Here is a 144,179-nt window from a genome sequence, read left to right as displayed (position 1 = left end):
GATCCTCAGGGTTTGTCTTGAGACTGTCCTTCAGGATGAACTAAATGTAATGGCACAGGATTAAGAGACTTTGGTAGGGTGGAGGAGCAGATAATTACTGGAAGAACTGGATGGTCTCAACAGCCTGGAATGTAAAGCAGGGCACAGTTCAGTAACATGGAGTGAAGTTCATGTGCCAGTGAGAATTGTTGTGAAGAAGAAGATTTTAAAACAAAAAAACCCCACCCACCCAACAAGCAGCTGTGAAAGTACTGGGTCACAACAGGCTGGCCATAAGCAGGGAATGTGTTGACGCTGTGGAAAAGGTTTGGTTTCAGTGGAAAGGAAAACCAAGCTGTTTTAAGATGGAGAGCTGACAACACTGTCAGGCCACAAGTCACATGTGGGATTGGCAGGGAAAAGCCAGGTTTGACTTATTGCTGTTGATTTTCTCACTAACCAAAACTATATTATTTACCTCAATTTTATAGCTTCTAGAAGGTTCTGGAAAAGATGTCCAATACTACTGTGTTTAAAGACTTGTTAGTTTCTGTTCAAGAAAATAATATTTGTAGTAGTTCTGAAAAGAAATAGCTTTCTTTTATTCTGGATCATAAATTTTAGTGTCACAAACATGGCATGTACAAGAAAATGGATCGAAGCTGAGAAACAGCGTAGAATTATTCTGAGAAACACTTGAAAAAACAGCACAGAATTATTCTTATTCTGAAGCAGAGATGTCATGATGAAGTGAGATCATCTGCAAGGTGTTACTTAGAACATCATGGAGGCATAAATCCACTTAGTGGAGGCATTTACCATGAATCATTTCACTTGTAGATATTTCCATTTAAATATGGTGTGTGGAAGACTTTCTGAAATGAGTCTTTTCTCGTAGTTGTGGAATCCAGTGTAGGAGTCTGTCCAAGAAAAGTGGATTATTAATGTAGTTAAGGACTCTCTGGCAGCCATTTAACAAAGGTGTATTGAAGGCTTCTCTGAAGTGTGTTAGAAGTTAGGCTGCCTACCTGCTTTTCCTGGTTTGCCTTTGTCTGGAGCTTCCATTTGGGGTGGGGAAAACATTGGTCTGACACCAGGATCATCTGTTTTCACAACTGTTATAGAAGAGACAAGAACTTTTAATTTTTCTCTGGTCCTGGTATGTATAAAATGGGCTAGGAGGCTGTACTTGTCTTATATAGCTGCATTCCTTTTCCTCTACACCTTTCATTTTGAAGTTTGGATGGCTCAAACTCATTTTCTCCTCTTTCATTGTATTTGCTTCATTGGCATATATTAGGGAAAGTATTAACACATGTGATTTTTATCGAAAAGAATAAAAAGAGAAAAAAGTATTGTAAAATCAAGATGATGTATAAAGAAAAGTTGTTCTCTTCCTCTGAGTGTATTTGTCATTGCTTTAGATAGAAGACTGAAAGTACGAGAAAGGGACATCGATTTTAACTCTGAGCTATGTTGTGTTTATCTCCATAACCGGCAGGTTTTCTAGTGAATCCCAGTTAATCTAATATTGGATCCTTGGTGAAAATCTCCAAACCAAATAATAAAATAGGTAAAAGCTTTAAAATCCTTATCATAGTATATGTACACAGTGGAGGATTGGTGTCTTTCTTATAGACAGAGCTTAAGAATCAGAAGAGCATGCTGGACTCAACAATGTTTCAAGTAGATGTAATCATAGGATGGTTTGAAGAGTGGGGATACTTTAAAGGAATCTCTTCATCTTCCATGTGAAATATAATCCTGAAGGAATTTATTTCCTTTTATGCTTTGATGTAAATTTGACTTATCTGTTTCTCTCAGATAAACATGGGCTATCTGAGGCTATTGGATATCAGCTCTTGGATTCTGCAGGCAGTGTCATTTTCATTCCTTGAGGGAGAGAAGGGAAAGGGATGAGGCATTAGATTATAAAGTAGTGTAAGCTCATCCTTACATAGACCTTCTTACAATACTAAATACATCAAAACCAAATCTTCTGCATTTCCAGTTGTATTTTTCTCTGATTTCTATTGCTTTGTGTCATTCAGTGCTATCTGATCCCGTTAGCCCAAATCCCTCTGCATGAAGTATGTAATGCTGCTCTAATAACAAAAAATGCCCAGTGGGGTTGCACCCTGGAGGACCTTGTACTGGAGGCGAGCTCCCATCACCTGACAGGGATCTGATGATCGCAGTGCTGTCTCTGGGATCAGAGGTGCTGGGCTGGCTCAGGTTCTCCTCCCAAACTCCATGGTGATGGCTCTGTTTGCATTCCGTGCCTTTTCGTATGTCCTCCCTGTGACACAGGCATCAGGGGAATCACAAAGGCAGCAGATGGTCTGTGCACAGCTCCCTCAAGCGTAAAACAACATTTCTATGCTTGTTGTCAGGACCTTAAATTGCACACTGTTCTGTTTGATTATTTTCAAACCCTGTGTTGGCCATAGGGGCTTGGATGAGAAATATTTGCATATCACAAAGTGGGAGCAAGGGCTGAATTAAAGTGGCAAGCAACTGGATTGAAACTAAATTTTAAGTGGAAGTTGTATGTGCTCATTTTTAACAAGTGTTTATTTTGTTATTTTTAATGAAAGCAATGACTTCCACTAGAATTGAGCAAGACACAGGTTGTGTACAGTGTGTTTATGGGATTTTTTTGCTGCTTCCCCTCACCAAATATACTGGAGTTGTTAATTTTTGCACAAAGCCTAGACTCAACGCCCCCCCCCTCCCCCGTAATACTGTAACATCTACACCTGAAATGTATATTCAAATGTAGGCTAAAGAACGTAAGTTCCAAATGGGCTTATTATCCTTAATGTTATTCTGCTGCAGTTCAAGGAAATGTAATGTATTAGTTGCTCATTGAATGCAGTACCACTTTTAAATATTCAATTTGCTGTGCAGGATTTTTCCCAAGATACATTAGATAATGTCAAGTTTAAATCTGTACGTGAGTCTACAGAGATCACCATGCAGATGGAGCTGTGGAAAGCTAAATGAAAGATTTTCATATAAGCACACTGGGCTTACACAAATCTGTTTGTTTTCCTCCCAGTCCCTGTTTTCAACAACTTGAATTCCTCAGATATTCAAAGTTATTTTGGAAGTGTTTAACACAGAAAGTGAAAATGCAGCTTGAACAAAAGGATTGTTATTTTAAGAGAGGAATATTTTGGAAGTGGTGGGAACAAACAAAGGTACAAGTTCATTATGATATGAATTTAGTCTCAGACTAAATGGTTTTCTTCTGTGTCCATGCTAGGACAAAGAGATTGCTTCCCCCAGTTTATCCTTCCCTTGCTGCATGAGGAAATTTCAGTTACGAAATACAGGATCTTCATGCGTCTTAGTACATAATGGCAGTTTAAACACTTTGCTTTGTATAATTTTGTCAGCGGATGGGATAGGGAGAAAAATCTGATTCAGATGATTCCTGGATATTTTTATCAGGTCAGGGCTGTAATATTGGCCCCTGGTGAGTGGCAATTTGTGTTAGGGGAGATTTCTTGTGTTTCATAGCTCCCCTAGATTAGTGTACAGAGGATATTGAGAAAATGCTTGGGCTGAGGTTGGCCAGAGTCTCATGGTCAGTCACTAGGTATTTCTAAGGGCTTTCTGAGCTTCTGTGTCTATCTGTGCATCATCCTGTTGCCCCAATGCAAGGAATTAATTGATCCAGACAGGAAAATGAACTGCCAAGAACAGCAAACCTTTGGTAGATATACAAAATTCATTTTATCTGTCCAAGCACTGATGAAAAGCAGGACCTGAGCTGATGCTTTGCTAGTGTAAACCAATTCTTGTGTTCAGTAAAGATACTTTCTTAAGGCATTAAAGAAATAGCTCAAATTTTTCTCTTCAATGGGCTTTAGTACAATTACATGGTATTAAATGCATCGACAAATATTGGCTTTAGTTATTTTTTTAAATAGCTCTTAAAAAACAACCCAAATCTTGATAATTCATTGGAGCCTTCCTTAATTGTTTGGCATTTCAGTGTGTGTAGGCAGTAAAGCATGTGAGCAGCTGTGACTACGTTCATGCAGTCAGTTTTGCAAATACATGAAAAGACTTGCTTATGGGAGAGTCACAGCCCACTTGTGTTTACAACCTGAGACTGGTACAGTGAGTAAAAACAAGCTGGCATACTTGTGTGAACAAAAAAACCCCAGGAAACCTTGAGAAATATTTCGAATCAAAATTATTGTGTGTTTATGGCCAATGCAGTGCTAGTCCTGCAGGGAGGGCAGGAGTAAGATTCCTGGTATTTTCTGATCTTTTGCCTCGTAGCTGGGCATGGTGAGTTTTCCGGCCTCTCCTGCTTGAAATACAAGCTTGGGGTATAAAATATTGTAAAGTAGGGCCCTCCACAAGCCACCATGCTTGTCTGCTTCTCTGCTTTACTGCAGTGAGCAAATACAGCTGTTATTTACAGATGACTTTGCTACTACCCTTCATATTGGGCCATGATCTGTTCATTCATTGACATTGGTAGAGGTTTGGTTGTGGGTGAGTTCTTTGGAGAACAATTACTATCCTCAATTACAGACAAAAACAAAATAATTAATTCTCCCACAAAATTGTGCCTCTGCTAACATAACTATAAAATGCAGTGATTACTGCTGCTGCTGCTCACTCAGTGACTTGTGTGAAAGCTGGATGTTGGCTCATGGGGCACAGTTTTATTAAAAGTGTATTGGGAGTTGTGGGAAAGTTCTAGGGGGTTAAATGTGGATTTTATTTTGTTTGTCTGTTCGTTTTTCAGTAATGGTGATTTTAGTCTTTGTAGTATCTGGGAAGCATTAAGTTGTCAGGTGCCTTGAACTGTGTTAATCCTCTCTGGCTGGAACAATTAGACACTGAGAATCCCAAATGGCGAATGGTTTTGGTTACTGTGCTTCTCAAGTACTCATAACAGAGCTTCAGGTCCACAGTCAGGAAAAACAGGAATTGCAAAGTTTAAAGTTTTCATTCTTCTCTCTCCATTGCTGATGTTTTTGCAGATTTGACAGTGTTTTGAAGAGGCCAGAAAGGTGAACATGCACACCCTCCTCACTGTGTTTGGTTGTGTCTTGTTATCCAATTAGATATTGAAGTCAGTATTTGGATTAATAATTGTTTAGCCAGGAGCAGAACCCTTAAATATATGAATTCCCTTCTTTGTATAAATGTTTTTCTAAAGATGTTTGCTGGATAAATATTGTGTTTTATTTTAACTAAGATGAAATTATGGAATCAAATTTAGAAGGAGGAAGATAATTTGCTCAGGGTAGCCCCATTTTCTTCTTAAAATGGTACTTGGGCATAATTTGTAATGGTATTTTTCAAGTACTTTCTGGATAAAATGTACTAAGGAAACAGCATGGTGCTGTCTGTAGCAGTGCCTCAAACTCATTAAAAATCTACACTCAAGGGAAAGAAATAGGAAACAATAGACAGGCTGAGATCAAAAGTTATTGATCCCTTTGATCTCACCAAAAATCAGTGGGGGTTTTGACTTGTATGTTATTAGTAGCAGGAACTGACTTTAGCTAAATAAAATTAGCTGGTTTTGGGGAAAAAACCCAAAACCAGGTGGTGGTGAAAAGTGGCCAAGTGAAGAAAAAAGTGTAAGTTATTCTGGCTTAAAAAAAGAGGATTTGTGGTCAGTGGGAACAACGAAATAACCTTCACTTTTTCCTTTTGAAAAGTGCCTTTTTCATTACTAGTGCAAATGCTTTACCTTGAGATGTGACCTTTGCAGTGAGCAGTTTTCTGAAACATCTTCCATGTGATGTGACCAGTGGCACTGGCAATGAAAATGCAGTGTGTTTTTAAATACGCTTAAAATAGGGATTGCTAAACTACTTCTCTGAAAGCATCTTCCCTTCAGTTCACCAGAAATTACCAATCTGAGCAGTCAGGTGTACTGTATTGCTGTTTCTGCTTAGTGTTGTAGTTCTCAAAACTGAAATGCCATTTGAAGGGATTGTGTGTTGCTCAGTAATGTTAGTGTTGTTCTAATGTCATAATCTCTGTGTGGAAAGCAAGAAATGTCTGAACTGTAGATAAGTGGTCTAATAGACAGCAGAAGATCAACCTCTCAACTCAGTATGTGCCTTTCACATATTTGGCTTAGTTTTGTTCCTATTGTGCAGCCACTGCTTAAAGTTGTGTCAGGCTGCTGTGGTCAAGCTCCTTTCTTGTTTAAGGTTCACCTGGTTACCTGACATCAAAGCAACTTCATTCTAGGATGTTGGATGTTGGTTTTTTAGTATGTGGAATACCAAGCTCTGCATGAGCTGCAGAAGTGAGCTGCCTTGGAGCAGAGCATTGAGTCTTAATCTTGCAGATGTGCAAGTTGCACTCACAATTTCAGCTCCATAGGTTCAGAAAAGATTCTGTGGAAAGTTCTGCCCAGTGTTCTTCTATTTAGAGTATCTGTGTGGAGAACTCTAAGGAGCCCTGGTCTTGGAATGGGTTATTCAGTTATCCTTTAAGTATTGCTGGAGTGCTGCTTGAAGAGCTGGCTGTGCTAGAAATGGCACTCTGCAACAGCACAAAAGTGATCCATAACACAAGTAACCCTTTGAGACAATGTGATAAAGGAAAATACTGAATCTGTGTGTTCAAGATCATTCAATTGTAGAGTTTAGTGGAGTTCTCACATCTGCAGTGCTGATTTATAGGCATCGTCTGTGGCAAAAGGCAAAGTCATCACAGACGTTAAGTGCAGCATATGGTTCTGTACAATAAAATTCAACTCGTGCTCCCTGCTTTAGCCTCTACCATATGGTTTTGATTTAATTTGTAGCCATTTGTTATGCCAGATAAGTTTAAGAAAAAGTTACACAGTGATTTATTATTCGAAGAAAACCTCCATGTTTCCTATCCTGTCATTAATGAACCTCAATCAATTATTTGATCAGTCTACCAAAGTCGTTTGGGTTTACCTATTAAACAGTTAAACAGCTATTAAATAGCTATTAAACAGTTCTGTTAAAGGTGTTAATAGCGCAAATAAGCATAGAGTTTAACTAGTCAGAGACAATCTGATCTAGAAAACTTTGTATGTGATTCTCGTGACAGGATGAAAGAGTAACTTGGAGTTTGTTTGGTAGTAAAAGTACTTAATATTTTTTAGAATAACTGTGTGGGGGTTGAGTGTGTGTGTTTAAATACTTATGCATGTCTACTCTGAGAAATGAGGAGTCAGACCAGTCTCTCCAGGGCTTTGAACATAATTCAGGTAATAGTTCCATGTTTTACCCCATCTTAATTTGAATGCATAGGTCAAAGTGAATCTTTCAGTTCTGTAATGTAAATGGTGACATTTGAGTGTTTTTCTTAACTATCGTACATGAAAATATAATACTGAAGAAGTAAGAGTTGCCTCATTACACAGGCTGAAATATGAGTGTCCACTGACCTAGCAAAGTTTCTCAGCTTATGAAATGCAGGAAATGTATTTTTATTTTTCTCCTGTTAGCAAGAGATTCTGTTAGTGATTCCTTCATGGATCTTTAGGGGGGTGCACATAGTCCTGACTGCTCTGCTTTCTGACAAATTTATTTGGTGTGCTTTACCTTTGGTGGAAGATTAAAGTGGAAAATACTCTGATATATCAGATTTTCCTTGGAGACAACTTGTGACTTAGTAGTTTGGAACAAATGCTTTCCATGTGGAATAGGCAGTAAAGGGCTCCTTCTGTAACTGTGAGTGATAGTGAAAGAGTGCTTGTCACCTGATGCTTTGTTCCTTTAAGTATTGTGCGTTTAGGGTATTTTAAACACTTACACTTATGTGTAAGTGTTTACAGAAATGCTTTTAGACCAACAAGTTTGTGTTAATATGAGCCTAAAAGAAAAGTCCTTATCTGGTGTAAATTTGATGTTTGTTGGTGGCTGTAAGGTAAGACAGCTAGATGTGGCGCAATGCATGACAAACACGCTTTCACAGGTGCTGGTTAGATTCTCCTTTATTTCATTTAGAATCTTCCTGACTGACAAGACAGGATTTATTCACCGTGGCTTTTTATTTAGCATTTGTTACATATTGACTGGCACTTTTCACTTAAAACAGCAGTGTTAGTTGGCCTCTTGTAACTGTATGAACATCTCAAATGTGAAGAGTTGAATCCAGTGCTTTGAACAAAGAGCCAGAGCACTGAGTGCCAGAGGTGGTGCTAATGTGGGCAATGGCTTCCTGTGTGCCTGAAGTCAGATTATATCTTTATACTTTTGTCATAGGTTTTATAAAGAGCATATTATTCTACTCCATCTGGGTGGAGCAGAATTGCTTATCTTTGCCCAAATGGGTCAGTGTCTCTTATCAGATGGTGGAGTGCTACTTATCTCTCTTCATTGTTTCGCTACTTCCATGGGAATGTCTTCTGCTAATGAACCCTTAAGAGCTCATCAATGACATGACATATTACACTGAACCACTGTAAGATGCTCCATACAGGGAGGAGGAGCCAAACCATCTTAACCTAGATAAAAAAGGAGCCACAGTCCCACTAGGTATCCAGTTTTTCTACTGGATCCCTGGAGGAAGACCGGACCCATCTCACCATTACTAGACCCTTTTTCTTCAACGGGACCATCTCTGCTCCAACAGAACCACATCTGCCACTCCAGGAGGGCTTACTGTGGACTACTTCCAACACCCTAACCAATAGGGTGTCACGCTGTATTTCTGCCTCTGTCAGGGTTTTCTAGGATTTCTTGTTTGTTTATTTGTTTGCTTATTCTTCTGCATTTTTATATCCCTAGTAAAGAACTGCTATACCTATTCCCAAAATCTTTGCCTGACAGCCTTTTAATTGCAAATTTATGATAATTTAAAAAATGAGGGGAGAGGCTTACATTTCAAGGGAGACTCCAACCCTCCCTGGCAGATACCTGTCTATCTAAATCAAGACAACTTTGCATTGGGATTTATAAAATGTGATTGAGCAGTGTTTTTCTGGATTTGATGCATTTGGAAGACAATTTTTCTTCTGAGCATGTCCACGTGGGTTGTTTTTGGAATTTTAAGATGCCTGTCCTGGTGGGAAGTCAGTAATAAGCATAATAAAAAAAAAAAAAAACCCAACCCTGTTCTTCAAATTAATTCACAAGCCCACTGGAATTCCTTGAGTTTGATGGAAAAGTGACATTAGTCAACAAAAATTACATTCTAGTCTCACAGCTCATGTATTTTTTGGCACACTGCCATGTGCATCCTGCCTGCTGCACAGCAATATTGGGAACATCTGGAAATAAATTCGTGGGTAAAAGTGAAAATTAATTACGCGCCTAACTCATCTCCACATGCAGTAAAGGATGATATGGAAGTATTCTCTCTGTTAAATGCTAGGCAGGCATTGGATTAGGTGAAGACAAAATTTAAGGAAATTGAATGTTTTGGTACTACCAAGGAGCTCGAGCTCAAAGACTTGCCAGTCCTGGGAAAGAATAACCATCAGCAGTGGGGCTGCTCCACTGCATAAGTGCTTCCCAGGAGTAGAAATACTGAAAACTGTACTTGGAACCTTGAAAGGGAATAATATCACCCTGATGCAAGTTCTGTTTTTTGTTTGTAGATGAATATGCCCGAGTAGTTCAAGGGGTAATTAAAATTGGATGATTGAAGGATGGGGTTGCATGGAGGAGCTCTTGGGGTAACATTCGAATGCTGTGGTTAGCTCTGTCTCGTGTTTATCTATATTTTCTTCCTTTGCTACCTTGAAATACCAAATATTCCCTGTGGTCTATTGAGATGCTGCTGTCCTAACTTCCCTATGTTTGCTGTTGAGCAATATTTTCATTCTCATCATTTTAACAAAGAAAGATGTAGAGGCAAAGAAAGGCCATCAAAATGAATAATGAGCTTTCTATTAAGTTTGTGTTGAACACTTAATATTATTCATTCTCTATGCTCCAACTGTGCTTGTAATGTTGTCTGATAGTGAAGTATGAGCTTTATACATAGGAACATGAGACTCTTGCAGTGTGAGAGCGCAAGTTCTCCTGGGACCAGATCAGAGTGTGGAGGTTCTGGTGGCTTTTTGTTTAGAGCTTTTTTTGATATGTGGAGTTTCAGAGAAGTTTTCGGTGACTTTTTTTGAGCTCTGACAGAAGAGGGAGTATCTGGCTTTACTTTTCAAGACAAAGCAATAAGCTCAAAATGTGTATGTGTACTTTGTTAACAATACCTACTGAAATTTCCCCAAGTGCTTTGATTGAACATCACGTGTAGCAAACCACAGAAACAGAATGATTCATTCCTTTTATTGCTTTTGAATAAAAAGGGGAGATAGAAAAGGGTGTGTTTTATTCATTGATCCTTGAGAATTGTATTGGTATGGGTAGAACCATTTTTAATCTTTTGTCTCTGTTCCTTTATTTGGCAACAGCTGCAGTCATTTGAAGTAAATTGTCCATTAAAGCACTCTTTTGGCTTTTGACAAATTGCATCAAACTGCCTCCTTCGGGAAGACACAGCCCTGAGTAGTTGTGCAAGTTTATTCTTGTTGTCAGAGGCATAAATTGCCTGAATTTCAGAAATTGCATGCACAGAGGGCAGCATAAATATGCAAAGGGAAGCTTTATTTCTGGTCAAGTTCAAGTAGAGACATAAGAAGCCTGTCCTTGGTTGGTTTGATGGCACAAAATAGCATTTTCACTCATATTTGTTTCAAACACTTGTCAATCTGTAATAATTTGAATAACTGTTAGAACCATGGAAACATTCTTGGATGAGTATCAGTCCTGTGCTTGTGTGTCTCTCCCCTGGGATAGTCCCCCTTACCTGGAAAATGAGGAACTCAAAAAGGGGCAGCACTGGGAGGAAAGTTGAGATGAGAAATTTAGAGATAGAACAGAGGCAGTCAGTTCTTTAAGCTTACAGTTATCAAAAGTCACTGCTGGCTTTAAAGTGTGGATCTTGGACACCTACTGTAGAGTACATGTAAAATATTCACATTGCTCAAGCAATTAATTTACTATAAAATGGATATGTCTTATAAGCTCAGAATGTAACCTTAATTAGCACAGGAAATTTAGTCATAATGTTCTATTCTTATGAAAATTTTATTGCCTGATCTCATTAGTCTGTTTTGTCTCATTTATATGTTCATTTAACGGATTGGAAGCCTGTGTTTTCACTAAATATGCTTTTAAGAGAAGCAATATCAGTCCAACTCTTGCTCTTCCTACAGTTTGTGCATGGGCAGGGACACTGACCAGGGCATCTCAGCTTTGCAGAATGACTGAGTAGGAATTTCGTGAGTGTTGATAAGTAGTCAATCTACAAGAGGTCAGCTGTGATTAGGGCTGTGTGTGAGAAAAAACTGCAGAGGGGAGGAAAGACAACTTGAGCATGTGGCACAGGTAGAGTTTGAGCTAAGAACAAACTGCCAAATGAACAAGCCAGAACGAGTAAAATTGTAGGTTTTGGAGGAGAGCAGAGTCATGTCTGTGCCTTGTGCATTTGCCAGTCATTGCTGGTTGTAGGATCTTGGCTGCCATAAAACAATGGGTATATTCTTTCAAGAAAAGTGTCTTTCTTTGATATTTAAAATTTTTTGGTGCTTGGGGAAGAAGGTTGCTCCACCTTTTTGGAGGTAGTATCTTGTGTGCAGGTGTGTGTCCAAAGCAATAAAAACAACCTGAGTAACCCTTTTAGGAGGCAGAGATGCAAACAGAGCTTGACAGAGTTATGTGCCTCAGGCTTTCTTAGCAAAGAAAATCTCCCTCAGGGGACTCTAGGGGCAATTAAACGGAAAAAAAAACCAAACCCAAACCAAACAAATTTTTTTTAAAAAAGACCCAGATGTAATTCATTCTCGCAACAAATATTTACAAAATACTCAGCCTCAAAAAGGTGTTTAGACAGTGGAATGTTTTCTTATTTACATTCAAAAAACTGCATGCAGAAGAGAAAAAGCCTTACTGGTCCTTAATAGACTTCCTTAAGAAATATTTGATCATGTGAGACAAGATGCGACAGTCTTTGTTGCTTTTTGTTGGACTTCTGTGAAAAACAGAAAAACTCATGGGGTTTTTTTAAATGGACTGTAATGAAAAAGTGTGCTATTGTCCAGAGAGTCTGTCCAAAAGCTGAAGACAGCTGCATCATGGGGATGGTTGCGGTTGGAAGGCACTTCTGGAGGTGGCTGAGTCCAACTGCTCGGCTTGGAGCAAGTTAACTGGGGCAGGTTGCTCAATGCTGTGTCCAGCTGGGTTTTGAATATATATATATTTTGAATATAGCAGCAAGCTTGGGACTTGACAATCATTCTGATGCTTAAGGAAGTTCTGTCTCTGATACAGTCTGTCTGACCACTTCTCCCGCCTGGAAAGGTGTCTTTGAAAGTCAGCACCACCAGCTTTTCTATCAGCCAATCTTCCTAGTTTGGTATTTCCAGAGTGGTGAAGGCCTATGCGATCCCATCATCAAGGTGGTTAGTGAAGGACAGCAATATTTGCCCCAGTATTTGCACCTTGACTCTACCACTGCTGGCCTTTGTGCTCCTGACAGCAACATTTTGAACCCAGCCGAAGTTGCAGGGGAAACCCCGAAATAATAAAAGGAGTCGGCAGAGCAAACGCAGGTCCAATCAATACGATTACTACTACGTTTCTCCTTTATTCTATGTAAGATGGCAGGTTTTATACACTCTACATAGTTTACATTTTTAGATACATTCTCATTGGAACATGGCACAGGAAAGAATGCAAACACCTATTGTTTTATAAACTGTTTAAGGTAGTGTTATAAGTTTTGTAAAGAGCATATTATTCTATTCCATCTGGGTGGAGCAGAATTGCTTATCTTTGCCCAAATAAGTCAGTGTCACTTATCAGATAGTGGGGTGCTACGTATCTCTCTTCATTGTTTCAGTACTTCCATGGGAATGTCTTCTGCTAATGAACCCTTAAGAGCTCATCAGTGACATGACACATTACACTGCACTATTGTAAGATGCTCCACACAGGGAGGAGGAGCCAAACCATCTTCACCTAGATAAAAAGGAGCCACAGTCCCACTAGGTATCCAGTTTTTCTACCGGATCCCTGGAGGAAGACCGGACCCATCTCACCATTACTAGACCCTTTTTCTTCAACGGGACCATCTCTACTCCAACAGAACCACATCTGCCACTCCAGGAGGGCTTACTTTGGACTGCTTCCAACACCCTGACCAACAGTGTCAGGCTGTATTTCTGCCTCTGTCAGGGTTTTCTAGGATTTCTTGTTTGTTTGTTTGCTTATTCTTCTGTACTACAACATCTGTATTTTTATATCCCAAGTAAAGAACTGCTATACCTATTCCCAAAATCTTTGCCTGACAGCCCTTTAATTGCAAATTTATGATAATTTGGAAAAGGGGGGGAGGGGCTTACATTTTAAGGGAGACTCCAACCCTCCCTGGCAGATACCTTTCTATCTAAACCAAGGCAGATTTTGGTGCCCAACGTGCGGCTAGAGGGCATTGAGAGGAATAAGGAGTAGCAGTTCTTTGGTGACCTAAGTTCTTGTGAATAGGAGCATTGTTGGACAGCATCATGTGGTCCAGTTTTCCCTGGTTTGGGTGGCACATGGTTGGGGCTGTATTTCTGCCATTTGCAAGCCCTTATCTAAATATGGGCCCCATAACTAAAGCTGCTGTAACTGTCATCCAGTTTATTTTATAGCTTAATAAGGTGAAGAACTCATGGATTTTTAATTTCCTCTGGAAGGCAGGCACATGGATTCAGGGCTATCGTACACTAACTGTGTGTTTTTGGAGTTACTTTAACAATGGTACCTACTGTGAGAAAACGACACCGGGGGAGTTTTTTTCCCAACCCTTTACCCACCTCTTTGGGTCTGCCCCACCAGTTTTTGAAGGGTTTAAATCCTCTCTGAATGCTAATGATATCATACAATGGCTAGTGCTGATAATAGGCGTATCCTATTTAGCATTCAGAGATAAAGGAAGATAGACCTGAATAACCACCCTGATACCTACCCCACGAAATAGGGATGATACCCCAGAGCCTGACTCTGCCCCACAGCCTGCCTCAGAAAGGACCCACACGGATTGGGTTGAAGTTCTGGTAAAAAAGATGCATGAGATGGGCCAGATGCTGAGGGAGTACATTTCCCCAGCTCATAAAAAACCCTCCCCCTGCCCCAAGAAGGCAGAGACTGATAATGCAGCAGTGGAACCCACAGATGTTACAACTGTCCAGGTTCCAGCTGAACCACAAAGGCAGCCACAACCAGCAGCAGTTGCCCCTGTGGAAACAAGGAAGTGTAAAGTGAAATCGTCAGATCCTGGTATTAAGGATGAGAAAGGAGGGCCCTCACAATCCACAGAAGAGCCACAGGTTGAGATCATCACTGAGTCCCTGTCATATGAAAGTCTATGTAATCTGCAAAAAGATATTGCACGACGAGGACGTGAGGCTTATACAGCCTGGCTACTTCGAGTCTGGGACCTTATGGGTACAGGTGTGCAACTGGATAGTGCTGAAGCAAGGAATTTGAGACCCTTGACCCAGGACTCAAGTATAAATCAGGTATTTGTAAGAGAGCAAAGGCCCCTTTCCCTTTGGGAACGACTTCTAATGAGTGTGAGAGAGAGATTTGACCACAAAGACAGAATGCAAGAGCACAACAATAGAACGCGCTAAAAGACCCTTGAGGAAGGAATCCAACAGTTGAGAGAAGTGGCAGTATTAGAAGTACTTTTTGGGAGGACCGAACAGCATGATAATAACCCCAACAAAGTTAGATGCACAGGGCACATGTTGTGGAATCTGGCAACTCATGGACCATCTCAATATGCCACATTCATGGCAACAATTAATGCTGAAGATAACCGAGAGACAGTGGGTTCTGTTGCCAACAAGTTCAGAAATTATAAAAGTATAATCAGTCGCCCAATGCAGGCTCATGTCTCTGCAGTGGTGAAGGAACTCAAAGAAGAGATAACGGAAATGAGAGAAGAGATGAAAAGCAACAGTTCCCATGTAGCACCAGTGCGAGTCACAGGCCCCAGAATCAGAGCCCAACATCCCCCAGTGAGAGAGAGAGGGTACACCCCTCGAGCTGACCTGTGGTTTTATCTGCGGGACCATGGGGAGGACATGAGAGCGTGGCATGGGAAACCTACTTCTGTCCTGGCAGCACGAATACGTGAGCTCAAAGAGAGAAACACTAACAGAGAGAGTTCCACTAGAATGAAAGTAGCCTCAGCCTCCCATGAGCAATCTGCCAGGTATTACGGAGGTGGGAATGCTCTGTCAGATTCCCTCGAAGGAACCTCTACCATGTATGTCCAAGAAGGGAATAATAACCAGTGCTAGAGGGGCCCTGCCTCTAGCCAAGAAGAAGCACGGGAAAATCGGGTTTTTTGAACTGTGTGGATTCGATGGCCTAGCACATCAGAACCACAAAAATATGAAACTTTGGTAGATACTGTGTCGCAGTGTACTCTAATGCCATCGAGACATGTGGGGGCAGAACCAATTTCCATTGCCGGGGTGACAGAGGGATCACAAGAATTGACTCTGGTTAAAGCTGAGATGAGCCTGACCAAGAAAGAGTGGCAGAAACTTCCGATTGTGACCAGCCCAGAGGCTCCGTGTATTCTAGGCATAAACTTCCTCAGAAATGGCTATTATATAGACCCTAAAGGACTCAGATGGGCTTTTGGAATAGCTGCCATGGAAACAGAGAACATTAAGCAGTTAAACACCTTGCCAGGACTATCAGAGAACCCATCTGCAGTAAGACTCCTGAAGGTAGAAGAACAACAAGTACCTGTTGCCACCTTGACGGTGCACCGTCGGCAGTATCGGACAAATCAAGATGCCATGATCCCCATCCACAAGATGATCTGTGAGCTGGAGAGCCAAAAGGTGGTCAGCAAAACCCACTCACCCTTCAACAGCCCCATCTGGCCTGTGCGCAAGTCTGATAGAGAATACAGACTGACTGTGGACTATCGTGCATTGAATGAAGTGACTCCACCGCTGAGCGCTGCTGTGCCGGACATGCTGGAACTTCAGTACGAGCTGGAGTCCAAGGCATCGAGGTGGTATGCCACTATTGACATTGCCAATGCATTTTTCTCCATTCCTCCGGCTGCAGAATGCAGGCCTCAGTTTGCTTTCACCTGGAGGGGCGTGCAGTACACTTGGAACCGGCTGCCCCAGAGGTGGAAACACAGCCCCACCATCTGCCATGGGCTGATCCAGGCTGCACTGGAGAAGGGTGAGGCTCCAGAACATCTACAGTACATCGATGACATCATTGTGTAAGAAAAAACTGCAGCTGAAGTGTTTGAGAAAAAAAAAAAAGATCATCCAAATTCTCCTGGAAGCCGGTTGTGCCATCAAGAAAAGCAAAGTCAAGGAACCTGCTCGTGAGATCCAGTTCCTGGGAGTAAAGCAGGATGGATGGCAGCAGATTTCCACTGAGGTCATCAACAAGATCACAGCAATGTCTCCACCGACCAACCAGAAGAAAACACAAGCTTTCCTGGGTGCCATAGGCTTTTGGAGAATGCACATTCCAGAGTACAGCCATATTGGGAGCCCTCTGTACCTGGTTACCTGCAAGAATGATTTCCACTGAGGCCCTGAACAACAACAAGCCTTTGTTCAGGTCAAGCAAGAGATTGCTCATGCAGTAACCCTTAGCCCAGTCAGGACAGGACCAAATGTAAAGAATGTGCTTTACTCCACAGCTGGGAACAACGGTTTGTCCTAGAGCCTTTGGCAGAAGGTGCCTGGAGAAACCCAAGGCCGACCACTGGATTCTAGAGCAGAAGTTACAAGGAGTCTGAAGCCAACTACACTCCCACAAAGAAGAAAATCTTGGCTGCCTATGAAAGAGTTCAAGCTGCCTCAGAGGTAATTGGCACGGAAGCACAACTCCTCCTGGCACCCCGACTACCAGTGTCGGGGTGGATGTTTTAAAGAAAGGTTCCCTCTACCCACCATGCCACTGACGCCACATGGAGCAAATAGATTGCCCTTATGACACGGCGCACCTGCATTGGAAACCCAAATCGCCCTGGGATTTTGGAAGTAATTACCAACTGGCCAGAAGGTGAAAGCTTTGGTCCCACAGTAGAGGAGCAAGAACAAGTGACAAGAGCTGAAGAAGCTCCTCCATACAACCAACTGCCAGCAGAAAAAACACGCTACGCTCTTTTCACTGACGGTTCCTGTCGCATCATGGGAATGAACCGCAAGTGAAAAGCAGCCGTATAGAGCCCCACACGACAGGTCGCACAAGCCACTGAAGGAAAAGGAAAATCAATTTGCTGAAACTCAAACTTGCTGAACTCAAAGCTGTTCAATTAGCCTTGAACGTTGCTGAAAGAGAAAAGTGGCCAAAGCTCTACATCTGCACTGATTCGTGGATGGCAGTCAATGCTCTGTGGGGCTGGCTGGAAAAGTGGAAAAAGGCCAACTGGCAGCATAGGAGAAAACCAATCTAGGCTGCTGATAAATAGAAAGACATTGCCACTCGAGTAAAGAAGCTGCCTGTAAAAGTCCGCCATGTAGATGCCCATGTCCCCAAAAGTCAGGTTAATGAAGAGCACCGAAACAATGAGCAGGTAGATCAGGCTGCAAAGATAGAAGTGTCAAAGATAGATTTAGATTGGCAACACAAGGGAAAGTTGTTCCTAGCCCGACGGGCCCATGATGCCTCAGGTCATCAGGGCAGAAATGCCACCTATAAGTGAGCACAAGACCGAGAAGTAAATTTAACCATGAATAGTGTTTTTCAAGTCATTCATGACTGTGAGACGTGTGCTGCAATCAAGCAGGCCAAGCAAATTAAGCCCTTATGGTATAGTGGGCGATGGTTCAAATACAAGTATGAGGAAGCCTGGCAGATTGACTATATCACCCTTCCCCAAATCCGCCAGGGCAAGCGCTATGTGCTAACCATAGTAGAAGCCACCACTGGATGGTTAGAAACCTACCCTGTGCCTCATGCTACTGCCCAGAACACCATCCTGGGCCTAGAAAAACAAGTCCTGTAGAGACATGGCACCCCTGAAAGAATCGAGTCAGACAATAAGACCCATTTCAAGAACAGCCTTATCAACACCTAGGCTAAAAAACATGGCATTGAATGGATATATCACATTCCTTATCATGCACCAGTTGCCGGAAAAGTTGAACAGTGCAATGGATTACTAAAGACTGCCCTAAAAGCACTTAGTGGGAGAACCTTCAAAAATTAAAAAATGAATTTAGCATAAGCCCCATGAAAAGTCAACACTCGAGAATCTGTCAATCGAGCTGGTCCTGCCCAGTCTGAACCCTTGCACACAGTGGATGGAGATAAAGTCCCTGTGGTACACATTAAAAGTATTTTAAGAAAGACTGTTTGGATTAACCCTACCTCAGGCAAAAGTGAACCCATTCGTGAGATTGTTTTTGCTCAAAGACCTAGTTAAACTTGGTGAGTAATGCAAAAAAATGGGAAAACCAGTTGTGTACCACAAAGAAACCTAATCCTAAGTGAGAATTCAGTGTAAAGGTTCATTGTGTTAAGTATGATGCAAATAGTGTAAAATAAGAGGTGAATAATGTCATAAGTTTTCTAAAGAGCATATTATTCTATTCCATCTGGGTAGAGCAGAATTGCTTATCTTTGCCCAAATAAGTCAGTGCCACTTATCAGATAGTGGAGTGCTACTTATCTCTCTTCATTGCTTCACTCCTTCCATGGGAATGTCTTCTGCTAATGGACCATTAAGAGCTCATCAATGACATGACACATTACACTGCACTATTGTAAGATGCTCCACACAGGGAGGAGAAGCCAAACCATCTTAACCTAAGTAAAAAGGAGCCACAGTCCCACTAGGTATCCAGTTTTTTCCACTGGATCCCTGGAGGAAGACCGGACCCATCTCACCATTACTAGACCCTTTTTCTTCAACGGGACCATCTCTACTCCAACAGAACCACATCTGCCACTCCAGGAGGGCTTACTTTGGACTGCTTCCAACACCCTGACCAATAGGGTGTCAGGTTGTATTTCTGACTCTGTCAGGGTTTTCTAGGATTTCTTGTTTGTTTATTTGTTTGCTTATTCTTCTGTACTACAACATCTCTTTTTTTATATCCCTAATAAAGAACTACTATACCTATTCCCAAAATCTTTGCCTGACAGCCTTTTAATTGCAAATTTATGATAATTTGGAAAAAAAGAGAAGAGGCTTACATTTTAAAAGAAACTCCAACCCTCCCTAGCAGATACCTTTCTATCTAAACCGAGACAAAGAGTGAGCAAGAAATTCAAAATATAAAGTAGTGTGGTTTGTTTTTTAATTTCTTGTCCTGTTCTACTTGTTCATGTATTTCACAGCACGGAGAGGAATAGAGCAGAGTAAGAACTTTGCCAAAAAGTCTGTTTTTTCCAGGGAGATTTGAATGGTTCATCTTCTATTTAGGGACAGATAAAAAATTACTTTAGCTGCATTGCAGATTGTTCTTCTTCTCAAAATAAGTGCTATAACATTTCAGAATAGAATTAAAAACTACGTAAAATAATTTCATAAAAGCCCATTTTTAATTGTAAAACTTTATAAATTTTGGCAGTCTGGAAGTATTTTTTTAGAACATGCAACAATTTTAGTCTTATTTTAAAGAGATATGTAAGACACCTTGTATTTATATACTGATATACATATTAGAATGCTACGTAGTAGAAGTCTAGATCTTTTTACTCATGATAATTGCATATGCTACTCCAGCTGGAAACATGCAGTAGGTACTGTATCATTGGGTTTTATTGGTCCAACTGTATTTTAGAGCTTTTTCACTTCAGAGTAGGAAACAGGACTAGAAAACGATTACTTGTCATTGAAAGAGAGCATCATCTATTCTAAATCCTGAATGTACAGAAGCTGCAATTCTAAATGGCACATGTTTTTAGTCCAACAATAAAACAAAGAATTGTATGTGAAGCATGAGTCTGATGTTCTTGGAGCAGCAGCCCGCTACAGTTTCTAGGCTCTCCACAAGCAGAGAAGCTCCTGCAGCACAGAGCGTGAGTCTCCTAGCCCGGGAAGCGAGAAAGCGCCTGTTGGCCGCACCAAGTGCTCTCGGCGGCTGTACGCCATAGGCTCGCTGGGAACAGTGGCTAGGCACGGTTTCCGAGCTCTCCACAAGCAGAGAAGCTCCTGCAGCACGGCAAGTGCACCTCCTAGCCTGGGAAGCGAGAAATCATTTGTTCGGCATGCCTAGTGCTCTCGGCGGCTGTACGCTGTAGGCTCGCTGGGAACAGTGGCTAGGCGCGCTTTCTGAGCTCTCCACAAGAAGAGAAGCTCATGAAGCACGGCAAGTGCATGTCCCAGCCCGGAAAGTGAGGAACCGTTTGTTCAGCAGACCTTGTTCTCTTGGCGGCTGTTTCTTGTAAATTTTCTTGGAGCAGCAGACCTGCATGGTTTCTCGGCTCTCCACAAGCAAAGAAGCTACAGCAGAAGCACAAGTGCATGTACTTGCCCGTGAAGGAGAAATCGCTTGTTCAGCAGATCTATTGCTTTCAGGGGCTTTTTCTTTTAGCTGCGGCCCGGCATTTTTTCTGTGATCACCACAAGCAGAGAAGCTCCTGCAGCATTGCAAGTGTGTCGCCTAGCCGGGGAAGCGAGAAATCGTTTTAGGTGAATCTAGTGTTTTCAGCGGCTCTTTCTGTAGCTTTGCTTGGAGCAGCAGCCCTGCACGGTTTCTGGGCTCTCCACAGGCAAAGAACCTCTTGCAGCATCGCAAGTGGGTCTTCTAGCCCAGGAAGCGCGAAATCGCTTTAGGCACATCTAGTGCTCTCAGCAACTCTTTCTGTACCTTTGCTTGGAGCAGAAGCCCTGCACGGTTTCTCTGTTCTCCACAAGCAGAGAAGCTACCGCAGCGTCGCAAGTGCGTCTCCTAGCCCAGGAAGCGTGAAATCACTTTAGGCGCATCTAGTGCATTCCGCTGCTGTATTCTGTAGCTTTGCTTTGAACAGCTGCTACGCGCAGTTTCTGGGCTCTCCAAAAGCAGAGAAGCTCCTGCAGCATCACAAGTACGTCTCCTAGCCCGGGAAGCTAGAAATCGCTTTAGGCGCATCTAGTGCTCTCAGTGGCTGTATTCCGTAACTTTACTTGGAATAGCTGCGACGCGCGGTTTCTGAGCTCTCCACAGGCAGTGAAGCTCCTGCCAGATCACAAGTACATCTTGTATCCTGGGAAAAGAGAAATCGTTTTCTCAGCTGATATAGTTCTTTCGGAGGCTGTTTCTTTTAGCTTTTCTTGGAGCAGCAGCCCGGCATGTTGTCCGTGCTTGCCGCAAGCAGAGAAGGTACCACAGCATCGCCAGTGTGTCTCCTATCCCAGGAAGCGAGAAATTGCTTTCGGCGCATGTAGTGGTCTCGGCGGCTCTTTCTGTAGCTTTTCTTGGAGCTGCAGTCTTGCAGCGTTTCTTGGCTCTCCACAAGCAGAGAAGCTCCTGTAGCATTGCAAGTGCATCTCCTAGCCTGGGAAGAGAGAAATCACTTTAGGCGCATCTAGTGCTCTAGGCAGCTGTATTCCATAGCTTTCCTTGAAACAGCAGGTACACGTGGTTTCTGGGCTCTCCAGCAGTAGGCGATGTTTAGAAAGTTATGTGGCCCACAGGGGGCGCTGTAGTGCAGCCTTTTTGGTGAGCATGGTGCACTGTGGTGAAAGCATTGTGGCCAGCAGGCAGCATTGTGGTGCATGCTCACAGCAGTAAGGAGCGCTGTTGTGATCGACTCACAGACTGCATTGGGTGCTGTGTTGCACACTCCCAGCCAGCAGGGGGTGCTCTAGTGCATGCATGGGGGCCAGTAGGGGGCACTGTGTTGCAAGCTTTAAACCAGCAGAGGGCACTGTGGTCAAAGCATTCTGGCAAGCAGGGGGCACTGTGGAACATGCACTTAGCCAGCAGGGGGCAACTCACTGCCAGTAGGGTGCACTGTGGTGCACACTCCCAGCTAGCAGGGAGCGCAGTGCTAAAAGCATTGTGGCATAAAGGGGGCACAATGGTGCACACTCCCGGTCACTAGGGGGCGCTGTGTTGAAGGCAGTGTGGCCAGCAGGGGGCATTGTGGTGCATGCTCTTAGCCAGCAGGGGGCGCTGTTTTGATGAACGCACGGCTGGCAATATGCACTGTGGTGTACACTCCTAGGCCAGCAGAGGGTGCTGTGATGAAGGCAGTGTGGCCAGCAGGGGCGCTGTGGTGCATGCTCACAGCTGGGAGTGGGCACTGTGGTGTAGGCATTTTGGTCAGCAGTGGGTGCTGTGGTGCACACTCCGGGCCAGCCGGGCAGGCTTTTCTGAAGGCCTTGTGACAAGCAGGGGCCACTCTGTTGCATTCTCATTGCCAGCAGGGGGCGCTGCGTTGAATACATTGTGGTCAGCAGGGGGCGATGTGATGCACGCACCCAACCAGCAGGGGGCACTGTGGTGCGGGCATTCTGGCCAGCAGGGGGAGCTGTGGTGCACACTCACAGCCAACAGGAGGTGCTTTGCTGAAGGCATTTTGGCCAGCAGCAGGTGCTGTGGTGCATGCTGATGGGCAACAGGAGGCTTTGTGATGAAGATAATTTGGCCAGCAGCAGATGCTGTTGTGCATGCTCACAGCCAGCAGGGGGCGCTGTAATGCATGCTCACGGCCTGCAGGGGGTGCTGTGGTGTAGGCATTGTGGCCAGCAGGGGGCGCTGTCCTGCATGCTCTCAGTCAGCAGGAGGTGCTGTTTTGGTGAACTCACAGCCAGCAGTGTGCACCGTGGTGCACCCTCCCGAGCAAACAGGGAGGGTGCACCTCACCTCCTTCACCCTCTGTGGTGAAGGAATTATGGCCAGCAGGGGGCGCTGTGGTGTATGCTCATAGGCAACAGGGGGCGCTGTGGCGAAGGCGTTGTCATCAGCAGGGGGTGCTGTGGTGCAACCTCCTGGCCACCAGGGGGCGCTGTGCTGAAAAGGCATTGTGGTCAGCAAGTGGCGCTGTGTTTTTCACGCTTTCAACCCGCAGGGGGCGCTGTTGTGAAGGGATTGTGGCCAGAAGGGGGCATTGTTGTTGATGCTCATGGCCTGCAGGGGGCGCTGCTCTGAAAGCATTGTAACCAGCAGGGGGCGCTGTGGTGCATGTTATCAGCCAGCAGGGAGAGCTGTTTTGATGCACTCACAGCCAGCAGTGTCCGTTGTGGTGCACCGTCCCGTCCAGCAGAACATTCTGTAGTGAAGGCATTGGGGTCAGCTGGGGGCGCTGCGGCGCATGCACATAGCCAGCAGGAGGTGCTGTGGTGCATGCTCCCAGGCAACATGAGGCACTGTGGCAAAGATAATTTGGCCAGTAGGGGGCACTGTGGTGCATGCTTACCGCCAGGAGGGGGCACTGTGGTGTAGGCATTGTGGTCAGCAGTGGGTGCTGTGGTGCACACTCCCGGACAGCAGGGCGCGCTTGGACAGCGTGAAGGCGTTTTGACAAGCAGGGGGCGCTCTTCTGCATTCTCACAGCCAGCAGGGACGCTGTGTTGAAGGCATTGTGGTAGGCAAGGGACGATGTGGTGCATGCTCTGGGTTTGCAGGGGCTGCTGCGCTAAAGGCATTGTCGCAAGTTTGGAGTGCTGTGGTGCATGCTCACAGCCAGCAGGGAGCGCTGTTGTGATGGACTCACAGCCAGCAGGAGGCACTGTGGTGCAACTTCCCATCGAGCAGTTGGGGCTGTGGTGAAAGCACTGCGGCCTGCAGGGGACGCTGTGGTGCACCCTCCCGGCCAACACTGGACGCTGTGGTGCACCCTCCCGGCCAGCAATGGGTGCTTTGGTGAAGGCATTGTGGCCAGGAGGGGGCACTGTGGTGAAGTCATTAGGACAAGCAGGGGGCATTGTGCTGCATGACCACGACCATGCTCACTGTGGTGCACCCTCACGGCAACCCAGGGGCGCTGTGGTGAAGGCATTGTGGCTAGCAGGGTGTGCTGTGTTGCATGCTCATGGGCAACATATTGCGCTGTGGTGAAGGAATTGTGGCCAGTGCGGGGCGCTGTAGTGAATACTCACAACCAGCAGGGGCTGCTGTGGTGAAGGCATTCTGGCCAGCAGGGGGCACTGTTGTGCATGCTCACGGTCAGCAGGGGGCACTGTTGTGATGGATTCACTGGCAGCAGGGGTCACTGTGGTGCACCCTCCCGTCGAGCTGGGAGCGCTTTGGTGAAAACATTGCATCCTGCAGTGGTTGTTGTGATGCACCCTCCTGCCCAGCAATGGGCGCTGTGTTGGCTGCCTTGTGGTGAGCAGGGGGTACTGTGCTGAAGGCATTGTGGCCAAAATGGGGAGCTGTGGCAAAGACATTACAGCTCTCCAGGAGCGTTGTTGTGCTCATTCCTTGCCAGCAGGCTGCATTCTGGTGTTGGCCTTGTGACCAAAAAAGGGCACTGATGTTCACACTCCTGCTCAGCAGGAGGCGCTGTGGCCAAGGCATTGTGGCCAACAGGGGGCACTTTTGTGCACACTTCCTGCTAGCAGGCAGCGCTCTGGTGTAGGCATTGTGGCAAACAGGGGGCGCTGTGTTGCACACTCCTTGCCACCAGGGAGCACTGTGGTGCACACTCCCGGCCAGCAGGAAGCGCTGTGGTAAAGGCATTGTTGTCAGCAGGGGGTGCTGTAGTGCATGCTCACAGCCAGCAGGGGGCGCTTTGGTGATGAACTCACAGCCAGCAGAGGACGCTATGATGCACAATCACGGCAAGCAAGGAGTGCTGCAGTGCACCCTTCTGGCCAGCACGGGCTGCTGTGGTGAAGGATTTGAGGCCAGCAGGGGGAGTTGTGGTACACCATCCAGGCTAGCAGGGGGTGCTGTGGAGAAAGCATTGTAGCCAGCAGGGGGCGTTTTGGTGCCTGCTCACTGCCTGAAGGCTGTTGTGATGGACTCACAGCCAGCAGGGGGCACTGTGGTGAACACTCCTGGCCAGCAGTGGGTGCGTGGTTACAGAATTGTGGCCCACAGGGGGTCCTGTGGTGCATACTCACGGCCCCGAGGGGACGCTGTTGTGAAGGCATTGTGGCCAGCAGGGGGCGATGTGTTGCACATGACCGGCCAGCAGGACTGGCTGTAGTAAAAGCATTGTGGCCAGCAGGGGACGCTATTGTGCAAATGTCTCGCCAGCTAACCTAACCCATATGCTACCTAAAGGGCTTCTACTATTCTAAACCATAGTGCATTTTGCCAATGAATTTGTAGATGTTTACGTTTTGGTTGTTAAGTCTGTAGGTGAACAAATCCCACCACTAGGTTAATATGAAAAAGGAATACTTAGAAACTGAGAAGTTTGAGACTGAAGGAACAGAGTATAAATGCTCTGTTTACATAAAGCTGAAAGAGCTCAGTGCTGCAGCATTTAACATTGATCAAAGGCTCCTTCCCGGGGCTGGATCTTGCCAGAGCTATGTTACTCTGTACCTTAAAACTGAGTCCTGGAGTGAATATTCTGGGGTGAATAGTTCCCAGAGGACAGCTGGATGCTGTAGTCACAAAGCTGTTACTGATAACCTGCTGGAAGTCAAAGTTGTCATGCACAAACTGGCCAGTGCTAGAGACTGCTGTGACTTCGAATCCCAGAGCAAGGTGACTGACTATACCATTCTCCTAGTGAAACCAGGACACTCCTTCCCTCAGGGCAGGGCGACCCCAACTCCTCAATAAATGCAGCAAACAGAGACTTAAAGACAGCAGGGTTCTTCAAAGGCTAGCCAGTGCAGTTGCACAATTAAGGGAGATTATATGTATCAATAACCATTGAAGTATGGTGATATTAACAGCTGCACATTCCTTCTGGTTCTCTTTCCTCTAGTGCAGAGCCAAGAATGGTTATTAGGTGTCCGATTTGCCTGGATTTTTACTCAGAGGTAAGGATCCACCTGTTGTCATCCTTTCTGCCTTGTGGGAGGAGGAGGAAGCCAGAAGGGGAGCAGTACTAGTCAGTTGGCTGACGTGGGATGCTGTGGGCAGCTGGCTGGAAGCACAGCCCTTGCTGTGAAGCTCCACAGGTCACTTCTTGGTGGTGAATGTAGAGGGAGAAGCCCTTGCCAAGATGGCACTGGCAGACCTGTGGGTCCCCCAGTATTCTGACTCCAGACGCTCCAAAGTCTCATTTGCCTGGTGCCAATGGAGCAGCAAACACAAATTCTTTCCTCCCAATACATGCTGTGGTTTTCTTTCTTCCAGATTATGCAACATGGATGACAGCTAGTGGCACCCCTGTGTGGCCATGTCTTCTGCAGCAAGTACCTCCCTATTGCCCTGGAGACTGTTCCCATATGCCCAACCTGTAGGGTGGAACTCGATCCAGATCTACATTTTCACATTTATTTATGAGTGCTTCTACTTCTCAGGACAGACTCAGATGGTTCCTGAACAACAGGCAACGTAGAGACTTGTTTCTTTATGTATATAGTTCTTCCTGTATATAGTTTCATTTTTGCTGAATTCAATTATAAATAAAGTTTTGATTGCTTTAAATATAATCTGTGATAAATATTGTAAGACTAATTTGTGTTTTTCTTTTTATATTACTTTATAAGCCTATGTAATAGTAGTTTGACAGTTAGTTCATGTTTTACTGTATAACATTCTTAAGCCTAAGGAATGCAGGGTTCCAGGAAGACATTCTTCTGCCAGTAGCAGGAAATCACCCATCTTCGAAAGAAAAGGAGAGTACCACTCATGGGTGATGAAGCTGAGCACCGCCATCAGCGATCGTTGGCCAAGCGCTCAGCATCCCATATCCATCATCCCAATCTCCACAAGGATATACATCTCAATACCTGGTTCCAGTAAACCCAGACATAAGCTTATGTCTCCCCCAAAAGACTATTCACCGAACTTGAAACCAGAAAAGAAACCAGACGAATATGAATCAAGGACCATATACACAAAGAATCGATGAAGTAACCAGTTGCACAAGCCCAAAAACTGTATAAAAACAGGCCCTGCACACTCCAAATTTGTGAACCAGAGGGGGGATTCTGTGCCATAGGGGCAGGATCTGCAGTTCACCCAGTGCCAATTCCCGGGATCGGAACTGTACTTTGATTGTGGCTTTATCAGAGTTTTTCTATTTGTAAACTATTTATAAATTTTTAATAATATTTTATTTTACAGATTTGGCTAATCATTTATAACATAATCTGTCTGCTGTTCTGTGCTGGACTCTGCTGATAGCCAGAGATGTTGTTTCACAGGTGGAAATAAGGCCCTTGGTTTGAGCAGTCAGAAGCTCGTTCTTTTCATCACACTGTAGTCATTGATTTGGGGGAAATGTGCTAAAGCCATAAGCTTTGTAGTTCCTGTGGCCAGCGTGTGCTGTACAGGGAAAAACAAACAGGCCCTGCTTGGGGTGTGAGGAATTTGATTTCTCAGCCAGACCTCTGGTGGACACTTTGGCGAAAATGTCCTGATTCCATTGCTCAGAAGATGGAAAGAGTATCTGGTTGTGCACACATTCAAAGAAAGCGTATGTGTGAGGTTCATAATTCCTAAGGAAATTCCCCAGCAGTTGCAACCCTTTATTTACATTTTTTCCTTTGAATCATTGCTACCTTGTCTTTCTGTGGAAGTGTTTCAAACATTCATTGAGAGTTCAGGAGCTGGCTTGTTCATGACTGAGCTGACAAGCCCAGGCTAAATCCAAACACCCAGAATTACAGGGAAATATAGAGACAGTTAACAAATACTGCCCTCCCATGCAACGTAGTTCTTCCTTGCACATCCCCGGAGAAGATTTACTCCATCCTTTCTTCCCAACAGCACCTCTCCAGCACAAATCCCACTTCTCAGACACAAATGAAACAGAAATAAATTACAGCCCGGGCCTGGGGGGGCGGGGGGCCCTGAGCGCGGGCCAGGAGGGCCGGGGCCGGGGCGGTTCCCGGGGCCCGCTGTCCAATCAGCCCTGCCAACGCCTCAGCAAGCCCGCTAATCGTGAGCCGGGCAGGGATTCCAAAGGGTGCCGGAAAAAGCGGCTGCTCTGTGGGCTCGGTGAGGAATACGGTGGGGGCCTGGGGCCCGCCCCGCGGCCCTGAAGCCGCGCCCCGGTACTGCCCGGCCCCGGTCGCCTCCGGGCCCCGCCTCACAGAACCCCGGCTCCGCCCTGAGCCCGCCCCGGCGCCCTGCGCGGCCCTTCTCCCCTGGGCCGGCCCCGCCCCTCACAGCGGAGCCGAGCCGAGGTCGTTCCCGGCCCTGCGCGGAGCCCGAGCGCTGAGGCGGGGCCGGGAACTGTGCGTTCCGCTTCGGGTTCTGTCAGTGTCGGCTGGGGCTCCCGAGTGGTGCCGCCTCTCCCGCGGCGGGCGGGCTGTGGATCTCGGAGCCAGGGCGGCGTTGGAGCCGGGATCGGGATCGCTGCGGACGGCAGGAGCCGCTCCTGCTCCGCCTGCAGCCGGTGCTGCGCTGGGCTCCTGGTGGGGCTCAGGGCACGGGAGGACGGCGGCGGCGATTTCCTCGTGCTGACTGGGACCGGCCGGGGCGCGGAGACCCCCCCGTGCCGGCTCCAGGACCCCCCAAACCCACCGCTCCCCGTGGTGCCGGGGAAATCTTTTCCAGCGTAGTAAGAAAACTCTTTATGAAAAAACTCAAAACTCAAGGATACAGGGTCAGAGGAAAGAGGGGATATTCTGGTATAAATTCGAAACGCATTGGGAAAAGTAAATCTTATGCAACAGCTCATTTCCTCTCTTAGATTGGCTTCTGTGTGGTCGTCTGTGATTCCAACTGCTACGATGGGCTTTTCAACCTGTGCGGCTACAATGACCTGCCAGGTTCTAAGTACAACAGAAAATAACGGGAGAACTCTCTGGATCAGGCATTGGAGCCTCTCAGTAGTGTCCAAAAGGTTCAGCAGTGCCCAGCATCTCTGACTGCAATTTGAGGGGTCCCAGCACAGCCCCTCTGTAGTGTTCCTCTGGAGCCAACACTTCCCAGCATCGCTGACCAGGGTTTGGGGGTCCCAGCACAGGCCCCCTGGCACATCCCCCTGCTTCTTCAAGTCCCATTTAACCAGGATGATTTTTCTGGGAGTAAAAGCACCCAAATCCAGAAGAATTGGCCTTAATCTCTTTTTAGGGGATCTCTTTTCTTCCTCACTAAATTCCCACTGCCAAAACCCAGCCTGAGGCTCAGCTCCCCATCCCCTCAATCTCTCCCAGGAACTGGGCTTGGATTTCCCAATCCAGCAGGGCAGAAATGCTGTTGCCCTTATTGTATATCCTAATTGCAGTAATTGCTTAAGAAATAATTGAAAGCCAGTAAAGAAATGAAGAGAAATTAAATAAGAGCTGCCAGGTCCAAGGGTCATCCAAGGGTTGCTCAAACCCCTTATCAGTGATTTGCTTTAATTAGCCAACTCAGAGTAATTAACACCACATTGATACAGTATGATTCTTTTTAAACTGAGTTATAGATAAATATTGCAGAATGGAAAAATCTTTCTAAGCCCAGAAACTCTTTTAAGAGACAGACAGGGCACAGCTGCAGACAGTGTCTTGGGAGTCAGGGAAAAAACTCCAAAGTTTTGAGTCTTTAGCATCTTCCACTCTGTCATCATTGACACCAAACACAGCTTCAGTCTCAGGAAGACATGGAGAGTCAGAGATTTTGCAGATCTGGGTCTCACCTCAGCCTTTCAGCAGGTACAGTCTGCAAGGAGAGAGAAGAAGATGGGTCAAAATGGACAGCCTACTTCCAGAAAATCATCATTACTCATAAAGCATTAAGTAGAGCTGGAAGAACTGCCCCAAAGGCCCGTTTCCCTGCTAACTGAGGGCTCCAAGGTGAAGCACAGACTGGACCTGCCATGGGCAGACTATGGAAACCCCAGAAATAAAAGCTACTTGGTCAATTCCATAAAGCATTCCAAAATCAGGCTCCTGGGATGTGGCCATCTCTTCTCTCACCTTCAAACATCCAGAATGAGGTCTATTGCTGTTGAGCAGCATTCAAAAACTTGTTAGAGCAGAAACTGCCTCACAAATTACACTCAAGTAATGTAAGCTCCTCTGGCTTGCAGATATGTCAATAACAAAATGTTTTAGTTACCTGACCAAAAAAGGATCTGAGACCATCACTACAGGCTAAAGTGGAGCACTACTTCAAAACAGGGCAGTGAAGATGGAGGGGAGCAGCTTTTCTAAGAGATACAGTGCCTACCAGTGAGGCAGAATGGGCAAATTCTCTCCGAGTTTTCTGAGAAAACTTTAAAACTCACAGTAGTAAAGCTAAGTAGTCTAGGGTTACCAAAAAAAACCCAAAAAAAAACCCCAAAAAAACATAAAAACACCAACCCAAAACACTTTTTGAGATTATTCTTGCTTTATACCACAACTGCTTGCTTTTATTGAAAAGCACTAGGTGGAACACTCATTCGGTAGGAGAAACACTGACAATTAGTTGAACGCAGAGAAAAGCAAACTCACCCAAAATAGCAGCATTAACATCAAAAACCTGCTGAAATAATTGCTCAACTACATACCAAGCCTTGCTTAAAGGAGTGTGGCCATCAGCCTGGTTTGCTTTGCCCCCCTTTGAAGTTATAAAACAAATGATCTTCAACACCTCATGCAAAAGCATTTATCTAATGCTGCAAAAAAAGCCTTTTCTTAGATCATCTTTTAGCCCTGAACTTGCAAAAAAATCCCCACCAAACTAACAAGTCACCACACACAGTTCTTGAGTCATTCCTGTCTTGGAGCACGAGTCAAGCTAAAGCTGTGGAGACAAGAAAAAGAAAAGTGATTTAATGCTGCTCCTTTGCAAATTACAGAATCACAGGGAGGTTTCTCATTAGCTTAGGAAAAGGTACACCCAGTTCAAGAGATACTGAATAGCAGGGAAGTCAGGAGATCAATGCTTTGGTTTCAGAGACAAAAATTTAAATAAATACTTACATTAAACCAGAAGTCTACAGATCGACTGCTCTTTTATTAAGAACAAAACCCCTGGGGTACCCTCTTAAGGGACACAAGAGGAGCTCCTTGGCTGGGACACAGCCTTGGTCAGCGCTGCTCCCCTGCAGCACAGACCACCCATGGCTTTCAGCTCTTTCATGCCCCTTGCAGGGTTCCTATGGATCCCAGAGGATTACAGGGCCAAGTTTCACATTTGCAGTTCTCCTGCCGTTCAACAGGTGTTTCCTCTCAGAGCTGCCCATGCAGAGCAGCCACAAATGACTCAATAGTCGTCAGTCTTGTCTACAGAGCTTGGAGTATCCTATCTACCTGCAAAACAACCAAGGGAACTACTGTACTTGGTTACCAACAGAATTTGACAGCACAAAGAGCATGTGTGGATGTCAGAAAGGGCTCAAATCTCATCTTACATCACCAATTCTTTTTAATTGATCCTTGCCTTGCTACTTTCATACTTTGAAAGCTCAGCTGACTCTAGCATCCACTGTCCACACAGGAACTCTTTCCAGCCTTGCTAAGTGTCACAGCCACACACTCAGCTTTTGCTGGACAACCTACAGCTTCCACAGTCAACTTCCTTACACTGTTTGCTCCCAACTCTTCCTACCTGCCAAGGTAGTCACAAGATTTTAGTAGAGCAAAACATCAGCTTGATTTATCAGGATTAGTTTATGATTGACATTTCAATACAAAGTTACAGCAAAAGCATTAAGTCCATTTGCTCAAAAGGCAGAAGAAACGTGACTCAAAGTTAAGTCAAGATCTGGTGAAGTGAATCGGAACTAACTAGGAATAACATATCAAATTACTGGGACATAAATAGGAACCTAATGTTGTGCTTGATAAACACAAAATGCTAATTACCATGCAAATTGAAGGAAAAGTTGCTGAAGATCTTGCGTAACACAAGAGACCGATTACATGAAGTGGACCAGTGCATGTTACAATGCACTGAATTGCTCTAGGTGAAATCAGCTGTTCTGCAGAAACTGTTGAAGCCTATTAAGGTTTCACAGAGGTGATTTCAACAAAGAATGATATAAGGTTAAATCTCACCCTTTGCAGCGCCTCTTGCAAGACGGCTCGACTTTCAAGAGTTAGCGGTTCCTCATGAATAAGAGCCTGCTTTTCCAAGGTTCCTAGCTGAGATGCCACAGTTCAGATCCTGCACTTCCCACTCTGAAGCCAAAAATCCAAATACAGCACTCCTTCAGAACCCTGAGGGACAGCCATGGATTCTGGGGCTAAGGGATACACTGAAAAATTGCACCAAGACACCAAGAACAGTGCAGCACTGGCTGGGAGAAGCAGCATTACTCTCTCTGAGAAAATGCCATTCTGCAGCCAACTTAGTGCTTTAGAGAGTTTTACTGCCATATGGGAAAAAAAAAAGAAAGAAAAAAAAAAAAAAGAAAGAAAAAAGATATTATAGCTGTGGAATGAAGAAAAAAATCCCCAAACCTCTGTCCAGAGTACGAGGGTGAACATCCACAGCAATATAGCAAAATAAATGGGAACTTCAGAAAAAAACCGAGATAATAAAACCAGTCCAGATGAACAACCACCGTCTATTAGAACAATGCTTGCACAAAACAACTCTGGCGTGGAGCCCTTCTTCAGGATACAGTTATTGAAGAATATTTTGGACCACTTTTAAGTGCTGTACACCAAACTAAACCTAAGCTTGCTTCCATTTTTTAGACAGATTCTCAGACAGCTGAGTGAGAGTCTCAAGCACACACTCAGTTGTCAGATTTGCCTTTGCCCACCTTAGCAAGGAAAAAGCACATGTGGCCACTACAGGTCAGACCCAGCCCAAGCCCTGCCTGAGCCCCTCTGGCCACCCTTCCCGCTGCTAATGCTGACCCCTAACAGGCTCCAGCCAGGCCCGTTTGGTGCTTGGTTTGTGCACTCTTCCCATCAAATGGGAAGGAACCCTCCTGTGCCGTGGGCCCCGTGTTATTTTCTTGGCTGGAATGCAATTTCTCACACAAAAGGCAGACTCGGTTGTTTTGTTTGGGTTTTTCTCCTAGGATTTGGCTTACACAGGTGATGTTCCTCACAATTGAGCACTACAATGCCAACAGCAGCAATACAGAAAACCCCTCTGGGACGGAGCAGCAGAAAAAGACACCTCCAGCCTTGCCAGAGGTATCACTGTTCTTTGTCTTTCAGAAAACAAAACAGGATATCAGCAGACAATGTGAAGTGGGCAAAAGGAGCAGTAATTGGTGCACAAGCAGTTGCGATTGCTGAAGCCTCGTTTGCTGGTGCAACACCAAGCGTCGCTTATGGTGTGTTTTATGTGGTCAACTGTAGTCACGACAAGCACAGACTAAAAAACTCCACCATACTACAAGCTACCAGCAAACAAGCCACACTAACTCTTTTCACTAATAGTTCTTATCACATCATGAAAATGGATCAAAAATAAAAAACAACTATATAAAATCCCACTCAACAAATCACAAAAACTAGTAAAGATAAATCAAACCAACTTACTAAACTCAAAATTGTGTAACTCCCTAAACCTGACTAAAAGGAATAACCTACACTATCTCATAAATAATAGCCAAAACTCTATAAATTTAACTAAAAAACCAAACTAATTAATATGAAAAAATCTTAACTACTAAAAAATAAACGAATATCACTACCCCAAATAACTACCTAAAAAATGCACTGTATCAATACCCACGTTCCCAAAAATGCAACTTTTATATAAAACACTAGAACAACAAACAAACTGCAAAAATAATAATATCACAAATAAACTTAAATTAACAACACCAGAAAATTATTCCTAAATCGATAAACCCATAATCACTCAAACCATCAAAACAAAAATACCACCTATAAATACTCAAAAAACCAAAAGATCAGTTTAACCATAAACAATGGCTCCCAAATTGTCCAGAACTATAAAACATACACTGAAATCAAACAAGGCAAATAAATAAACCCCTATACTACAATAAAAAATAATCCAATTTTAAATATTAAAATATCCTAACTGATTAATTACATCACACTACCTCAAACCCACCAAAACAAACATTACAGAGCATAATAAAAACCACCACTAAATAATTAAAAGCCTACCCTATACCTCGCATTACGGCCCATTACACTATTGTAAACTTTAGAAAACATAGGCTTTAAAAATATAATAGCCCACCAAAACAAAAATTCAACTAAACTCAGTACAAGTGTTGATCAGGTTGGTTCTGAACTAAGAAAAATAACATTAAATAAATAGACCATATCCCTTATCATACACCATCTACAAACAAAAAAACCCCACACTCCTACACAGTAAGTTATTAAGAACCACTTTAAAACCACTTAACAGAAAAAAAATTTCAAAAATTAAAAAACTGCATCTAACAAAACACCCAAACCTCCACCAGCCAAGCTAGCCCTACCCAATCTCAATCCCTACATACAATATACAAAACCCCAATAACACATATGTCTTGGTTTAGGAAGACAGGTATCTGCTAGGTAAAATTACAATCAGAGGCTCTTTGGCAAAGATTTGGGAAATAGGAATAGCAGTTCTTTACTAGTATGTAATACAAAGCAAACAAACACAAAAAAACTCCCCCCCCCCACCAAACAACTACAGCATTAATGACAAACGACAACAGTACCAAGAACCTTGAGGGCTTTGTTTCACAAAACCCAGGGCAGTTTGGTTTCGGTGTCCCTGCAGGATCCTCAGAGCACCAAGCTGGAACAGTGGAAAAGTCCCGGGCTGGTAGCTGGGATGGCAGGGTGTCCCGGCAGGCAGGGGCAGGATGTCCCAGCAGCGCAGGGGGTGCAGGGTCACGCCGCAGCAAGAGGAGCAGCGCCGAAGGAGCCGAAGGCGAGGCAGAAAAGCGGCCCAGCTTCTGCGAGTGGCAGAGAAAAACTCAGGATTCAGGTCGAACCGGTGATAGCAGATTTCCCAGGACTGGATCCCTTTGGCCACAGTGAAACTCCTCCAGCCAGCAACAGCCGTTCTCCGCTCGGCGTGCTTTGCGGCGGCTGAGCTCCTCGAGGAGCGGCAGACACGCGTCTCCCCGAACGCCGGAAGCAGAAAAGCACGCAGCTGCCTCAAGCTTTGTCTTTTACCTGCGTTATCTCCCCCTTCCACCTTTTGTCCACCTCTTTGTTTCAGTTAAGTACTCTCAAGTATCCAACACTTGGTCTCCTTGGTAACTTGTAGGGAAAAAATTCTTTAGAGAAAGAAGGAACAAACCTAACCCCCAACAACATATCAGAAGTCTGTTAAAAAGCTACTTAAATTAATTCTACCTCAAATAAAAACAGACCCATCTACAAAGTTATCTTCACTCAAAAACCAAATTACACATAAAAATTAATACCAAAAAAGCTCCCAACAAAACACTATATATCACCAAAAAATGCAATACTGAATAAAAACCACATATAAATACCACTATTTAATAAAATCCCAAGTGGAGGGGGATTCATCCCAATTTAAACCTCTTTTTTCCTCACAACCCCCATGTTTTTTTCTAGGGGCACCAGGGAGGGGGCTGGCAAGATAAAATTGAAAAGGGAAAGGAGACCCCCCCCCCCCCCCCACAAACCTACACTGGCTCACCTACTGCTGTTGCCTGGCACAAATATTTGTCCCTTGCACCTCCTTTAAGCAATGCCCCACATCCAAGTGCATCCAGAGCCAATAATCCCACCATCATTCCATGAGACACCCCCAGTAGCCAACCCTAAGCCCCTCTCCTCCAGCAGCTCCATGCCAAAGTAAACTGAGGGAGACCCCCTCGCAAGAAGCCCTCGGCAGGAGCTGCCCCCTCATCACCCTCACAGCTCGCACCTGGGGTTTCTGCCACTCAGAGTGTGAGGGCAGGGGCAGAAGCGGTTTGCCAGTCATTCCCTGGACACTTCAATGTCTGCACCTCACACACTGGGGCACTGGGCTTTCCTTGCTATAGATAAGGACCCCTCTTTTCCTGCAGGTGCCCAAGGCTGAGATTGGGATTCCAGTTCCAAAATTCCATATGTGTGAGGTTCATAATTCCTAAGGAAATTCCCCAGCAATCATTACCCTTTATTTACAATTTTTGGAGGGGTGGTAGGTGGGACAGGATGGGAGGGTTCAGTTGTTTGGCTGACACTTTGTCTGTTCACACTGCAGAAGTGACATGATCCCTTCTGCTTTCCCCTGCTCCCACCCCCGGACCGGATAAGGGGGTCCTGAGGAGGAGGCCGGGGCGAACCCCGATAGGAGGAGAGGGCCCAGGGGAAGGGGCTGGGACTGAAGGGGATAAAAAGTCCTCCCTCTGTCCCACCCCCCTCCCCCCAAGGGGGCTCACCCAGGGACCCCCTCCTCCGGAGGGAGCCCTTCCTAACCCCCTAGCCCAGGACCCCCTCCTAAGGAGGGCGCCCTCCCTAACACTCAGCCCCGCCACCGTGGGACCCCCCTTCTCTAAGGAAGGGGCCCCCCTAACCCCAGCCCCAACTCCCCCAGGGGCACCCCAGTGTGATGTGGGGAAAGTCAGATCCCCGGGTGTGTCAGGCCGTGTTTTTAACTGCATGGGGGGACAGCCGCAGAGCAGGCCGGCCCCGTGTGGGGGCTCCAGCGAGGGCGGGGGGTGCCAGGCTCCAGCCCTCTGGGCTTTAGTCTCCCGTGCCTCGAGACCCACGGATGCGGGAGGAAGCGAGAAAGGGGATGACGGGAAGAGAGGAGGGCTAGCAGGGATGAGAAGGGTTGGGCGGGGGTGTTGTCAGGGTGTGTTGGGAAGCAGGAGGGGAAGGGAAAAGAAGGGTGGGGGGGAAGAAGGCGGGTGGATGGGGGAGAGGGGGAATAGAAGTGGGTAGCGGGGTAGGGACAGGAGAGGAAGAAGTGGGGGGTCAGGTTTGGGGGGGAGAGGAGGGGAGTGCTTTGGGGACAAAGAACAGGAATACAGGGAGAAGAAAGGAAGGTTAGAAGGGGGGACAGGAGGGCAGGCCAGAATGGGAGGGAAAGGCTTTGGGGAGGAGAGGGAAAGGGGGGAAAGGGAGAGAAAGGAGGGGAATACGGGGAAGAGGAATGAGGGGTAGAGGGGGGGACAGGAGGGGAAGCCGAATCCCGTCCTGTCCCAGGCTATGAGCCCGGACAGTGGGCTCCTGTCTCCAACGTGCTCAGAGTGAGCAAAGGGCTGGCAAAGTGATTTCCATAGATTAAATCACTTCGTCCCGGCCCCGCGCACCTGATCTGAGCCCGGGACCCGCCCCTGAAGCGGCGTCCCTGGTACCGCCCGGCCCCGCCCCCGGCCGCCTCCAGGGTGTGCCTCACAGAGCCCCGGCCCTGTCCCAAGCCCAGCCCGGCCCGGCCCCCCGCCCTGTCCGGGATGCTGCATTCTGCGGAGCTTGGCTCGGTTCGGCTGCACTCGGTGCCGCTCTATGTGTTCGACGTGGCTCGGCTCGGTTGGCTGAACTCGGTGCCGCTTGCTGCATTCGGCCAATCTCGGCTCGGCTGCCTGGGGGTGGCGTGGGCCGGCCCGAGGCACCGCACGGGGAAGCGGAGCTGCCTCACGTTAAACACGCAGAGCTCGGTGTTTTCCGGCTGCCGAGTCCTGCAAGCCAGCGCACGGACACGAACAGGGGCACAGGGTCCAGCAGCACCTCACCAGGCAGTGACTGCACTCGCGCTAATTAATGGGCATGAGAGCAGGCAGCTGGGCTCGGCTGAGCTCGGTGCCGCTCAGCTCAGTTCGGCTGCACGCTGCCCAGTTCACTTAAACTTGGCTCGGTTCGGCTGAACTTGGCTAGATTTGGTTAAACTTAGCTAAGCTCAGCTAGGTTCGGCTCACAGATTTCCTCATGTCAGCTGCTAGTAATTCTACGTGACACAAACTGTAGCTTTTAAAGGGCTTGGGGGTTTTTAAAGAAATGAAAATTTAAACTCAAGTCTTGGTACAGAGCCAATGGCTCCTTTAGGACAAGAATATTTAAATGTAGAAGCAATTCCCTTATTTGCATCTCATTTTTATTTACCCCTTCCCTGGAAATTCAATGCATATCACAAGGAATGTGCAGTTCTGGTTTTCCCCTGTACAGTATTTGTACAAAGGACCCGGGACAGGACGCAGTCATGAGTCAATTGAATAGATCCTGGTTCACCTTTCACAGGTGCTTGTTCTGGCACTGCATATTTGCAGATGTGGGGTGGCATGTTCAACTACCCTCATGGCCACATTCGAGAACAGCTTATCAGATTTTGCACATAGACTCAATAAGCAGAAAATCCTTTGGGATTTAGTTCCATCTCTCACCTGTTCCAAGTGGATGGAAGATGGGCTTTTGTTGCACATCACAGCAGCAGTGATGGATGAGGGCTTTTTTTAATTAAAAAAAAAGGGTAATAAAAAAACCCAGGTCAGATATCAATGTCTTTCCAAGCCAATAAAGTTTTTTTAAACCCAAGAAGACCATCATGATTCCCGAGTTCAGTCTTTTATTCATACTGGTTTTGGTATCATGAAATCAGCCAGATTTTTCAAGAAATAGTAAATTGTCATGACTAAACCTCTGGCTCCTTGTCATTTGCACTTACAGCCCATTGTGGGAAGCTCTGCAGCCTTTTTTCCCCCATCTTATATTGGAGAGAAGATGGATATTAATAACACACACGTCCACAAACAGTCTCTCTGGTTCTACAAAAAGTTAAAAATGTCAGTAATAAAAATGATATAAGTAATATTCTGTCTCAGACTGTTCAAGAAAAGAGAAACTGAAGCTTTAATGTTCCACTGAGAGATACTGAATAAAATCTTTCCCTTAAGTTTGCACACAGTAATAAAATACTGAGGTTTTTTTACCAAACAAGTCAGGTCTGTATGAGAGCAGCTCAGGAGGCTTCCATGGCACACAGTGATGATGGCAGAGCAGAGAACGTTAAAGATGAAGTGTTAGTTCCCTGAATTAATGCCCTGATGTAGCCAAATTTTTTTTGCAGAGAGACATAATAGCTTCTTTTCCTTGTTTCTGAGTTTCCGAGTCATCCTGTAATTCATAACCTGCACGAGTGCAGACCCATCTGACATGAGTAAGTAACATATCCGGCTCCTGGGCTCCAAGCCACGTGTCTCCGTTGTAAACGGAAGTCAGGAATACAAAAACAGCTGTGGAAGAAAGATGAGAGAAAAATGAGAACAGATATTCTTCTCTTTCCACACAGTAATAAAAAACGGCCAAGCTGTTTACCTCCAGGACTACATTTTAAAATAGTTCCCTAACTAGTTTTCCTAGATGGAAAATCTGGAGTGGCTTTGCCCATGCCAAGCCAATGATCATGCTCACAAGTGGGAACAAACCAGTTTCCTGTTAAATAAAATAGTTTGAAATCTGACCCGTCAGCTGCTATCATTGACCAGCAACAGGAATCAGCATCCATGCCCACACGGACCTGTTTTTTGTAGACTGTTTTCCCTCTTGGAATTACATTTCTTTTATACCTTTTGTTCCAGTTTAGTCCTTGAAAGGGAAGTTTCTTAGAGGGTGTGTGAGTGTTGTAGTGTCAGAAAACCTCACAGAGTAACCATGCTCCGTCCTACCCACCCCTGCCCCCATCCCAAGAAAGACACTGCTTCTGCTGTGGGAAGCCATGAGCCTGGGTGGATATGGGTAAACTAGTTTAAAACTGGATTTAAAAAGCCATGGAATTTCCTAGTTCCTCCCACCACTGCCTCGTAACGAGTGATAAGAACAAGACAAGGCACCTGTCTGGTCCGCATCCTCTTCCGTCGCTGGTGACAGGCACAGGGATTTCACAGGCTTGTGGAAGGTGCTGGACAGGGCCTGCTCCTCCAGTAGCTGCAACATGATGGAACTGAGCACTCCGAGCTCCCTGGAGAGCCCAGCTGAGGCGCTGCTGGCCTGGCTGAGCCGGGTGTAAAGCCTGAAGAGGTCGTTCCTCAGTGTCTCATCCCTGAGCATCACGTGCGCAGCCGGCAGGCATGGTGGGACGTGGTTCCGCAGCCACCTCAGGGCTGGGGACACGTCCTGCTCCCTGAGGAGGCTCTGCCTGGCCAGGGACCTCAGCAGCCCCTCGGTGACCACGTGAGTGGACGCACAGGTGACGGCCACTGCCTCGCCCCCAGGTTCACCAGCTCTGAGGGTCTCCCCTCCCTGTGTGGAGGGTGGTGCTGGGAAAACAGGGTCCCAATGGGCTGCATTTCTTCAGCTCAGACACTTCCACGTCTGCAGCAGTGTCACCTTCTTCCTCGTTTTTTTTTCTGAGAGTGATGATTTTTCTGATGAGATGAGGCTTGAGATTTGTTCTTGTCTTTAGTATTTTCTGTAAGAAGAAAACCCCACCAAAACAAACATCAGATACTCCAAAGGATTTTCCTGATACAAACTTGTGCAAGTAAGGTGCTCTCCTGTGTTGATTCAGTTTTTACCATGGTAGGCACCAGCCTCGTTAAGCAGCCAGATGGAGTCTGCGCTGTTCCAATGGGCTCCGGGAGCTCCCAGGGACTCCAGGCTGGAACTCTATTCCAAACTGGATCCCCCGGCCTGGAGGTGAGAGAAGCTCCTGAAGCCTTACTTTATTCCCCATGGATTCAAATAGCTAAATCCTCCTGTCAAAGAAATAACACCCAAATTCACTACTCAAGACACAAATTGAGGGTGAAAAAAGCCATTCATCTACCAGAGATAAAGAAATCCTCCTGGCCTTAATAGAGTTCAAACAAAACAGAGGATGAAATGCAAACCGACTAAAACAAAGTACTTATCAAATACGTTTGATTAATGTGGCCAAAACATACAGAAATTCATTTACAAGCTGAATAGGAAGAAATTTCCTCTTCACCTGGGATTGATTCTTGTTTTCTCTCATCTAAATTTGTTAGCCACAGAGTATGGAGTAAGGAAATCATTTTATTTATCACTTTGTTTTCCAGAAACCTGAAAAAAAACCCAAAACTAACCAAACAACAACAAAACAAAAGAGAAAACCACGTTTGGAAGGCAGATCCTCACCAGCAGCTGGTCCATCACCTACAGGCGACCATATCCTAGTGCACTTGCCTGAAACTGTCAGGGCGCTCTGTGCAGAAGAGATTTTTGGTGGATGTAAATGTATGTGAGGGAGAGGCAAGGGGAGGAGGAATGTTCTAGACAGCTCAAAGCCATTACTGTGCCACTTCCTGTGCAGCAGGTCCTGTGACAGGATGTGAATTGAGGGTGTTCGTATTGGTGTCTTTACCTTTTAAATTCCAAAGTGCCATTTTGCTTTCTCAGTTTTTCAAGGAAGTGGTTTTCAATTCATGAAGCCCCTCCACCATCATCCCTCCTACCACAACCTGAAAGCATCTTGATTCTGTTTTCAAAACCACAAGGGACACTTCAGAGTTCAGCAAGTTGTGCCAGTCCAGCCCTTGGTGCGTCTGGCTCCCTGCCTGTCACTTTTCATACTCAGTCATGCAATTACTCTACCGTGGACAGCAAAATTGTTCCCACTTCTCCTGTACTTCTCTGCTTACCTTTTCTCTAAGCTGTGCAGGACCCATGTGAGGTGGCCGTGATCCTGGATCAGCTCATAGGCAGCTCTGCTGGCATGGGCAGCACTTTGGAATATCTCCAGCATACAACACTGAAACAGAAAATATAACTTGTTCTTTTACCGTCAAGATCTAATTATCTAACTTGGAATTAGCAATTGGATCAACTTCAAGGTGAAATGAACACCACCTGCTCTCAGCAACTCCAGGGAAGGAAAGACATTCTCTGTTCAAAGCTACTCTTACAAGAAGTCTCCAGGTAGCGAGAGGATTTTGTCCTTTTGTCCAAGATTTTGATACCTGAAATACTCAGGGTGGATGCTCCCAAACCTGAGAGCTACTGGCACATGAGTTTCCCTCCCGCTGAAGCGCAGTTCAGGTAACAAATGTGCTGCCTGGGGAATGGAGAGCCCCAAAAAAGAAAAGGCCCTGACTGTAGGCACAAAGGCACGGTGCCCATGTGAGGCTCTGTGATGGCAGCAACCTGTTCCAGTTGATAAGGGTTTTACTGGTTTAGACATAAGCAATATGTCTTAGATATATTGCATAGTTTAGACATAAGCAGTTTTTTTTCCCCCTCCACACATCCAGAAAATCAACAAGGAACAGGTTTTCAAGAAGACAGAGGCAGAGTCAGCTGCTCCTTTTTGCTTTGTGCTTGAGATCTCAAAGCCATGCAAACTTCTATGCTTTGGGGTGTTTCGGTGCTTTCCTTTTAAATTCTTACCTGGGAGCCCTCATCACACAAAGGACTGTTGAAAAAGCAGAGAATGACCTGGAAAATCCTCTGGCAGTCATGAAGCTCACCGCAATGTTTGTCACGCAGCCCTTCCCCAAGACATCCAAGGATCGGCTCACGCTGTGCTTTGTACTGGAAGCCGCAAAGAAAAATACCACCATCAGACATTTAGACATTTCCAAAAAATAACTGTCCCTAAGAGCATAAAACCCGGTTCCCTGCCAGTGCCAGCTCAGGGCTTACCACAGCTTGTTCTGAACTTCTACAATTCCATTTCCACTGCATGTTTGGGCTGCAGACTGATTGTTCCTGATGGATGTTAGGGATTAAATTTGGAAGGAGTGGAAATTGAGAAGTTGCTATTCCTAAAACACTTCAGTGGAACTCAACATTACTAATCTAAACTCAGAGATGAATGGAAGCTAGCTGGGGCAGAATATGCTGTTTATTGCGCTCACAGAGCATACACAGCACAACTCACTGTGTGTTAGTATGAAGAAAACAACAAAGCCACCACAGGAATAGCAGTTTAAATTCCAATACGAAACAAAAGAAAGATGCTTCTAAATAACCACCGAGGGGAGAATGAGATTTCAATGTATTTTTATGGCCTTTTTCCATAAATTTCTGAAGAATTACTGGATACCTAAAAAGGTACACTTACCTCAGAATCAAAACTGTAGAAAAGCTGGAAAAAACTGGTACTTTCCTCAGGTCTGAGTACTGATGTGACAGAAGAAATCTGTTTACCTTTGTGTACATGTGCTCCTCTGTGAAGAGAAAAAGGTGGCATCATTTCTGCCACTCCAACAAACGGACTTGACTCACTGCCTCAGCTCAATGATAAGCTATTCAAACATTGTTTCAAGAATCCCAGGCTTGGAATTCTCAGCAACTGCTCAGCCTGGCTACTTCAAGGTATTTCCCACCCAGGGAACCCAGCGCACCCAGCCTGAAACACCACATTTGCTACAAAGCCGATCAAAAACTTGCACACACAGAGGACACGAGGCTCTAGCGAGCCCTCTTCGGGCAGCGGCAGCTCCCGGGGGGATGTGAACAGCAGACCCCGCTCCCAGCTGGCTCAGCCCGGACCCCGTGCAGCCCTCAGCCAGAGCTGCGGGAAGCTGAAACTGTCCCCGGGAAGCCCTGCCCGGACAACCGGAGCGTCCCCCCACAACCCCTCCGCTTACTACGGCCTCGCTCAGCTTTGCGGCAGAGAGCAGCTGCCTCCTGCTGCTGGCTACAGGACGGGGACGGCTCGGGGCAGCTCCGCCGACGGTTCTGCCAGAATGATTTTGTGTTTTCCTCCATTTCTCCGGGGCCGGAGGGCTGCAGGAAGGGGCGTGTGGGGACGGCGGGGAGTGGCGGGAACGTGGGGAACGGGACGGGCGCCCGGCACAAGGGCCACGCCCAGGCCACAGGCAGTGGCAGGACCTCGGCAGAGAGAGGCGTCCCCGCCGCTGCCTGTCAGCGCCGGCCCGGCTCCCGCCCGGCTCCCGCCCACCCGTGGCGCCGGTGAGCCCACAGCCCGTGGCCGCGCACCTGGAAATGCCGCCGAAAATCGCGACCGGGCGGCGCCGTGGTCGGGGCAGGGCACAAGCAAGTCAGGTAGACGCCCCCGGGGTCCTTGCCTTTTTCCCGCCGTCTTTGGAAGGTCAAGCGCGTCGTGCCGAGCCGCCATCTTGGAAGTGACATCACATGATCTCTGCCCTTCTTTGCTGCCGTCTTGGTTGTGGGTGAAGCCATTTACGGTCGTCCCACCATCTTTTTTATGGCATACCTAAGGCCCCCCCGGCGCCTTAAAGAGGCACCTGACTAATTCGACTGCCTGAACAAAGCCACAGCACTGCCGAGCCCACATCCTGCGTCCGCACACCTGGAAATGCTGTGTAAAGTTGTGCCCAGGCGGCGCCGTGGTCGGGGTCGCGCACAGGCAGTTGCCTGCCATGCACCCGGGGTTTCTGCATTTTTCCCGCCTATTTTCCCGCAAGCTTTGGACGGTCGGGCGGCAGCACTGTCCCCAAGCTCACAGCCCGGGGCTGCCACGGACCTCGGGGACGGGCGACAGCTGCAGTGCCGCTCCCTATCCACAGGACGGCAGCACTGCCGCACAGCTCGGCCCGGGGATGCCGGGGGGGGTCGCTGCAGTACCACTCTCTGTCCACACGGTGACAGCCCTGCCGCACAGTTCGGCCGGGGACACGCATAGGGGACGGGCAGAGAACAGAGGCAAAAAAGCACGTGGCCAAAAATCCTCTCAAATAAATGCCCCAAAAGACCCTCAACCACGACTTCAAACATCCTGCCTCTAACAAAATTCAACCCAAAAAAGCCTTTAGTTTAAGCTTTGTTCCACAAAAAATAAAATTTTTGTATTTATTATTTTTATATTTTATCATTACCATTTAACTTTTATATTCATATCTACACCTACTATATATAATACATTATAATATATCTCACATGCAATATTGTAATTAGTTATATAATGGATATTTTTTGTATTTTCTATTTCTATTTTTGTTCCTTATATTTTTTCTATTTTTGTATTTATTTTTTAAATTTGTGTTTATTTGTTTATATTTTAAATGATATGAATTCATTTACCTAACACATCAGAACCACCATTATTTATAATAAATGAGCCTGGTTTTCTAAAGGGGTAAAGATTTAATTTTTTATTTAAATAATATTGGCATACTTTCTCTTTCTGTGCTCTTTCTTGGGGGGGGTGTGTGTAGGGGCTTTTGTTTCAGAGTTTTTTTTCTGTTTGTTTTGTTCTGGATTTCTTTATTAGTAAACAAGGAGGTGCAGAGAGTTACAAAAGATAATGTCAACTTTGTTTTATTGCTACCTCTGAAATACACCTTGACACCAAGTTACGGCTCGTAATACTGTGCATGGGTAGAATTAGCCGTGTTAGGGGGTTGAAAGGAAAAAAATGGCACCATGGTGGTGAATAGTGTGAAATAGCTTCTGATTTACCAACATGCATCTGGTAGATTTCCTTGGAAATGTGCTCTAAGACGTACAAAAATTCCAATCAGGAGGGAAATTTGGAAAAAATAAATATTCCCTTACTAGAAGCAGAGCCAAAAAACATCAAATAAAAGGAAGGAATAATCTCTAAATCCCAGCTTGCCTGGAAAACAAGCTCAGAAATTTCTAACACTGAAAACTTTTGGAACAGTCATCAAGTTGGTGGAAGTTCATGGAACAATGGTTTAAAATCTGCTTCCTCTGCTCTGAGTTTAAAGGGAAGTGGGAATTGAACAGGTCTAGTTACTCCTATCCAAAAATTATCTGTGTTTTGTGGGAGTAACAACCCAAAGAAACTCCAGTCTTACTTGTATTTGATATCTGAAACGCTCAGCAGAGTTGGGAAGTTTCAGTGGAACAAAAGAGCCACAATTCCTGCAATAACAAAATTTGACTCAACAAAAGCCAGACATTTTATTTACAAATCCATGGAAGAGGAGGAGGATGACACCATGAACACACTCCAGCTGAAAGCAAGGATTTATTGGAAAAGGCAGGAAATCAAACTGACAGTGTCTGGTTATGGTCAGGCAATTATCCAGGAGTCAGAGAGAACAGTGGGAACCTTGGACTGGGATAAGGCCTTCCAATGGCTTCACTTCCTACTGGCTCTCTCCTTCTTGCCAACAACCTGGAGGAGGAAAAACAGCAGGAATAAAGTTACAAACATAGGCAGGCCATCCTTGGTTCAGGCAAACTGAAGTGCAGCTCCCAGGGAGCAAGTCCATGCTGTGCCTCGGGGAGCTCCGGGAATCTGGGATTGCCTGTGGGATTAAGGGGCTGGAAAAGCACACCCACCTGCCAGGTTTAGTGCTGAGACAGAGCAAGGCCTGGGCTCAGGGGCAGTAGTTAGAGCTGGGACTGCAGGAGAACACCCCAAACCCAGGTTAAACATCTGGCATGACACACAGCATGCTCCAGGAGAAACTGAGGTGGGAGAAGCCCCTGGATCATCCATGTTCTTTGCCCGTGGCAGCTTTGCCAGGGCCTCCCTCAGAATTCTGACCTCACCGTGCAGCTCCTACAAAATAGGAGAACTTACGGAAATCATCCAGCAATCCATGGTCTTACACTTATTAAGAACCAAAGCTGCAGCAAAATGTGCTCAAACTCTACTGCAAACCAGCAGGTCTGAAGAGACGCAGAAATTTCTTCCAGAGGGGGCATGTTGGTGTTACTGCTTTAATCTCCTGACACTAGAGCATATTTGTACAAAAAATTCATTGAAGCAGCTAAATTTAAATGAGATTTTTTTACAGTAAAGCTGGCCAAAAAGGAGTCTCAAAATTAAGATATAAGCCACAGAGTTATTTTTTAAAAAAAGGGTGTCTTTGGTGTGTATAACTTTCCAGCGCCTCATGTGTTCAGTCCTTGCCATTTATGTTTACAAAGTTGATGCTTAAGACCTTATAGAAAGCTCAAAAAAATATCCAGGACAATCCAGGTGTTTTCACAAGTACCCTCACTATGGAGCAGTGTCAGCCCCAAGTGTTTGCTCCCTCAGCCCAGCCCGGAGCAGGGTCGAGCTGCTGCCCAGGACGGTTGCCATGGGACCCACTTGTTTGAAGCTGTAAATGCAAGGGGCCTGCACTGGAGTGCCAATAAATGTGACATATGCGACTCTCATCTTTAATGATGACTGATATTCTCAGGGAATCCACGTCACCTTAGATGGGGCATTCCACCACGGATTTCATCCCTCTGCATCTGAAACAAAGCTAGGACAAAAGTCAAAGGGCTGCAGGATAACTGGACAGCTCCAGACATCTGGTGGCAATCTAGGAATACCCTCTACAGCCCTACTACACCCTACATCACAAATTTCAAGTCCCCAGGACTTGTACTATTACCCCTACACCCAGACTGAGCAGCAAGGCAGAGCAGCTCCGGGCCAAACACACACCAACACCCGTGAGACAGGACAGGACAAACAAGGGGACACAACAGGGACACAAATCCTCTGGCAAGAAGAATGACCCTGAAGGAGCAAAGAACTCAGAATGAGATGACCGAGGTAAGACTGAAGGCGAGCTGACCAGGCTCAGAGAACCCTGCAGAAAGAAGATGCCAACGGGATGACTTATCCCAAGAGACGCAGAGACAGATGCCCAAGAATCCTACGGTCAGAATCCTCTACCTATCTTGGCATTCTTACAAGACCTAATCCACCGGAATGGATTAGGGCGGTGCACAGCTGGTGATACAGCTCAGAACAAGACCTGAAGAGGCATCAGCCTGGATGCTTGCGAAGAGAGATGGATTCTAGTATGTGTTGAAGCATAAGGTTTAATGACATCAGCACCTGGCCAAGGAATAGGATCTGTTAAGAACAATGCCTAGCATTTCCAACAGGCCGTTCAAAGGGCTAAGTCAAAAGACACACCATATGAGACACCCAAAAGACACAGAGTGCACAACAGACAAGTGACACAATACACACCAGGACTGCTCTGCCCTGCACACCTCAGCACTTTGATCCAAAATGAGACTTTCTCTTCACGTAGCCTAAGGGGTCACATCTGGGACATCCCTGTCTCTAAACCTGACTCAAAACTCCTCCCGGTGACTCCTGTCCTAGCACCCCGCTTTCATTCCCTCTGTGTCTCTGAGCCCTCCAATTATCTCTGGGATGTTCAGAGATGAGAATCCACATCGTGTGCTAAAGAAGGCTGCTTCTGCCTCTGGGAATTCTTTGCTGTCTCCCGGCTGCTGTCTATCTAGTCAGGTACCATACAGAAAACCAAACATCAATGCCTGATCTCAGCAGATCTGTGTGCCGGTCAGTGGGAGGGTCTCAGTATACTACCTGTGGACCACCTAAAACACACAAACAGTAATGGATGCTTAGATTTACACCAGAAACACCACTACCCTGACCACACAAATACAGGAGTTTTAGAAAAGAAAACAGAAACAAAAATCCACTAAACAAAAGCCAACTATCATTTCTCTTAATCCAGCTACCAAATACAATAAAAATAACTCCTATGTCCAGTCTCCTGAATAAACCTCCAAAGTAAATACCCAGGACCCCCCCACCCTAAAACTAAAAGATCCATTCAACTATAAACAGTATCTCCCAAATTATCCATAACTATAGAACACATACTATAGCCAAACAAGCTAAATACACAAATCCCTATAACACAAAAAACAATAATCTGATTTTAAATATTATTATACCCCAAAAAATGAACTACTGCCCCTTACCTTAAACCCACCAAAAAAACACTACACACCATGATAAAAGTCCCCCCTAAATAAATAAAACCTCCCCTATAGCTCACACTACAACCAATTACACCACGGTAAACCTCAGGAAACAAACCCTTGGAAAACATAATACCCCACCAAAATAAAGACCTCCAACAACAAAACTCAGTTCAAAAACAACCTAACCCACATGTAAACTAAGAAGCCTAATGTAAAGTAAATAGATCGCATTCCTCATCATACACTATTGCCAAGCAAAATAAAGCTACACAATAAGTTATTAAAAGCCGCTTTAAAACCATTAAACAGAAAAAAATTTGGGAAAAAAAAAAAGCTGCCTCTAACAATACACCTAAACTTCAACCAGCCAGGGTGGCCCTACCCAATCTGAATCCCTGCACACAATGAACAAAACCCCAATAGCACATATCAGAAGCTTATCAAAAAAGCTACTTAATTGTATGTCAAATACAAACCCACCCATAAAGTTATCTTCACTCAAAAACCAAATTACATGAAATAAATAATGCCAAAAAAATCAAACAAAAGACTATATATCATCAAAGAAAGTAACAGTGAGTAAAAACCACATATAAGTACCCCTATTTATAAAATCCCAGGTGGAGAGAAATCCCTCCTACTTTTAACACAAACAAAAACAGAAGAGGAGTTTCATTATTCATTTTGAACTCTTTTTGCCTTCATAAGCCCTTTTTCTTCTGGGAGCACTTAAAAGAGATTAGCAAAACAAAGCTGAAAAAGAGAAAAATCCCCCCTACAACTCCACGCTGGCTTACCTGCTGCTGCTGTCTGCCACAAAGAAACACTCCACATCCATATACTCCTGCAGGCACTGTAAGAGGCTTTCCCACCACTACAGCAGCCCCACGTAGAAACTCAACAGGAGTTCTTCACTCTCTACAGCTCGATGGAAAAGTGAGCCGAGGCTCCTCTGTTAAACCGCCCCTGGCAGGAACCACCCCATCATCATTGTAACATCTCACACCTGCAGCTGGTCTGCTCCCTCATTATCCTGACAGGTCACACCTGTGGCTGCTCTGTTCTCCCCTCACCAGCTCATACCTGGGGCTAGTCTGTCCCCTCAATCATTCTGTGACAGCTCTCACCTTGCAGCTGCTGCCACTCCGAGTGTGAGGGCAGGGGCAGAGCGGACTTGCTGCTTATTCCCCAGAGAGTTCAATGTCTGCACCTGACACGCTGGGGCAGCGGGCTTTCCTTGCTATGGGTAAGGGTCCCTTTTCTGCAGGTGCCCAAGGCTGAAACTGGGATTCCACCTCCAAAAGTCCATATGCCTGAGATCCACAATTCCTTAGGAAATCCCCCAGAAGTCGTTACCCTCCATTTAGAATTTTGCCTTTGGAATCATTGCTAACTTGTCTTTCTGTGGAAGTGTTTCAAACATTCATTGAGAGTTCAGAAGCCTGGTTGGCTTTTTTATGACTTAGCTGACAATCCCAGGCTAAATCCAAACACCCAGAATTACAAGGAACTACGGAGACCATTTATAAATACTCCCCTTCCTTGCAACTTTGTCCCTTATCGCAGATCCCTGGGGCAGATTTACTTTCTTCCCAACAGCACCATTCTGGCAGAGATCCTACTTCTCAGACACAAACCGAACGCAAACCTGCCACGGGGGGGATGGGGCGGGCCGGGGCTGGGCCGGTGTCAGAGCCGGGGCGGAGCCTGGGCTTGCAGCGGGGGAGCGGGGCTGGGGCCGGGGGTGAACGGGGCCGGGGGGGACCGGGGCCGGGGGATCTGGCAGAACCCCGGGCCCTCAGAGCAGGGCCGGGGCCGGGGTGGGGGGGGGGGCAGGGAGGATCGAGGGAGAGGGCGGAGCCACGGGCCCTCAGAGCGGGGCCAGGGCAGAGTCTGGGGCAGAGCACAGGGCGGGGCCAAGGCGGGGCCGGGGCAGGGACGAGGGAGTAGGACCGGGGGCGATTGAGGCCGGGGCCGGTACAGGGGTAGAGCCCAGGCCGGTGCCAAGGGTTATCGGGGGATCGGGGCCGGGGGGCTGGTGCCGGTTCTGAGGGCGGGGCGGTGCCCCCGGGCCCTCAGCGCAGGCTGGGCAGGGCCGGGGCCGGGTGGGTTCCCGGGGCCCGCTGTCCAATCAGCGCTTCCGATGCCTCAGCGAACCCGCCAATCGCGAGCCGGGTGCGGGTTCAAAAGGGCCCCGGAAGGGGCTGTGGCAATCTGTGGTTCAATGTGGAATGCTGCGGTCTGTCTGTGTGGGTATGGAGTTTCTCCAGGCTGTTTTAGTGCGGTGAGAATTTGTTCATTTGTTTCTGTATAAGCTGTGCTGTGTGGGATTGTGTTTATTATGTAGAGGGTGATGGTAGGTAGGGCTGAGGGGCTGTTGTTCTGTGTGTTTGTCAGAGTTTCTCTCTGAATTCCAAGATATTCTGTTATGTGTGGTTAGGAGGCAGATGTTGTTTTAATTTAGCTTGTTTTTGGCCTTTTTTTGGTGCTGAATTAGGGGTTTTTTTGTGCTTTCTCTGTCAGTGTTTTCTCTTGCTTGAGGTTTCCTATGGTTGAGGTAGAGGGAATGTGGGGAGTTTTGTGCTGTCCTAGAGAATTTTCTTGGTAAGTTCTTCTATAAATCAAAGCTATGCTAAGCCTTGATGTGTTTGCAGGTATGTGGGGGGGGACGGGACACACGTACTCTTGGGGTGTGTTGTTTAGGGAAGGTACCAAAGTTTTCCTTTCTTTTTTTTTCCCCCCTTTAATCTCCCGTGATGTGTGGGCCTGGCTGGTGTCTTGTAGTGAAGGTTTTAATTAGCCTTTCACTTGGAAGAACATGGTAGGAAGAAACAACCTTGTGAGGTTTGCTTTCTTGGCTGGTTTATGGAGTGACTTCAATTATAGAATTTCTGTGGAAGGTGCTATCATGTTTTTAAGGGCTACTTATTGGAAGCAGAGACAGCTTTTGAGTAGTGTGAGTTATTTCTGCTAGTTTAAGTTTTTTGTTCCATAATATTTAGGTTGCCTCAGCCCTGGGCGGGGCAGTGGTGCCTGAGGGGCAGGGAAGCAGGGGCAGAAGAGTTGGAAAAGGTGTGTGAGACCTCCCTTAGGTGTCCCCAGTCTGGGAAGGGGCTGAATGATAAATGGCACTCAGGGCAGCTGGGGTTTGTTTGGGTTGCTTTGTTTGCTTTTGGTTTGGGGGTATGTTTTGGGGACTTTTATCATGGGGGTAGAGTGTGTTTAACTTGTTTTGTCTGGAGGGGCTTTTTTCCTTGGCTTAGCTTTGTCATGAAGCATGAAGGTTTTGCACCGGAAACTTTGTGTACTAGGTCCAGTGTTTGGGGCTTTTGTCTGGCTTGGGAATATTTCCTGTTGTAAGTGGCTATTTGAGTTCTCAGGAGATATGCTTAAAGGCATGCAAGAGTTTCCTTGTCTATGGAATTTTCTTATGGTTATTCTTTCTGTTTGGTTTTATTTACAGAGCAAGATTCATTTTTGTGTTTATGCTCTGTAGCTCAGCGTGTACAGAAGGTGTATTGACCCTTCAAACCAAGTATTGCAAGTGCACGGTGGTTAATTGGATTAATTGTTGTCTGAGGAATGATGGATGAAGTCTATTCCAGTTTCTTTTGCCACCCTGTGGGAATGTGGTGTTCCTGTGTGCATGGGGTTTTAGGCGCGCTTGGGGAGAGGTAGAATCAGCACTTGGGTTACTCCGGTTACTTGATGGGAAATGTGTGTTTGGAGCAGCCCCGTGGATATACTGGTCTGGATACGTGATGGGAAATGTTTTGTCCTTCAGTATACCCAGGAGCTCAGTGGATCCTCCCACACCGAGCAGTGCCAGTGCCCGGCAGTGAACTGGAGCAGTTGTTGCCTGAATGGGTTGAACCTGTTGGTGCTCTTGGTACACCGTGAGGATTTGATGTTCCTGTGCACCTGGGGGGGGCCTTGGCCGTGCTTGGGGAGATGTAAAATAAGCGCTGGGGCTGCTCTGGACCCGTGATGGGAAATGTGTGTTTGGGGCAGCCCCCCGTGGATAAAGTGCTGTTGTGTTGCAGATCTGCAGCAGTGCTGGGTTTGGCAGCGGGGCTGAAGGGTTTGTGAGAGCAGAGTGGGGCATGGACCCATCAGCTCCAGCAGGGGGAGGAGTGTCTGCTTCTGCTTTTAACTTGTGGAAAGTTGAAAGCCTGTGGCTGTAAAATTAGCAGCAATACTGGTGCCTTCTTTTATCGCTCAAGGTCACTGGCCAGCATGGAACAAGAAGCAACCCAGGACTTGTTGGTGCCCTGGCAGAGAGAGAAGCAGCAAATGGTGCTGAGAGAATTTCTGGGAGTGCATGTGGGATCCTGGTTTTCTTGATAGCTTGAGAAATGATCTGAACGGAAAAATATCTATCTTCTTACGGGAGAATCTGACGTGGAACATGGGACCAGGATGACTTGCTGTGACTTCTTGAAAGCTGGAAAGAAGGCGATGTTAATCTTTTTGGCTAGAGGCAAAGTGTCTGCAAAGCCTTGGAAGAAGCCTATGCCAGGTAAGTGAGGACACGAACAGGAAAACACCTGGAGGCTGTGATGTGATTTCACGGAGGGTTATGGATTCCTGTCTCAAATGTCCATGTGTCAGTAGGGCTGGATCCGAGTGCCCCGGTGGAGAGGCAGGGTTGTCCTGCGTTCCAGCTTTTTAGTGGCTGGAGTTTTGCCCAAGGAAGAGCAGCATCCTGATTTTGCTGCCATGTTCAGCCAGCACGGAGCTGTTGGGTGCCTCCGTCCAGGAGCAGCAGGAGCCTGGATTTCTGTCCCTGAGATTGTCTTGCTGTCCAAGACAAGGGCTGAAGGCGAGTGGCAAGGCAGGCCTGGGAGCTCTGGGAGTCAGGAGTGCCAGGCCTCTCATCTCCTGGTGCTGCTCAGGTAGTTGCTCAGGTGTTCACCAGAGGGTTTTTTGACGGCCTTTGGCTTTCTGGATGGAAGCAAAAGGGTCCTTTCCCCTCCCTGCCTTCTGTCATTCCCAGGTCAGCCCCTGCTCTTTGCTGGCAGGCTAAATAGCCTCAGGAGTGGGCAGAGGAAGTGCTGCCTGATCTGTGAGGTTCCACAGGAGATGGGAGCAGGCTTTGCGCAGAGGTTCAAGCAGCTTGGGACTTCCTGAAGGCCTGAGGCCTGAAGCAGAGTCTTGAGGCAAAGCTGACCTCTGGGTGAGCCTTCAACCCAGATGTTGTGTTTGTATCCTGTCGGTAGTGCGGTAGCCAGGATCATTAGTGTTCTGGGCTAGGTCCGTGCTCATTAGTGAAACATGGCTTGACCTTTCTGTGTTCAGAGGCTGGACAGGGCCGTGAGATGAGTCCTGTGGCCTTGTTGGGAGGAGCGGGGCCAAAGGCAGCTCCTGCATTGCTCCTGAAGCCCTGGCCCGGCTTTGGTGCGACGCCGGAGGAGGCTGAGTCCAGCTGTTCCTGCCGTGGGAGTTGTGTGCGCCTGTTTATTGCAGCAGTTGCCCGACCTGGGCCCTGTCCCGGCACAGCCGGAGCCTCTTGGCCTGCGGGCGGACGCACCCGTGGGAATTGCCAGTTCTGGGGGGGCTCTCCAGGGCTGGGTTGTGACAGGGGATTCCCAGCTGCTGGGGGTAAGGCTCAGGGTCCCTGGTGCTGGATCTCAGTCCCTGTAGGCCACCTTGGGTAGCAGTGCTGGGGAGCATTGCTGAGCTTCTCCTTGGGAGGTTCTTGGCTGCTCTGAGCTGTCGCCAAAGACCCTGAGCTCCTGAGGTTGGTGTCTGTGTCTTTGGTGCTGACCCTGCCCCCTGGCCAAGCTACTTTGGAGGGTTTGAAGGGTCTAGGGCTGAGTGCCCTTTGGGCAGTTTGCTGCCAGCCTGGTGTGCTCCTGGAAGTGCCGCTGACCTGCCAGGACTGAGGAGCTGCTGGCTGGGTGCTGGTTCTGTTCTGCAGTGGGAGCAGGTAGCCCCTGGGAGGGCTTATAGAGAAACCTGGAGATGGGCTGGGGGAGCCTGAACTGGGATCTTCTCCCTTGCTGACCCTTGATAATAGGGCATTAGGGAGTTGCACGATTCTATCTAACTCATGCTTGCTTGGGCAAATGAACAGAGCTCTGGAAGGTCCTTGAATGTGTGGGGTTTTTGTTGTAGTCCTGGTTTAGAAGCACCTTCTGTCGTAAAGGAAACAAATGGTGCTTGCTGCCACTGGGAGACCTTAGTTCCTTTCCTTCAAAATGTTTGTAGTGCTCTGTAGCTGATGTGCTGCTATAAATGTGTGTAAGGTTCTTGTCTTTGCAATGTATTTCATCATATTCCACGTTGGATTGAATGTCCACATTCTAAGAGAGACTCCAATCTTCCCTGGCAAATACCTGTCTATCAAAACCAAGACAGTCTCCTAGCCCGGAAGCAGGAAACTGCTTTAGGTGGATCTAAGTGCTCTCGGTGGTTCTTTCTGTAGCTTTGCTTGGACCAGGAGCCCCGCGCGGTTTTTGGGCTCTCCACAAGCAGAGAAGCTACCACAGCATGGCAACTGCATCTCCTCGTCCAGGAAGCGAGAAATCGCTTTTTCGGCAGATCTTGTGCTCTCTGAGGCTGTTTCTTGTAGCTTTGCTTGGAGCTGCAGCCTCGTGTGCTTTCTGGGCTCTGCGCAACCAGAGAAGCTACTGCAGCATTGCAAGAGGGTCTCCTAGCCTGGGAAGCGAGAAATTGCTTTAAGGGAAAAAAATCGAGTATCTCAAGTAGTATTGGTTAATCAGTGTTTATTATCTTGGTGCCAAAAAATTCATAATCAATAGAGCAATTCTTATTTTATGAGCAATATGTTTCTAATAGTAATGAGACTTGGCACATTAGATTTTTTTTTGAAAGATATAAAGATATTTTATATTGAAAAATTGCAGACTGTTTATAGGCCTGTTATTTAGCTCCTCAAACTCATGCTAGTGTATAGGGGTTTTTTAAGAACTATTAATCTCTCCCAAACTATTTCAGAATTTATTTCAGGAAAGTAGTTGATGATTTTTTTTTTTTTTTTTTTGCTTCACCTTTGTTACAAGTATTTTGAGTTTAGATTTTTGATAAAATCACGGTATGGATTATACAGATACAAGAGTGAGCAAGAAATTCAAAATACAAAGTAGTGTGGTTTGTTTTTTAATTTCTTGTCCTGTTCTACTTCCTCCTGTATTTCACAGCACAAAGAGGAATAGAGCAGAGTGAGAACTTTGCCAAAAGGTATGCTTTTTTTCCAGGGAGATTGGAATGGTTCATCTTCTATTTAGTGACAGATAAAAAATTACTTTAGCTATATTGCAGATTGTTCTTCTTCTCAAAGTAAGAGCTATACCATTTCAGACTATGAACAAAAAGGATGTAAAATAATTTCGTAAAACCCCATTTTTAATTGTAAAACATTTTAAATTTTGGCAGTCTGGAAGTATGTTTTTAGAACATGCAACAATTTTAGTCTTATTTTAAAGAGATATGTAAGACACCTTGTATTTATATACTGATATACATATAAGAATATTACATAGTTGAATTCTAGATATTTTTACTCCTGATAATTGCATGTGCTACTCCAGCTGGAAACATGCAGTAGGTATTGTATCATTGGGTTTTATTGGTCCAACTGTATTTTAGAGCTTTTTCACTTCAGAGTAGGAAACAGGACTAGAAAATATTACTTGTCATTGAAGGAGAACATCATCTATTCTAAATCCTGAATGTACAGAAGCTGCAACTCTAAATGGCACGTGTTTTTAGTGCAACAATAAAACAAAGATTTGTATGTGAAGCATGAGTCTGATTTTCTTGTGAATCCCTTGAGATGAGAATACCTATGCACAGACAGATAAATTTAGATGGAATACACACCAAATTCCATGAATTCTGTTAATTGTGATAGAATTTATTCTATTTGAAACCACTTACTGGAATCAAACTGCAAATCTGATTTATTACACTAAGATTTGAGCCATGAGAATTCCTTGCATAATTGAGTGAAAAATGTGACGGGTGGGGTGGAAAACTAAATCCAGCTCTCGCAACTTCTGTTGGACTAAATCTGCAGAGGAATAGTCGTAAACTTCCATTCATTATTCCTTTCTTGCTTGTCCACTTCATTGCAGAAACTCTCAGCTTGTAACAAAGGATTTATGTAACCATTGAAGCTGAAACGTGCTGATATTTGTTTGGTTCCAATTAGATTAATGATGTCCTTGAAATTAAGTGCCTGGGTAAGGTGTGACTGTTGAAGTTGTATCACTGTGCAAAGAGCTAAATAACCGTGCTTCTCCATGAGGGAAAATGGTAAAGCAGCATACTTTCTACCCTCTGTACAGAAAATAAAGAACGAAAATCTATCTGGTTGTTCTTTGGCTTGAGATCTCAAATTTGGCTTGGTGTTCTTCCAAGCTGTGCTGGGTCAAAGCTCACATTCAGGTCTGAAGTGCTGAGTAATAGATCTGCCCATGTGAAAAACTTTGGTATGTGTCCCATCTATCCTAACTTGGTTTTTATCTAAGCTATTAATTTTACCTTAATAGGATTTTTTCCCCTAGAGTTTCTTCTTTTCAGTAGAAAACATTGACTAGTGTGTGCAAATACAGGTCAAATCTGTAGAGGTGTATCTAATTCTTCTTTTTTGTAATCAATACAATGGCCGACTTAGCATGTTAACAGTGTGTCATCTGGCCTGAAGATGGTTATTGAGCAAAAGATAAACATTTAAAGTTGTTTGTGCTAAATTTTACTTGCTGTATTCCTAGCAGACAACTGAACCCTGATATAGGAGAGTAAGTTCCATCCTAATAACTTTGAGGAAATTTGTGATGATTAATTGATGCATTTCTTTGTCAGTGTTTTCCAGTCCCAAGTGAGGATATGCTTGAAGTAGTGTTAAATTGTATTGCTATAGCGGCTGAGGAAAGCAATTTGCAAAGAACAATAAATGCCAGAGATGGAAAAGAAGTGCTCTGGCTATCAACAAAACAAACCAATAACCTAACAAAGTGTTCATTTAACACCCTTCCAGATGGCAAGAATTTTCCACAAAAGCACATTGTTTGCCATCACTATCGCAAACATAGGCATTTTCTCCTCTAGTGAAGGCAGGCATCAAATTATTCCTATACCGATATGAAGATCTAAACCTTGTTCCTACATACTCCTAGCAAGAATATTTCTCCGTGCATGTAGGTAGATTGAAATCAAAACGTGATAGAGAAGGAATTGTATATCATGATTTGTCACCAAATTGAAAATGAATTGTTGAAAGGAACTTGATCCTCTAGTGCATTGTGGAATCACTCTGCAAAGTAGTTGATTTAATATGCTAATTTTCTACTTTTCCATCTTCGTTTTGGATCCTCTGCATGAAAGTGAACCCCAAATTTTTTGTACAACAGGGATTCTGTTTCAATGCTTCTAAAATGAAATAAAAAAGTTATTGAAGCGACTGCAACATTTGATGAAGCATGATGTAACTCAATTATAGTAGCAAGTGAATTTGAATAACTTTTTATGTGGAAAGGCACAGGTATATCTAAATATTTAGGTACTGGATTTCAGCGGTATTTGAGGAGGTTTTAAATTTTATTTCAATCTGTTTCTTAAAAAAGATAAAAATCTAAAAGCTAGAAGAAAACACCCAAGGAAAGTCATTATTCAGTGACAACTCTATAATTTTGTCTTTGTAGCTACTGAATTCTTTCCTTTTTAATGTGTCTTTTAAAGAACAAAATATTCCTTGAAGTTTGAAATTCAGTACAAACTGTACTGAATTTTTCAGTCAAGTCTTTGCTTTGACAGTTGTCCCACACAAGTTGTGATCATCATTCCATGATGTGATGCTGTGTTGTGCATTTGATGTTGTCTGTTGGGTAATAATTGACTTTTTTTTTTCCCCCCATCATAGTAGTAACCTTTTTTGGTATTCAATGGCAAAAATGGCCCCTGGAAGCTTTCTGGTGCACATGCAAGAGCAAAGTCTCAGGGAAAGCATTGCTCAGAGCATTGCATTCTGTGATTTGCAGTCTCAGAACGTGCACTGACTTGAACATACCTGTGCATCACATGGGGAAGTGCCATAACTCTGGAGGGAAGAAATGGAAGCTTAATGTCAAATGAAAAAAGTGTGTTAAAGCTTTTAAGAGCAAAGTTAAAGACAAAGATGAAGGAAGGAATGTGTTCAGAATAAATGAATTCATTTTTAATTATAGCACTTTGCTTTATATCTGCTGGGATTATAAGGTGAAGTAATGATAGAAAGAAAGAGTGCCTTCATACCCTTCAATGGATGCCTGTAATGCAAAGAATTCTGCTCTTACATCCATTCCACTTTTAGACATTTTGCCCCTTATGCTGATTTCTTTCATTCTGATCAGCCAAATACAGATATCTGTGCCTCAGTACCTCTAGCCAGGGAGCTGATCTTAACTGCACTCTCTGTTTCCATTGAGTTCAGCATGTTCTGATTTTTCTCCCGTTTTCCTGCTATCATTCTCCGTCTTTCTGTTTTGATAATAAAGCCAGTTTAAGGCATCCTCTGTCAGCGGTATCCAATTGTGATACCCAGGAAAATTCAGTTCTTTTCTAGTCTAGGCAGTGAAAATGCAGTTCTGCTCTCTGCATCCTTGTTAAATTAACCTTTGCTGTGAGGATTCCGACTAATCAATAACAGTGACGTTACGGGCAGTGCACAAGAATCAGAAAACTGTTTTCTGAATTTTGGTAGGAGAGAAATTTCCACCCCCCCTTGGAATCTAACCATTCAAAACATCCCCCAGATTTTAGGACAGAAGGAATTTTCTTCTAACGAGGGGAAAATATTGAAGATTTGGGGAGGAAAAGCCATGAATATAATGAGAAGGAAAAAAAAAGTGGAGAGATTTTAGGTCCCCACAAACCATGAACATGTTGCAGTCACTGTGGCAGTGCAGGAGTTCTGCTTATTTCTAATAGTGAAGAAGTTAGCCAACAGAGATTGCATCTCGTTAGAGATTTCAAGAGTAAACAAGTGCCAGGTGTCATTGGCCCTTACTGTCAAATCCATTTTAGCCTTCAAACTCAAGAGCTTAGTCATGGTGTGTGTTTTCTTTGATCCAGATACTGTCAAAAAATGAGAAAATACAATTTTGTTGCTAGTGTTTAGTGTTTTTCAGCAAATGTTTTCTATGTAAATGTGCACGTTTATTACCTGAATGTATTTTAATTTGATTCATTATTTATAAATTAGCTCACGTATCATTGGCCTGCAGAAATTGTCGTAGATCTGTATCAAGACATTAGTAGAGGTGAGCTAGTGGCAAAGTGTTCTGGGTGACACATCCATACCTTTGAATGGAGGAAAAACCAAAGGAGGCATTTTATTCTCCCATCCAGTATTTTGTGCTTTCAGTTGTAACTTGTGCAAGACAAGGCTCTGCAGTCCAGCAGCTGCACTAATCAGATTCAGCTGAAAATTAATTAGTGTCCTAGGCATACTAGTCTATTTTATTCTAGAAATTGGAAAAGAGAGTGAAGTTCTTGAGAGAAGGTGTTTCTGGAAATGACAGTGGAAGTCTGTATAAATACATCTAATATTCTAGGTTTTGTACTTGCACCTCTTTCTATATGTTTCTAACAGTTAATCAGGACAGACATAATCTGGAAGATAAATAGGAAAGTGAATTCCTGTCTTTTTGCACTTATCCTGGTGTAAGACAGTTGTGTGACAATGGGGTTATTTCTTACAGGAGGCCTAGGCCTACAGCCTACCTATTGTGTCTAGCAATGTTAGCAATGCTCTGTTATGTTTACATTATGTCTTAGAATTAGTTAACTTTCTAAAAGGCAATGCTACTGAACTTTGAACTGGACTTGAGGGCTTTTCTGTCAACCAATAGAGTCTCTTCTTTGCTTAAGGCACTTAAAGCATATTTTGACTTTGTCTACAGCTAAAGCCAATCAAGAGCCTGAGTTTAAGAGCAGGGAAGGGCTGTGCACTTTCCTTAGGATTTAGCTGCTTTCTCTTGTCTCTTTCTCAATTTGTCCTAAGCTGGGGCAGCCAAAACTTTTGGCAAGGGGAAGATGCAGTAAAAGACTTTAGGCTGTGCCTTTATGTTGTATCTGTGTACAGGAAGATGGAAAAGGTAATGGTTAGAGTGCATTAGCTGCTGTTTTGAGCTACTGTAGCTGGGCTTTCAGAAGCCCGCTTCTGGTTAAATGTTTGCAAGGCTAGTCCTGGAGATTCTTTCTGGATGAAAGCTGCTGTGGACTCTTCATTTGGGAGTAAGTCAAATCTTTGAAACCAAAACTAAAAACTCCTATAAAACAGGTATCTCTATTGACAGGCAAGTTTTTAATCCTTGTGTCTTTTTGTTGTTATTGCTGTTTGGTTTTCTTTAGTCAGTTCTTCAAATCTTGGAATTCTCAGGTGCATAAGCTCAGGATTACTGTTTTCAGATATGTCCCCATTTAGAAGCAGTGCATTTTTTAGGCGTGGTCAACTTGTGCATCTTGCTTGGTCTAGTTTCCAACGGGTAATAATTTACTCTTTCTCCATTTTTCCTTCCTACTTACCCAGGCACTGCATGATACTTCAAATGAGTTTGGTATTTCTACTGGTGGCTCCTTTAGAATTGACTGTGAGTTTTTTGTCTGAGGTTTTTAGAATGACCCTAGGAGCTCTAACAGCAGCTTCCTTCCTTGCAAAGAAGACTCATTTCACAGCAGTAATCTATGAATATCTTGTTGGGGAGACCTTACTTTCCTTGGTACTAGGTAAGGGGTAGGAAAAACTCTTCTCCTCTGCAGCAATCCACAGTTTTTGATGACTTCCAACTGACTCGATTAGCTCAGAACCGGAGTTTCTTCCAAAAGTGAATTGAACAATAGGGCTGTTAATTTATGGTACTGCCGCTCTGCCTAATAGTGACTTGCCTAAAAAAGTCTCCCATAGTAGTTTAATCCTGTTTAGTGAAAAACAGTTTTTTGCCGTGTTCTTATTACCTTCTTTGGGTGGTTTGGAGTCTTAGAAGCTTATCGAGCATCTCCCTTAAATTTTCCCTCTTAAATCTAATTAAAAAACCCAAAACCCAAACAATTGCTCTCCAGCTGCTGACTTGACACTGCAGGAATGTTTTGGGATTGGATCACAGTGGAGACTTCAGGACATACATTATGAAATCAAACACTGCATTTTTCTGTGTAGGTTCTTTTCTCCTTTATATCGCAACCAGAGAAGCTCCTGCAGCAGCGCAAGTGCATCTCCTAGCCCGGGAAGCGACAAATCTCTTTTTCGACAGATCTAGTGCTCTTGCCAGCTCTTTCTTGTGGCTTGGCGCGGCAGCCGCGTGTGCTGTCTGTGCTCTGCAGAAGCAGAGAAGCTACCACAGCAGCACAAGTGTGTCTCCTAGCCCGGGAAATGAGAAATCACTTTGAAAGAAAGCAATCCTCTGCTTCCGTGTTTCTGGGTGCTGACTGGTGGGGCGAGCCGTGTGATGTCGCATGAGGGCGTGCGGTGTTCGCTGGCGGGAAGGGCGTCATGGAGAGGGGCGCTCCTCTGCTCCTCTAGTGCGGTGCTTCCCTCATGAAGGAGAAAGGGCCGTGGGTGTCCTCACAGGTGACTCGAACTGAACGTGCCCGTCAGGTTCTGGGCGTGCAGGTTGCGTTTGTTGCAGAACCCCCCCCAGTCTGAGCTTTTGAACTCTAGGAAAAATGGGCGGGTTTAATAGGCTTATGAGTATTAACTTCTTTGTCCAGGGGGCACCTAAAGCTGGTTCCTGTGCTGGTGAAGTCTCAGTTAAATGGTCAAATCACTGTGCAAAGATTTTGAAAACAGTATGAAGAGTATCAAGAAGAGTGAGGAAATGGTCCAAAAATGGAGAAAATATGTCTGAGAGCATATCTGTGACAGTGACCAGGTTGAAGTCTGAGTTTGTTCTTATTTTTAGTTTTGGCTTAAAAAATTAAGGGGAACTGAATGCATTGTGTACTTGCTTTTACTATGTATTGATAGAAGATGGAAATACAGGTTAAAAATGGAACTGTACTTTAGGAAGGCTGGAAACTTTGAGCTAAATTGGACTCTAAATTTGAGATAAATTTGTAATGAAGTTGAATAACGTAATATTTATAGTAGAGATGCAGTAAATGGTTTCCGGGTAAATGTGGATATTATTTAGGGAAATGGTAAAATATTTATATGCAAGTCGTTTGGATTGAAATTGGAAATAAATGGTTTATGAAGTAGATCAGATCTTTGGAGGAAATGTAGATGATTCTCTTAGCTAAATCAGGGAGGGTTGGCAGCAGAATGAAATGGATGGGATTTGGGTTGAATTTTTATCACTGGTAGCAATGGCAGCCTGTGTCTGTGGTACTGCTAATAGGGGTAATCATATTCCTGGGTTCTGCATCTGTTTCCCAGGAGACAGCGGTGGTGGGAGTGTTTGGGTGCCAGGCTGTTGCTGTGCTCATAATGGATTGCCGTCCATGGAGTGTTGGGGGTGCCAGGCGGTTGCTGTGGCCCCAGTGGGCTCCTGGAGTGTTTGGGGTCAGTGTGCAGTGCTGGGCACGGCCCTGGGCAGAGCATCCTCGTGCCTGAGGGCAGGGGGAGGCCTCAGGAGGCTCTGGAGGCCCCAGATGGGCTTGGCAGGATCAGCTGTGCTAGGGAAGCCCTTCTGCCACCAGGAAAGCCCTTCTGCCACCAGGCCTGTGATGGTGGGTGAGTTACTCGTACCCTGTGACCCAACCAGAATGCAAAGCTTTTAACTTGCAGTCAGGCCTTAAAACAAGATTTTGTTTCTTTCTAGATGTTGCTGAAACATTGTACAAATGCAGTAAGCCATGTCTGGGTTAGAATATCCTCCTTTCCTCATTGTTTGACCCACGTTATTTTTAGTGCAATAGCATTGTATCTGTCAAAAAGAGTGTTCTAGAAATAAGTTGCTGTCATGGTGCAATTCAGTTTCTAAATGACATAGCAGGTATTTGAGACACGTTCTGGTACTAATGACAGCTCTTTTCCTGAAAGGATTTCTTTAGGGTTCTTGTAGGTGGAAATGAGTGTTCTTTCAGCTTTAATGAAATGTTCTTGAAAGATGGTGTTGGGCCTAGACAGGCTTGACTTGTGTCATGAGGTCATTCAGGGCTCGGATGCACTGCAAGTGATTGCATTTGTCATTTTCCTCTTAATTTCTGAGCCACAGAACAGACTCATTTAACAGACAATTGTTTAAGAGACTTACAGATTTATTTTGCATTATGGCTGTGTTTGTGTGCAATGCTCAGGTTCTGTTCCTTAACCCCCAGGGGAAATGCGAATCATTCTGGGCTGAATCCATAATTTGTAATTAACTTTCAGTTGTGAGAAAGATAACATTTATGCTAGAGATGCAGTAAATGGTTTTCCAGGTAGTTGTGGACCTTACAATGAAAGTGGAAGTTACTTATCTGCAAGATATTTGGATTCCAGATAGGAGCAAGTCTTAATAACGTGCAGTAGAAAGGTCATGGTAATGGATATTTATTTTCTAGCCCAAAGCTCGCATCATCTCTTGTGAGCCTGGAAGCCAGACTGTGTTGTGTGGGTTATCAGGCTTCTGAAGTGATATCCCATTTGATAACTGCAGGCAGGAACTCTGATCCATTATCAGTGTAGTTTCTCAGTGTCTTCATTACAAGAATCTGTGTCTCTGGTTCTGTTTTTGCAGTCGTTCTGATCACAGCAAGAAACTAGTCAAAAGTTGTGCCTCCTTTAGCTCTGAGCTGTCACAAATCTTAATTCTAGCCATGTGGAATTGTTGTGGCAATTGTCTCTAGTTACTATTGTTCAGCTAAAGTCACTGGCTTTGGCTTTTTTGCTGCCTTAACCTGCTTTTCTTCTAGCAATGCTTTGCAATTAAATAATGATCCTTTTCTCCCCTTCCCTGTACACTCTGCCCTCTGCATAAATACTGAGTTGGAAAAAATGTGTCATATTTTACTGTGACTTTGCATGGTATAGGTGACTCTCTTAAAAGACTTGCTTCTCTGTAGTGCAGCAGGTAATGTTTTGTACTGCATATGTAAGGTGAAAGTGTTCAAAATTTTCTTTTGGCCAACTTTGTGGATGGATGATTGCCAGTAAATCGTGCGGAGAAGGATTTTGTTGTGTATGCGAGTTCCAAGCTTTATTGTCCTGAAAAAAATGGTGGTTCTATCTGTATTAGAGTTCAGGCTGGCTTAGTTCATGATTTCTTAAAATATTCACATCAGTCCTGTATTTTTACTGTATTAGAAATGAGTGTCTGTGTAGTGGGCTGAAAACATTTGTTTAACTTTACTTTAGAATCCCTCAGATCTTTGATGTGGTTCCTTGAAGTTTGATCATGTTTTTTGTAACAGCATTTTTGTAACCTGGTGTAATTACCGACAGAAAAGCTGGCAGAGTTAAGCTTGGTTTTAGTCTACTTGTTGGTAGAGGGCACTTGATTTCCTCCATCTTCCAGTATGCTTTGTACCTACCATAAAAAACAGGGTGCTGTAGGTCAGGGTGAGCAGGACTCCTGAAATAGCAGCAAACAAACACCTTTTCTGTAGGTGGGAGGGAAGCTGCATGCTAGTGCAAGATGACTCTGCAGTTACTGGGTACTTTGTGCTGTCAATAAACGAATTCCAGTGTCAGGAGAATGTGTAAATCCAGTTTTCATAGACGACATATGGCTGCGCTTGAAGTATCTCTTGAAGTACTGTGTGGAGTCTTCATGTAGGGAAATTTCCTTTCTCCTAATGTATTTTTTATTTCTTTTAACACTAAAAGAAGGTTTTCACATGTGTTTTAAAGCATTTGTCAGAATGGATTTTTTTGAGAGTGTAAATTAGAGAAGCCAGTTCCCCAGTAACCTCCTTCATAAGGAAGCTGCAATCTGTCTCTCTATTCACTTAGAGAGAATTCATAAGAAATTCATTTTCCAGCAATAAGCTTTTTAACTGACTTTTCTTTCTTCTCGGTATTATATTAGAACAATAAAACAAGATCACTTAACATTCGGTCCTATTCAGATAGTAGTAAAATGCAATGGGCATATCAGTGGTGGCATCAAATTTATTCCAAAGGAGGGGCTGTTTTAGATAGTTTTATGTAATATGAGATTGAGGAAATAATAAAACACGGGTAGTTCTATTAAAATTTTCTCTGAAGATGCTCCAAAAGTATGAAGAGTCATCCCTCTGTCCTTTAACATAGGAAAAGAAAGGAAAGTTGGTAGAGGAGCTTCCAGAGAGTAATGGAGAGATTGAGAGCAAGTTGGCAGCAGAGTGAAATGGGTAGGTTTTGGCTGACTCTTCACTTTTGCTGCCAGCGATTTTCTTTAATTTCAGGATGAACCGTGGACAATTCACACTGACAGCTCAAAAGACTGTTGCTGCAGGAGAATGACTGAGCATTCTTGGAAAAATTCTGATCTTAAAAACCAGAATTTGCAATAATATCTAAACTTAAAACATTTTATCTTCCCTTTTGATTCAGTTTATATTAATTGTTGTCATAAATCCTAGTGTACTCACCAGAGACTACTTGAATGTGTTATCTGGAAAATCCCTCATACCTTCCTGAAGAGGCCAACTGTAGAGCCAGTGTCTCCTGCTTTTGGTGGCATTTAGGGAATATAAAAGAAGTTCTGACCAAGGCCAGGGGGAAATGGTGATTTCTAGAAAATATAAACCAAAGGGTTTTTTTTGTGCCAAGCCTTGTATGCTTCTCTTGGAGCAGAATATGACAGTCAGCCTCCTCCTTTAAACCAACAGAAAGCAATATTCATGTTAAGCAGTGTATTTTTATTTTTCATGAGTTGCAGTTAATGACAGGAATGTGTTATTATCAGAGTGATAATAATACAAATTACCTTTAAAAGAAATCTTGTCATTAGTGTTACGCTGCAGAGTTGAGCAGGTTATGCTAAATATTTGTTTGCTTAGATGCAGGATAGAGTGATGCTGGACTCTTATAAAAATACTTGTAAATATATATAACAAACACTTTCAGTTGCTCAGTTCCATCAAATGTCTAATTTTCTACTGTAGCTGGAAATTTCTTCTGTAATTCCAGCATGTTCAGTGCAGCTATTCACATGAAATTTCATGTATGGAGTACTGTTGTGAGGAGCATATCATTAAAAAAGCTGTGGTCTGATATCTCTTGATGAAAGCAGTGCAGAGCTGGTGGGGGGCTTCTCTGTGGGGTTGTTTGGGAATTTTCTTTGGTTCCTGGCTGTCTTTCTGCTGCATGATTGTAGAGTCAGGAATTCTGTTCAGAATGACAGAGAAACACAGAGGTGTGTGTTGTTCATCACTCAGTAGCATCATCATCTCCTGTGGACTCTTGGCCAACATCAAACATTGTCATCTTCTCTCTGCTACCACTGTGATCATCGTGAGCTGTAGAATTCAACTTCATGAACCTTAGGAATCTGAAATTGGGCATCCTCCTTTGTTTACTTAGATTTCATTCTGGTCATGGAATATCCTGCAAAGCCAATATAGATTAGGGAGAGTTGTTTCAAAAGATATTTTTTTTCTTCTCCCTGTCATGTATTTTATCTAAGGAAAGAATGCCTCTCTCAGCTGGGTCATTTAGAAGTCACATTAAATATTCTTATGTAAGAGGGAGAAATTAAGTATTTTCAGTCAGTTCTGTCAGCATGTTATTCCATTCCATTACTGAAAGGAAAATGCTTCATAGTTCACTAACCTGTGTGGATGCCGCTGTGGGAAATTAACCTTGTAAATCAGCCAGCATTCTCTGGAGTCACCTGATTCCTGGATTCCCTCAGTTTCTTGTTACAAATTGCATGGCATGAGATCACCTGTAGGAAAAATTGTATAGGGAAGGTGGTCCTGCAACAGCAGCAGTGTTTGTTTGCTGTGCACCTTGGGCAGGAGCTGTGTGTGCGCCCAGCTCTGCCCTCCGTGCCATGCCCGAGCGGGTCACACACCCACTGTGTGAATCCAACAAATAAATGCCACTGTATCTTCCTCATATAGGACAGTGAAGCCTGTGGAGATCATGCTGGTTTCTTAGAGGGGTTATAATCAGCTTTTGATGAAAAGAGAAAAAATAGTGCCTATTTTGAACCATTGCTTTTAGTTTTGTTTGTGTTGTCTTGCTTACTAGGAATTAAACTGTCTGCTTCAGAGAGGAGTTTTTTCATTTGTTGTTGCTATGCTTGTTCTGCTTATGTGAATTCTTGATGGATGTTATTTAAATTCGGGTTTGAAAAATGAAAAATACTGAGGAATCTTTTGAAAGATTTCTGTTAACTTACAGCGATGTGCAAGTGAAAGATTGCATTTCTCAGCAGAAATACTTTGTGCTTAGGCATGAACGTTTGCATGTCTGCTTTGCAAGGTTTGGCATGCATGAAATAATTTGAAATGGATGAAGTTATTTTATTCCCATATAGCTCTTAGGAAAAATTTTTACTCTCTTTTCTGTTATCCATTTGCAATATAAAGCTTGCTTTCTTAGGTTTTCTTAGTAAGGATAAATGAAGAATTAACAAGGGCTCATTATCTTAGGAAATATGTGATTGTTCTTGCTGTGTTTGAGTCTTGCTAATAAACATGAGATGGAGGTACTCGTAAGCCACAGAGTGAAAATTCCAGAATAATTGTGGACTTGCAGGTTCCCCTTGCTCAGTCAGTGAGGTGAGGTGTGTATGCTCCTGGCTGTAAGCATAGTACTGTTGCTTAAATTAGTAAACTCATTCAAATGTTAAATGCCTTGATCAGTTTGAACTGAAGCATTTGTTAGGAGGAACATCAGCTCAGAGGAAAAACTCCCATAATTTTTCCTGTTTGGGGGGTCGGAATTTGCTTAATCCATTTCATAATACAGTGTGCACTGCAAAATAAGGCAACAGCTGTACTGTGCTTACCTCTGCATAATCTAAAATTTATAAGGAAATAGTTTTATTTCTATATTAACTTGCAGGCATACTGAGTAACGTAACAAAATCTGTTTCATTTATCAGTCTAACCAGAAAGTATTAAGACTGTCATACTGATGTATAGTGCCTAATCAAAGGAAGACCACCCAGTTTCAGATTAAGATCATTAACACTTCGATGTTTTGTGCGACAATAAATCTTCAATGCTTCCAAAGTTCTTTGATATTCCAGTGCAACAATAATCCCCTAGTGGTTTTACTAGGATAATTTTATTATTCCTTTCTTCTCAAAGATGATTTGAAAAGCAAATTGTAATTATTATATATTTTGGCATTACAATTAAAACAAAACTTCTGAAATATAACAACGTTTTGATGTTGTAAAAGGTTTCACATTAAGATCAAAATAAGAAGAAAGTCAAAACAGTATCTAAGGGCTTGGGCCTTCTTATTTTAATGAATAATTTCCAAGCCCTAGGTTGCAGATACACTTCATATTTTTTCATATAAACATGCATGAACTTTTCTGTTATTAGATCTTTGTACTCAAAACCTTTAATTTGGCACAAAGTGTACTAGCTTTTGATGTTTCTCTTTAAGGACACACTGCATCCTTGATGTTTAGGATTTGCAGTTCTAATTTCAACTCTAACATCAGAAATTCTGTGCAATGTAGGATAACTTGGACCCAGCAAAAATAGGACTATTGTGCAAAGATGTAAAAATGCCACTCTGCTCCTCCTTTAAAAACAAACATTATCAAGAGGTTTCTCTGCTTGGCCATATTCCTTACCATATTCTGACTGAGTCAGAAATCCTGTGAGGACTATTCAGGGAAGTCACTGAGATGAGATGCTCCTGATAGCTTAGGGTTTGCTGGATTGCAAAACACATCCCGAGGTGAAATATTCACTTACAGCAACCATCTCTCATTACTTGCATTGGTGAAACGCTCAGTTCAAGTTGGCAGAGAAACTGTTTTCCTAGTTAAAATTATTTTGCTGTGAGTCAAGACCAAAAAATTACTATAGTTCCTGATTTAGGGCAACTTAAGATATTCTTACATAGTTCTTCAAGTTCTTTCTCCTTTTATTTCCCAAGGAAGTTTGATTTCTGAGAGAAGAATGTCATACGGTTTCCCTACAAAGCAAATTTCTAAGCCATGAATTTGAATTTAGAAAAAATCTGAAGCTATGAATTTTGTACTAGAAACAATGTTTTATACATATCCTGTACACAGCTATAATCTTTGCACCATTTTCATAAGAATATATATAGCTTATTCAAGTAAAATACTGAGGAGTGAAAGAAAAATGCTTAGAGAGTTGGTGTATTTTGAGCTGAGTGGATGTGCAGTAGCATCTTTACAGAGGAAAGATCTTCCCAAGTTGCCTTGCCTTCAAACTATCCTTGTTTCTTTGCAAGTTTTGTTTTAGGTCAGACAGATGTTTTATGAAATTACTGTTTGGCTGGTGAGGTCATCACGACTCTGAAGCAGCTGAGGGGGGAAGTGCTAATTTTGGCTTCTTGTGCGGAGCTGAAGGTTGTGCAGGGGGTGTTCTCAACGTGGTGCTGTTGTAGTCAGCTTCTGTGGATCTACAAGTCCCTTGGCACCACACATTCGAGTGTTTTTACTCATATATCAATGTACAGATGGTCAAGTCATGGGGAGGTGTTACAGAGGAAATTAAAAGAAGGCTTTTTATTAGCCCACATGTAATTTCTTTTTTCTTCACATTAAAGCTATTAATGTGCTGTATCATGATACCAGTGAAACCTTTATAGACTGTTTGGTACTTGCTCTTTTCTTCCCTGAAATCTCTTCAAGAATTTTTACTATAAAAGAATCAAAATTAGCAGTAAGTGTGTCCTTTGCTATGTCTCAGGCTACTCCAAGGTGCACAGATGTTGATGAAGCAGCTGGTAAAACAGGATGCAATCTTCAGAGGTCACATTCACTTTTGGAAGTTTTGGGTTGATCTTTCTTGTCTTGTGACTCTGTTTTTCTTGCCAAAATCAGACTGAAGATGCAGTGCAGATTTAAAAGGAAAGAGAACGTGCCTTTAAAATGAGTTAATGGTAAAAGCTGATATTTAATGTCGCAACCGCCACGTTAATGACACTTTCTAGTAAAGGCTAGAAAGCCTTGATGATGGACTGCTTAAACAGCAATGCGCAGAGCAAAATATTGTGTGCTGTGCACTTAAGGAGAGATCAAAAACCTGCATTGTTTAATGCAGTTCAGGTTGCCATTTTGCCCCTGAGAGAATGGACCCGTTCTCCTGAAGGATTAGCCCAGGTTTAAGGCTTTGAGCTCTGTGTTTCTGTGCTCAGGTAGCCATTCTCCCAGCACTGTGGTTCTCATTTCAGAGTTGATCTAGATGACATCAGGTTTTGATTTTTGGTGGGGGAAGCAATAGCAAGGGAAGAACAAAAGGAACAACTTGATTTTGATGCTAAGACCAGAGATACTGTAAAGATGGGAGTGAGGAAAGCAAACATGCTTTTCTTTCTTTGCTGTTGGTTACAGAAAAAAGCTGTCTTGATTTTGGGGGCTTTTTGTTTGTTTGGTTGGTTTTTTTGGTTTTTATTTGTTTTTGTGGTTTTTGGGTTTGGGTCTTTGTTTGTTTGGTTTTGTTTTTTTTTCTCCTGGCTTTCAGTAAATGACTGAGGTAAACCTCAGTCTCGATGTTGTGCCTAGCTAAAATACTTGGAATAACTCTGGGATAACCAGATCTAAAACATGTCTTAAGAGAGCAATGGAAGACATTAGGAGATAAATAAGCTAGAAGTGGGAATGAAAAATGTTAATTCTGAGATCTTGGAGTAATGACAGCGGGCAAGTTATAAAATTAACTGAAAAAGCTTTTGTATTTTAGACTTGTTTCATTGAGTACTTGGAATTTGATCACTGGCTGAAGAATGCACTGCTTTCTCTTTTGGGTAGATGATTTGCAGTATAAGACCATGTGTGATGAATGATGGTCAGAGGTGGAGGGAGGACTAGGTAAAAGGATAATCAATGACAGGAATGAAGAAAAGGACAAAACCAACAAGCATAACTATTGAAAGGGTATGATGCTATAAGCTTGGATCTAAGGCGTTACTTTGCTAAGTTCTATTAATATTTATTTTGTTAAGCACAAAGTAAACACCATTTGTAGGAACCATTCTTATTCTGTTAAGGTATCTATTTTTCATTCCTGAATAAGATAAGTTCTGTTTACTCTCCTTTTCTCTCTTGCTGTGCTTTGATTCTGGCTTTTTTGCACTTGAAACGATTTCAGTTAAAGGGCAACAAAGGATTTTTTTAACCTTTTTAAAGATCATGACAGTGTCCAACAATTAATTTTAGTAACTAATAATAATATTTCATGTATCCAGTGGGAATGAAAAGGTTGCATTGTCATTTTTGTGTGGCATGAGGTGATGTTGAAAACAGCAGTTGGAATGCAGTTTGCAAAGGCAAAACTGTGATCTTAGAACTGTCAAACAATATAGAATTCCTTAAATATCTTTATCTTGTATAAAGTTAAGGTGTGGTATTCAGTGAAGTTAGTGGAAATTGGAGGGATTTACTACTGTACAATCTCGTGCCTATTGCAATTAGAAGAATAATGAGATTTTAGTAAATCAAAACGTAGTTTTCATTCAGTTTGGACTTGGATACGTAAATTACTCATGTTGGAAAAAAATGGAGTAGAGATTGTAAATGTTTGGAAGCTGAAGCGTATTCCCTGCTTTGGCTATAAGTAAGGAATATCACACACAAAATCAATTATTCTGAACCCCCATCCGAGGCCTTTAGAGTAAACCTTACAGATCTCATGGTATCAAAACTGGGAGGAACTATCCTGTATCTTTTCTCTTAACTGTTGTTCTTTAGAACTTTAATTATTATGAATTACTCAAATAATCCACAGGAATAATAGAATAGGCATGACGATAGGATGATATGGCAGTATATCTCTTTTTGATAATTATTTAATTATGCTCCATGACTTGAGAAAGGAAAATATTTAAATTATCAATCATATTCTTGAGCTAAATCTTGATATCAATGCAGAAGGTTGCACATGATTTCAAATGTTTAACTTTTGACTGTGTGTTTAAAATGCGTTAATTATAAGTACATAAAAATATTCCAATGACAATAACCATGGTAATTGTAGTTTATGAATTCAGTCTTTTGGAGTGGATAAATTAAGCAAGCAGAGAAAGGCTAATGAGGAAGCATTCACAGAATGCAGAAATTGTGCCTAATGTGAAGTAAACAATGATAGGCCCTATCCTTTATCTACTTTATAATGTTAAATAAGGCAAAAAGTTAAACCCAAGTGTGTTAATATAGCACAAAATTGATCTAATTAAATATTCTGAAGATAAATTAGAAGGTGGGTTCAGTGGCATTCAAACTGGCACCAAGCAAACTAATAACAAGGCCAAAACCTCTGGGGAGAGTAGTGAAAGGCCCCAAGGTTTTTTGTGGAGAGTTGCAATGAAAAGTGTGTTTACAAACTTCAGTCTCATGTTGGCAGCTGCTCTAATTCTCTAGACTCCATCCATTTCCCCAGTGCAGTGTTTTGGTGGACGCATGGTTATCATCTAAATTATCTTGGACTTCCTCCTAATTGTTCTGACTTTTTTTTCTGTGTGAGAGAGACAAATCTGGGCCAGGCATTGTTTGCGTTGCTCTGGTTTTCATGGCTCGTCCCTAGTACCTTTAGGTGGTGTCCACTATACCCAGAAGATCAGGCAAATGTCTTTTTTTTGGCAGTATTTCCTGAAGTCATTCATATGACCAAGCATATATTGGTCAGGCAGACCTGGAATTTTTAAGACGGGATAACCCACTTGGTTTGCCTAGTAGCTTGGAAGATAATGAAGGTGATGAACAAATCTCCAGTAACTCTAAATGGAGTTACCTGGATATACTAACTCTAAGCTGAGTTACCTGGATATACTGAGACGAGAACAAGTCAGAGGGGTTCAAGAAGAGACTGTGAGAAAAGCTCTTGAATGTTGACCTCTTAGATGTTGATGTGAAATGAGGAGACAGGGGAAGGAGGCAACTCTTAGGAACAGAATTATTCCTTTTATCCTCTATATGCCTGTTTAAGTACTGCCTTCCCTTAGGGGGATAACTCAAGCAAACACCTGTTGGATGCCATTGTGTTTTCATGGATGATTTAGGGATCGTTGCCCATTTCTAGTGATCCTGTTCAGAAGTGTTTTAAGATGTGCAGTAGTGTAGACAGAAAGTCGAGCTAGAGCTGCTGTGACAGTGCTTCCATCATCTGTCAGCATCCTGAGTGTTGTGAGCTAAACCTGAAATTTGATTTGAACTGCCTGATATCTGCGAAGGGGCAGGATATCATTGCTAGAGAGAAATCCTCTCATCTTCCGTGACTACATCCCCAGTCAGATGTAAGAACAGTTTGGTATCCAGAGGTGAATGGCACTGGACCTTTACAAGGCACAGAAATCATCCATATCCCCATGCTTTTAAGGAAAAGGATTCTGAGCAGAGGGCCCTTTGACTCTGCAGCAGAAACTGTTTGGAAAAACTTGCTTTAATAATAAGATTCTGACTGAAGACTTTTGCAGAGGATGGTTTGTTTATGGGAACGGTCAAGTGGTTGTTCTGGTATTTGGACACCAGGTTACAAAAAGAGGAAAACTACTGTATCGGTATACATGAAGTGAATGAAAAAGTAGATTAAAGGAAAAGTTCAGAAGCCAAAGTTGGAGAGAGGTTCAGAGTAACCCAAAATTGCCATCCAAGATCTTGGGGAGGAGGGTTGTAACCTTTCTGAGGTATTACTGTGCATGTACTCCCTAACTAATACATTGGGTGTGTTAGACCAAACCAGACAATTAATTTTTAACACAGAAGGACTTTGAGGACAACTCTGACACCCAGAGGAAAGAAAAGGTTTTATGGAAAGTTTCCATCTTAGAATCACTGCTAAAGTAGAAGTGCTGTTTTGTTAGTGGAAAATGTCAGTGAAATTTAAAATAATTGTGTATTCCTGAGAGGTGTCAGTACGTAAATCCCCTTTGTGGAATAGTTAAGTCACAATTGAAATTTGGTGCTGTGCAGTAGTCCATTGTTCTGGTACTTAAACTCTTTAGGGAACAGTCCCCATAAAGGGTAATGATTTGCTGGTGGCCAAGAAGTGTATTTTCTGTATGATCCAGGTGGAGAAGTAAAGGAAGAAATGCTGTGAAATAGACACATTTTTTGTACACCTGAAAAGAGACTTGGATGTGATATGCAGGCAGATATCAGCTTTAAATTATATTTAGTCAATGTTAATGGTATTAACATACAGATTTTTATCAGCAGAGGCGTATTCAGGCTTCTTCTATTTTCCTGTCCATTTGCTTCAGTGTAGCAGTGTGAGATCAAAGCCCAAGGCTTTGCAGACTGGCTCCTCATTTGTGCCCCGGGTGTGTGATCATTGTTTGAGACAGGCAACAGGTAGACCTGAGAAACAGTGAGAATGCCAGCACAGGGGCTCTTGCTGCATGTGCTGATACATCCCTTGTATGGGATGGAGACTGCCCACTTGGTTTGAGGATTTGCTTCCAGGCACCTAATTTCTCTGAGCTGGTGTTATTTTCTCTGTATATGTGCCTCTATGGCTATAGCTGCAAGCAATTTAGTCTGAACAGTATTCATTGGTTTGATTGTTTCCTGCTCCCTCTGACTTTGTGGTGCACAAGTCGACCTAAATGTCTCAATAATGAATTATTGCTGGGTAATTAATCAGCTTCCCCTGCTTTAGACAGTTGCCTCCTAGAACTTACCATAATTCACCTCCATCAGCCAACACATACAGACATTAATTGCCTCCTAATATTGTCAGGAAGATGTCAGGTAGTGCTGACAGGGTGTGAGTGCATCTCATTGATCTAAGCAAAATTTGTTAGTGTTTTGCCCCTAATCTCATTCTACACATTTATCTTGCCAGTGCCATGAGCTGGACTGAGGACACATCATCAGGGTGCAGTCAGGAGCAATCTGTCCAAATGAACAGTGATTTCAGATTTGCAATGGGAAGTAATTCCCCAGCAGGTAAGTCACAAAACCAGTTACTGACAGCTGGGGCAGTGGAAATTCTCCTTGCAGTGGCCTTGTTTTAAACACCAAGATGAAAATATAATGCATGCTTAGAAGGTGCAAACAATGTCTACTCTCATTTCACTCAGTGAAATTTGCTCAGCTTCATCTTGGAGCACTGGAGATATTTTAGTATTTCAAAGTGTATCAAACTATTTGCCCAGTATTTGGAAAAGCTACTCAGATTTAGTGGAAATGTTTCTATTTCAGACCCAAACCACTTTGATATTTGTTTATTTAATTAGTGAATTGAAGTTCATTGACACTGGGAAAAGTGATCCTGTTTCTTCAATTGATAATACCATAGGAATTGCCTTTTTATTAATCTTTATTTGGATGCCTCCCTGTCCCTATGGAACAATGGGTTTGAAGATGCAGTGAGGTAGAACACTGGAAGGAAAAGGCCAGGCTAAATATTCCTTGAAATAAATAGGCCTCTTTCCCTTGACTTCAAAGGAAAAAAAAAAGCCTAATTAAATACAATTGAGGGAAAGAGGAAAAAAATGAGAACCTTTGATTTGAACACACTTTGGAGCAGAGCATGGAGAGATAGGAGAATGATCTCTGTGAGATGAATAAGTTGCCTCTCCTGCTGCATTTGTTTTGGGGTGGGTGACTCATTTCTTGAGGATTCTGTTTTTAAAAGTTGGATTTGACTTGGTTGATATTCCTTTCAGCATCTAGATTTTCTATTTTGGCTTGTAGTTTTCATACAAGAACCATGTTGTTAGAGCAGATAGCTGGTCCTGCAGTACAGGCAGATCTCATAAGGGTAGGAGGATAAGGAAATACACCGGAAAGGACAATATTGAAGATTTTATCAAGTTTGACCTCCTGGCAGTTGAAGCAAGTTGTCCCTCAAGGTCTTGTGGGAGCTGTTTCAAGTGAAGAGAGCACGAGTCACAAACACAGTGAAGTTCTCTGACTAATTCTAAATAGGGTAAAGAATTAGCCCCTTCACCATCATGCCTGGACTTTTACCTGGGGAGAATCTCTATGGAAAAAGATTGTGGCTGTTCTGAAGGAATAATGTCCAAGGCAGCCGAAAATCTGCATTGGCTGATGTGTTGTGTGTCCTCCCTCCTCCCAGTGTTTTCAGTCAGTGTGTCAGAGCCTTTCCTGGCATGTGAGACATTCCTTGAAGTGTTGAAATGGTTCCTTGGGACTCCCTCACTCTTGGCAAAAAAAGTAGGAGGAGGAAGGACAAATCTCACTCCCTCCACTTCCAAGGAGTGTATATTGTGTGTTGTATACTCCCTTGGGGTGTTTGCCATGTTTCCTGCGGGTGAACTTGTAGGATTTGTTGCAAACTTATTCACAAGAAATGTTGTGTGTACCTATTAGAGTTTTACAGTGAGTTAGGGATTTGGCAGAGCTGAATTGTTTAAGTTGAAAATAATTTTTGGGTGTAACGGATCAACCTCTGCATACTACAGATAAAAATACTTGCAAGAACCTTTCCCTTTTTCATTTATCATTATGCACTGCTTCTGTTTACCATGGAATAGGCCTCACAGGGTGCGTTTGGAGAGGATCGTGCTTTTCCATAAAATAACAAGAAATATTTTACTTTTGAAAGAGAGAGACAAAAATATGCCATTTTTTTTTAATGGCATGTTCTTAGTTATCAGATTAACAACATTTTTGGAGGGGTATTCAAGCAAGTATTGAGTGTAAAACATACAAATAAATGTACTCTTACTTTCAGCAATCCTTTAAGAACTAGAGACTTATCTTAAAGTAGGATCGCTTTCCTTCTGGGTGGATCACCTTTAGGTATTCCTCCAAGCAAGCTGCAGCTGTCCCCTATTGCACTGGCAGGGGCAGCTCTGGGCCATGGTGCTTCCCCAGGAGTTTTTGGCGGCTGACTCTTGCTTAGGTAATTTAGTAATTGTGCTGCCACCTTCGGGATCCCCAAAATGTCTGTCTCCCACATACCTGCATGTTGCAAGACTGTATTTCATTCCCATATGTTCCTCTTTTCTGTGCATGATTGGTCTTTGTACAGATAAAGGAGGGGTTTTAGCACCTGTTCATGAATTAATTAAATGGTGGATGTACTGATGTAATCTATACAAAATGTTTCTGTTAGATACTTTGGAGACTTCTGTTTTGCTTGTGTGATCTTTACTATTTGAGGGAAACTTTCAAACTCCTGATGGGCCTTGAGTTATTTTTATTTCTTGGACAGACTGTGCTTCTCTTGTCTTTCTACTTGTTGTCCCCTTAATTTTAGCCCCTAGAGGGCTAAACTTTACAGTTTCATGATATAAATTATAAATATTTCAGTTTATAATAATAGAGATATTTACTGTATGTTTTTATATAATTTAACTTTGTCCCCTACAGGGCTAAAATTTGGAGGGTGAGTGCTACTCTTCAGGAAAACCTGGTGATGGAACAAACATCAGGAACAAACTTCAGGAAAACCTGGTGATGAGGTGCAGCTGGCATCAGTCAAGTTTTCAGTTAGACAGAGTGGAAACTCTGCAGTTGGACCAAGTGCCTTCATCAGAGCAGCAAGTTCCAGAGCTCCTTCACTGTGGCACCTTCAGGCTTGGTGGTAGGAGAACCTGACACAGTGAGTGTAAAGCAAGGACACCTGAGCTTGCAGAGTCTGTGGCTGAGTAAAATCTGGTCTAAGTTCTGTTGTTTTACAGAAGAAAAATGTTGGAGCTGATCTGTCAAACACAGTAGACTCAAAGTGAGGGCCTGGAAGTGACTCTGTAAGAAGAAATGGTTTATAAAAGAGGGTAAAAAAGTGTGAGCTGGCTGCTGAAGATTGATAGCAGAGATTTTTTTTTGTCTTGGTTGTCGCACTAGTGATTCCACGTGGTATATTTGGGTGCTTTTCAGTTTAGATTGCTATACAAGTATGAAGTTTGTCTTGCCCTCTCTTTGTTGGGCAGCTGTATGGCCATGATACTCAGTAAATGATGAGCTTTCGTTATGTTGATTTATACTGTTGGCTGGGGATTATTTGTGGTTTTTTTTTCTGCTTGAGGTCTCAACCATTAACAAACAAACATGTGCTGGACTTCTGCTTTGTGCATAAACCTCCAAAGTGGAAAAAGGCCTTTGATATTTCTTGTATTTCTGTTATAAAGTAGCTATAAGTGGTACAGTTTTGGGGGTGGGTGACTCACTTCTTGAGGATTTTATTTTTAGAGGTTGAATTTGACTTGGTTGATATTCCTTTCAGCATCTAGATTTTCTATTTGGGCATGTATTTTCCATGTTGACTTTAATGATCATAGTGTCAAAAAGTCAATATGCTGTTGTAGAAGTAAGAAGTTTGGCTGAGTACTTGATTCCAGGGAGGAGAAATAGAAGAAAATAAGTAAATACTGTTGCAGTTTGTCTATTTAAAAGCTCTATTTAATATATTTTTTACTGTGTTGATTGCTGAGTTTAATCAGAGTCCGAATAGATTTCAAACCTTCTCTCCAGTTTTAGGAAGCTTGGAGATGGCAATTTCATGATTACCTCATCTTGTTGGCGTGGTTTCTTTCTAGGAAGGCTAAATGGTACATCAGAATCTACTTTGTTTTTCCAGAAGCATCAGTACTTCATGGTATTGTGGAAAACTTCAAGTCATTACCGTGCCAACCGGTCACAGTTAATTTTTTGGCAAAATGAATCCATAACAACAAATGGTTTTGATGGATTTCTTATGCAGATTCTGCAGTAGATGTGCAGATCTGTTGATTAGCTCAGCCTGTTGGAAGAGTGGGGTCTGCCCCATTTGTTGTCCTTGGGGACAGTCATGGCTGGGTTATTTCTGTGGGCCTGTCAGCTCACAAGGAAATACCCTTCAGCTCTTACCCTGACTTAGACCAGCATGAGAAACATCATGACATAATAGTTATTTTTTTAAAATGTTTTTAATGTATTTTCAACTTGTACTGGTGCTGCATAAATTCATTAGGAGTCTTTATGGAATGCTGAGCACGGTTGTGGAAAATGAGTTTTGCAGGTGTGGATTGGTGGAATTGCAGTTTGCTGTGCAGTGTGTTTTAGTCTCCTTTGTGAGTGTTTCCCCACCCCTCACCTGGCTGTAAGATGTATAAGTGCCTAAGTGAGCAGTTATTTACCTGTGGCAAGTCTGTTGTACCTAAACTCAGGAAATTGTACACCTCCTGGCTCTATTTACCTTGATCTTATTCCATAAAATCTTCATGCTGATAATCTGTGCAGCTCAGAGGCACTGAAAGATGATCTGCAAAAAGAGGGAATACTTGCTCTGAACTCTATGGAGGCCCTCAGGAGACATTCTGATTGATGTCTAGGGATTTCACAAGGATTTGACATGCTTGATCTTTAGCTTGTAATTAATTGTCAGAGCTGCTATCAGCTTTAGAAATGGGTTTCTACTAACTGGCCAAAAATAGCAATGTTGGGCTTTGAAACTGTTGCCGTTTATGTGTGAAATCAGTTGCACCAAGAGCATGTTGTTTTCATGAGTAACAAAAAGGATCCTGTTCTGTAATGTCATCGCATTTGTTAGAAAATGTTAGCACCTCTCATTTCACAAGGCTTTTTTTTTTTTGTACACGGCAAGGATGCATTAAATTTAGTCACGTGCAGAAAGAAATCTGCAACTGGATACTCCTTGTAAAGGCACTAGATATGTGTGATTTCTCTGTATTTTAACACTTATTTGAATACAATAGATGAAGCTGGTCAGATGATGAAAGGGCTCTTTGGCTGTTGAAAGTCCTCTTGCCACCTCATCTCTCCTACTGTCAGTGTATGCCTGACAGTTAATAATAGCTTGACACTGGTATAGTTTCAAGCTATTTTTTCCCCATTTCCCTCTTGGTTGCAATCAAAAGAACTGATTCTATTAGGGGAGCCTTTCTTCCTGCAAGTAAATCGATGTTTAGTGAAGAGAAAATGCATGGCAGTGGTGGAAACTTAGCAGGGCTTCCTGCTCCTGCTGCACTGCTCATCATCCCATTTATCCATGGGGAAGTAGGGCAGTGTCTCTCTTTAGGATATCATGCCCTGACTCGGGGAGATTTACCTGGTGGTCCCACCCCAGAATGGTCCATAGGAAGCCTGGCAGGGTGCCAATTTCTTGCTTAGACCGAGGAATCTAAGGGACTAAAACCAGGAGAATATGTTCTGCCTGTGTTACATGATAGACATGAGCAATGTCTTATCACAAAGATGTGACATAGACCTCGTTAGGCCCAGAAAATGTTTTAGTCCTGGCTCTCATACTCTGGATGTGAGAGCTGGGAACATGCTGGTAGTGTAGTGCACATCCTCAGAGGACGGAAGGTAATTTGACAGCTCACTTCAACCCTCTTCAATAATGTTGACTCTTCTGGCATCGATTTGTTGAGAATGTGGCTTCTCATTTGGAAAACTGAGACTTTTTGTAGTAAAAATAAGGATTTCTTTTCCTGATTTGGTTTTCTTTTTTTTCTGGCTTAGGTTAGAAGAGAGAAATATTTGAATGTAGCATTGACGTGTTTAATTTCTAAGCTTTATTTGGAGACTTTGAAAAGGTGAAAATATGTAAGCATTATTGAGGGAAGAAAGTGTTATTGTTTGATGCATTAAACTGTTTTCTTTCTGAGAATCTGCGTTTTTAGAGATACCAGGCAGTACTTTTTCCTTTAGCAGTACCAGAGTCCTGCTGTCTGTCTCAAGAGAAGCCAAAAAAGGTCAGATAAGAACTGTTTAGATAGGATAGGTGGCATTTCTGTCAGTTCTCAATAGCCGGTGAACCAGATGAGGAGCTGCACAAAACTGAAAACAAACAAGTAATGTTGCTCTGTCCCTGTCCCCCAAGTCCAAAAAATCCTCTCAATGCCCTTAAGCTGCCGTCTTTGTGAAGGGAATCTTTTCTCTTGAGTGGAAGTTTAGAAAGTGTTTTGTTGTACTGGTTATGTTAATTAAAGCGATCTTTGTTTCACAAGACAGGAATTCAGAGGGCTGTCCTGCTCTGCATAATTACCTGTCACAGCAAAGAGAATATATTAAGATGGGAAACTGAGATTGGTGTAAAATTCTGTCTTATCTGCAAGGTATATCAGCAGTGTATTTCATAGAGCTTGATTGTATCCAAGATTCCAGGGGGCTTCTGGTGTCAGGTGAGAATCCTTCTTTATGGAAAGCACTTGATCTTTTCCTGTTGATATTGGTGAGCCAAAGAAACTATTTTTTTGCTGCTTCTTGTAGCAAACCAAGTGTGAAATGTGAGATGTAACAGCGCTGCCTAAGCCTCTCTGGCAGCCTCATGCAGTAGCCTGCTTTTAATATTGGTTGGTAAGATGACAGCACTTTGCTGCCAGTCTGTGAGGTATCCATGTAACGTGGGTTATCTTTGCTCAGGTGCCTGGAGACTTGTTCTTACAAGAGATACAAACAATGCATTTGAGAATTGGGCACATCTGGGACATTTTATCTTGCTCTTGGAGAAAAAGGTCAAATGCTCCACAGCCTGTTTCTCTTAAATAGCAGAAAATCCCAGCCTGGATTGAAGATTTGACCCTCATTAAAATACATCAGATCTAACATAGCTGTGTGGTTTTAGCTGTGTACATAAATACATAACTGCAGATGAATATTTAAGTACTCCTAGTGTAAATAGAAATACGCAGATGCACATGCTAGGCATACTCATGCATGCCTACAGCTGCAGAGAAAATGTACAGCAGGCAAAGGACTTTTGGATACAATGAAATGAATGTCTTTATTAAGATCTTAGTTCCTCATTAAAAATGCTGAGAAGTAGAACTTGTATGAAAGATTAAAGCTGGGATTTCAGATTAATGTGTGTGGATAGTCAAGATGAACTCAATTCTGAAACGTAAGAGTGTCTATGGAGATCTGTTGAACTGTGTTCATATATATCACTGTTTCTTCTTGTGCCAAGGTTTTTGTTTTTTTTTTTAATTTGGGTTTGCCATTGTGCAGTTTTAGGAAGGTTAATATTTAGTGCAATTTAGAAGTCCTAAAGAAAGCAAGTGTTTTAATACAAGACATTTCTCCCATTGTTTTAAGAGGAAAAAATGATCTTGTGTCAATGGTATGGACTCTTATCCTCCTGCTTCAGTATTCAATTCTTTTGATTCTTCTAAATTTTCAGCATCATGTGCACATGAAATTGGTCTCTTAAGTAACAGATATTTTTTGAAGGTTTGCTCAATTGTGCTTTCAGATTTTTCATTCACCTTCTGGTGGCTTGGCTGGGTCTGCATACACAAGTGCATGAACTGAACTATCATTAGCAAGTGGTGGTTCAGTTTTTCCTCTTCTACTCTTTGTGGCCTCTAAGTTTTTCTTGTCTTCTGTCTTTGCAAACCAGTTTTTCTGCAGGGTCACTTTAAATCACCCAGTGTAACAAACCTGAGTATGACAAATGTATGCATTAGGGAATGTGTCTTGCTGGTTGTGGCCATCAAAATAGGTTTCACATGGTAGAAATTTGATAGTATATCTACAGTTCTCAAATCTTGCTTTTGCCAGTGTCCTTGAGTTCAGTTTTTTAACAGTCACAATGAGTTACTGACTAGCTGGCATTGAAAAAATTTGACTTTATCCTCAGGGGCCACTGTAGGCTTTGTTCTGATAAATACTTGTCCAAACATCCCCATTATTATTTCTTCAAGACATAAAATGTGACACAGGGTCTTGTGCCTATTATCTCCCACCTAGACTTGTTTGGTTGTGGGTTTTTTGGGGTTTTTTGTTCGTGTTGTTTTGTTTGGTTTTTTGGGGTTTTTTTGTTTTTTTTTCCTTTGAGAGAAACTTCAACCTTTTTATTCATTGACCTGGTAAATACTTTATCAATGTATTAAGGTCCTTTTATTAGTGTGGATTTTTTTTTGAAGTTTAAAATAAAAGTCAGTGAAATATTCTAATTGTATGATTTATATGGTTGGTTCTATGCTAGAAGAAAGCTTAATTGTTGAAATATTTCTGAGTTCCTGTGTTCTGATTTTTTGAGTAGTCTGTGCTAAGTCTTGAGCAGAAACTTGCAGAAGAGCTGCAGGATTGAAGGAGAGCAGAAGTGACACAAAGTAAAGCTCTCTTGGGAAATCTTATGGAGGTTAAGCAAGTGCAGCAGGATTTGAGCAATGCTGCGTAGTCCACTTGTTCATGTGTGGATGCCAGGGTGGGGGAGACTGGAATTGGGAGCCAAGTTTGCTTAGAGGTGTGTCTGTGAGAGAAGCCAACTGCAATCTGCTGGTTTCTGGTGACTTTAGAGGTACCTGTCCAGTGTTAGTCCTGTCTCGTACTGGAGCAAACTATTGATCACCTGGCCAAAAATGTTGCTGCTTTAAAGAACTTCCCCAAACTTTAGGGAATAGTGGGACTGTCATTAAGAAAGAGATATAATTCCAAGCACTTTCTCTTGGTTTTAAATGCTGACTTCATGGGGTTTTCCCCTAAGAGTAGGAGAGCTTCATGTAAGTCTTGAAACTGCTGGTGGTTGATAGGCTTTTATTTATTTAATCAGGGCAGTGCATGTTACAGAACTGACAGCAAAGGGATCAGGGCTGGAAATATTTTTTACTAGACATCAAAATGCTGCTGTGCTGTTGGGAGAAAGTGGAGATTGCTTTGCCAGCACCATCTGGGAGCCTCTGCTTGGCTGTATGGTAGGCAGACCTTTTGTGAATCAGAGGAGAATGGCCTTTGGAATAAAGCCTCTTGGTGGCAGGTTTTTTTAATCTGCTGCACTGACAGAATTGCTCCATCTTGTCCTCTTACTGCAAGCGTGTATGCCATATCTGCCTGAAGGGCTCTGTATCCAGGAGAGAAGGAAATGGTGGTGCCTCTGAAAGGTTCTTGCTTTCTTTTGTGAGACAAAATAAACTTTTGGTGGCTTTGTGGGGCTGCAGCCGGCACTCTTGAGTTATATATTCTTCTTATATAAATGTAGTACACAGTTTAAATTTATTGTTAGAGGAAAGAATAGAAATGTTGGCTCTAACTTGCAGAGGCAAACAGCATATGCTGTGTGTACAGTTGTCATTCTGCCCAAAAGATGTGTTGAAAATGTGCACTTTTTTTGTGTGGCGGGCAAAAAAAACCCCAACCAAACATTCGTTAATCTTTGTGCTTTATGGGAACAGGTTACTCAGTTGTCCTTAATAGTTGTGATGGAATGACCAAGCAGACTGTGGGTAAAGATACTTTTGGGTTGAGGTGGTTACACAATTAAATGAATAAAAGGTGATATTTCTGCATTTCCAGTATGTCCAAAGCTTTTTTAGTAGAATTTTAATTAAATCCATAAGACAGTCTCGGCTGAATTAACAAAGCCAAAATTATGCATCACCACTACTTCTGTCCATTTAAGTATTATAATAAATGTAAAAAGAAAGTAATCACTATCATTCAGGATGCTTTGAATAGAAATTGGACAATAACCTGGCTGGCGTAAGCATTTATAGTTCTAAAAGAGTGGAAATAAATTTAAATCCTATTACAGGTTTATTTACCAGGCAAATATAGGGTAAAGTAAAACTTTGAAAGTTGTTTTAAGTTGAGTTTTGTTGCGTCTTTTTAGTTCTTGAATATCTTTCAAAGAAAGTCAAATCTCAGAGCTCTGAGACCACCTGTAGCTACAAAGCCTTGAATCCTGTTTGCTGACTCCCAAGTTCAAATCTCAAACTTGTGTGGACTGCCTGAAGCCATGAATGACACAGTGAGAGCATTCAGGCTCAAATACTGTCTGCTTTTCTCTAGCTCTAGGGGCAGATTAGGCAGCACTTCAAGTCATGTTTCTGGTTTCAGTCCTTCCACTCTTCTAAAATTCACTCTCCATGCAAGTTGGCCACTTTGTTAATGACTGTATTGGAGTTAAGGTTGTCTTGTGGCAGTAATGGATGGTAGTATCTTCAGAGCATGAGCAATAAGTTTTTTTCCTAATCTTTTAAGTGTTTCAGAAAACATGTTGATTGGAATAAGCTCGTTGCCATCAGTGAGACAAGAGAGATAACGGTATGCTTGCAAAAGAAAACAGTGCTCAAATTTTGTACTGTTCAGTAGGTGTTTTCTGCAATTCCCTTCGTCCAAGTGGCCAAGGATCAGAAGAGAGCTCCTGACCTTGTGCAGTTTTGCAATTCATAGATGTCCAGCATGATTTAGGATTTTGGAATTAAATGGCTTGAGTTTGCTAAGTTGTAATTGAGCTGTTGGATTTCATTCACTAAACATAGTCTGGTCAAACAACTGACCCGTATTTTGGTTGGTTATTTGATGTTCTGAAAAATAACCTGCCTTGTGAAATGGAAAATTGAGGTCAAGCTTTTTATCTGCCTCATTCAAAGGAGCTTTTCGCTCAAAATCACTTGAATTGAGCCATGTCTTGGTACTGTGCGGAGTTTGTCTAGAGCTAAGGATTATGGTTTATTGTCTTTGAAATCTACTTTTCTGTTAAATTCTCAATGAATACTCTCATCTGAAAGTATATGTAGTGGTGGTATTTACTGTAAATTTCTACTTCTTGCTCAAAAGGTCTGTCTGAACTTCTCTATCTGGTATTGACAAAGTTTGCCTTTTTGTCTGAAAAGATCCTTCATAGCATTTGGTTGGGTATTGTCCCTGCCCCACCCCAATATAAGCTTGCAAAAGAAGGAGGTCAGAGAGAGCTCTTAGGGATGTGTTTCTCCTCCCTTGCAGTACTACCGTGAGAACAGTTTTTCATGTTTTGCTTCATTGCAGGGAGGTACTCTTCTGGGTAGGTTGTACAATGTGTAAAACCTTTCACTTCCAGGTATAATAACTATGGTAAGGAAAGAACAGTGAAAGGCAGCCCTGTTCAGTTCATGTCCCGGTCAGCACTGACAGTTGTGCTTCATGCAGATTCTCACTGGGCTGATGGGCTTTGGTACCAAAGCACTGGGTCTCTCATCCTTAAACTATTGATGGTGTGACTGAACTGCTCCCTGCTCTGGCTGTGCAGTTTGCTTTCTTGACAAATATCCCCTGCTCAGGAAAATGGGTACTTCTGAGGGAGCTGCTGCTGACAAAATAACTTCAGTTGCTTATCCTTTTGAAGTAAGGTTTCTTGAGAACCTCAAGAAAACAGTCTGTTTAACTTTTATCTCTTTGTAGACAGTAATGTTTAGTGGAGAGAGGTATTTCAGCCAGATGCCCAAGTGGTAGTAGTAGTTTAGGCTGTAAATTCATAAAAGTCACACCAAGCTATGTGCTCTGTGTTGGTAACATCAATACCATTGCTGGTTTCTAGAAAGTATTTGTATTTCTGCATAAAAAAAATAGCTTCTATGAAAGTTGGCTCAGCTGCTTTAGAAATCTTGTTTTGCTTCCTTTGGATTCACTGTGTGTTTTAGAAGCTCTTAGGAAGGGACATGGTACAATCTGGTCACACTCGTAAATAATTTGTAAATATACTTCAGGTATAGAAGCTGGAGAATCATTTCCCTCTTTGGAGAGTGCATCTGATTTTGTATCAGGAGGTGAAAATGATCTGATGAGTGTCTTACTTATATTAAAAGGAAGTGTGCTGCCCTGTAATGGAAAGATTGCTGTTCAAACATCTGAAGACCAGCCTTTCAAATTTTTGGAAAGTAAGATAAAGCAATTTTACAGTGATTTATGCACCTTGAGAAAAAGTAGATGTTGAAAAAGTACCATTAATATTATATTGCCTAGTAATCAGCAGTAATGAGGCAGAAAACCAATTTGTGATGCATTTTGTGGTCACAATTTTTGCAAATGAGCCTTCAGTAGCAGAGCTAGATGTGAACCATTTCTGTCAGTGTCTTGGAATTGAGATTTATGAAGTTTTATCTGTGGTGGGGTTTGTTACTGTTTTCTTACTTCCTCTGGCAACTTCTGTAATTTTGTGATACTCTACAAGAAAGCACAGTTATCCCTATGTTTTCAAATGGACCAAGAGGCTTTTCGTTCATCTTTGAAAGGGTTACAGTAAAATGAATATAATCGAATATTTCAGGGGTTTTTTTTGTATGCACAATTCAGCAAAAAAAAGTCTTGGTAATTAATTGCTATTTATGATCCAGAGGCTGTTTTTCTCCAGTCAGACAGTGATTCAATACCTGCTTTAGATGTTTACAGATCAGTATATTAATGACACTCAACTGTGCATTTATTCTCACTGGAGCAGTGCCCATTCCTACAGAAATGCCCAGGAGAAACACCCAGCTTAGAGCAAGCAAGACCAAAGGTCACTGGTCAGAAAGGGGGGGAACACTTGAGAAACTGCTTAAAGCTCTCCTGTCCCTTAAAGTGTGGGAGTGCCTTCCTGTCCTTTCCCAAATTCCTTGGTGTTTCAGGCATTATTGAAATCACTGATTTGGGTTTCGTGGTGAGTGATGGATTTAAACCTCCTGCAAACTAAACCTAAATGTCAGTCTTGGATAGTGCAGAGAACAAAGCAAGTGAATTGTGGGGACAGCCTCAAATTGCTGATGTCCACCAACAGAATTAGTCAGAGGGAAAATGTTAATTACTTACAAAATTTAGTAATTCTGAAAGCATAAAGGAGAAGCTGTTTTCAGAAAGGATTAAGCCGGTCTTTGAGATAGGAAAATTACTAGGATGCTCAACAAAACCAGCATTTGAAATAATTGTCTCATGTAGCAATTGCACTTAGGGTAGAATGCAGTTTTCTCTCATTCTGACAGTATACTGGATGTAGGAAGAACAGTGAAATTAAATATGGAAAAATTTAAGTTAGTCACCTTAACAAAGACAGTTTTCTGCACCCAAACAGAGGAATTTGCAATTCTGCATGGAATCCATGAGGGACTTTGTTCTCAGTACTTCCCCTTCTTAAAATGGGTGCAGATATCAGGTAATACGGGCGTTTTAAACACTGGCTGGGTAAATCATCACACTCTACACAGAGCAGCTCCTGTGCATCAGCTGCCTCATGGGAAGGGTCCCTGAGAAGCCACTGCCCTTTGTTCCTCACAGTTTGTGCTGTGGAGCTGCTGATGTGCATATACACTTGTCTGGTTTTCTGTGAAATTCTTACAAACGTGGATCCCAGTGAGTTTGGATTACAAAAATAACTTGTTCCTTAAGCCATGTTGCAACTGATTTTAAACCTAACTGCTACCCTATATTAACATGTTTGTAAGGAAGCTGTATAGAGTACACTGAACAAGCAGAAAGGACATCCAACTACAGAATTGCCATTGTTATGCCCAGTGTCATCCATGTTCACGTGCATAAACATAGTGTACAGCAGGTAATTTTCCATCTTGCTTTCCTATGGTCTGTAAAAATATTACAGTTTCCGGTTGGGACTGAGACATTTGAAAGCATCCACGTGGTTAGTGGAAAAGAATGGCAGCTTTAATGATTAAGCTACTCGGATACTTGCTGGCTGGCACACTTACTAACATTTTATAACCAGTTTTAGTCCACTCCTCTTCTTGGGAGTTAGGAGGGAGAGTAAAATTCAGGTGTGTATTTTTTAAGGACAAATAACAGATTAATAGGGAAGTTCAGTCAGAACTTGAGAGAATTGCTCACCTACAATTAAATTAGTTCAATGTGATGCGTAAAGCTTCATATGCAGTGAACGTCTTCTACCAACACCAAACCAGGAGTGTTTCAGCTGGAGTATGAAACAGCTCAGTTACAATTATGTGCTGGTAAATTAGTGTCTCATCTTCAAAAAAAGAGCTTTTGTTATTTATTTATTGGTAATACTTGGATGCTGTGTCATCCTGAAGTTGTGACACAGTTTGGAAATCAATCCTTAGTGGACCTAGAGGTAGAACAGACTGCATGAGTTGTAGGACATGGCTGTGATTGAACTGAAGGGGGAGCAGTTTTTAGTGTAGCTTAATGACACCTGCAGTTCTTGGGTTTGGTGAAAATACACAGGTATAAACAAGCCCTTTTCTTAAGTAACTGCAAATTGCATAAATCTGTATCTCCGAGTCTGCTGTATTATCCTACCACTTGTAATTTTAGGCTTGAAATAACAAGTATTTGTGAAATGGATTTAGAAAAGTTGCCTTATCACCGAATTTATATTTTTTTCTTAAAGCCTTTGACCTTTGGCATTGATATTTTATCACAGGGGAAGGTGTTTCCAGTAGGCAGTGCTGGTGTGGCTGTGCATGCGGGTGTGTGCACACAGCCTGGTGTGGACCCTTGTTTGTTTTGCAGGTGTCCTGTTAGCTTGACTGTTTCCTTCTCCTTCAGCTGTAGGACAGAAGTTTCTCATTGGCTTGTTCCCTCCTTAAACTGTCTTTCTCCCTCCTCTGAGGTGTTGCTGTGCTGCGGTCTCCTTGTTACATTTCACAGTCTGTAATTAGCCCAGACACAGAAGTCAGGGTTGTCTGGGGCAGCATGATTCCAGTGATGAAAAGGCCTAATAATAATTCCCCCTCAGTTCACTTGCACTTGGTGCTGTTTGATCCTGCGACTCAATCAGGAGTGGACAACATAGCTGTATTTTCCTGCTCACTTTGCCTGATTAGTGACTGATCTGATTTCCCCCACGTTTGTAATTAATTTTCCCACAGAAGTATGCTTAGGTTTATGGCTTAAATAATAAGTGATGGTGACTTGTGCTACTGTCTACATGTTTTAATCCTTTTCCATGTCTAGATGGACTAAACAAATGCATGGTTGTTGCATCTGTCCTGCTGTAATGATTACTGTGGTGAAGACATTTTTTATTTTAATTTTTATAAGCTGCTGTTTTATTTTGCAAGAAGTTATTGAATTACTCTTCCAGAAGGCTACTAAAGTAAGAGGTTTATGGCTTTTGTTGTCCTTCTGTTATGTGAACAGTTAATGGACAAGTAGGTAGAAAGTACTGAAAATTTGGGTTCTACTGTAAAAATGGCATCAAACCCAGTCTTTCCTGGATACAATTATTGAGGTGTATAGTCCTATGTAAAAAAATCCCAAGCATTAAAACTTGAAGCAAAATCCCCCAAGTCACGAGTAGATATCGAAGATAGAAGTGAAGGCAATTAATATTTGGGAGAGCCAGTGAATGCAGCATGATGAGCGTGACAAAATGTCCTGGGAGTTGGGTGTGTGTAAGAGCCAAATCTGTGCCATTGTTTTATACTCTGAGTTTTCTGGATGAACTTGGAAGGAAGGCAGTATTGTTGTTGGGAAATGTAAATTATTGTATTTCATTTCTCTCCAAGGGAAAACTTGTCTCTTCAGGAATTTCCCGTCCAGTATTTACAGCTGATTCTATCACTTCTGAATAAAGTTACTTTTCCAATTGTCTTCTTAGTCAATCTTTTTTAAAAAGTTGACTTTTTGCTATAGTAGTTCAAAATGTAATGCTGTTTTGTGTGGTCAAAGATAGTTATGCTTGTTCTAGAAATTGTTTCATTTCCAAGGAAAACTTGCTCTAGGAGAATTTGTGAGTGAAATGATTATTTCAAGCTACTTGTGACAAGAGGAACTAGCTAGAGATTAACCTGTTGGAGCAGGACTCTTTTTTCTCTCAACTTCCATTTAGACTTCAATTTTATTATCCATTTTTTTGGCATGAGTTCATTTCCTTGTGTGCTTGCAGATAATAGTGACATCTGACTTCTCTCAAGATGCTTAACCTGCTGTGTTAGAAGGAAAGAGAAATCTCTCCTGTTTCCATCAATATTGTATGGCTGATGAAGAAAAAGCAGTGGATATGCTATATTAGGGGGATGTATTTCTGTTATGCTATTTCATTTTTGGACTCATGTCTGTGTTGCAGTGTAGTTGTGAAAGAAATATATATTTATCCTTAAAATAAGTAACTTTTAATATGCTGAAGGAAAAGTGAATTCTCATGCTAGGTCGTATCTATTTATCGGGGATAATTTGGTTGGTAGAAATCCTGAACACTGATTATGTGGCTCCTCTGACTGTCAGTGGGTTTCTGTACCTTGTCCTATAAACAAGGTAAAGCTGAGGATGCCCTGGTATATCTGAAATGCTACTGAAACTTAACAGGCTTCAGTCACAGCATTTAGGAGTTGAAGGGAGTTACTTCTTTCCTAAAATGCCCTGTTCCGTTTTACAAGTGGCATAAAGCATGAATGAGGCCAGGTCTGATAAAAAACCACAGTACTTAAAACTCTAGCAAAACCAAGTTCCTTTGCAAGTGAAGTTCTTGTATGTGGTACCAAGACCTGCATTTACATGCTTAGAAAAAATCCTTCTTTTAAATTTATTTTTCTGCGTTTAGAAACTACCCTTGCTTTGCCACCCTAGTCAACATAGAACGGTGTTTTGTGGGCTAGGTGATTTTGCTATTAAAATCTCATGTTATTGTTTTAAATGTGTTGTGTTGAACAAAATAAAGCACCTGGCTTTCAGCAGTACTTTAAATAACAAATAGTATATATAAAGAACATTTCTTAAAATGCCTCCCTGAAAGTAGATGTTACTAAATATTCAGGGAGACCTTACATCCTTTGTGATTAAGTAGTGCTGAAATTATTTCAAAAACTAAATTTTTGAAATGCTGCTGTAATTAATGATTAATAGGGAGCTTAAATCCAGCTAAGTACCTGCCTGAGAAGTACCAGTGCTGCTTGGTTTTCTGTGTTTGCCTCTCCTAGCAATGCTTTTTGTGTTCATGTCAAAACTGGAGGTAAACAGTTTACAGATAAAATGGAGCGTCCTCCATAAAACTGCAGCACTGGGGAGATGTCAGGATACATCCAGTTTGGAAACAACCCCTTGACTGTTAACAAGAACAAACAAAGCGTGTGACCCATGCCGTGCAGCTGGCGAGGGGGCTCAGAGACTGTGCAGTGATTCTCCCAGCCTGATAGCTCTGGCAGCTGGGCTGCAACACATTGTTGGTGTGGATTTCCTGCAGGGCCATGTTTATGTTGGAAGCGGTGCACAAGCTGCTGTGTGGACATCAAATTATTCTACTGGTTTGAGGATCAATGAGGTTAAATTAGCTCAGTCATTGACTGCAGGTTTTGTTGAGGTTCAAGCTGTTCAGGCTGTTGCAGTTAATAGGAGCAGCCCAGAATGCTGCCAGTTAAATGTGAGTTACTCACCAGGGATCCAGAGTTCATTATTGGAAGGAATAGGACAACTTTACTCCTGAAAAAGTTCAACTTGTTGGGAATACTCTTCCCTGTGTTGTTTGCGAGGCAGAACTGGAGAGAGTATCATTGATCAGCAGGACAGCAGGATACCTTGATGATAGGTTTAGGGTGGATGTACTGCTCTCTTAATACCTGTTGTACAGATAGAAGTATTGGTGATAAAATAAACTCCTTTGGGCCTTTGATTTACATAAAAAATAATGTCCCGTTCACTAATGAAAAAATTATTTGGAGCTAGAGGGAAGTGAAGAGCTTGGAATGAGTATCTCTGCTTAAAAACCAAACCAAGGTAAAGGCAGCCAACTGAAGTGTCTGTCAGAAGAGTTGGGCCCTGTTTGGGAACACCTGGAAGAGATGTTCTTTTTGTCTTAATCTTCTTCCCTTTCTTTTCAGAAATACTACTTTTAGAGCTATCCTGATAATACTTTCTAAGCCAAAGTGCATTATATAACACGTGGCATAAGTGATGAGAACATAGGCCATGGATCTGGCTAAATATTAAGGAGAGATTCTTGAATATACCACATTGGGAATTCTTTCCATTTCTGGATCCTTGGCTTCTGTTAAATGGCAGTGCTACAATTGAGTGCAATTATGTGGGATATGTCAAATAGAAACTTTGACTCTGTATCACTAAATTAGGAAGCCAGAATAATACTGTGTCTTAGACTCTGTAAGCTTTCCTAAGCATTAATTTGGTTGGCACTGGGTGCTTGCTATGGTTTTTTAACAACAATTTGCCTTCTTTTTTTTGAAGTTCAAAGACTCTCCATGGTTTGTTTGTGGTTTGTTTGTTTGTTTTAAATTTTTTATTGTAGCTTATTTGCTTTCCCATTTATGTGCCTATTAAAAAATACTGAGAAGCTGCTGGAGAGCTTAGTGATCCATCAGGACAGTTGGTGTGGTCAGTGACAACAAAGCCATCCCCTTTGCAGGTCAGACAGTTTGGAGAAGTGAGTTCAGGAAGCAACCTTGAACACAAATTGTCCTCCTTATGAAAATGATGTTAGTGAGGCTGATGGAGCTGACAGGCAAAGTCTGCTGAAGGCTTTTTTTACAGGTGTTGTCCCTTTGTCACTTCTTAATTGATGCTCATGTGGGAGATGCTGTTAGTTATGTCTAACTCTTCAAATGGGTTGGGAAGGTCTTCCTTTACTAAGTCTTTGTGATCTCTTCTCTTACCTGTTTTACCTCATCAGTCCAGAGTGCTTCTGGACCAGAAAGCAGATATCCCATAGAATAGATGTACAAAAGGAGCTGACCAGAGGTTTTCTGGTGAAACAGGATTTATCTGGAGTGGGGAAATGTGATTTCATAAAAATGGGAGCTTGTTTTGTATACTTCATTTCAGTGAAACTTTAAAGAGGGCAGCCCTGCCACTCTCCCAGTTCCAGACTGTCAAATGTGGGAGGAGGGAAAGGGGAAGAGATCAAATCTTACATGTCATGCTTCTAGTTAATGCTCTGGCTTATTAAACCAGACTCTTGCATATTTCCTAGGGGCACATGAGAAGCAGCCTAAAAACTCTGCACTCCTTTGGGAATAGTGGCCTTTCTGTGACTCGTGTAACAACTTCTGATCCTCCTGAATTTCATTCCATGTGAATGAGGGCAAGATAAAATCTCAGGCAAAGACTTATGGAATGTTGGAACAGCTCTGTTAAAATCTCAGTAATAAAAAGTAATAAAACCTTGGGAGCTTTAGTTACAGGTTTTCAAAAGTTGCTTAACACTGTTATATTTTATTTTATATTGACTTGGAAGGAAATGTTTTCTGAATAAAATTTAGCATATTCTTAATATTTGCAAAAGTCTGTTGGCCTTCGTAGCCACGAGGGCACAATGCTGGATGATGTTCAGCTGCTGTTACAAGTACCCCCAGGTCCCTTTCCGACTGGGCACTGTCCAGCAATTCTGCCCTCTTCCTGTAGCACTCCAGGAGGTTGTTGGGAAAAAAAAGAAAGAAAAAAAAAAGAAAAAAAAAAAGAAAAAAAAAAAGAAAAAAAAAGAGGAGGGGAAAAAAAAGAAAAACAAACAAACAAAAAAACATTGCCCCATGCAGTAACTCACTTGGATGTGTCTGCAGTCCTGGAAGCTTGAGTACCCTTTTTTCTCCTATGAATACACCTTGAGCTTGTTTGGGGGTGGTCTCGCTTCCACGTGTCTGCAGTCCTGAAGGTTTGACTACCCTTTTATCTCCTACAAATGGACCTTGAGCTTCTTTTTGGCAGTCTAACTTCCATTTGTCTGCAGTCCTGGAAGCTTGACCACCCTTTTTTCTTTAAAAATTGCACTTGCAGCTTCTTAGAGGGGTGGCACTTTCATGTGTCTGCTGTCAACAAGCTTATGGTCAATTTACAAATGGAAAAATGGTAGTCAAGCTTCCAGGACTGCAGACACATGGAGGTGAGACCACCCCAAACAAGCTCAAGGTCCAATTTTTGGAGAAAAAAAAGGATACTCAAACCTCCTGAACTGCAGACGCATCAAAGTGAGAACACCCTGGAAGTTTTGCTCCCCGTTTTTCTCCTACAAATGGACCTTGAGCTTCTTTTTGGGGATCTCACTTCAGTGTGTCTGCAGTCCTGGAAGCTTGACTACCCATTGTTCTCCTACAAATGGATTTTCAGCCTGTTTGGGGGTGGTCTCACCTCCATGTGTCTGCAGTCCTGGAAGGTTGACTACCCTTTTTTATCCTACAAAAGGACTTTGTGTTTGGTTTTGGGGGTCTCACTTCCATGTGTCTACAGTCCTGGAAGCTTGACTACCCTTTTTTTTATTATAAATGGACCTTGAGCTTGTTAGGTTTTTATGGGGACTAAAATCTCGAAACAGAAGATTCTTATAAAGTGTCTACTTAAGTAATCACTGTGTTCCGTGTTGTAAATGTTTGTATCAATTGTTAATGCCACGTCACACCTGTACCCTTTTTAATGCTCATAGTTGCTCATGCTCCATTCCGTAGGGGCGTAAGTTACTGTTCCGCGTCTACTAGGTTAAAGACTTATTTAAAGACTTATTCATTTGTATCCGTTATTGTTCCCAGTTTGCATGTGAATAAGTTCATTTGTATACCTTTACCCCTATCCCTCACCCCCCATTTCGTGCTGGCGTCCATTTTGAAACTGTTTCCTTCCCGTGGGGGCGTGCTTCCGCTGCTTCCCTCACACCCCTCATGGCAACATGCTAACCAGAGAATTCCCTGGGACTGCAGTGCCCACAGGAAGTGGAGTGGACACCTAAAAACCCCTAGGGCCGGTGAGCCATTAGCCAGACAGGACTCCAAACTACCCCAGTGAGCAGGGAAAACATGGGGCTGCTTGCTGGGGCTCCGTGTCTTGTCGCCATAAGTCAAACAGTGCCCTCTCTGCGTGACTGCCCTCGGCTTGTCAACGAGCCTGTGCTTTCCTGCGGCTCTCGTGGGGACGGAAGCCCCGGCTTTGTCAGGAACCTGGCAAAGCTGTTTCACCTCCTCGTCCTCATCGCTCCAGGGAGCAGTGGCGGTGTGTGTGACCCCTTGGGTTCCCCGCCCAAAGCTGTCCTAATACAGGCATTTAAAGGGAGATTTGTCTCCTGGCCCACTCATAACAGGTGTGGTCTCACTTGGATGTGCCTGCAGTCCTGGAAGCTTGACTAATCTTTTTTCTGCCTCATTTGGACCTTGAGGTTGTTTCGTGGTGGTCTCACTTTCATGTGTCTGCAGTTCTAGAATGTTGGCTACCCTTTTTTCTCCTAGAATTAAACTTTGAGCTTGTTGGGAGGTGGTCCCACTTTGATCTATTTGCTGTCTAGGTAGCTTGACTACCCTTTTTTCTCCTACATTTGGACCCTGAACTTGTTTGTTGGCATCTCACTTTCATGTGTCTCTGTTCCTGGAAGCTTGACCACCTGATATTCTTCTGCAGATAAAACTTGAATTGGTTTGGGGTGGTCTCACTAATGTATGTCTGTAGTCATGGTGGTTTGAGTACCCTTTTTTCTCCAAAAACTGGATCTTGAGCTTGTTTGGGGCTCTCCCTTTCATGTGTCTGCAATCCTGGAAGATAGACTACCCGTTTTTCTCTTAGAAATTGATTTTGAGCTTGTTTGGGGGTGGTCTCACTTCCATGTGTCCTGCAGTCCTGGAAGCTGGACTACTCATGTTCTCTTCCAAATCCACCTGGCCCTTGTTGGCTGCTGTATTTGGGGAGTGCAGGTACCATGTACTGTTGACACATGAATGGTTTTGTCTGCTCAGGGGGGTTGTTCTCTGTGAGCAAACAGCTTTAGGATGGATGCCCTCAGACTTGGTGTTGTATGGGGCACTCATCTAGCCTTCCAAATCAGTTAAATCAACCGTGGAGGTCAGTGAGGTGATGGATTTTTCAGCCAGACCACCCTCACGTTCCACTTGGATTAGCGACCCTTGTTTCTGTAATACAGAAAAGCAAGGTTATGTCGTTTGAGGCTGTCATTGTTTTAGCATGTAAATATCATTACATTTGAGGCTTGTATTGCACAAAGTTTTACTCTTCACTCCTGGCAAAGGCCTTCTACGTTTTATTTACAAAGTTCTTGCCATGTTTACATTTCATGCCCTGTGTATAGTGTCACTCGTATGTTGGGATGCAGAATAAGGTTTGAAATTGCCTACAATTCTGATGTTGTACATGCACAGTGTGTTTCTGCTGATTGTCAGTGATGTGCTGTGGAAAATTTTGCCCTCTTGACTGTGCTTGTAGTCAAGAACTTGACTCTCTACTAAACAAAGAAGGTTAAGGCCTTCATGTTTTAGACTGTAAGGAGAGGAATGAGTTGGAAAAAACCATCAAAACTATCACAAGTATATTTAGAAATAATGAACTCTGATTTCATTTTGCTCTTGGAATAAGTCTGCTACACCTAATGACAAGTGAGTTTTCTGGAGGTTCTGAAATGTGGTGACAGGAAGCTTCTCTGAGTTATATCTTGGGCATAAAGGGTCCTCATGCATGCTGGACTGGGGAGAGAGAAAGCAGGAAGAGCCTGACAGTGTGGTAGGAAAAAGGAGTTGGCAGAACTGACACAAACCAAATAGGAGTTTAGAAGGGTAGTGCCACTACATCGGAACAGGGAGTGAAAGATTGACAGTAATTGGGAAACCAAAAAAGTGATGGTTTCCTCCAGTGAGCTGCCAGGTACTTGTGGCAGTAGAGGATGGAGCTGCATAGGAATTGTGGGGAAGTTGTAGGTGTGGGACTTATGATGCAGGATTTGTTGAATTTGTAGATGTAGAATGGTGTTTGCTTTCAAAGGAAAAGGCTGAATAAATTTAGGAAAAGGAGGGCAGACAAGCCCTACTTGTACTTTAAACTCATCCAATATTTCTCTGATGTCAAACATACGTCAAGATAAAAAAAATAATTTTAGCTAGAAATGGAAATTAAAAGTTTTCAGACTGCAGTACAGTGGAAGATCTACAAATAGTCCCTCTGTGTAACAGGGCCGGAATATTGTGTTTTGGTAAAAGTTCCTTTTTTGACTATAAGATCACTAATGTGACTGACTTGTCAAGTAGATCTTGCTCTAGTTACAGCAAACCGTTTTTTGCCCTTTGCGTTTTAACTTTGCATTGGGCAAAAAGTGATTTGTGGCAAAGTCACTCTAGTAAAAATTAGCCTATTCTCATTTTTTGTGTACCAGAGAACACTTTTTTTTTTTTTAACACTGTTGTGCTATTTTCATACCTTGATACACTACACAAGAACAGACAGCTTTTAGTGCACGTAGTATTCTTTGTATTAGAGCTTAATTTGAAATGTTTGCCACTTTGAAAAGGAGAGAGTGAAGGAACCTGGCTGCAGATTTCAGGGTGACTCATGAGCTTTATCTTTATATTAAAAATAGAGAATTGCACAAAATCTAGTAAATCAGCAGAAAAAAACTGGCATTTTGTAACATTGAACAAAATCCTGTATCTTATGCAGCTGCCAGTTCTTAGCTGTGTTGGCTTAAATACAGCTTTCTTTAATGTGCTTTGAGTTTTGTTAGTTGACTTTTGACTTCCCTGTGTCTGCTTTTCCTTTTCCATTCCGTGCTGAGCTGGGTTGACAAAGTTCTGTTTACCTGCAGCTGTTTGTGTGTGTAATATTTAGACACTCATCTGAAAAAAAAAAACCCTCAGGTAGTGGTGGATGGTTGTGAAGGGGTTCTCCTCCATGTGACAAACTTGTGTCTTAACATGGAAATGACAAATTGAAGTAAAATAGTTTCCACATAAAGTAGAAGCTTGAAGCTTCCTAGAGAGAGTTTAATTTGCTGCTTCTTTCTCTACCTTTGCATTGACATCATCTGAAACTCCGGTGTGATCCTTCAGATAAGCAGTAACAGGATCCTTTAATGCCCTCTGGATTAGACACTTGTGATGTGATATTGATCACTGCAGCTTTGAATCATCATTACAGACGTGAGCTAATACCTTAGGCTGAGTTTGATGCTGGATGATAACTCCTGTTTTCAGGCTAGAGCAATCTCTTTTGCTTACACCAGGAAATTAGAAAAGGCAGAGTGGCAATGAACAATGTGACTTTGTCCTGCTTAGTTGGGAAAATATTGCTGTGTTCTGCTGTGTTTTAAAACAAACAAACAAAAAAAACCAAAACAAAACCCAATGCTTGTTTTATTTTTCTGAAGTTGTTGTTATGCTTTGGGGAACTCGGGGATGAAGCAAGATATTATCATAGAAGTGACAAACTGTTCATACTAGAAGTAGTATTAGAACCAAAACAATTTGTAGGGGAATTCCTCTTACTTTACAGTCCTTGCAGTGTTCTCTTAATCTTGTTTTCTTTCCCTGTTAATGTGCAGAGGTTTGTACGTAGAGAGTTTTCCAGAATGTAGGTTCTCTATAACACTGCTTTTGGGGAATGAGAGAGGAGGAACTTTGTCTTGAAAAGTATTTCAAATCTTCCAGCTGATGGCTCTGTCTGCAAAAACACAGTTTTTCCCACCACTGCTAAGCTGCAGCTAAAAACGGTTGAAAGCCTGTTTTTTTGAGAGCAGAGGACACTGCAGCAACACTGCAGAACAGCTGAGAAAACTTGTGGAAATGTTTAAGTTTTGCAAATTTGCCTTGTGACAACTTGCAGTTTGTTGGGGGTTAGGTTTGTTCCTTCTTTCTCTAAAGAATTTTTTCCCCAGAAGTTGCCAAGGAGACCAAGTGTTGGATACATGAGAGTACTTAACCGAAACAAAGAGGTGGACAAAGGCGGAAGGGGGAGATAACGCAGGTAAAAAACAAAGCTTGAGGCAGCTGCAGGCTTTTCTTTTTTTCTTTTTTCCGGCGTTCAAGGAGAGAGAGAACGGCTGTTGCTGGCTGGAAGAGTTTCACTGTGTGGCCAAAGGGATCCAGTCCTAAGAAATCTACTATCACCGGTTCGGCCTGAATCCTGAGTTTTCCCTGCCACCCGCGGGAGCTGGTCCAGGCACTGCCTCACCTTCGGCTTCTTCGGCGCTGCTCCTCTTGCTACAGCGTGACCCTGCACCCCCTGCGCTGCCGGGACATCCTGCCCCTGCCTGCCGAGACATCCTGCCATCCCAGCTACCAGCCCGGGACTTTTCCACTGTTTCAGCTTGGAGCTCTGAAGATCCTGCAGGGACACCGAAACCAAACTGCCCTGGGTTTTGTGAAACAAAGCCCTCAAGGTTCTTGGTACTGTTGTTGTTTGTCATTAATGCTGTAGTTGTTTGGTGTGGGGGGGGAGGGGTTTGTGTTTGTTTGCTTTGTATTACATACTAGTAAAGAACTGCTATTCCTATTTCCCAAATCTTTGCCAAAGAGCCTCTGATTGTAATTTTACCTGGCAAATACCTGTCTTCCCAAACCAAGACAGATTTTGGCGCCCAAGTGTGGGGCTTGAGGGCACTGAGAAAAGAAAAGGGAAGAGAAATAGCAGTTCTTAACTAACCTAGTACTTTCTTTTGTGTGCGTTGGATATAAAAACCTCATTAGGCTGCATCATGAGGTCTAACTTAGCCTGGTTTGGGTGGCATGTGGTTGTGGCTGTATTCCTTCCATTTGCATGCCCTTATCTAAACATGGGCCTAATAACTAAAGCTACTGTGGCTGTCATCCAGTTTATTTTATGGCTTAATAAGGTGAAGAACTCATGGATTTTTAATTTCCTCTGGAAGGCAGGCACATGGATTCAGGGCTATCGTACACTAACTGTGTGTTTTTGGAGTTACTTTAACAATGGTACCTACTGTGAGGAAATGACACCAGGGGAGTTTTTTTTTTCCCAACCCTTTACCCATCTCTTTGGGTCTGCCCCACCAGTTTTTGAAGGGTTTAAATCCTCTCTGAATGCTAATGATATCATACAATGGCTAGTGCTGCTGATACGCGTATTCTATTTAGCATTCAGAGATAAGGGAAGATTGACCTGGATAACTACCCTGATACCTACCCCACAAAATAAGGATGATACCCCAGAGCCTGACTCTGCCCCACAGCCTGCCTCAGAAAAGACCCACCCGGATTGAGTTGAAGTTCTAGTAAAAGAGATGGGTCAGATGCTGAAGGAGTACATTTCCCCAGCTCATGAAAAACCCTCCCCCTGCCCCGAGAAGGCAGAGACTGATGGTGCAGCAGTGGAACCCACAAGCGTTACAACTGTCCAGGTTCCAGCTGAACCACAAGGGCAGTCACAGCCAGCAGCAGTCACCCCTGTGGAAACAAGGAAGTGTAAAGTGAAATCGTCAGATCCTGGTATTAAAGATAAGAAAAGAGAGTCCTCACAGTCCACAGAAGAGCAACAAGTTGAGATCATCACTGAGTCCCTGATGTATGAAAGTCTACGTAATCTGCAAAAAGAAATTGCACAACGAGGACGTGAGGCTTATACAGCCTGGCTACTTCGAGTCTGGGACCTTATGGGTACAGGTGTGCAACTGGATAGTGCTGAAGCACAGAATTTGAGACCCTTGACCCAGGACTCAGGTATAAATCAGGTATTTGTAAAAAAGCAAAGGCCCCTTCCCCTTTGGGAACGACTTCTAATGAGTGTGAGAGAGAGATTTGTCCACAGAGACAGAATGCAAGAGCACAACAATAGAATGCAATGGAAGACCCTTGAGGAAGGAATCCAACAGTTGAGAGAAGTGGCAGTATTGGAAGTACTTTTTGGGAGGACCAGACAGCATGATAATGACCCCAACAAGGTTAAATGCACAGGGCACATGTTGTAGAATCTGGCAACTCATAGACCATCTCAATATGCCACATTCATCGCAACAATTAATGCCAAGGATAACCGAGAGACAGTGGGTTCTGTTGCCAACAAGCTCAGAAATTATGAAAGTATGATCAGTGGCCCAATGCAGGCTCATGTCTCTGCGGTGGTGAAGGAACTCAAAAAGGAGATGAGGAAAATGAGAGAGGAGATGAGAAGGAACAGTTCCCATGTAGCACCGGTGTGAGTCACAGGCCCCAGAATCAGAGCCCAACATTCCCCAGCGAGAGAGAGAGGGTACACCCCTTGAGCTGACCTGTGATTTTATCTGCGTGACCATGGGGAGGACATGGGAGCGTGGCATGGGAAACCTACTTCTGTCCTGGCAGCACGGGTACGTGAGCTCAAGGAGAGAAACACTTAACAGAGGAAGTTCCACTAGAATGAAAGTAGCCTCAGCCTCCCATGAGCAAGCTGCCAGGTATTACGGAGGTGGGAATGCTCTGTCAGATTCCCTCGAAGGAACCTCTACCATGTATGTCCAATAAGGGAATAATAACCAGTGCTAGAGGGGCCCTGCCTCTAGCCAGGAAGAGGCACGGGAAAATCGGGTTTTTTGAACTGTGTGGATTCGATGGCCTGGCACATCAGAGCCACAAAAAAATGAAGCTTTGGTAGATACTGGGTCGCAGTGTACTGTAATGCCATGAGGACATGTGGAGGCAGAACCGATTTCCATTGCCGGGGTGACGGGGGGATCACAGGAATTGACTCTGGTTGAAGCCGAGGTGAGCCTGACCGGGAAGGAGTGGCAGAAACTTCTGATTGTGACCGGCCCAGAGGCTCCATGTATTCTGGGCATAGACTTCCTCAGGAATGGATATTATAAAGACCCTAAAGGACTCAGATGGGCTTTTGGAATAGCTGCTGTGGAGACAGAGAACATTAAGCAGTTGAACACCTTGCCGGGACTATCAGAGAACCCATCTGCAGTGGGACTCCTGAAGGTAGAAGAACAACAAGTACCTGTTGCCACCTCGACAGTGCACCGTCGGCAGTATCGGACAAATCGGAACGCCGTGATCCCCATCCACAGGATGATCCGTGAGCTGGAGAGCCAAGGGGTAGTCAGCAAAACCCACTCACCCCTCAACAGCCCCATCTGGCCTGTGCGCAAGTCTGATGGAGAATGGAGACTGACTGTGGACTATCGTGCATTGAATGAAGTGACTCCATCGCTGAGCGCTGCTGTGCCAGACTTGCTGGAACTTCAGTACGAGCTGGAGTCCAAGGCAGCGAGGTGGTATGCCACTATTGACATTGCCAATGCATTTTTCTCCATTCCTCCGGCTGCAGAATGCAGGCCTCAGTTTGCTTTCACCTGGAGGGGCGTGCAGTACACCTGGAACCGGCTGCCCCAGGGGTGGAAACACAGCCCCACCATCTGCCATGGGCTGATCCAGGCTGCACTGGAGAAGGGTGAGGCTCCAGAACATCTACAGTACATCGATGACATCATTGTGTGGGGAAAGACTGCAGCTGAAGTGTTCGAGAAAGGAGAGAGGATCATCCAGATTCTGCTGAAAGCCGGGTTTGCCATGAAGAAGAGTAAAGTCAAGGGACCTGCCAGAGAGATCCAGTTCCTAGGAGTGAAGTGGCAAGATGGACGGCGGCAGATCCCCACTGAGGTCATTGATAAGATCACAGCAATGTCTCCACCGACCAGCAAAAAGGAAACACAAGCTTTCCTAGGAGCCATAGGTTTTTGGAGGATGCACATTCCTGAGTACAGTCAGATCGTGAGCCCTCTCTACCTGGTTACCCGCAAGAAAAACAATTTCCACTGGGGCCCTGAACAGCAACACGCCTTTGCCCAGATCAAGCAGGAGATTGCTCATGCAGTAGCCCTTGGCCCAGTCAGGACGGGACTAGATGTGAAGAATGTGCTTTATTCTGCAGCCGGGAACAACGGTTTGTCCTGGAGCCTTTGGCAGAAGGTGCCAGGGGAGACCCGAGGCCGACCACTGGGATTCTGGAGTCGAAGTTACAGAGGATCTGAAGCCAACTACACTCCCACAGAGAAGGAGATCTTGGCCGCCTATGAAGGAGTTCAAGCCACCTCAGAAGTGATTGGCACAGAAGCACAACTCCTCTTGGCACCCCGACTACCAGTGCTGGGGTGGATGTTTAAAGGAAAGGCTCCCTCCACGCACCATGCCACCGATGCCACATGGAGCAAATGGACTGCCCTCATCACACAGCGTGCCCATATTGGAAACCCAAATCGCCCTGGGATTTTGGAGATAATTACAAACTGGCCGGAAGGAGAAAACTTCGGTCTCACGGACGAAGAGGAGCAGGAACAAATGACACGGGCTGAAGAAGCTCCTCCGTACAACCAACTGCCAGCAGAAGAAACACACTACGCTCTCTTCACTGACGGTTCCTGTCGCATCGTGGGAATGAACCGTAAGTGGAAAGCAGCCGTATGGAGCCCCACACGACAGGTTGCAGAAGCCACTGAAGGAGACGGGGGATCAAGTCAGCTTGCTGAACTCAAAGCTGTTCAATTAGCCCTTGACATTGCTGAAAGAGAGAAGTGGCCAAAGCTCTACCTCTACACTTATTCGTGGATGGTAGCCAATGCTCTGTGGGGCTGGCTGGAAAGGTGGAAAAAAGCCAACTGGCTGCGTAGAGGAAAACCAGTCTGGGCTGCTGATGAATGGAAGGACGTTGCCACTCGTGTAGAGAAGCTGCCTGTGAAAGTCCGCCATGTAGATGCCCATGTTCCCAAGAGTCGGGCTAATGAAGAACACCAAAACAACAAGCAGGTAGATCAGGCTGCCAAGATAGAAGTGTCAAAGATAGATTTAGATTGGCAACACAAGGGAGAGTTGTTCCTAGCCCGATGGGCCCATGATGCCTCGGGTCATCAGGGCAGCGATGCCACCTATAAGTGAGCCCGAGACCGAGGGGTGGATTTAACCATGGACAGTATTTCTCAGGTTATCCATGACTGTGAGACATGTGCTGCAATCAAGCAAGCCAAGCGGGTGAAGCCCTTATGGTATGGTGGGCGGTGGTCCAAATATAAATATGGGGAAGCCTGGCAGATTGACTACATCACCCTTCCCCAAACCTGCCAGGGCAAGCGTTATGTGCTAACCATAGTGGAAGCCACCACTGGATGGTTGGAGACCTACCCTGTGCCTCATGCTACTGCCCGGAACACCATCCTGGGCCTGGAAAAACAAGTCCTGTGGAGACATGGCACCCCTGAGAGAATCGAGTCGGACAATGGGACTCATTTCAAGAATAGTCTTATAAGCATCTGGGCTAGAGAACATGGCATTGAGTGGGTGTACCATATTCCTTATCATGCACCAGCGGCTGGGAAAGTTGAACGGTGCAATGGCCTGCTTAAAACTACCTTGAAGGCACTGGGTGGGGGAACCTTCAAGAATTGGGATATTAATTTAGCAAAGGCCACCTGGTTGGTGAACACTCGAGGTTCCACCAACCGAGCAGGTCCTGCCCAATCTGAGCCCTTGCAAAAGACAGACGGAGATAAGGTTCCAGTGGTACACATGAGAGGTATGCTGGGAAAAACTGTTTGGATTAATCCTGCCTCCAGCAAAGACAATCCCATCCGTGGGGTTGTCTTCGCTCAGGGACCAGGTTGCACCTGGTGGGTGATGCAAAAGGATGGAGAGACCCGATGCATACCTCAAGTGGACCTTGTTTGAGGGTGAACTACCCATGACAATGTGGCTGTATCCATATTTACATATATATATATATATATATTTTTAACAGTGAAAACTCAATGTAATATGTTGGTATGGGAAAAAAATTCGGGGTGGATAATGTTGGGGGTTAGGTTTGTTCCTTCTTTCTCTAAAGAATTTTTTCCCCACAAGTTACCAAGGAGACCAAGTGTTGGATACTTGAGAGTACTTAACCGAAACAAAGAGGTGGACAAAGGTGGAAGGGGGAGATAATGCAGGTAAAAGACAAAGCTTGAGGCAGCTGTGGGCTTTTCTTTTTCCGGCGTTCGGGGAGGGAGAGAACGGCTGTTGCTGGCTGGAAGAGTTTCGCTGTGATCAAAGGGATCCAGTCCTGGGAAATCTACTATCACTGAGTCGGCCTGAATCCTGAGTTCCCTGCCACCTGCGGGAGCTGGTCCAGGCACTGCCTCGCCTTCAGTTTCTTCGGCGCCGCTCCTCTTGCTACAGCGTGACCCTGCACCCCCTGCGCTGCCGGGACATCCTGCCCCTGCCTGCCGAGACACCCTGCCATCCCAGCTACCAGCCCGGGACTTTTCCACTGTTTCAGCTTGGTGCTCTGAAGATCCTGCAGGGACACCGAAACCAAACTGCCCTGGGTTTTGTGAAACAAAGCCCTCAAGGTCCTTGGTACTGTTGTCATTTGTCATTAATGCTGTAGGTTTGTTTTTTTTTTTTTTTGTGGGGGGGGGGGGGGTTGTGTTTGTTTGCTTTGTATTACATACTAGTAAAGAACTGCTATTCCTGTTTCCCAAATCTTTGCCAAAGAGCCTCTGATTGTAATTTTACCTGGCAAATACCTGTCTTCCCAAACCAAGACAGATAACAAGACCTTGTAGCTGAGATATGAGGGAGAAGCACGATAAAACAAAAACTTACTCAAACTATGTAACCACAAAGAAATGTAGAAAGAGGCGTAGCTGACTTTTAGTCTGAGCACAAATCCTGAGCTTAAGTTTTTGCAATATGCATGTGCTTATTAGTGTTATTATAAAAGCATTGTGTGAATTATCAATAAACGAGATTTGCTGATCGCTCATATTGAGTGCCACATTTCTCCCGCCGCGGATTTCCCACAAATGGTGACCCCAACGACGTGATAGAACACCATGGTGGGACGGCGTAGAGTTCGGGTCCTTTTAGCAGCAGGGACGGCGAAAAGCACCAAGAAAAGAAAAAGGAAGGTGCCGGGCCCTAGGTGACCTCATCGGAGAGCCTAGCCGATACGTGCTGCCGGACCTTGTTAGGCTGCAACAGCGTTGACGTTCATTTATCATGGAAAGGCAAGCAGCATATGATTTATTTTCTTCTTTTTTGCAACAGCGTAGGGTTAAGGGAATTGATTTGCAAAAGGAACTCCCTGGGTCGTTAGCATATGGGTATGCTCAGGGTATGTTTGAAAATCCCCACACAGTTCATGAATTATCAGAATGGCGTAAATTCGGGGATAAGTTATGGGAGGCAGCTTTAGATGATGATAAAACTGCTAAGAAATTAGGAAAATTGTGGTGGGTGGTGCACAATGAGTTGTTACAGTATCAGGCAGAGAAAAGGGCAGCAACTCAGGCTCAGCAGGCTCAGGATAAAAATAAAAATTATGACTGTTGATCTGATTGCCCGTTGCCCCCGCCGTGTCCTCAGTCAAACTGCCACCGGTAATGGCACCCTATTCTGCTGGCTCAGCCCCTTCGACTGCCACAGCATCGGCACTGTCTGACCCAGTGCTGGAACCCCCCGCCCAAAGCAATGAGCCGATCCCTGGGGCTGAAAGTGACCTAGCGGGGGCCATTGCAAGGGAGCGATGAGAAGCCTGGGCAGCTGTGGCAAAACACCTTATGGAGTCCAGGGGATTCTGAAGCTGCAGAGGTGGCAAGGGGGATCGCCTGTCTGGTGGTATTTACACCAATGGCAGGGGATGGGCTGAATGCGACAGTAACTGCTCTTGATTGGAAGCTTTTGTCTCAGTTATGAGATACTACAAGTAAATACGGGATTACTAGTGAGCTTGTAAGGCAGATGCTGGATTACATTTGGACTACTCAGGTATTGCTGCCGAACGATTGTCGCTCTGTAGTTAAGCTTATTCTAACACAACACCAACAGCTGTTATTTAATGCACATTGGCAGGCACTCTGTCAGGAAAGTTTAGCAGTGAACAGGGGACCCGGTGATCCGTTGCACGGCGTAACTCTAGACAAACTAATGGGGCTTGCTAATTTTTTGAGAACAGAAGTACAGGCAACTCTTGGTCCTTTTAAGTGTCATGAAGTGATGCGCCTGGTGCGGCAGGCATTAGACAGAATTAAAGAGCCAGGCAGGATCCCGGCATATATGGGAATAAAGCGAGGAAGAGATGAGGCTTTTGGACCGTTTATAGATAAAGTAGCTAATGCAATTAACCAAGCAGGAGTTCCTGAGTTTATGAAGTGTTCACTATTAAAACAGTGTGCGCTGCAAAATAGCAATCAAGCCACAAAGAATGTACTAAATACTCTAGGGGCTAATTGGTCTATAGAAGAGGCTCTGGAGCGAATGTCCAACATGCCCACGGGAGGTCAGGCTTTGGTAGTTGATGCTTTGAGGGAAATTAGAATAGGGTTGAAAAAACAGGCAGAAGCTACAACACAGCAGGTACTTGCCGCTCTTGCACCTTTACAAGCAACGGTAACCAGCATGCCGCGTACAACCACTAGTGGCGGGATGCGTTGCTATCGATGTGGAGGAGCTGGTCACATACGGCGAGACTGCCAGGCAAACAATGTCTGGTGCCAAAACTGCTGATCGGACACACACAGTCTCAGAGTCTGCCGACGTTGTTCGGGAAACAAGAAGACCAGCGTACCCCCCAGCCGCCGCGCTCCGACACAAGTAGCTGCTGCCACCAACAACATGCAACAGCCCTCCGGCCAGTCACCCCAGGAAGCCTTGGCTTGGACCTGGCAGCCGCAGTAAGGATAACTTTACTGACTACCCAACCGGCAAAAGTACCAACGGGAATAAAAGGACCTATAGTAATAAAAGGACAAGCCATGGGAGCCCTGTTATTGGGTCGCTCATCTGCTACAATGATGGGACTGTTTGTTTTACCTGGAGTAATAGATGCTGATTATACAGGGGAGACATATCATGGCACACACTAATACTCCCCCAATTCAAAATGAGATGGGGCAACGTTTAGCTCAGCTGGTACCTTTGCCACAACTTACTAAGGCTTTACCTCCACACCATGCTCAATCAAGAGGTGACCAAGGCTTTGGCTCCTCTGGAGGACTTACCCTGCTGACCATGAGCCTACACGATCAGCCAAGGTGGACGGTATCCATAGAATACCAAGGGGAGCAGAAAAGACTTGAATGTCTTTTGCATACCAGTGCAGACACTAGCATAATTGCTCCAGAATATTGGCCGCAACATTGGCCACTGCAGTCAAGTACATCCACAGTTACAGGGGTGGGTGGATTGGCATTGGCACAAAAATCACCATTACTATTGGTAAAGCTGGATAAAAAATTGGTGCAAACTGTGTTCTCAATTGTTGCTTTGCCTCCCACTGTGCAGTGTCTTATTGGCCGTGATGTCCTGGCCCAGCTGGGAGTGGTGTTGACCAACGAGCACCCTTTACCATGATGGCCATCGCTTAAACTTTCCCAATCCCACTTACTTGGACTTCAACTGAACCAGTATGGGTTAAGCAGCAGCCTTTAAAATGGGAAAGCCTAGAGCAAGCCCATTTGCTGGTGCATGAACAATATAAAAAAGGACATTTACAATTGTCAACAAGCCCTTGGAATACACCTATTTTTGTCATCAAAAAGAAATCTGGTAAATACAGACTGCTACATGATTTGAAGGCCATCAACCAGCAAATGGAGACTATGGGGGCATTACAACCGGGACTACCAAATCCAGCTATGATATCAAGGGAATGTGTTGTATGAATCTTTCTGACCATTCAACGTCAATCCACGCTCAATTGGCAGAGCTTGGACGGCTTACAAATAACTTTCGAGTACAAACAGAGTTAGGTTTGGATGGCTGGCTAAAATCATTGGGTTTGGGTGGATGGTTATGTTCTATTGTCAAATTTGCTATAATAGTTGGTATAGTGATTTTTTTAACTGTATTGATTTTACCATGTTGTTGTTTGTGCTTACAAAAAATGATGCGAAGGATGGTGGATAGCGCATTTAATACCACCCTTCTTGTCCAACAGAAACACGGGGGAAGTGTGGAGAGGGTGATTGATACCTGGCTAGCTGCAAAAGGTCACGTAGACATGAGAGAGCTTTGCTGAGCACACAGGCACTCTCATGAGAACCAGCAAGGCGGTAAGGTTCGCATGTCCTTGGGCACAGCTGGGATACGATAACAAGACCTTGTAGCTGAAAGATATGAGGGAGAAGCACAGTAAAACAAAAACTTACTCAAACTATGTAACCACAAAGAAATGTAGAAAGAGGCGTAGCTGACTTTTAGTCTGAGCACCAATCCTGAGCTTAACTTTTGCAATATGCATGAGCTTGTTAGTGTTATTATAAAAGCATTGTGTGAATTATCAATAAACGAGATTTGCCGATCACTCATATTGAGTGCCACATTTCTCCTGCTGCGGATTTCCCACAAGAACAGACCTTCCAGTTCTTAAAATCTTCTTTGTAGGAGGTGTGATGGTGCACTTTGACTAAATTGTGGTCAATTCTGTCTCCTAATAGCTGGCATCTTCAGATTCTACTGGTGGTGTTGGGAATGTCTTTTCAAGAGTTGAGAAGGAAAGTGTCTTTTAAGGATTCTGATCTTCCAGTGTGATGCGTAGATACCAGTCAACATGTAGACTGATGACAGGCACAGACAGTATTATTGGCAATTGCTTAGAAAATAAACAAAACATCAGGCAGTAGAATAATCCTGTCAACAAGGAGGATAACAGTAACTTTTCCAAGGGACAAATGTCAGTGTCACTTTCAGTTACATTGCAGGAAAAAAATGGTAAAAGAAATGGGTGTGACCCAGAATTCCCACAGCCAAGAGGATATGTGAGTACCAGTTTGGCTGAAATGACTGTTGCTTGTCATTCCCCAGTGACAGTTTGGAGAAGTCATCACAGGCTCTTTTAATTTATGAATACTGATGTGTATAAGTCAGGTGTCGGTATATGTATTTTCACATACTTTTTTTTTTGCTTTTTCTGTTGTGCAGCAGGTAATCTCAGAACAGCAGTGGCTGTGCTGAAGCAATATAAACAGTAATCTCTGATTTTTTCCAATGATGTTTGATTGCCAAGTGATATCCTCAGCAAAGCTGGTCAGACCCTCTCAGTCCTACTCCTTGTAGCTACTGAGTACTGAGATTGTAGAAGGCCTTACTGAAGCTGACAGAAGTAATTTTCATTGCCTTCAGTGACTTTTAAATTGGGCTGAAAGTGCTGGTTGGTCTCAAAAATACTTTGTGAGCTTTGATCTAATGAGTGGAGACCAGTGGTAAATCAAAATGGAAGGAAGAGCTTTGTGGGCAAAATGCAGTACAGGTTAATTTGCTTTTTCAAATTCTAACATATTTAAATTTTACATCAGAAGTTGTGGAGGTCTAAATACCTACTACCACCTTAAGGTATCTCTGCCTCATCATTGCTTAAGACACTGACTGAATGCACGTAGTTTAATTTAAAGTTGATTGCATTTAACAACAGAATTTTTTAAAGCCTTTAGTCATGTAATAATGGTAGATAGCGCTTAATTTAGTCAAGAATGACCTGATACAGTTATCTATAATTTACATTAGCAATGTTGAACCGACAGTAAATTCAATTAATTCTTCAATTTTATGCTCTTAATATTTAAAAACCTAAATCCACTTTAAAATCAATTTGCATTTTTTTGAGGATGGGATTCTTAATGTTAAGCTCCTATTAAATCCGCATTTTCTCTACTATATGGTTGCTTTGAATTTTTTTGTCATGTTTTTGTGGAATGTTGGTCTTAAGCAGTTTTTGTGGGTTTGTCTGTGACTTAAGGAGCTCTCTATTGGATACTGATCTATGCAGTTGAAATAGAACACTGGAAAAACATGATTTATAACAAGTGTTCTCATAGCAGACCAGGAGGTTGGGTTGATATTTCTTCTTCTTCCATCAAGGAACACCCGTGGCTGTGGGCTATAATTTATAACAACAGTGTTGCTTTGACCGCTTTTGGTTACTGTGGGCTTGTTTTCAGGAATGATGAGTATGGAGTTATCCCATCTTGGAAGAAATACATAGCACATGTACTTATTTGGATTAATTAGTATGGTTTTATATCACAATTGATAGAAAGCTGGAAGAAAAGCCCAAGAGTAAAGGAATAAAGGAGGCAAACCAAACAACTGAGGGTTATGACTGTGGTTAAAGTCCCTTATGAATTCTGAGTGCTCCAGCACAGGTTTTCTGTGAGTCACTCTTTGAAGCTGCATTATCATTTTGTTATATATATTCCAATATATGTAAGTCCTGTCAGACCCTAGAGAGAACACTTGCAGTGAGTAATTTCAGGTCTGAGTGCCACAACCAGGCTGCTGAGAAAGCTGGCCCAGCCTTTTTTTTTCTTGGTGTTTCTGATGGTTTGAGCTGCAAGTTCACTCAGTTGAGCTGCTCTGTGCTCCAGCTCTGTTTGTTTAGTGATGCTGCAATACTTGCTGCATGGCAACTCAACTGGAAAACAAAGAAATTAATGATACAGACAGAAGATCTGTTCCCAAAGCAGGGTGAAATTCTGGTGGAAGGGCTTCTGCTGCTTGAATTTTAAACACTGTGCTGTGAAACCTCTCAGGTCATCTTTGGGTTAGTGGTTGTATCAACCGGGATAGTCCATCCAGGCCCTGTTGATGCAAACGTGCTTTTCACTGGTGCTGCTCCCTATTTTGGAGAATATCTGAAAATAAGGTGTGAGCAAGTACTGAAAATTTCAATTTTTGCTCCTATTTACCCACTTGCCTGCTGTTTTAATTTTGAAGTAGGGTGTCAGATAGAATCTCTCTAATGGCAGCGGTGTAAAAAGCATGCCTTCAGTTCAAAACTGAAACCCCTTGCAATCAGCAGATGTCCCACCTCAAGGAAAATGGGTTGCAAGCCCAAAACATTCACTTTCTCTGCCTCATTTCTTATGGTCTTACCAAGGAAATAGCCAGACTTGGGTTGTGCTTACTCTTTGCAATGAAGAAGTTGTTAATGCTGCATTTTCATGCTCCCATCGTCGTTGTACTCCAAATGTCTGTTCTGTGGAATGGGCACGATTAGGCTGTTTAAGACAAAGCCACTCCACATTTACAGTGTCTGTAAGGTCCATAGTAAGAGCCCTAAATAGAAGTATCATTTTCAAGATGCCTTCTATTTTACAAGCAGCCAAACAGAAAATGAAACCCTGGGTTGAATTGTAGTCTTCCTGAAGGAAGTGTCAAAGCCTAACAAGGGAGCTTGACCCAGCTTTGTACTTGTTGTTCAGTGAAATAAACTTTAATTGTTAATGAATCCAAACACTGTTAATGAATCCAATACTACTACTTTACTGAAAAAAGCTGTAATTACTGGACAATCCCCTGATTTTCAGCTGCTGTAAATCACTCTATCTTCACAGAATGGAGAGGGGCACTTCATTTAACAACACTGAAGAATTAAGACAGGGAAATGGCATAAAAATCAGAAAGGATCTTAAAATTATAATCAGGGGAAACAGAGTAAAGAAAAACATGTTAAGTTGGGCGTTGCTTCTGTGACAAGAGAAGTTGTACATCCATGTACATGTAGTTGCATTAAGGAAAAGCATTAGTATTCAAGCCGACTGATGTCATGGAAAAACCAGTTTGTTTTTTTTAAGCATGCAAAACTTCTGTCAGTTGAAAGGGGATAAGAACAGCATATTAATCTATTTCCCTCCTTACCTGTTGTTTTGTGAAGTAGTTAGGATTGCTGGCATTTTCCATCTGGAATTTTATGCCAGTGGCAGATCCCTGACTGTGATGGTAGAAGGGTAAGGACCTCATCCAAATGCATCAACAGGAATAGTGTTTCACTGTGAAACTGCCAAGTATTTCAGACCGGTGCCTAATAAGGCAAAAACTTGTTGCAATTATATGTAAAGTGTAATTTATCTAATGTAATTATGAGATGTTTAGAGCCAGTCATTTGAAATAGACTCCACTCCTCTGTTAACTTTTGACATTTGAAAGACTGTAATCATATTGCAGACCATCAGCCCTTGGATTAAAATTTAAACCTACAGTGAACTTCAAACTGCTTTGCATTTACCCTTAGGAGAAAAGGGAGGTTGAATAATTTTTGTTACGTTGATTTATCTTAGGAAAATGGGTTGCAAGGTTCTTAATTACAGTAATTATTGTAAGCATGTAAAATATTATCAGCTACAAAATACATCTGATGTGGTGCGGATGGATTAGTGCACATGCTAAGACCAATTTGAGAACATTTCAATTTTTGCTACGTTTGATAGGGCTAGTTACATCCACTTAAAATACAGATTGGCTCTAAAATGGCAGTGGTTTGCAGGTCCTAAGTGTTAGGACTTTGGTTAAAGCAAAAGGAACAAAATAATTCTTTTTCTTTTAGCTTGTCATGCAGTTTGTGCTAAGGCTTTCAGTAGTACTTTTTTGTGACAGCTCATTTTCCTTTTCATTTGATGCCCTCATATACACCTTGTTACTCTATTAAACTAGAAAGATTTAGTTTCTTAAAGAGCCTTCAATGAAGCTGTTGTAAAGCCTTTTCTCAAAACAACAAATATGGAGCCTGAACACATGAGATTACATTGTTTTAGTTTATGTTGCTTTTTTGAGGAAATAAAAACAGGAGAGAGCAAGAGTTTATTGCTTAATAAGTATCAGCTATTATCATAAAAAGGGTTCATAATTTTGAGTTTCATTTTTATTTTGACCAGAATACTTTTAGATAATAAATGTTGCAATTGAATCTTGTTTTTTTTAGGAAGTTGTTAAAACAAGCTAAATGCTTTCCATTTATGGATAACAAACTGATGCTCTAAGTTTAGGAATTACTTGCCAAAATTTTAGTATTTCTTTGATTTCCTTGTAACCTGTAAAACTGTCTGTTTCTGGTTATTCTGGGACCTTTGAACTAGGGGTCTTACCTCAGGTGGGATGTCAAAAGAATATATAGATTGTGATGCTGTTTTCTCTCCATTACTAGGAACAGTTTTTGATCCGAGCAAGTTGTGATTCAGACAATGCCACTAGATTTCTACTTGAGAATCTGCCTTTTGTGGCCTGTTTTATGGGTATTTTCACTTTTTTCATTGCAAGTTGTTGGGATTTTCTAAGTGTGTGTTTATAAAAAAGCAGCACCCAAATTAATTGCATCTTATCAGTACATAAGAACTACTTTATGGCATTTTAACCTGCAAACGCTATGATAGTGTGTGTGGAAATGGAATTTACCTCACTTGGTGGACTTGAAATATATCCCTAAGCAGTAATTGCAACATCTTATCAAATTCTCGAGCAGGAAACAAACCTTTTTCTAAATGAAATTTTTATGAACTGTTTTAAGGACTGTTTACTGGAAAGCTGCCTAATCACTGCATTCCCTGGGTAATGGCTGAAATATGTGTGCTGAATTAGTAGCAGGAAGATGCTCAACTACTCTGGCAGAGAACAGTTGATACTGCTTTTGCTAATGCATGTAAATCACAGAAAAACTTCTGAATATGGTGAAAATTTTTATCAATAGCCCCATTTAATTGTATCCTTCATTTGAACGGTGCCTTGCTTCAGCGATTTTTAAGGAAATTATTGAGACTATTTTTTAAGTGGTAGAAGTAATAATTAAAACCTGTCCATTAAAAGATTTGGGAATATATTTAATTGATAGAAAGATTAGGTATATCAGGGGAAAAATCCACTTTGCTGGCATTCTTCTGTTTTTGGGTCTTGGCAAAGGAACTAAAATGGGTTAAGAGGAAATTGCTTGTTCCACAGTGTGCTGTGTGCGGCTTCCTGGGGATTTTACCTTTATGGAGAGTGTTCCTCTGAACACAATGAAGCTGCAAGCGTGCGCTAAATCCAGTTAAGGAGATTTCCAGTCTAGTCTTTTGGCTCTGGAAGAGTCCCTAACTGTGCACCTGGGACATAGGATTGTCCAAAAGTGTCCCCAGTGCACATTGCGAGGAATCCTGGTCTTCATTCTGCTGGTTTAGTTTGATATTTCCATATTCTTCTAAAAAAGAATAATTGCTTTCTGTCCAGTGCCTGCATTCACAGCTGTCTGGTTTTTACCTTCTCTTCAGCTGCCTCTTCTCCACACAAGTGCCCTTGTCTACTTAACTCTTTCTTTTATGGCAGCTGTTCAATAGCTGGAGTTAAGCTTCTTGCCCTACTCTGAATTTCCAATTTCCCGTTTGAGGATGAGGCAATCACCGCTGACTTCCCAGAGGGCACTCCTTCACTTAGTTATCCAGCTCTTAGCAGCTTTGAAAGGGACAGAGAAATGGAAGGGAATAGCTTTGGTTCATAAATATTTTTGCATTAATAATAATTAAAGTTAAGATCAATGATTGTAGTACAGATGACTACCAATAGTGCTTTATAGCCCCTTTGGAAACTGAAATTATGTGAAATAATTCAAAATAGCCTCCCTAGAATGGTTATTCTGTGAGCAGCAGTAGCTCTGTTTTAAGGCTGGCGTGGTGTTAGGAGGTCTCTGGGCATGCCAGGAGTTTCAGGTTGCTCACTTTTCTATTATTTTTGCCCATCTCCAAGTGTTTCCATTCTACATTCGGTCTTCCTGAAAATATTTGTGTGTCTTCCTTCATTTGGACATTGCAAAGCATGACTGCTTTTGTGGAGGACTTTTCACCCTTTCCCGGTCTTGTGCCTTTTGTTTCTTTTGGATGTAAATCCAAGCAAGCTGCCAAACTTTTATATCTTATTGGGATTTAGCAGTGGTGTCAGCGAGTACAAAAAAGAGTTCAACATGTTTTATTGTTATCAAAAGCATTTCCAGGAGTGGGAATGAGGGATAGGAATCCAGGGCACAGGGATGGTGCATCCCTGTTTATCTCTGTAGTATTTTAGAGTGTGTTTCAGTGTATCCCTGAACCTCTTTTGCAAATATTGTTAAAAAGGCAGTTCTTCCCAAAGCAAGAAATGAACCCAGGAAAAAAAAATCTCACAGTCTTATCACAGCATGCTTTTTCTTTCTTATAAAACCAACATAGTCAAAACAAAAACCAAACAAACCAAAACAAACAAAAAACCTCAATAACTAACCAAGCAAAAAAAACCCCAAAGCCCCCAAAAAACTAAAACAAAAAACCCAAGCTTCTATCCAGTAAATAAGACTTAAGTTTTAAGATTTATTAATACAGAAGGTGTCTTGATCACAGCTGAAAGAGGTTTGTAGTTATGCACAGCAGGCTTGTGAATTCCTTAGCAAACCTATTATTTTCTTCTTTTCTGAAGTATGTCTGTGAAATGTTTTGAAGTTTTGTATTGGAAAATATTTTTCTGCAAAACACATTTTAGTGGGAATAAATAAAAATGCCAACTAGTATAAAGATGGAATCATGTCTTTAGGAATTTATACTAGAATAATCTTGAATCTAGGGGAAACTTGAATGTGGGGAGGAGAGTGGAGGTAGTGAAAATCTGAGAGGGTTTTTGCTCGCACCAGTTGTGTTTTCATGCTGTTTACTTGGGGTAATATAGTTCATGCTGCACTGCAAAACTTTTAGGTGCTTTCAGCATGTTGAATAAGAAGCTGTAGTTTTGTAAAATAGCATTTATTTTGTTGTGGATGGACTGCTTTATCACCTACATACAAGGACTTGCAATCACATACGTTGTATCTCGTGTTAAACAAGGATTTAGGAGAACTCCATGGAGTTCAATGAGCCCATTTCTAGCTGTGTTGACAGCAGATTTCTACCCAGATGCCGGATAAGCATACTTGGTATTTTGAAAAGTTTTTCCAGGCTCTAGCTCTTTTGAAGCAGGCACTTAATGAGCTTCTGTGTATTTCGCAACCTTCATCAGATGCCTTTACATCAACTTGTGCAGGCTGCCTTTGGGCTCGTATGAAAAATCAGGCGTACGTTCTAAAATGTGAGAATGCTTTTTTTCTCTGTGAATGTTTGAGGGATCTCATGCTCTTTTACCACAATTTAGTTGTTCAAGCCTGAGGTGCTCTGGTCCCAGGGAAAATCGATAGGATATTGCCATTACGGCCGTGTCTGTCAATTACAGCCAGATTCAGGCGGTCAAGTAGGATTGTAAATTTGTGCCAACCAGTCACAGATGTTTCAGCTGTGCAGACATGTGGCACTATTTATTCTACTCTTTTTTCATAAACGCCACAGGGGGGGAAACATTGTCCCTACCCAGTGACTGCAGCCGTTCTCCTGAAAGCACCTTATAATCTTCCTCTCCACGCTGGGATGATGGCATTAGGTCTTTTTTAGCCCTCACATGTTTGTTTCAAACTTCCACAGCTCACAAAATTAATTTCTGTTGGGAACACAATGTGGTGATGAGGCAGATTATTCTGGCTGGGCTTTTCCTTTATCTGCTATACAAAGCAACTGATTCACTTTCTATTAATTTCCACCAGCTATGGGGACTGCCTGGTGTTTTTCCTTTGGACTTTCAGCCTTTTGAGCTCGTTCTCAGGTTTGCTGTTTGGAAAAGCAGAGATGACAGGAGCGGGAAGGAAGGATACAGGAGAAGGAGGCTGACTTACCCAAACCTTAAAGCACATCTCAGCTGGGAATGGTTATTGTGTGTGGAGCACTATATTTTACTTAAATACAGCACAATATTACTTGTCTCAACTTCCCCCCCCCCCCCCAAACCCTATGAAAGGAAATTCTAAAAAATTGCTTTTTAACTAATTATAAGAAATCCAATAACACTAGCAGCTTATTTCTTTCTGACTAAATGTAATGAGATTGGAGCATTGCTTCATCAGGAGAATGACCTAATGCAATAGCTCATTGAACCATGAAAGATTCATTAAAACTACCTTGCAAGGGGATTTTTTGGGCAATGTTTTATGTGGTGGACTTTTTTTCTTTTAAAAATGACTCCCAAGTCTAAAGCAGTTACTGCATGTAGTTGTAATCAATTTTGTAACACTAGGCAACAGAACTGGTTTTTAATTACCTATTATGTTCTAAAGATGTTACAGAAAAATCCTCACAGCTGAGCTGCACTTCATTTGTTGGAGGCTGAGGTTTGCAGCCAGGTGACTTTGCAAAATACTCAGATGTTACACACTGGGATTTTGCACAAAACTTCAGGAGTTGGTGATAATTTTCAAACTGCCAGAAAATTTCCATTTCCTGCTGACCTAAATGAAAAAATCTCTTTCCTGAGATGTGAGTGGCAATGTGTCTGTACAGCTTTTAGAGTTGGTTTCTCACAAAGGGTACATGATGCCCATTTACCCCTCAGCTTTGTATCTCTTACTAAATGATGCATTTTAAACTGTTCTTTGTATCCATGATAACTGTGGGTTCTGAAACAGTAGAGACTTTAATACACTAAGCTTGAGGTATAAAAATGAGGCTTCTGTCAGAAAAAAATATGGACTGACTTACAACCTCTATAATTAAGGTGTAAGGAAATCTCAAGCTGTTAAAATTTATTTTGAACTACCCTAAAACATTACATCCAACAAGACAATATCCAATAACAGTAAGAGAAGGGGCAGAAGGTAAGATGATGGTTTGCAAATGCATAAAAAAAGAAACTAAAAAAACTAGATATGGAATTCTAGAGTTCAGTTCAATTGATGTAACTGTCCCCATCATCCTTTCTGCTGCCAGTAGGAAAATGTCCAGAGCATGTGTTTAAGCAACACGCACTAAAGCCTGTGGGCGTGTTTGTCTATTTCTGGCAGTGTGCACAAACCCAGGCTGCCTCCACAGGTGAGAGAAGTAAATGCTCTTTCCTCCTGAGATACATCTGAAAAAATCCTAAAAGGAGCACCTTGTAATCTGGGGAAAAACCAAAAGGTTTCTCTTTCTACTGAAATTTTGGAGTGAAATAAAAGGAACCTGCAGAAATCAGCCTCTCTCTTTCTTTACACTGAGTTACTGAGCCCTGCACCTCTCAGGGTCGTTCACCTGCTGCCCCAAAGCGTTTCCTAGGTGTTCAAACAACAACAAAAACATTAAAATATGAACTAACACTCAAATAACAGCAGTTCCCTGCTTTGGCAGGCTTTTCCCTCAGGGCAAACCATCTTTTGCCACTTTTCTTTTCCAGAGCAGAAGAGCAGGAGAGGCTCAGGAGACAGAAGGACGATGATTTGGCCAAATTGCTGCCAAAAGCTGAAGCCTTTAGTTTAAGGAAAAAATACCTGTCCAAACTTGGAACTCAGGTATCATTGATTAAAAACCAGAATGCTGAGGGGTTTATTTAAAGGATTTGGTTGTTTTTACCAGCCAGCAACTCCACCTCTGAGTGAAATCCCTGGGATTTGTTCTCAGGAAGAAACCTCCCAATAATGAAAAATCTAATGAAGAGAAAGGATTCGAAGGTTGGCCCATTTCAGAAGCTGAGGAATGTCTTGAATTTTATTTTTTTGCAGCTCCCAGCTCATTACTCCTCCTGTTTCTCAACCCTGGCCCATAGAAGTGTGTTGAAATAGCAGCTTGGCCCTGTGGAGAAGCAGGAATACACTGAATTTCCTGGGACGCAGAGCCCAGCGCCAGCAGATGCTCCGTGCTTTGCTGCAAGCCTAGATCCTAGATTTTCAATATTTCCTAAAAACTCCTCCTTCCTGGGCAATCCAGAGGATCCTGATGGGGGATTGTGGCTCTGGTGGAACCTCTGAGTACCTGCTCCAGCCTCTTGGCTCTAATTACTCCGTGAGTAGCTGAGTCAGGGGCCAGGGGTTGATCTCTGGCTGTGAAATGGGAAAATTCCATCAGGAAAGTGCTGGGATGAGCCTGGAGGGAGGTGGGGCTTCTCCAGCCTCTCCTTCTTGGACACCTTCCTTGCTCTGCTTCGTTTTTCTGGGGGAGGAAAAGGTGAGGAGAAGCTCCCCAGGGAATATTGCAGAGGAATCTCCAGTTCCAGAAGTACAAAAAGTGCTCAGCCTCAGGAATTTATCCCAGCTCAGGAACAGCAATAACCTCTCCAAGCCTGACCAAAGTGAAAACCGATTTATTTTTTAAGACTTAGTGACTAAAACCAATAAAAAGAGTTAATGCAAGGACTGGATTTTGCTTCCGGAGGGAAAAGCCTTGAATTCCATGCTGGAACTCATCATTTTCCCATCATTTCAGTGGGAAGCTCTTTGCTGAACAGGGACTTCCCAGGGCTCCTGCAGAGTGCGCTTTGCTTTGCTTTAATTACTCCTGGAGGTAATTGGATCAATTATCTCTGACCCGAGCTGAGCTTGCTGTAAAGGGGCAGGAGGTTTGTGAAGCCCCAGGAATGAGGAACATTCCTGAGATACTCCAGGGAATGTTCCTGGGATGGCTCCAGGGAATCCTAGTGTGCCACAAACAGCTCAGGAGCCTTTAATGTTTGTTTGGCTGCAGGGAGAGGAGTCTGTTAGAATCAAAAATGCTGCATTTGATGTAGAATATCCTGAATTTCATCGTTTTAATCTAAGCAGAACTCCCAGTCTTAAAGCTTGGTTTTAAAAGAGATTTTTGTGCAGTGGAGATTTCTTTGACATGCCTGGAAAATTCTCATCTTCCCGAGGGACATTTTGGGCGAAAGTTCTGGATTCTGGAGGACAATGAGGGGACCCAAAGGAGCAGTTTGGGAGCTCCCTGTCCCCCTGAGCTGTCCTGGTCCTTTCTGGGCTACTCGGGACCAGCCCTGAAGCTTTGATTGGACACTTTCCTTGTGAATTTGGGGTGGTTTTTAAAGAAAACCTTTCATTGGACCCTGTCACCTGTGCTTTTTGGTTGTTGAGGGTTCTGGTGTTGCCTTTGGAGGCTTTGGGAAGGGAACTTTATCCCAAGAAATCCTCCCTTTTCCAGGGACCTCTCACTAGAGGTCAGCACTGCCGCGCTGCCGGCTCGGGAATGTTGGATGGTTGGGATTAAAACCGCTGAGGCTGCAGCTGCTGGGGCTTGTTTGGGTGCCTGATGTACACCAGCCTTGGTCCTGGCACGGGGTGTCCATCCTGGGGTGTCCATCCCTGGCAGTGTCCAAGGCCGGGCTGGACATTGGGGTTTGGAGCACCCTGGCGTGGTGGGAGGTGATTTTGAAGGTCCTTCCAGCCCAAACCAGTCTGTGATCCCATGGAACAGAGTCCAGTCTTTGGGAAAAGCACCTCAGTGCCTTCAATCAACTTCTCTTTGAATGTTTATTAATGGAAGGCAAAGCAAAGGGATGAGCTGGGAGGGAAAAAAAAGGGAGGGGCATGGTCTGAGGGCTGAAGACATGGAGCTGTCAAAAGGGAGGAAGGGTGGAGGGAAAAGGGACAGATGGTGTAGCAAGGCAGGGAGAGGGTTGAAGGCACGGGAGCTTCCCACAGGCATCAGCTGCATCAATCATCAGCTGTGCCTGGAGCTCCGGCTCCTCCATCTCCAGGCGGTCTCATCTTCTGTGGCCCCTGAAGGTCTTCTAAGGCCACCGGTTCTTCTGAGCCAGCAGATGACTGCAGTTCTGCAATTCGCTCCTCAAACATCAGCTGGACAAAGAGGCTTATCCGGGAGGGGCTGTCGTCATCTCTCAGGGCCCGAAGAGCTGGAAGAGACAGGCACAGAGCCACGGTCAGAGCCCGGATGTGCGGGAATCCAAGGAGACCCTCCTGCCAAGGGCCATCCGAGCCAGCTCCTGCCGTGGCCACCACAAGAGAAGAGAGAGGGGCCAACAGGATTCGCCGCAAGGTGCTGAACACGAATCGCCCCGCCCGCGTCCCTGAAATCTCTCCGTGTTCTGCGCACGCCAGTCCTTGTCCACACAGGGAGCCAGGCCCTCCGCAGCCAGGACAGGGATTGCAGCCCCCTGCGCGAGCATTGTGGCTCCCCCCGGCAGCCCCGCTGAGAGCCCGCTGCCCTCACTCACCCTCGCTGAGGGCCTGGAGCTCTTCTTTCTGCCTCCTCAGGCACAGCCCGGCGAGCCCTGGGAACACAGAGCCTGTCAGGGCCCCAGCGGCACGGCGCCCTGCCAGCGGCGCTGCCAGCCCTGTGGCCACACGGCCTCCTGCCCCGGCAGGGCTCGGCCCGGGCCCTTGCCGCATCCTGCCACCCAAGGGCACGGCCGCAGAGGGCGGCAGCAGCCCCGAGGGCAGGCGCGGCTCCACAGCGGGACGGGGGCCGGGGCCGGGGCCGGGGCTGGGGCTGGGGCTGGGGCTGGGGCTGAGGCCGGGGCTGGGGCTGGGGCTGGGGCTGGGGCTGAGGCCGGGGCTGGGGCTGGGAGGGAGCCGGGGCTCGTGGCTCACCGATGAGCTTGGTGGCCGCCTCTTGCAGGGGCTCCTGTGGGTGCTCCAGGTAGGGCAGGGCCCGGCGCAGGTCTTCGGCCGCTCGGCTCCTGTCGTCTGCCAGCTGGAGAGAACGGCAGGAGGGAGGGAAGGGTTGGCGCGGGCTCAGCCCCTCGGCCGGGCGCTCCCGGCGCCCGGCCCCGGCCTGCGCTGCCCGCACAGCCCCGAGGCCCGGCCAGCGGGCGCCGGGCTCCGGAGGGGGCGGAGGGCCGGGTGCTGCCCGGGGAGCCGCGGTGCCGCCCCGCCCCACAGCCCCGCTGGGCCGGCGCTCCGTCGGCGCCCGACTCGGGGCCACAGGAGCCTGGAGAAGAGCCCGCGCGGCCCCACGAAAGGGAGCGGCGTGTGGGGCGCAGGCCGGAGCCCCTGCGTGCAGCACTGGGCAGGGGCCACGGCTGCCAGCCCCGCACACCGAGCCCCGCCGTCAGGGGGCTTCTCCAGAGGCCGTCCTTACCACACACTCGGCGAACTTGAACATCTTCTCTGTCTTCAGCACGTGCTTGAGATTGCTCCTCTTCAGGAAGCCGGCCGCACAATGCAGCGTTTCCCGAGAGGCCTGGAGAGCAGCAGAGACGGGAGCTGGCAGCGCAGCCCAGCCCAGGGCACGGGCCCTGCGTCCCTGCGCCAGGGCCAGCAGGAGGCTGCAAGCCGGGAGAGGTGCCCGGGCAGGAGGCAGCCGAGCCCCCTGTCAGGGATGCACCGGCATCACACAACGCCTCACCTTGGCCACGCGCCTGTTCACCTCGTGGCAGTGCAAGTAGAGTGGCAGCAGGCTCTGGCTCACAACTGTGTTCAGTGGCTCTTTGCCCTCATCCACTACCAAGCCCATCACCTTTTGGAAAAGCTGAATGGAGAGCAGCTGCACGTGGCTGTTGTCCTGAAGGAAAGGAAGCGGAAGAGGCCTCAGCACCAATTTCTCCAGCCCAGCCGGGCAAAAGCCTAAAAATCCCCAGGGCACAAAGTTTCTGGGCAGCAGCTAATGCCCGTGGCACACAGAGCCTTACGTTTCCAAAGAGCGACAGGAGGAGGTCGGCTAGCTTCAGGGCAGTGGTCCTGCCTATCCCGGTGTCTTTCCGCTGGAACACATTGGTGAGCGCAGAGAGGGACATGGCGACCACCTCTCCATCAGCATCACCAAGCCCCTCCAGGAGGCTTGGAAGCAGGCTGCGTACACCTCCGGCCTGTATGGAACACAAGGCTGTGCTGGGAAGCCACCAACAGCTGCAGCGCCAACACCGCCCTGGCTCTGCAAGCCCACCCTGCCGCTGCTGGGCCCAGAGGCCAAAGGCCTGTCCCGAAGCACTCGAGCAGCTGGAGCAGGAGGCAGGAGAGCTGGGAGCAGCTGCCTCAGCTCCTGAAGCCCAGCCAGCCCAAGGGGCTGCTTTCCCCAGCGCAGCTTCAGCCGTTGCCCCCTTCTCACCATCGGGGGCTCCTGGCCATGGCCTGGGGGGGGCTCCTGATCCTGGGAGGCCTACAGCCCTGGCCCCAAGCTGCTTACCTGCTGCTGCGGAGGAGTAGCAGTCTCTTTGATAAACTCCATAGTGGGAGCATTACTCTCAGTCTGAGTGGGCATGGCATCAGTATTTGCCATGCCCTGAGTCTCTCCCGTGTTGCTGTCTCTGGAGCCCATGGCCTCAGCCACTGCCACCTCCGTATTTGCTGCGTCATTGATTGCAGCATCCGAGTCTTCTGAGCGCTGAGCCAAATCTGGGCTGACATTGGGCTCTGCCTGGAGCTCAGTCAGCCTGCGGTCAGGCTCAGCTGTTGCACGGGTTCTGGTCGTCCTACGGCGAATGGGAACGAGCCTCCGGAACATCTGCAGGAGAGCAAAGGACAGGGAAGAGAGACACGTTCCATGGAGTGCTCCAAGCGCGGAGCTCGGCCAAGCAGTGACAGCAGGCCCAGCCCAGGCGGGGATGGCTGCACGTACCTTCAGTGATCTGCGGAAGCGGCCACGGGTGGGCTTCTTCTCCTGTGTCTGCTCCATGGTTGCATCTGGCAAAGAGCGAGCGCAGCCAGAGCTGAGGGGTTGCAGGAGAGGCCAGAGAAGCCAGCCCTGCCCTCCCCAGGCAGGGACAGCCCCGGGATGCCCCAGGGGATGGAGCACAGCTGCTGCAGGGGCAGCCTCGGCCCCTCTTCCATCCTGTCAGTGGGCGGAATGGGGATGGGATGGGATGGGGCCAAGCTGTCCGCAGCCATCAGCCCCTGTGGCCCGGCTCTGCCACTCACCATCCTGCTGTGGCTGGAACTGCTCCAGCTCTTGAGGGTGTTGTGCTAGAGCATCTCCAGGGCTTGTATTTCTTCTCCCCCAGCAAACTGTGAGGAGGTCGCGAAATCTGCCCGCCATGTCAGTGTCTGGCCTCGAGGGCACCTTCAGACAGATGCCTCTGAGGAAACGAGGGAAAGCTCTGAGGCAACAAGTCGTGCAGTTGTGCCTTGAAGGCACCTGCGACAAAGAAGCCTCAGGAAGGCTGCAGGACAGCAAGTCCTGCACACTGGTCTTGAGGGCTCCTGCCACAACGACAGGAGACTCCTCGTGGTGCTTCAGGTCACCAAATCCTGTGGTCTGGCCGCGAGGGCACCGACCGCAGGGTTGGGAGATGCCCCGGGAAAGCTCCGAGTCACCAAGTCCCGCAGTCTGGCCGCGAGGTCAGCTGCAGGAGCAGCGCTTCGGAAAGGCTCTGGGTCGGGCACAAACGAGCGGGCTGTGTGGGAACTCCTCACAGCACCTCTCTGGCGCGTCCTGTCCCGTCACGTGCTCCCAGCACTGTGGTGTGGCTGCGTTGTTGCCAGCACCTATGTCACCGCGTATTGCAAAGGCTCCTCGGACACCCTGTGTCGTTCCCTGCCACAGTGACCATGCTGCTGCACCGTGTCACAAAGGGTCCATGCACACCCTGCCACCTGCCCCGGCCCTGCCCCCGCTCCACCCAAAGTGGCCCAGGTCCGAAGGAATCCCTCGGCCCAAGTGTCTAAGAGAGCCCAACAGGACCTTGAATGATTTGATGGCTCGAGCCATCGGCAACCGCTGCCCTGCTCTGCGGGCTCAGAGCGGCAGAAGGAGCCCCCAGGGCTGCCGACGCAGCTGCAGCGGGAAGGGCACGGGGCCTGCCGCAGAAGCTGACACGGCCTCCCATCTCTCAGCTGATAATTGTCTTCAACCAAAGTCAGACTTCCACTTCAAACCCAGCTCAGTGCAGGAAAACCCTTGGGCAGCTAAGATCTCCAAAAGGCTGTTCGACCCAAAATGACCAATTCTTCTTTAATTTCTCTTTTTGGGTCACTGCTGATCCTCTCCTCCTCTTCCCCCTTCCACTCAGCTGAGTTGGCAAAGGCTGGATTAGCCACTTTATCCTTATGGATGAGCATGGCAACTTGTTTTGGTTTGGGAAGACAGGTATTTGCTAGGTAAAAGTTGGAGGTTTTTTTGGAATGGAGAGTGTAAACTTTTTTTTTTTAAATTATGAATTTACAATTAGAGGTTTTTAGGCAAAGATTTGGGAAATGGGAATAGCAGTTTTTTATTAGTATGTATTACAAAGTAAACAAAAAACCCCCTTCAAATAACTACAGTATTAATAACAAAAGAAAAACAGTATTAAGAACTTTGAGGGTTTTGTCTTACAAAACTTAGAGCAGTTTGGTTTTGGTGTTCTTGCAGGATTTTTAGAGCAGCAAGCTGAAAGAGTGGAAAGTTTCGGGCTGGTAGCTGGGATGGCAGGGTGTCCCGGCAGCGCGGGGCTGCAGGGTCACTCTGCAGCAAGAGGAGCAGCGCTGAAGAAGCCGAAGGCGGGGCAGGGCTGGCTTAACTCCTGCGGGTGGCAGAGAAGGCTCCGGATTCCGGCTGAACTGGCGAGAGTAGATTTTTGAGGACTGGATTTTTTTTGGCTACTGTGAAACTTTTCCAGTTAGCAACAGTTTAGCCGGTTTTTTTCTTTTTTTTTTTAAACGTAGGAAAAAAAAAAGGACAGCTTCTAGCTGCTTTAAGCTTTGTTTTTTACTTGCGTGGGGTTTTTTTGTTACTTTGTTTCTGTTTTTGTTTCGGCTATGTATTTTGAAGTATTTAACATTTGGTCTCTTTGGTAACTTATGGGGAAAAAATTCTTTGGAGAAAGAAGGAACAAACCTAACTCTCAACATTATCTACTTTGAATTTTTTTTTTTTATGCTAACATATTATATTGAGTTTAAACTGTAAAATATATATATATATATTTATATGTATATACATGCAAATATGGATACAGTCACATTGTCATGGGTAGTTTACTTTAAGACAAGGTTTTTTTGAGGTATGCATTGGGGTTTTTTATTTTGTTGCATTATTTGCCAGGTGCAACTTGGTTTCTGAGCGAAGACAATTTCACAGATGGGATTGTTTTTGCTGGAGGCAGGATTAATTTAAACAGTTTTTTTCAGTATACTTTTCATGTGTACTATTGGAACTTTATTTTTTGTTGTTGTTTGCACGGGCTTAGATTGGGCAGGATTTGCTCAGTTGGTGGAACTTCGAGTGTTTACTAGCTATGTGGCTTTTGCTAAATTAATACTTTAGTTTTTGAAAGTTTTTTTACTTAGTGCTTTTAAGGTAGTTTTAAGCAGGTTATTGCACTGTTTAATTTTTTCGACCGCTGGTGCATGATAAGGAATATGGCATACTTACTTAATGCTATGTTTTTTAGCTTAGGTGCTTATAAGACAATTTTTGAAATGGGTTTTATTGTTTGATTTGATTTTTTCAGGGATGCTGTGTTTTCACAGGACTTGTTTTTTTAGGCTCAGGATGGTGTTTTGGACAGTAGCATGAGGCACAGGGTAGGTTTTTAACCATTTAGTGGTGGCTTTTACTATGGTTAGTACATAGCGCTTGCCCTGGCGGGTTTGGGGAAGGGTGATGTAGTTAATTTGTTAGGGGTTTTTATATTTATATTTGGACTACTGCTTACTATACTATAAGGGCTTTACTTGCTTGGCTTGCTTGATTGCAGCATGTGTTTTATAGCTATGGATAACTTGAGAAATACTGTCTATGGTTAAATTTACTTCTTGATTTTGGGCTCAGTTAGAGGTGGCATTTTTTCTTGGATGATTTGAGGCATTATGGGCTTATTGAGCTAGGAAAAACTTTTTTCTGTCTTGCTAATTTAAATTTTGATACTTTTATTTTGGCAGCTTGATTGACTTGCTTATTATTTTGGTGTTTTATATTAGCTTGATTCTTGGGAACGTGGAGATTTATGTGGCGGATTTTTACAGGTAGTTTTTTTAAGCGAGTGGCAATGTTTTTTTATTCAGCAGCAGCCTAGATTTTTTTTTTTTTTTTACGTTGCTAGTTGGCCTTTTTCTACTTTTTTAGCCAACTCTACGGAGCATTGGCTACTACTTACGAATTAGTGTAGAGGTAGAGCTTTGGCTACTCTTTGTTTTTAGCAATGTCAAGGGTTAATTGGACAGCTTTGAGTTTAGCAAGCTGACTTGATTTTTTTTTTCCTTTCAATGGCTTTTGCAACTTGTTGTGTGGGGTTTTATACTGCTGCTTTCTACTTACAGTTCATTTTTACGATGTGACAAGAACCGTCAGTGAAAAGGGCGTAGTGTGTTTTTTTGCTGGCAGTTGGTTGTACGAAGGAGCTTTTTTAGCTTGTGTCACTTGTTCTTGCTTTTCTTTGTCTGTGAGACTAAAGTTGTTTCATTTTTCTGGTCAGTTTGTAATTATTTCTAAAATTTATGGGTGATTTGGGTTTTTAATACAGGTGCGCTGTGTGATGAGGGCAGTCTATTTGCTCTATATGGCGTCGGTGGCATGGTGGGTGGAGGCAAATGAGGATTCGGTACCTTCAAATGTTCACAGAACCGTGGAATTCCACACTGAATGGGTTGGAAGGGACCTTAAATCTCTCATTCCCAAGCCCTGCCATGGGCAGGGACACCTCCCACTGTCCCAGGCTGCTCCAGCCTGGCCTGGGACACTTCCAGGAATCCAGGGGCAGCCACAGCTTCTCTGGGAATTCCATCCCAGCCCTCACCACCCTCCCAGGGAGGGATTTGGGTTATAATATTTGGGTTTGGCTTAGGATATAAAAGCATGTCCAGGATGGGTTAGGTAATTTGGTTTTTTTTCCAAAACAAAAATCCCTTCAGAATTGTGGAATTTTATTCTTCCAGGTTCTAGAATGTGCTGAACTATTTGTATGGATGAAATTAATTAAATTATCCCAGATGAAATAATTTGCTGCCAGTTAAGAGCCTGCTGCTATAATTATTTATTAAGCATAGATCTCTTTAGATTGGTGATGTGTTTACCAACACCACAGTGCCACATCTACATAAATTATAAATAAATACATCTATATATATAGTGTAACCCATGATTGAAGTGATGTTGTGCCTGAATCCCTGATATCACCCACCTTTCCCTCTGGAAGGATTTTTAATTTGAGTGTTTAAGGGAGAACTTTCCCCTTTTTGTGTGTGTTAGCCATTGCAGAGTTTCCCTGCAGAAAGTTCCAACTTGTATTGACATTTTGGTTTCCTTTTTTCCCCTGATCCTGCCTGCCCTTGATTCCAGAGGAGAACAATGGGAGGGGAGTGAGTGCTGAGGGTATTTACAGCACAATCATGGGAAACGCTCCCATCACCACTGAGCCCTTTTCCTTCCCCTGGCAAATCCTCTGGCTCTGCTCCAGCCTTGGGATCCACGAGCCTCTTCCCTGAGGGAATTGTTATCAACCTGGAAAACTCCTGTATTCCAGTGGCACAAGGAGACATCCGAGATCCACCTCCCTGGTGCATTCAGAACGTGCTGCTGGGGGAGTTACACTGATCTGAACAGCTCCAAAGGTCAGAGATTTCTTTGTAATCAATTCCTTTTCCCAGCCTTCTTAAGTGTAATGATCAGCTTTCCATGTTTGTTGTGGTGGTTGCAGGGTTTGAGGGGCAGCAGAGTAAATTTGATTTAGGGATAAATTGCCAATTCTTCACAAGACTCTGAAAAGGGAGGGGAGGGATGTTAATATTTCATGTGGCTAGGAGAGGAAATGCCTGGCAGTCCCAGGGGAAGAGTCACAGCACCTGGGCTGAACTCACCCAGGTTTTTCTGGCAGGAAAGATCTCATTGGTCATCATGAACGGAACAGAAAACAATTCTGCCCCAGGGCAAGAGAAGCCTGGCTCAGGAGGGGCCATCACTGCAGTCACAGAAGGTTTCAGTGAGCTGGAGAAGGCAACAGAAATGGGATGTGTGCTAAAAGAAATGTGAGGGGGTAGATGGTCAATACCAAAAATCAAACCAAATTAATCCTTCCTTCTTTTGTTTTTGCTGTGTTTCCATCTGTTTCCATCTTTCCATTTGCTGTGTTTCCAAAGCAAGGAAGGGGCAGGAGTTTAGGAGGGGCTGGTTCAGCTCAGCCTTGCTGATAAAGCAATTTGGGTTTTCCCTCATCAGTCTGTTTCATTAACTAAAAATGCGGAATTGGAGAAGTTGTTGGATATTTTTGCGTTTTTCTGCAGCTGGCTGCAGGAGACTTTGCTCAGACTGGGGGTTGGGGCTGTCCAGCCTGGAGAAGAGAAAGACCTGGGGAGATTTCATTGGGGCCTTCCAAGACCACAAGGGAGCCTGAAAGAGCTGCAGAGGGACCTTGGACAAGGACCTGGAGTGCCAGGACAAGGGGGAATGGCTTTAAACTACAGGAGGAGAGATTTAGATGGGATCTTGGGAAGGAATTTCTCCCTGGGAAGGTGGGGAGGGCTGGGCTGGAATTCCCAGAGCAGCTGTGGCTGCCCCTGGATCCCTGGGAGTGTCCAAGGCCAGGTTGGAGCCCCTGGGACAGTGGGAGGTGTCCCTGCCCGTGGCAGGGTGGGGCTTGAAGGTCCTTCCATCCCAAATTCCATTATTCCAACCCAAAGATAACCTGGATTGGAGGCAGCAGTGCCTGGGGGCTAAAGCACCTTCCAAGCTGTTATCAGAACAGGAGTTGCAGACATTTTATCCCTGGGTTTTCTTCCTTGTCCCTCAGCTGGGAGGTGATGGGAACAACCAGCAGGAGCTTCCCCAGGCCCTGGGAGTGGGACACTGGGAGTGGGACACTGGGAGTGGGACACTTTGGGAATGGGATACTTTGGGAGTGGGACACTGGGAGTGGAACACTGGGAATGGGACACTGGGAGTGGGACACTTTGGGAATGGGACACTGGGAGTGGGACACTTTGGGAGTGGGACACTGGGAATGGGACACTGGGAGTAGGAGACTGGGAATGGGACACTGTGGGAATGGGACTCTTTGGGATACTGTGGGAATGGGACACTTTGGGAATGGGACACTGGGAATGGGACATTTTGGGACAGTTTGGGAACGGGACTCTTTGGGAGTGGGACGCTTTGGGAGTGACACTTTTACAACCACTATTGACTTTGTGGTTTATCCTGAGACAACAGACCCAACCATAAATTGTCACTTCAGGGCCAGCATTTAATGCCAGCTCAGGGAAATGCAGGGTGGTTGTGGCAGATATTAAACACCCCCAATAAATCCTGGAGGAGGATCCCAGGGTAACAATGCCTGCTTACCAAATCTGTTTGCAGAGCGCACAAAAGCAACGAGGAAAACATTGCAACAGCACCAAGGTTTTCTCACAGCTCCACCACAGGCTGCTGCCTCAGCAAAGCTGATTGTTGGTGCTTTTCTTCCAGCCCCAAACTGGGATTGAGCCAGGCCCTGCATCCATTGGGACTGGGATGCTGTGGCTGTAGGATAAACCCCCAGCCAAGCCCCCCAGGGAGCCATTTATCCTGTTTGGAGCCCGTTTCTTTTTCCTCCTTCCCCTGAAGATGTGTGTGAGGAGCATATTCAGCCAGGCCCTCTTCCCAGGCCCATGGGATGTGTGTTTCTTTCCCGTTTCCTGGAAGCGCTCGGTGTTTGGGGAAGGTTGCTGGGCCACGAGAAGCTGCTGGACACCATCCACAGCCCCTCTCAGGCATTTTCTGCTGGGTGGGACTCCCTGAAAATCCCTTCAGCTTTGTAGGGAAAGCACTTTTCCTACGGGGCACACAGGGTGTGAGGCTGGCTCTGGGAAAGAAATATTCCCAGGGAAGAAAGGCTGGGAACGTGCTGACGGCAGCACTGCTCTTTCAGGTGTCACTGTAAGAAGCTCATAAAAAGCTCCATTTCTGCTTGGTGGGCAGAAAGTGCAGGAAAAAGTGCTGGGAATGTGTGGAGTAGGAGCTGAAATGATGTTGGGACAGCTCAGGCTGGAGGCAGGAATGCTCAGCAGGGAAGGAACAGGCAGCCTTAAAAGGAAGAGAAAGCTTGAACATGTGAATTCTAGACAAAAGAATTTATACAGAGCTGATGAATTATGACCGATTCGCAGTGTGTTTGGGCTCCTGAAGACAGATTTGGGGTCCCTGACTGTCAGAGCTGTGCTGTGAATTTTGTGGTGGTGCCATCCCCTCCTCCCCAGCACCCCCAGAGCAGGGCTCAGCTGTGCCTCATCCCACCCCTTATCTCCAGTGCATCTGCTGGCTCCAATTCCCCGCAAGAATCAGATTTTAAGGAGTGACAAAAGCCCTCATCGGTTGTTTCTCCTCTTTTGGTGGGGATGTAAACTCAGAGAAGCCAAGGAAAAGAGCCCAGTGCTTCCCAGGGCTTGGGCAGAGCCCCAGGGGTGAATTCCCAAAGGAATGAGGAGTCTGTTCCCCAGCAGGCTCCATGTTCAGTTGGATCCAGGGAATTCAGCTGGAGATCCTGGAGCCGAGGCCTGCCCCAAAGCTTTTCTTGCTCAGCTGGAACATAAGAAGTGTGAGTTCCCAGTTTGCCAGGCAGCTCAAACAAGGCAGCAAACACTCCACTGCAGGCTGGGATGTTCTGACTTGGCCTGGCTCTCTAAAGCGGGATTTTTATCTGTTCCCTTTCCTGAGGTCACTTTTCTCTCCCCATTTTCCCCGCCCTATCGCTTTCCAGAGCCATACCCTTGGCACTGGTTGGCAAATGTCAGATATTTCGACTTGGAGTTGTGTTTTCTATGAATGTTTTGTGATGTGGATCTCAAATTTCCAGGGAAAAAAAAAAAAACAACAACAACAACAACAACAACAAACAAACCAAACCAGTATTTACCTTCCAGATAAGGAAAAAAAAAAAAAAAGGAAAAATTCATTCCTTTTTTCTTCAGTTTCTTCTAATCTGACTTCATCTCCTGGTTCCCATGCAGGGAGTGGTGGAGTCCCCAGCCCTGAAAGTGTTTCACAATTCTGTGGATGTGCTGGGTTAACAGCTGGGCTGATGCTCCTGGAGGTCTTTTCCAACTTTAGGGATTCTGGGATGATTCTAAAAGGACAAAGAACTGGTGGTTCCAAAGGGTTTCAGCTCCTCTGGGTGTAAGCAAAGCAAATTCCACAGGAGATGTGCATGGCCAGGTCAGCCTGGTGGGATTTCCTTCCCCATCCAAGGGGAAACTGGTTCCTATGTGCAATCACAGTCATTTACATGTTAATATCTTTGGGAATGTTGTTCCCAACGGAAGCAGGGAGAGGTAAAATCCCTTGTGGCCTTCCCAAGTCTCTGGGATCCATTCCTCGTGCTGGTGGTCAGGGGTGGGTGGAATTCAGGATTTGCCCAAATGGAAGAACTAAAAATAGAAAGAAACCAAGTTGTGAGGGAAAGCTTCTCACAATTTCCACTAGAACAATCTGAGAACTTGCTTTACTCATTTCCTTCTGCTCAAACCAGGTTCTTGTCAATGAATCCTGTTCTTTTTCCTCCTGCTCAAGGAGCATGTGGAGCCCAGGCCCAGCTGTGACTCAGGTGAAAGCACAGCACCATTTTTCCTGCCTCGGGGGAAGAAGGTGAGTCCTGGAGGTCCCCTAAGAAATGACCAAATTTTGCAAGCCAAGGAAGCTGGGATGAATCTTTCCTTGAAACTCTGGGCTGGGAATAATTCCCTTCACATTTCCTGAGTGGGGATGAGCTGGTTGTGGTGCCAGGAAAGGCCAGGGGAATATCTCAGATACTCACCTGTAGGATTTGTGTTTTATACACTTGGCATTTGTGGGGAACAGCAAGGCGAACACACTCGTTTCCTTCTCTCAGGCCGTGAATAACACTGAGGAAATTGTTTGCACTTGGAAACCACAAGGTGTGGAGCTCAGGGACATCAAAATGCAAAGAATTGTAATCTGTGGGTGAAACTCCGAAATCGAGTGTTGAGCAAGTTGCTTCTAAGGAAACAATATATTTTCAGAATTAGATCACTAGTGATTTTTTTCTGCTCTGCAAAATAATTTCTCATTCACTCTTTGAAGGAAATAAAGAAGAAAATTGCATTTCACCTCCCTCTCCAGCTCCTTACTTTAATGTATACCTAGGCAGAATTTCTTGTCCTCTAATTTGAATTATCAGTTTGTGAAATGGTTTTTTCCTCCCCTCTTCCAGCTTGTTTCCAATTCTTTGCCTATAAGGAAATGATTGTGCTCCCCCTTTCCCACCCTTTTCTCTTCTCATCCAAATTAGAGCTTTTTGTCATTTTTTTCCCCCATGGTATCACTTTCTTGGGTTATGAAGCAAAGCCTCATGCTTTGAGATAAACCTGGATACGTGGAGATGACTCAGGATTATTGGAATAATTGTGACTTTTCATTTTGGATTTTATTTTAAACCATCTCAACCCAATGAGAATATTTAACACAACCATGTCAGCTACAGGGGTAGAATTTAATTGAATTTCCTCAGATCCAAGGCCTGGCAGAGCTGCTGAGAAGGAATTCCACAGAGGGGAAGAATTAATCTAAAAGTGAGGGATCAGGTGTATCAACAAAGGAATTCAAGTTCAGGAAACAAGGGGACCACTGAATCAAGTTGTCTGCTTGGGAAAATTCTCCAGGCTGCAGCAGACAGATGGAAAGAAACCCAGCTCACCTCAGCCAGGTCTTGGAAAGACTCCAGCAAAGTTCAGGCACTGGAGGGCAGAGGAAATGCCTGAGGAGGAACTGCTGGATGTGCAGAAAATGCTCAGCCCTGGGCGGGGGAGAAGCAGGAGCCTGCCAGGAGCTCTGCCCTTGGGATAAAGAACTGAGGTAGAGAACACAGAGCTCAGAGGGGACAGCAGGAGCCTGCAGTGAGGAGCTGCTGGGCTGTCCCACAGCCCTGGATTTGGGAACAGGATGGTTTCTGTGTCAGCCCTGCCACGTGGGGAGCAGTTCCCTGTCCCATCCATTCTGTGCTCCCAGAGTATGAGGAGCCCTGGTGACAACCAGCTCTCCTTGGCCCTCAGCCAGAGGAGGGAAGCAGAGCCCTTGCCCAGCTGGGAACTTCCTTCACTCCCAGCCCGGGTGACACCAACCTCCAGCATCTGATTCAGGATCAAAGCTTCCTCCTGCAATTCCAGCCCTCAGCGACGCAATCCTTCGTGTCCATCCCGCTGGAAGAAACAGCAGAGTTTTAAGGAGTTTAAATCTTTTCAGAATGCATCTTTTCAAAGGTGAACTACCCAGGAAATGCTTTGCTTCAGTGGCTCTCAGGCAGCTGCAGTTGTTCAGGATTTCCACCAAATAACCTGGAAGATCCTCCAGGAGTTTGTGTATCCTGATGAAAACAGGCCCAACAGGAAAGTTTGTGCATGGAGCCAAGTTCAGGTATTACCTAGAAATTCAATTCCGATCCCCAGAGCCCAGAGCTCTGAATTCCCAGGATCAAGGAACCCCAAACTGGTTTGGCTGGGAGGGGACCTTCAAACCATTCCCCACACCTTCCACTGGACCAGGCTGCTCCAAGCCCTGTCCAACCTGACCTGGAACATCAAAAAAAAAAAAAAATTCCTCCTGGAAGTCCTGGCTCTGCTGAGAAGCTGCACATCATTATTGGTGCTCCTGCACTCTCCCAGGGGGTGTTTTTCACTCCATTCCCTGAGCTGGCTGCTGGAGAAGGAGCCTGGCACCAGCTGCTTTCAGGAAAAGCTGTGAATTTTGGGGAGGATGCAGAACAACATTTAACAGTGTGGGACAAGGAGCCATAAACCCACCCTGCTGGTGTGACTCAGCAGAGGCAGGAGCTGTTTGCTTTGGCACAGGAGCTTCCTCAGGCCAGGATCTTTGCTCTCACTGAGATTTGTGGGGCAGAAAAGTTCCCTCAGCCTCTTCCCAGCACTCTGAAGACATCAGACTTGTCTTGGGATGGTGCATAAACGCCCAATAACATTCGAGTGACACAGAGAGGTTTGTAATAACCCATTCCTCAGCACACGGAGTGATTCAGAACTGTTTGCATGCCTGTGTGGGACAGATCCTTTATCCTCTGAGGGGAAAACGTGAGATTTTTCCTCCAGAAACTGGATAATGGGGTACTGATGGTGGAGTCAATTTGATCACGTGAAATACAGCTCCTGCTTGGCTGCAGTTTTGAAGCACCTTCCCAAAGACAGCAATAACTCTGAGGAGCTGAACCCCGAGACTCATCCTTGTCTCCTGGGAGTTTTTACTGCCCTCCGTGCTACCTGCACCTGCACTGCAAGGAGGGCAGGATTTTATGGCCCCTCTAAAGTCCTGTACACAGCTTTTCCTGCATTTACTGCTGCTAAACACAGCCTTTGTGGGATCATATGGCACTTTAAGTGCTCCGATTTACAGAGAGGCAGCAACTCCATCTGTAATAAACATCCTAAAGCTGAGTTTAAGAGTGATCCACTGTATTTATTTGGCACATAAACACTCCCCTGCAATGCATGTGCCTGAACTCACAGGAACATCACAGGCACAGCAAGGTCACAGCCAAGGTGAAGGTGACAGGGGAGAAAGGCAAATCTTGGGAATCAGCAAATGGAAAACTGTCCTTTTCTCCTGGTAAATATTCCGGATACGTGGCTGAGATTTCTTCCTCTCTGATAAAGAGCCTGGTGTTACACAGAACAAGAAAAAGACAACCCCAGGCTCGGTTTAGCTTTAGCTTTCCAAAGTTATGCGTTTTATCTGTGGATAGAAATTGTTTCCCTGGAATTAGGAAACTCCAGGTGGCTCTGCGAGGTCAATTATCTTTGAGCTCCCTCAAGTGGCACTGAAACCTTGGGGTTTGTCACAGAAATCCTCGAGTTTCTTACAAAAAATCCTCGAGTTTGTCATAGAAATTCTCGAGTTTGTCATAGAGATCCTGGAGTTTGTCATAAAAATCCTCGGGTTTGTCACTACAATCCTCAACTTTGTCACAGAAACCCTCGAGTTTTGTACAAAACCCCTCGAGTTTGTCACTGAAATCCTTGAGCTGGTCCCTGAAACTTCCCAATTTGTTGCACAACTCCTTTCCTAATGAAGCCCTGTCATTCGAGCCCGTGTTTTTCACAGCAGCTGTAGCAAACGGAGATGCTCGAGTTTCCAGGAATCGAAACCACTTCAGAGCAGTTGAGCGTGATCCATTTAATAACACAGTTCTTTTCTGACAGATCTCTGAAAAGACAGGGATCAAGGGAAATGAAGCGTTTTATGTCCAAGAGGAGTTTGCAGCTGATTCCCAACATGATACCTGTGTGTTGTGAGAAGTTGTTTTGACTTTTTTTTTTTCTTCTGTGGTTCCTTCTCAAATTCATGCCAGAGTCGCTGGAAAGTGAATGTGTTGTTCAACATCTCAGGTAAAACTCAGCCCTTTGCTTTCTACACCTTGAAGCGGTAAATAAATCCTCTGGCTTCAATCCAGAAGTTTTTTAACGTGGTTTTGCCTCGTTAAAAGCACATTTTATTTAAGAAGAACATCTTTTAATCAGAAAGCAATTGATGTGCACACAGGATTCAGGTCGTTTTTGGTGTAAGGCGATAAAATTTGATAGCAGACTGGAGCTTTTCACAGTTAAAAGAAAATAGCTTTTTCAAGGGTTTGAATAATATGGCAAGAACCTTTTGGAGCAAAGAGCTCAAGAACAAAATGACTTTGGAGAAGAGAAAACTTCCAGTGTTTGAAGGATCTACAGGGAAACTGGAGTGGGAGTGTTCATCAGGGACTGCCAGGACAGGAGGGAATTCATTTCCACTGTGTGAAAAACAAGCTCCATTCTCTTTTCAAATGTTTATGAGTTTAATAAAAATTAAAGACAGACAATTAGGAGACATAAGAGCAATCGTTTCAGCTGGGGTGCCTCACCGGAAAGCACACACCCTTCTCTTTTCAATGGCTGTGATTTTAAGGATTGCTGTTTTACATATTCAATAGATATTAAAACTTTTTGTTTGCTTGTTTAAAGTTTTCCTAATTATCTTATTTGATCGATTTGTTTGTGGGCCTTTTTATTGTGTTTGGTAACATGGGTTTTGGCTGGTTTTATTTTGATAGAGAAACTAGAAATCCAGCAGCTTTTATGTAGGGTGACGACCTCTCCCTCATAATTGTTGGCTTGGTCAATCTCAGATGTCACAACGAAAAAAATGAATTTTTCTACTATTCACACTATGTCCCAATCAGAAAATACACTCATCACCTTTCTAAAGATTGACATTTATCTTTACATTGACACTTCTGGGAGGAATGACAGGTTTGTCTTTACAAACAAACTGTGGGTCTGCTGGTGGATAAAACCAGCACTGAGAGAGAAAAGAAACAATAGGAAGGATCCCACTGATTGATGAATGGAAAAGAAGATGTTTGCCTTCACAAACAAACGGTGGGTTTGCTGATAAATGAAAATGGATGTTGAAAGATGAAAGAAACTATGGGGAAACCCCATAAATTCCATAAGAATTCAAAGTTAAAAGGGTGTTGTACGTTAAGGAGGAATTTTGGGTATTGGGCACTCTGAGAAGTATGTAATGATAAGAACGTGCGAGGAGACCAGCTCCTTTTTAATGCCTTTATTAAGATCAGCTCTAGGTGGGAGGGCTCGTGGAGTTGCGCCTACCGCCGCTACTCCCTATGAACGACGCAGGGGAGGAGGTGTTCAGCTTTGCCACCGAACAGAGCTGGGCCTTCTATTCTCGCCAGAGTCCCTGCAAACACCGTTGCATGCGTGGTCTAGGGTTGTCTATCTGGTCGAGTGCTGTTGAAGTTATGGTGACAAGGTGCATTCCAGCTCTGATTGGGATGAGGTGCTCTATGGTTCTGCCGACCCAGAGTGGTTTTTCCTTGGCCCTTGTTTTTATGTTGGCTCGTTGTTTTTAGGGGGTTTTTTCTGCTCCTTCTGGGTGCTGAGGTCCATGGGAGTCTTCTTCATTTGCATACCGGGTGGTGTCATTGGTGGCCATGAGGAAAGCGGCAGGGCAGGAAGCGGCAGAGGTAGCAGGGCCAGGGCGGGGGAAGAGAAGCGGCAGGGGAAGCAGCAGGGCAGGGATGGGTACTCGACGGGGAAGAATCCAGTTCTAAAGGAAGAGACTTTGAGGTAAATAGCATTTAACAGGGAAAGCATTACAATAACAATGGGTATAGGGTAAACAATATTTAACAAAGCAGACCTTTCAAGAGGTAGTAGATAATGCAATAAGTAGCCTTTAACCGGAAAAAAGGCCGGTACGGGTAAACGGAATTTAACAAAAGAGACCTTTCAATAGGTACAAGATAACAAGGTAACCAGTATTTTAACTGAGAGAAGGCACTTTACAGTAGAATTCTTAAACTGAGTTTAGAAACTTGTATTTTATTTCTTACAGTTTTGGCATTCAGGCAGCTCCAGATCTCTCAGCTTTGGTTGTGTAGCAGCTGGAAATTCAAGTGCAGAAGCTCTGTTCATGCCCAGCCACAGCAGGTGACAGCAAAGACAGGGTCCATGGCACTCTGACATCTGAAGGCAACTCCTTCAGCAAACGCTGGGGGCTGGAACTGTGTGCAGAAAACGCCCCAAGGGATCTCTTCAGGGAGGAAAAAGGAAGAAAGTTTCAGTTCTGCCCTGGTTAGGGAGCACCAAAATGGTTCCTTTTCAGGGCAAGGTTCCATTGCCAGCTGTTCTCGAGCCCCAGAGGAGAGGCCCTCTCTGGGGGGAGAGAGGGGAGTGTCCAGGAGCTGGGCACAGCGAGAGAGGCGGGGCTGAAGGTGGGCCCTGGGGCAGGCAGGGACTGGGAGGGGGCCTCCCTGCCCCAAAGCCCCGCCGCGGCAGCGGAGCAGCTGCCAGGAGCCGAGTGCCAGGTGGGTGTTCAAGTGCCTCCAGGGGAGCAGCTTTTTGTCCCTTTCTGGGGGCATTCCCGTGGGGTTGGGGTCCCTGGGACGACGCAGGCAGGGCTCTGAGGGGAGCAGCCTGGCCTGGCCATGGCCGTGCGGGGCCTGGCGGGGCTCGGGGGGCCGGGCCGGGCCAGGCTGAGGGAGAGCGGGGCAAGCACCGGCAGAGACGCAGGGCTCAGGGGCCCCCTCGCTCAGAGCCAGCCCCGGCTGCCAGGCTCCCTGTGAAACATTATTTTGAATTAAAGATTTTAGTTAAACCAGATATTGCTGAAGTAAGACAGATAGACTTCCCTTTTGATAAGCAGAAGCTGGATTTAAGGAACTGATAAAACACGAGGCCTGTCAACTTATGTTTGTGTTTTCTGACTAATCAATAGGCTTCAAGAAGGACAATGAATTCATAAATCAAATACTCCTGGGAAAACAGGATTCAGTTGTCACACAACACTAAAAGGTTAAAAAGTCAAAGCGAAGAAGACTCACTTACTTCATCATTTTGAGACCCTGCCCCATAAAAAAGACCACCAACCCATTTCAAAGAACAAACCATGCATGCTTAATAGCTTTTGGCTAATTGCCATACGAAGTGGGGAATGGGATGTACTAAGTCATGAATATACATTTGTGTTTTGAGTATTCAATACTTCTGTACATAAAAAGACCCTGCGATCTTCTGTAGGTGCGTGTGTGTTTGGGAGCTATCCCGCACGCTGCCTGGTGTCATAATTAAACATACACTTTCTAACTTTAAACTGTTAGAGAGTCGTTTGTCCGTCATAGTTGGATATCGGCATTAGGGGGATATTCATATTTTTTTTAATGATTCATTTTGGCGAGCCAGCCAGGAGCCTGCTCTCTCTTGCCAAGGGGGCCATCAGGGTCTAGGACCCTTTTGGGCGCCCCCCAGGATTTTCTGGGTAGAAGGCTTCTGCGACCCCCTGACACCCCCAGAGACAGACCAGAGCCTGCTGGAACTACGGACAAAAAGGTATGTTTAAAAAATAAAGAAAAAATACTGAAGACAGGTATCTTTGAATAGAGGCAGCTTGTAAGTCATAAGAGACGTCTTATGCAAAGCAGAGGCCTGAATGAGTTTTGGAAAAACTCCGTGGAGTATCATAGATGGTTGTTTTGTTTCCAGGTAAAGAACTGGTAGTTGGTGGCTGCATCCCGAGTGGAGGGGCAGCAACAGCGACAGCAGAGCCGCCGGTCTTGGGTCTTGTTGCTTTTAAAGCAGTATTAGCTCCGGTTTCGACTTGTAGTTTAAAGGTACACCTTGGTAATGCACAATCTGAGGGGCTAGCCTGAGTTTTGAGATGCAAAGGGTCCCGTTTTGAGTCGTGGTCCCGCGCACCGGATGTGTGTGTGTGTATTGCGGACAGGCCTGTGTCTGTTTGGTGATCCCGAGGTTTTGTGATTGTGAAGCAATTTTGTACTGTTTGTGTTGTAGTTTGTGAAAGCTTGTGAAGTAGTTGTTTGGGTTTGTGTAATTTTGGAATGTGCTACCAATCTCTGTAAGTGTTTTTGGAACACGCAAGAGATTTTAAAACCCCCGCTCATTGGCAGAGAGATACCTCTGTCTGAGAAGGTGGAGGGATTTGGGAAGGCTGTGGCGTCTCACGGGAAGGCTGTGTGCTAGTTTTGATCGTTTAACTGATAGTGTGACTTCAATCAGTTTGTTGTTCAGTAGAAAAGCCTCGTGAGTGAAGAAGCTGTTTACTGTTTGTAGAGAAAAATAAAAAAAAAAAAAGGGAAAAAAAAAAAGGAACAAAACAGGCAAGGAGGTTTTTCCCCCCTCTTTGTATCTATGCCTGACATAGCCGGTGATCAAGGGTACTTAGTGTCACCTTGGTAGTCAGACAACAGGCTGAACTCACAGCCTAAGGCTATGTTTCCCAGCTCCTTGTAAAACGCGGAGGAATTTTTGGCGAGTGGACGTTTTTGGTTAAAAGAAGTATTCTTATCTGTTGGTGAAGTTTGCAATTGCCAGAGTGTGTGATAATATCTTCAAAGTGCTGTAGTCCTCAGCTGTGACTGCAGAAGAGCGAAGGGGGAGTGTGGGATCCAGCCCCGCTCCCGCTTTCCTGCAGGAGGGTCTGTGCTGTGTCCCAGCCGAAGTCTGTGGGATTTTAAGAATGTATTCAGAGTCATAGAGGATCTCCCCCCCCCTTTGACTGTTTCCTTTGCGAGCCTAAAACTGTGCCTGACTGATTGGAAAAGTTTTCGTTTGTCTGTTTTTGCTTTTTGTTTGTTTGCTTTAATGAAAAAGACGTTTATCCTTTTCTTAACCATAAGTTCTTTTCTCAACAGGTAATGCTTCGAGCCTTATTTTGAAAAATTCTTTTTTGCTTTTTATGCCTCAAGCCTTGTTTTGATTTTTCCTTTTTTGCTTTCTAACCATAATTCTTTCTTCAACAGCTGAAAGTACAGCTAACTTTTTCCTTTTTAAGGTTAACAAACTGGTTTTTGTTTAGTTTTGGGGTTTTTTTGTTTTTTCTCTCTTGTGTTGATTTTGATATATGCCCAGGAATAGGAGGCACAAGAATTGGGAGGCTGGTTCAGAAGAGTTCCCCTGCCCAAGGAGGGGCTGCTACTGTAATCAGCGGACTGTGCTTCGTGGTGCAGTCTGTCAAGGCTCGTGGGTCCGATAAAGGTACAGGTGGCTAGTACCTAAGAGTGGAACTATAAGCCCACGCAGCGGTAAAATATTTGAGTTGCTGGAAAATGGGATTTCAGAGATCTTAAAGAAACCAGTACAAATTCCTAAAGTTGAGTGTGGCCAGCATATTTTTGTACCAGAAGAATACCAAGTGAAACTTAAGAATTAGAATAAGATCAAAAAGCATTAAAAAAAAAAAAAAAAGAAAAAAAAAAGAGAATTCTTAATAGACACTGGGGCAACATTTTCAGTGCTGAATATGGCCCTAATACCTTTAACCAATGACTATGTTGTGGTAAAAGGAGCGACTGTTCAATCTGAAAGAGCTTATTTTTTGCAAACCATTGAAGTATAAATTGGAAAACAATGGGGAATTCATTGATTTTTTTATATGCCTAAAGCTCCATCTGCACTTTTGGGCAGAGATCTGCTAGAGCAGCTGGAGACAAAAAGAATATTTAAGAATGGGAAAATTATTTTGGAGGTAAAAGATCAACAATATGTAGAACTGTTAAGCTTAATAATGATAACCAAATAAATTGAAGTTGCCAATGAAAAAGAGAATTTCAGGAAAATATTAGATCAAGTGTTTCCTGGGGTGTGGGCTTCTGACATACCAAGCAGGGCAAAGAATGCACTATCTGTATAGGTCAAACTTAAGGAAAGAGGGCAGCCAGTAAAAGTTAAACAATACCCCCTTGTCTTGGTTTAGGAAGACAGGTATCTGCTAGGTAAAATTACAATCAGAGGCTCTTTGGCAAAGATTTGGGAAATAGGAATAGCAGTTCTTTACTAGTATGTAATACAAAGCAAACAAACACAAAAAAAACTCCCCCCCCACCAAACAACTACAGCATTAATGACAAACGACAACAGTACCAAGAACCTTGAGGGCTTTGTTTCACAAAACCCAGGGCAGTTTGGTTTCGGTGTCCCTGCAGGATCCTCAGAGCACCAAGCTGGAACAGTGGAAAAGTCCCGGGCTGGTAGCTGGGATGGCAGGGTGTCCCGGCAGGCAGGGGCAGGATGTCCCGGCAGCGCAGGGGGTGCAGGGTCACGCTGCAGCAAGAGGAGCAGCGCCGAAGAAGTTCGAAGGCGAGGCAGAAAAAGCGGCCCAGCTTCTGCTCGGCGTGCTTTGCGGCGGCTGAGATCCTCGAGGAGCGGCAGACACGCGTCTCCCGAACGCCGGAAGCCGAAAAGCACGCAGCTGCCTCAAGCTGTGTCTTTTACCTGCGTTATCTCCCCCTTCCACCTTTTGTCCATCTCTTTGTTTCAGCCAAGCACTCTCAAGTATCCAACACCCGGTCCCCTTGGCAACCCGTGGGGAAAAAATTCCCCAGAGAAAGAAGGAACAAACCCAACCCCCAACACCCCTAAAGAAGGAAGACAGAGAAAGGATTAGTCCAATTATTGAAAACATTTGAAGATAGGACTACTAAAAGAGTGTCACTCTGATTTTAACACTCCTATCTTGCCAGTGAAGAAGCCTAA

At 44.2% G+C, this 144,179-nt stretch overlaps 3 long non-coding RNA genes across 3 annotated transcripts; 1 reads left to right on the top strand and 2 right to left on the bottom strand.

Moving 5' to 3' along the window:
* Positions 1-38,715: 38,715 nt before the first annotated feature.
* Positions 38,716-41,499, bottom strand: LOC136293739 (uncharacterized). Its single transcript, XR_010722251.1, has 4 exons — positions 41,424-41,499; positions 40,338-40,517; positions 39,654-40,231; positions 38,716-39,056 (listed from the first exon to the last, which is right to left on the bottom strand). It is a non-coding gene; the product is annotated as an uncharacterized lncRNA (long non-coding RNA).
* A 3,487-nt stretch (positions 41,500-44,986) lies between these two features.
* Positions 44,987-49,383, bottom strand: LOC136293738 (uncharacterized). The gene is made up of 3 exons (XR_010722250.1): positions 49,233-49,383; positions 46,021-46,243; positions 44,987-45,853 (listed from the first exon to the last, which is right to left on the bottom strand). It is a non-coding gene; the product is annotated as an uncharacterized lncRNA (long non-coding RNA).
* A 1,272-nt stretch (positions 49,384-50,655) lies between these two features.
* Positions 50,656-79,374, top strand: LOC136293737 (uncharacterized). The gene is made up of 4 exons (XR_010722249.1): positions 50,656-50,719; positions 75,292-75,395; positions 77,217-77,319; positions 77,790-79,374. It is a non-coding gene; the product is annotated as an uncharacterized lncRNA (long non-coding RNA).
* Positions 79,375-144,179: the final 64,805 nt, after the last annotated feature.

This window comes from Chamaea fasciata, unplaced genomic scaffold (genome assembly GCF_029207755.1).
Source record: "Chamaea fasciata isolate MVZ Bird 193981 ecotype frontalis unplaced genomic scaffold, bChaFas1.0.hap1 SCAF_9, whole genome shotgun sequence".
Classification (NCBI taxonomy): domain Eukaryota; kingdom Metazoa; phylum Chordata; class Aves; order Passeriformes; family Sylviidae; genus Chamaea; species Chamaea fasciata.
The sequence above is the reverse complement of the archived record's forward strand: the minus strand, read 5'-3'. Positions and strand labels throughout refer to the sequence as shown.